A 144039-nucleotide genomic window follows, 5' to 3' on the forward strand; every position below is an offset into this window, starting at 1 on the left:
TAGGTAACCAGGTTGCAAGTAACAAGGCTGCGTGACAACCTGGTTGCTAGGTAACCAGGTTGGTTGCTAGGTAACCAGGTTGGTTGCTAGGTAACCAGGTTGGTTGCTAGGTAACCAAGTTGGTTGCTAGGATACCAGGTTGCTAGGTTACAAGGTTGCTAGGTTACCGGGTTGCTAGGTAACCAGGTTGGTTGCTAGGTAACCAGGTTGGTTGCTAGGTAACCAGGTTCGTTGCTAGGCAACCAGGTTGGTTGCTAGGTAACCAGGTTGGTTGCTAGGTAACAAGGTTGGTTGCTAGGTAACCAAGTTGGTTGCTAGGTAACAAGGTTGGTTGCTAGGTTACCGGGTTGCTAGGTAACAAGGTTGCTAGGATACCGGGTTGCTAGGATACCAGGTTGCTATGTAACCAGGTTGGTTGCTGTGTAACAAGGTTGGTTGCTAGGTTACCAGGTTGCTAGGCAACCAGGTCGGTTGCTAGGTAACCAAGTTGGTTGCTAGGTAACCAAGTTGGTTGCTAGGATACCTGGTTGCTAGGTTACAAGGTTGCTAGGTTACCGGGTTGCTAGGTTAGCAGATCGGTTGCTAGGTAACCAGGTTGGTTGCTAGGTAACAAAGTTGGTTGCTAGGTAACAAGGTTGGTTGCTAGGTTACCGGGTTGCTTGGCAACCTAGTTGCTAGGTAACCAGTTCGGTTTCTAGGTAACCAAGTTGGTTGCTAGGATACCAGGTTGCTAGGTTACAAGGTTGCTAGGTTACCGGGTTGCTAGGTAACCAGGTTGGTTGCTAGGTAACCAGGTTGGTTGCTAGGTAACCAGGTTTGTTGCTAGGTAACCAAGTTGGTTGCTAGGTAACAAGGTTGGTTGCTCGGTTACCGGGTTGCTAGGCAACCAAGTCGGTTGCTAGGTAACCAAGTTGGTTGCTAGGTAACCAAGTTGGTTGCTAGGTTACAAGGTTGCTAGGTTACCGGGTTGCTAGGTAACCAGGTTGGTTGCTAGGAAACCAGGTTCGTTGCTAGGTAACCAAGTCAGTTGCTTGGATACCAGGTTGCTAGGTTACAAGGTTGCTAGGTTACCGGGTTGCTAGGTAACCAGGTTGGTTGCTAGGTAACAAGGTTGGTTGCTAGGTTACCAGGTTGCTAGGCAACCAGGTCGGTTGCTAGTTAACCAAGTTGGTTGCTAGGTAACCAAGTTGGTTGCTAGGATACCTGGTTGCTAGGTTACAAGGTTGCTAGGCTACCGGGTTGCTAGGTAACCAGGTTGGTTGCTAGGTAACCAGGTGCGTTGCTAGGTAATCAAGTTGGTTGCTAGGATACCAGGTTGCTAGGTTACAAGGTTGCTAGGTTACCGGGTTGCTAGGTAACCAGGTTGGTTGCTAGGTAACCAGGTTGGTTGCTAGGCAACCAGGTTGGTTGCTAGGTAACCAGGTTGGTTGCTAGGTAACCAGGTTGGTTGTTAGGTAACCAAGTTGGTTGCTAGGTAACAAGGTTGGTTGCTAGGTTACCAGGTTGCTAGGCAACCTGGTTGCTAGGTAACCAGGTTGCTAGGTAACAAGGTTGCTAGGTAACCAGGTTGCTAGGTAACAAGGTTGCTAGGATACCGGGTTGCTAGGATACCAGGTTGCTAGGTAACCAGGTTGGTTGCTAGGTAACAAGGTTGGTTGCTAGGTTACCAGGTTGCTAGGCAACCAGGTCAGTTGCTAGGTAACCAAGTTGGTTGCTAGGTAACCAAGTTGGTTGCTAGGATACCTGGTTGCTAGGTTAAAAGGTTGCTAGGTTACCGGGTTGCTAGGTAACCAAGTTGGTTGCTAGGTAACCAGGTTCGTTGCTAGGTAACCAAGTTGGTTGCTAGGATACCAGGTTGCTAGGTTTCAAGGTTGCTAGGTTACCGGGTTGCTAGGTACCCAGGTTGGTTGCTAGGTAACCAGGTTCGTTGCTAGGCAACCAGGTTGGTTGCTAGGCAACCAGGTTGGTTGCTAGGTAACCAGGTTGGTTGCTAGGTAACCAAGTTGGTTGCTAGGTAACAAGGTTGGTTGCTAGGTTACCAGGTTGCTAGGCAACCTGGTTGCTAGGTAACCAGGTTGCTAGGTAACAAGGTTGCTAGGTAACAAGGTTGCTAGGTACCCAGGTTGCTAGGTAACAAGGTTGCTAGGATACCGGGTTGCTAGGATACCAGGTTGCTAGGTAACCAGGTTGGTTGCTAGGTAACCAGGTTGGTTGCTAGGTAACCAGGTTGCTAGGTTACCAGGTTGCTAGGCAACCAGGTCGGTTGCTAGGTAACCAAGTTGGTTGCTAGGTAACCAAGTTGGTTGCTAGGTTACCGGGTTGCTAGGTAACCAAGTTGGTTGCTAGGTAACCAGGTTCGTTGCTAGGTAACGAAGTTGGTTGCTAGGATACCAGGTTGCTAGGTTACAAGGTTGCAAGGTTACCGGGTTGCTAGGTAACCAGGTTGGTTGCTAGGTAACCAGGTTGGTTGAGAGGTAACCAGGTTCGTTGCTAGGCAACCAGGTTGGTTGATAGGTAACAAGGTTGGTTGCTAGGTGACAGTCGGTTGCTAGGTAACCAGGTTAGTTGCTAGGTAACAAGGTTGCTAGGTAACCAGGTTGCTAGGTAACAAGGTTGCTAGGATACCGGGTTGCTAGGATACCAGGTTGCTAGGTAACCAGGTTGGTTGCTAGGTAACAAGGTTGGTTGCTAGGTTACCAGGTTGCTAGGCAACCCGGTCGGTTTCTAGGTAACCAAGTTGGTTGCTAGGATACCTGGTTGCTCGGTTACAAGGTTGCTAGGTTACCAGGTTTGCTAGGTTAGCAGTTCGGTTGCTAGGTAACCAGGTTGGTTGCTAGGTAACCAAGTTGGTTGCTAGGTAACAAGGTTGGTTGCTAGGTTACCGGGTTGCTAGGCAACCTGGTTGCTAGGTAACCAGTTCAGTTTCTAGGTAACCAAGTTGGTTGCTAGGTAACCAATTTGGTTGCTAGGATACCAGGTTGCTAGGTTACAAGGTTGCTAGGTTACCGGGTTGCTAGGTAACCAGGTTGGTTGCTAGGTAACCAGGTTCGTTGCTAGGCAACCAGGTTGGTTGCTAGGTAACCAGGTTGGTTGCTAGGTAACCAGGTTGGTTGCTAGGTAACAAGGTTGGTTGCTAGGTTACCAGGTTGCTAGGCAACCTGGTTGCTAGGTAACCAGGTTGCTAGGTAACAAGGTTGCTAGGTACCCAGGTTGCTAGGTAACAAGGTTGCTAGGATACCGGGTTGCTAGGATACCAGGTTGCTAGGTAACCAGGTTGGTTGCTAGGTAACAAGGTTGGTTGCTAGGTTACCAGGTTGCTAGGCAACCAGGTCGGTTGCTAGGTAACCAAGTTGGTTGCTAGGTAACCAAGTTGGTTGCTAGGATACCTGGTTGCTAGGTTACAAGGTTGCTAGTTTACCGGGTTGCTAGGTAACCAAGTTGGTTGCTAGGTAACCAGGTTCGTTGCTAGGTAACGAAGTTGGTTGCTAGGATACCAGGTTGCTAGGTTACAAGGTTGCAAGGTTACCGGGTTGCTAGGTAACCAGGTTGGTTGCTAGGTAACCAGGTTGGTTGCTAGGTAACCAGGTTCGTTGCTAGGCAACCAGGTTGGTTGCTAGGTAACAAGGTTGGTTGCTAGGTAACAGTCGGTTGCTAGGTAACCAGGTTAGTTGCTAGGTAACAAGGTTGCTAGGTAACCAGGTTGCTAGGTAACAAGGTTGCTAGAATACCGGGTTGCTAGGATACCAGGTTGCTAGGTAACCAGGTTGGTTGCTAGGTAACAGGGTTGGTTGCTAGGTTACCAGGTTGCTAGGCAACCCGGTCGGTTTCTAGGTAACCAAGTTGGTTGCTAGGTAACCAAGTTGGTTGCTAGGATACCTGGTTGCTAGGTTACAAGGTTGCTAGGTTACCAGGTTGCTAGGTTAGCAGTTCGGTTGCTAGGTAACCAGGTTGGTTGCTAGGTAACCAAGTTGGTTGCTAGGTAACAAGGTTGGTTGCTAGGTTACCGGGTTGCTAGGCAACCTGGTTGCTAGGTAACCAGTTCAGTTTCTAGGTAACCAAGTTGGTTGCTAGGTAACCAATTTGGTTGCTAGGACACCAGGTTGCTAGGTTACAAGGTTGCTAGGTTACCGGGTTGCTAGGTAACCAGGTTGGTTGCTAGGTAACCAGGTTCGTTGCTAGGCAACCAGGTTGGTTGCTAGGTAACCAGGTTGGTTGCTAGGTAACAAGGTTGGTTGCTAGGTTACCAGGTTGCTAGGCAACCTGGTTGCTAGGTAACCAGGTTGCTAGGTAACAAGGTTGCTAGGTACCCAGGTTGCTAGGTAACAAGGTTGCTAGGATACCGGGTTGCTAGGATACCAGGTTGCTAGGTAACCAGGTTGGTTGCTAGGTAACAAGGTTGGTTGCTAGGTTACCAGGTTGCTAGGCAACCAGGTCGGTTGCTAGGTAACCAAGTTGGTTGCTAGGTAACCAAGTTGGTTGCTAGGATACCTGGTTGCTAGGTTACAAGGTTGCTAGTTTACCGGGTTGCTAGGTAACCAAGTTGGTTGCTAGGTAACCAGGTTCGTTGCTAGGTAACGAAGTTGGTTGCTAGGATACCAGGTTGCTAGGTTACAAGGTTGCAAGGTTACCGGGTTGCTAGGTAACCAGGTTGGTTGCTAGGTAACCCGGTTCGTTGCTAGGCAACCAGGTTGGTTGCTAGGTAACAAGGTTGGTTGCTAGGTAACAGTCGGTTGCTAGGTAACCAGGTTAGTTGCTAGGTAACAAGGTTGCTAGGTAACCAGGTTGCTAGGTAACAAGGTTGCTAGAATACCGGGTTGCTAGGATACCAGGTTGCTAGGTAACCAGGTTGGTTGCTAGGTAACAAGGTTGGTTGCTAGGTTACCAGGTTGCTAGGCAACCCGGTCGGTTTCTAGGTAACCAAGTTGGTTGCTAGGTAACCAAGTTGGTTGCTAGGATACCTGGTTGCTAGGTTACAAGGTTGCTAGGTTACCAGGTTGCTAGGTTAGCAGTTCGGTTGCTAGGTAACCAGGTTGGTTGCTAGGTAACCAAGTTGGTTGCTAGGTAACAAGGTTGGTTGCTAGGTTACCGGGTTGCTAGGCAACCTGGTTGCTAGGTAACCAGTTCAGTTTCTAGGTAACCAAGTTGGTTGCTAGGTAACCAATTTGGTTGCTAGGATACCAGGTTGCTAGGTTACAAGGTTGCTAGGTTACCGGGTTGCTAGGTAACCAGGTTGGTTGCTAGGTAACCAGGTTCGTTGCTAGGTAACCAAGTTGGTTGCTAGGAAACCAGGTTGCTAGGTAACAAGGTTGCTAGGTTACCGGGTTGCTAGGTAACCAGGTTGGTTGCTAGGTAACCAGTTTGGTTGCTAGGTAACCAGGTTTGTTGCTAGGCAACCAGGTTGGTTGCTAGGTAACCAGGTTGGTTGCTAGGTAACAAGGTTGGTTGCTAGGCAACCAAGTTGGTTGCTAGGTAACCAGGTTGGTTGCTAGGTTACCGGGTTGCTAGGCAACCTGGTTGCTAGGTAACAAGGTTGCTAGGTAACCAGGTTGCTAGGTAACATGGTTGCTAGGATACCGGGTTGCTAGGTAACCAGGTTGCTAGGTAACCAGGTTGGTTGCTAGGTAACAAGGTTGGTTGCTAGGTTACCAGGTTGCTAGGCAACCAAGTTGGTTGCTAGGTAACCAGGTTCGTTGCTAGGTAACCAAGTTGGTTGCTAGGATACCAGGTTGCTAGGTTACAAGGTTGCTAGGTTACAGGGTTGCTAGGTAAACAGGTTGGTTGCTAGGTAACAAGGTTGGTTGCTAGGTTACAAGGTTGCTAGGTTACCGGGTTGCTAGGTAACCAGGTTGGTTGCTAGGTAACCAGGTTCGTTGCTAGGTAACCAAGTTGGTTGCTAGGATACCAGGTTGCTAGGTTACAAGGTTGCTAGGTTACAGGGTTGCTAGGTAAACAGGTTGGTTGCTAGGTAACAAGGTTGGTTGCTAGGTTACCAGGTTGCTAGGCAACCAGGTCGGTTGCTAGGTAACCAAGTTGGTTGCTAGGTAACCAAGTTGGTTGCTAGGATACCTGGTTGCTAGGTTACAAGGTTGCTAGGTTACCGGGTTGCTAGGTAACCAGGTTGGTTGCTAGGTAACCAGGTTCGTTGCTAGGTAACCAAGTTGGTTGCTAGGATACCAGGTTGCTAGGTTACAAGGTTGCTAGGTTACCGGGTTGCTAGGTAACCAGGTTGGTTGCTAGGTAACCAGGTTGGTTGCTAGGTAACCAGGTTCGTTGCTAGGCAAACAGGTTGGTTGCTAGGTAACCAGGTTGGTTGCTAGGTAGCCAAGTTGGTTGCTAGGTAACAAGGTTGGTTGCTAGGTTACCAGGTTGCTAGGCAATCTGGTTGCTAGGTAACCAGGTTGCTAGGTAACAAGGTTGCTAGGTAACCAGGTTGCTAGGTAACAAGGTTGCTAGGATACCGGGTTGCTAGGATACCAGGTTGCTAGGTTACAAGGTTGCTAGGTTACCGGGTTGCTAGGTAACCAGGTTGGTTGCTAGGTAACCAGGTTCGTTGCTAGGCAACCAGGTTGGTTGCTAGGTAACCAGGTTGGTTGCTAGGTAACAAGGTTAGTTGCTAGGTTACCGGGTTGCTAGGCAACCTGGTTGCTAGGTAACCAGGTTGCTAGGTAACAAGGTTGCTAGGTAACCAGGTTGCTAGGTAACAAGCTTGCTTGCTAGGTAACCAGGTTGGTTGCTAGGTAACCAAGTTGGTTGCTAGGATACCAGGTTGCTAGGTTACAAGGTTGTTAGGTTACCGGGTTGCTAGGTAACCAGGTTGGTTGCTAGGATATGGGTTGCTGGGGTACCGCGTTGCTAGGATACCGGGTTGCTAGGATATCGGGTTACTAGTATACCAGGTTGCTAGAATACCAGGTTGCTAGTTTACCAGGTTGGTTGCTAGGATACCAAGTTGCTGGGGTTCCACATTGCTAGAATACCAGGTTGCAAAGCAACCAACCTGGTTACCTAGCAACCGTCCTGGTTACTTAGCAACCTGGTATCCTAGCAACCTGGTATCCTAGCAACCCGGTTACCTAGCAACCCAGTTACCTAAGAAACACAGTGTTACCACCACCACGCTTTAGGACTGTGGAGTTTATGAAGAAATGGGATGAGATTGCCATTGAATCATCTCTAAAAATGATACATCTGCTTTTGGAAGAGGGAAAAATAACTTTGGAGAAAAATCAGAAGTCATTAGAAGAACAAATTACCCTCACTAAGAAATTAATTTCATATCCAGAATTCAATGCTAAAGAAAAAACACTGCAAGATCAAATCGAGAAATACACCCTCTATATCAAAGAACGGAAACATAACTCTTTTACACGCGACCAACAGGAAATTCGCGAACATAAAACATATTTAAGTATGAGACCCTCTACGGACACTGAGTTAAGCGCCTCTGACTTAGATCCTTCAGACAACGAAGGTATTAGAGGCTACAAATCCTATCCCCCCCCCCCCCCCACTCGTTACAACAGGGGACGTCATCCATACAGAGGAAGGGGTAGATCAAGACAAACCCAAGAGGGTTTTTTGGATCAGCCAATTTCTCGATATTTCCTAAGAAGAAATCGAGACCCTTACAATCCGCATTAAACACATTAAGCCCTCCGATAAGATGCAAATTATCGGCCTGTCTGACCATATACTGTCCACGGTAGAGAGGGTTGTTCTGGAGAGGGGGATGTCCTTTGTCCCGACGAGCCGCTACAACCCGTTCGTCTGGACGAATGACATCTCTCTCTTTATACGGAAATTAAGGTGGAAAACATTTTTTTTTCTCAAAAAGACAAAGCCCAAGGTTATAAATTAGGACTCACTATTGACGATTTGGAAGGGCTACATGTACTCGAGTCACTCGAGAACGAAGTCCCGGGTTTGGGTCCTTTTACAAATTTGAAACTGTCTAATAAATCATCGCCACCGAACATCAACTCTCCCGAACTGGATTTGTTCGAAAAACTAGTCCTATGAGACCTTAAACAGTTACAAATAAAATCTAAACCACCTTCTAACATGACTAAAGAGGAATTTTTGGCCCTGAACACTCTAAAAAATAACGATAATCTTATCATAAAATCCTCTGATAAAGGAGGCAATGTGGTACTAATGAATACGGACCAATACACGCGTATGTGTACTGATATTTTGAACGATGTAGAAACTTATGTGATTCTACATAAGGATCCCACTAGAAACTTCCTGGTTGAACTTAAAAGTCTCTTATCTCAAGCAAGAGATAGGCAACTTATCAGTGATTCTGAATATCATTTAAGTTGACCAAAGCACCGAGGACCTGTACGTTCTACGCGCTCCCCAAAGTCCATAAAGGTCTAAACCCCTTAAAGGGTAGACCAATTATTTCTGGAGTGGGAAACCTCACCCAGAATGCTAGCATTTATATGGACAAAATTCTAAGATAATTTGTGACCTCATTGCCATCTTACGCGAGGGACACTATGGACCTGCTACGTCAGATCCAACATATTTGTGTTGAGTCAGGTACCCTCATCGCCACCCTGGATGTAGAAGCTCTCTATAGCTCCATACCACACCTGGGTGGCCTTGAAGCAATTCAATACTTCCTTTCGCAGAGGGGCTCTCAGTTCTCAGGTCATAACACATTTGCCTTATCTCTCATGGACTTTATCCTTAAACACAATTTTTTCATCTTCGATCGCAAGTACTTCCACCAGCTCAGGGGGACTGCGATGGGGACGCCATGTGCCCCATCGTACGCCAATCTATACCTGGGCTGGTGGGAGGAACGGATCGTGTTCTCGGATGACTGTTTACCTTGGTCTCAATATATCTTGCATTGGACAAGATATATTGATGACATTCTGATTTTATGGACCGGTGATGAGGTCCAATTTAATCAGTTTGTCCAACATCTGAACGTCAATAACTTAAATTTGAGGTTTACATCTTCAATAAGTACTTCCTCAATAGAGTTTCTAGATGTAACAATTCGGCTGGAACAGGATGGCTCTGTGTCAACAAATTTATAGCGCAAACCAACAGCCACGAATACGTTGTTACGCTGGGACAGTTTTCATCCGTACAATTTAAAAAAGGGGATCCCGAAAGGCCAATATCTTAGGTTAAGAAGAAACTGCTCTGATTTGGCCGCATACGATGATGAAAGTCATAAACTCCATTTAAGATTCAAACAACGCAAGTACCCCACAGAAATACTAGATCAGTCTTTTCGGCTGGGTAGAGAAGAGAACAGAGAATCATTATTGATACCTCGAAATAGACAGGACCAGACCTGTACTAGGGTGATTGGTACATATGACACTGCCAACAAAGAGGTCCGCAACATACTGGCTAGATACTGGGACATATTAATCAATGACCAAGACCTTAAAAAATGGATCCCAGAAAGACCTGCCATCACCTATAGACGGGGTAAGAACTTACGTGATCATTTGGTCAAAAGTCATTTTACCAATAAGCATCATGACAACTGGCTGACCAGAAGCATCCCAAACGGGACTTTCCCTTGCGCAAGATGTATGACCTGTCCTTTCGTGACTAAGAATAACAAATTCTCATCCAGCGTTACAGGGAAAAAATATCAGACCAAAAGTTTCATTAACTGTACCACAAAGAATGTTATATACTTGATCACATGTTCCTGTGGTAAGCAATATGCGGGTAAGACGATTAGAGAGTTCAGGAGACGGATCCTTGAACATATCGGGGATATTAGAAGAAAAGACAGTACCCCGATTGCTAATCATATCTGGGAACAACACAATGGAGACGCGACCTGTCTACAATTCCAAGGTATGGAAGTGGTAAGAGGTGATATGCGAGGAGGTGATATCGACCCGCTAGTATTACAAAAAGAAGCGGGTTGGATATTCCGCATGGACACTATCAAACCTAAAGGATTGAATGAGCAACTCGTGTTTAATTGCTTCCTTTAACTTATAGCCACCAAAGGGATTATACATTAGTACTTCAGTTTACTAATTTTCCGTGTAACATTCTCTATCATGAGAAAAATTCATTTGGTATCTCCATTTTTTTATTAGCACACAAAATATTCTTTTCCATAAGTCTATCTTTTCAATTTAAATTTCATCAATATGACATTATACATTTCTGTCTCTTATGATTGATGACTTCTTTAATGACCCCCTTTTACTTTACCCCTCCTCCCTCCTTGTCATATATACTGGAGGATCAGGACCAATAATCAATCGCTTGTTCAATTTACTGGGCAAGTCAAGGCTGCACAACTATGTACTGTGTAACAACTGCTCTGTTACTCATTTGCCAGCACTTATCAGTGTTGTTGCCCCATTCCAAAATGGCCGCCTTCGACTCTGGTCATATGACCGGACTAGATATCGGATCACATGACTTGTTCATTCATGTTATGGTATCATCCCATGCCTTATTCATTATGTGGAGCGATGACATGGTTATTACTGGTATGTTATTTATATGTGCCAGTACTTGTCAGTATTGTTGCCCCACTCCAAAATGGCCGCGTTTGACTCTGGTCACATGACCGGACTGCATTTGGATCACATGACCCACTACTTCAGTGCTGTCATCATTCCATGCCCTATCCATGACGCGGAGCGAGGACATGGGAACGGCCTCCATCAGGCTACCATGGCAACACAGACGAGCGTGCCTACGCTCATAGCGCTCATGTTGGACCCACCTCCTTAACCAAAGGTAGTGGTGGTTATGACTCCAACATGCCGATTCATCAGTCCGCGGGTGTAGTCCGCTTTGCACTGGCAGCGATTGTGCCACAGTAAGCTCTATATTATGTTCTAAGGGGAAATCTGAATTATTGGGGATCACTAAACCTGTGAATTAGTGGACACACTATGCAGTGTCTCATTACTATGGCACTCCCCCAAAGGGGAGGGGCTTAAGGCTTAAGTGTCTCATTACTATGGCACTCCCCCAAAGGGGAGGGGCTTAAGGCTATATAATCTGGGCTCACCAGCTTTGGTCATTCAGCCCCGTCCTACCATCCAGGCCGGAGGCTATGCTTCTCTGACTGTATCTTAGTTTAGCTACTTGATCCATCGGGATATTTCTATCAGATAGTAATACACTAGTGAATCCATCTGTACTAGAGAGTAGTGCTCGGCAGGTTAGAATAGTGCTATTTCATTTAGGCATGTACTGTAGTTCAGAGGGTTCGCTTTAAAAGTGCTAAGTAATGCATTCTCACCTATGCATTTTCTGCTCCTGATAAGAGCTCACAGCCTGTTGCACTATCTGCAGGTAATCAGGGCTATAGAATTCTTGCACTGTTTTACTGTTACAAAATATATCTCAACAGTCATCCAGTAAAGAATATTCTCTTCTACTCTGAACTAACTGCTAAGGCACCCAAGTGCCAACAAAGGTCTACCTAACTGCTCTATTATAGTATCAGAATGTAATGAGCAATAAAGTACATGTACCTTGACAAGTGGAGCTTTATATAAGCCCTATACTGTCTGTTAATCTATACTATGACTGTTGCCTCATTACGGCAATTATGTCATTGACAATAGCTCAGCACATTTGCTCCCATCTATTACAGAGCATCTATTCAGTGCACTAATGCCGCAGCTATATGAACGTTCAGGTTACAATGGCGACCATTATCGCTGTTATAACACAATAGAGCGGTCACCATCAGCTCTTTGCTTATTTCTTCTTACCATTGACCTGTAAAGTTCATCAGTTTGTCTACCATTAATAGCTAAACATTTCCGTCTGGCCTGGACATACACATAATGTTCACTACATCTGGCCTAACCTTATGAATTATGATCATATCTATTGTTTAACAAATCCGTTGCAGACCCTATATACTCCCGATGAACCGCTACGCTTTAGCGGAGAAACGTGCCGAGTAACAAACAAATGATTAGTGGAGTATGAATATCTCAGAAATAACAAACAAATGAAGTGTGCAGTATGAATAGAAATATCCTATACAACTAAGTATATAAGATCTTCCAGGCCATCGTCTCAATCTACTGACGTACAATTTGATTAGAACTTCGGAGAAAAACTCTATTACTGTGCATTTGTTATATTAAGATCTGTGAAGTAATCACGTTGCTTGGACACTATTGACAGCAAATACTGATACTTCCTGGGTTTTCATAACCAATACGAGCACGTCATTTCCTCACTGCCCAGAAAAAGTATAGTAGTTACATCCATGGATTAAATTCTGGTAACCAGGTTGGTTACTAGGTAACCAGGTTGGTTGCTAGGTAACCAGGTTGGTTGCTAGGTTACCAGGTTGCTAGGCAACCAGGTTGTTAGGTAACCAGGTGGTTGCTAGGTAACCAAGTTGGTTGCTAGGATACCAGGTTGCTAGGTTACAAGGTTACTAGGTTACCGGGCTGCTAGGTTAGCAGGTTGGTTGCTAGGTAACCAGGTGGGTTGCTAGGTAACCAGGTTGGTTGCTAGGTAACCAAGTTGGTTGCTAGGTTACCGGGTTGCTAGGCAACTTGGTTGCTAGGTAACCCGGTTGGTTGCTAGGTAACTAGGTTGGTTTCTAGGTAACCAGGTTGCAAGTAACAAGGCTGCGTGACAACCTGGTTGCTAGGTAACCAGGTTGGTTGCTAGGTAACCAGGTTGGTTGCTAGGTAACCAAGTTGGTTGCTAGGATACCAGGTTGCTAGGTTACAAGGTTGCTAGGTTACCGGGTTGCTAGGTAACCAGGTTGGTTGCTAGGTAACCAGGTTGGTTGCTAGGTAACCAGGTTCGTTGCTAGGCAACCAGGTTGGTTGCTAGGTAACCAGGTTGGTTGCTAGGTAACAAGGTTGGTTGCTAGGTAACAAGGTTGGTTGCTAGGTTACCGGGTTGCTAGGTAACAAGGTTGCTAGGATACCGGGTTGCTAGGATACCAGGTTGCTATGTAACCAGGTTGGTTGCTGGGTAACAAGGTTGGTTGCTACGTTACCAGGTTGCTAGGCAACCAGGTCGGTTGCTAGGTAACCAAGTTGGTTGCTAGGTAACCAAGTTGGTTGCTAGGATACCTGGTTGCTAGGTTACAATGTTGCTAGGTTACCGGGTTGCTAGGTTAGCAGATCGGTTGCTAGGTAACCAGGTTGGTTGCTAGGTAACAAAGTTGGTTGCTAGGTAACAAGGTTGGTTGCTAGGTTACCGGGTTGCTTGGCAACCTGGTTGCTAGGTAACCAGTTCGGTTTCTAGGTAACCAAGTTGGTTGCTAGGTAACCAATTTGGTTGCTAGGATACCAGGTTGCTAGGTTACAAGGTTGCTAGGTTACTGGGTTGCTAGGTAACCAGGTTGGTTGCTAGGTAACCAGGTTGGTTGCTAGGTAACCAGGTTTGTTGCTAGGCAACCAGGTTGGTTGCTAGGTAACAAGGTTGGTTGCTAGGTAACCAAGTTGGTTGCTAGGTAACAAGGTTGGTTGCTCGGTTACCGGGTTGCTAGGCAACCAAGTGGTTGCTAGGTAACCAAGTTGGTTGCTAGGTAACCAAGTTGGTTGCTAGGTTACAAGGTTGCTAGGTTACCGGGTTGCTAGGTAACCAGGTTGGTTGCTAGGTAACCAGGTTGGTTGCTAGGTAACCAAGTTGGTTGCTTGGATACCAGGTTGCTAGGTTACAAGGTTGCTAGGTTACCGGGTTGCTAGGTAACCAGGTTGGTTGCTAGGTAACAAGGTTGGTTGCTAGGTTACCAGGTTGCTAGGCAACCAGGTCGGTTGCTAGTTAACCAAGTTGGTTGCTAGGTAACCAAGTTGGTTGCTAGGATACCTGGTTGCTAGGTTACAAGGTTGCTAGGCTACCGGGTTGCTAGGTAACCAGGTTGGTTGCTAGGTAACCAGGTTGGTTGCTAGGTAACCAAGTTGGTTGCTAGGTAACAAGGTTGGTTGCTAGGTTACCAGGTTGCCAGGCAACCTGGTTGCTAGGTAACCAGGTTGCTAGGTAACAAGGTTGCTAGGTAACCAGGTTGCTAGGTAACAAGGTTGCTAGGATACCGGGTTGCTAGGATACCGGGTTGCTAGGTAACCAGGTTGGTTGCTAGGTAACAAGGTTGGTTGCTAGGTTACCAGGTTGCTAGGCAACCAGGTCGGTTGCTAGGTAACCAAGTTGGTTGCTAGGTAACCAGGTTGGTTGCTAGGATACCTGGTTGCTAGGTTACAAGGTTGCTAGGTTACCAGGTTGCTAGGTAACCAGTTTGGTTGCTAGGTAACCGGGTTCGTTGCTAGGTAACCAGGTTCGTTGCTAGGCAACCAGGTTGGTTGCAAGGTAACCAGGTTGGTTGCTAGGTAACAAGGTTGGTTGCTAGGTAACCAAGTTGGTTGCTAGGTAACAAGGTTGGTTGCTAGGTTACCGGGTTGCTAGGCAACCTGGTTGCTAGGTAACCAGGTTGCTAGGTAACAAGGTTGCTAGGTAACAAGGTTGCTAGGTAACAAGGTTGCTAGGTAACCAGGTTGCTAGGATACCGGGTTGCTAGGTAACCAGGTTGGTTGCTAGGTAACAAGGTTGGTTGCTAGGTTACCAGGTTGCTAGGCAACCAGGTCGGTTGCTAGGTAACCAAGTTGGTTGCTAGGTAACCAAGTTGGTTGCTAGGATACCTGGTTGCTAGGTTACAAGGTTGCTAGGTTACCGGGTTGCTAGGTAACCAGGTTGGTTGCTAGGTAACCAGGTTCGTTGCTAGGTAACCAAGTTGGTTGCTAGATACCAGGTTGCTAGGTTACAAAGTTGCTAGGTTACCGGGTTGCTAGGTAACCAGGTTGGTTGCTAGGTAACAAGGTTGGTTGCTAGGTTACCAGGTTGCTAGGCAACCAGGTCGGTTGCTAGGTAACCAAGTTGGTTGCTAGGTAACCAAGTTGGTTGCTAGGATACCTGGTTGCTAGGTTACAAGGTTGCTAGGTTGCCGGGTTGCTAGGTAACCAGGTTGGTTGCTAGGTAAGCAGGTTCGTTGCTAGGTAACCAAGTTGGTTGCTAGGATACCAGGTTGCTAGGTTACAAGGTTGCTAGGTTACCGGGTTGCTAGGTAACCAGGTTGGTTGCTAGGTAACCAGGTTTGTTGCTAGGTAACCAGGTTCGTTGCTAGGCAACCAGGTTGGTTGCTAGGTAACAAGGTTGGTTGCTAGGTTACCAGGTTGCTAGGCAACCTGGTTGCTAGGTAACCAGGTTGCTAGGAAACAAGGTTGCTAGGTAACCAGGTTGCTAGGTAACAAGGTTGCTAGGATACCGGGTTGCTAGGTAACCAGGTTGCTAGGTAACCAGGTTGGTTGCTAGGTAACAAGGTTGGTTGCTAGGTTACCAGGTTGCTAGGCAACCAGGTCGGTTGCTAGGTAACCAAGTTGGTTGCTAGGTAACCAAGTTGGTTGCTAGGATACCTGGTTGCTAGGTTACAAGGTTGCTAGGTTACCGGGTTGCTAGGTAACCAGGTTGGTTGCTAGGTAACCAGGTTTGTTGCTAGGTAACCAAGTTGGTTGGTAGGATACCAGGTTGCTAGGTTACAAGGTTGCTAGGTTACTGGGTTGCTAGGTAACCAAGTTGGTTGCTAGGTAACAAGGTTGGTTGCTAGGTTACCAGGTTGCTAGGCAACCAGGTCGGTTGCTAGGTAACCAAGTTGGTTGCTAGGTAACCAAGTTGGTTGCTAGGATACCTGGTTTCTAGGTTACAAGGTTGCTAGGTTACCGGGTTGCTAGGTAACCAGGTTGGTTGCTAGGTAACCAGGTTCGTTGCTAGGTAATCAGGTTCGTTACTAGGCAACCAGGTTGGTTGTTAGGTAACCAGGTTGGTTGATAGGTAACCAGGTTGGTTGCTAGGTAACCAAGTTGGTTGCTAGGTAACAAGGTTGGTTGCTAGGTTACCAGGTTGCTAGACAACCTGGTTGCTAGGTAACCAGGTTGCTAGGTAACAAGGTTGCTAGGTAACCAGGTTGCTAGGTAACAAGGTTGCTAGGATACCGGGTTGCTAGGATACCAGGTTGCTAGGTAACCAGGTTGGTTGCTAGGTTACCAGGTTGCTAGGCAACCAGGTTGGTTGCTAGGTAACCAAGTTGGTTGCTAGGTAACCAAGTTGGTTGCTAGGATACCTGGTTGCTAGGTTACAAAGTTGCTAGGTTACCGGGTTGCTAGGTAACCAGGTTGGTTGCTAGGTAACCAGGTTCGTTGCTAGGTAACCTGGTTCGCTGCTAGGCAACCAGGTTGGTTGCTAGGTAACCAGGTTGGTTGCTAGGTAACAAGGTTGGCTGCAAGGTAACCAAGTTGGTTGCTAGGTAACAAGGTTGGTTGCTAGGTTACCGGGTTGCTAGGCAACCTGGTTGCTATGTAACCAGGTTGCTAGGTAACAAGGTTGCTAGGTAACAAGGTTGCCAGGTAACCAGGTTGCTAGGTAACAAGGTTGCTAGGATACCGGGTTGCTAGGATACCAGGTTGCTAGGTAACCAGGTTGGTTGCTAGGTTACCAGGTTGCTAGGCAACCAGGTTGGTTGCTAGGTAACCAAGTTGGTTGCTAGGTAACCAAGTTGGTTGCTAGGATACCTGGTTGCTAGGTTACAAAGTTGCTAGGTTACCGGGTTGCTAGGTAACCAGGTTGGTTGCTAGGTAACCAGGTTCGTTGCTAGGTAACCAAGTTGGTTGCTAGGATACCAGGTTGCTAGGTTACAAGGTTGCTAGGTTACCGGGTTGCTAGGTAACCAGGTTGGTTGCTAGGTAACCAAGTTTGTTGCTAGGCAACCAGGTTCGTTGCTAGGCAACCAGGTTGGTTGCTAGGTAACCAGGTTGGTTGCTAGGTAACCAGGTTGGTTGCTAGGTAACCAAGATGGTTGCTAGGTAACAAGGTTGGTTGCTAGGTTACCAGGTTGCTAGGCAACCTGGTTGCTAGGTAACCAGGTTGCTAGGTAACAAGGTTGCTAGGTAACCAGGTTGCTAGGTAACAAGGTTGCTAGGATACCGGGTTGCTAGGTAACCAGGTTGCTAGGTAACCAGGTTGGTTGCTAGGTAACAAGGTTGGTTGCTAGGTTACCAGGTTGCTAGGCAACCAGGTCGGTTGCTAGGTAACCAAGTTGGTTGCTAGGTAACCAAGTTGGTTGCTAGGATACCTGGTTGCTAGGTTACAAGGTTGCTAGGTTACCGGGTTGCTAGGTAACCAGGTTGGTTGCTAGGTAACCAGGTTTGTTGCTAGGTAACCAAGTTGGTTGCTAGGATACCAGGTAGCTAGGTTACAAGGTTGCTAGGTTACTGGGTTGCTAGGTAACCAAGTTGGTTGCTTGGTATCAAGGTTGGTTGCTAGGTTACCAGGTTGCTAGGCAACCAGGTCGGTTGCTAGGTAACCAAGTTGGTTGCTAGGTTACCAAGTTGGTTGCTAGGATAACTGGTTGCTAGGTTACAAGGTTGCTAGGTTACCGGGTTGCTAGGTAACCAGGTTGGTTGCTAGGTAACCAGGTTCGTTGCTAGGTAACCAAGTTGGTTGCTAGGATACCAGGTTGCTAGGTTACAAGGTTGCTAGGTTACCGGGTTGCTAGGTAACCAGGCTGGTTGCTAGGTAACCAGGTTGGTTGCTAGGTAACCAGGTTCGTTACTAGGCAACCAGGTTGGTTGTTAGGTAACCAGGTTGGTTGATAGGTAACCAGGTTGGTTGATAGGTAACCAAGTTGGTTGCTAGGTAACAAGGTTGGTTGCTAGGTTACCAGGTTGCTAGACAACCTGGTTGCTAGGTAACCAGGTTGCTAGGTAACAAGGTTGCTAGGTAACCAGGTTGCTAGGTAACAAGGTTGCTAGGATACCGGGTTGCTAGGATACCAGGTTGCTAGGTAACCAGGTTGGTTGCTAGGTTACTAGGTTGCTAGGCAACCAGGTTGGTTGCTAGGTAACCAAGTTGGTTGCTAGGTAACCAAGTTGGTTGCTAGGATACCTGGTTGCTAGGTTACAAAGTTGCTAGGTTACCGGGTTGCTAGGTAACCAGGTTGGTTGCTAGGTAACCAGGTTCGTTGCTAGGTAACCAAGTTGGTTGCTAGGATACCAGGTTGCTAGGTTACAAGGTTGCTAGGTTACCGGGTTGCTAGGTAACCAGGTTGGTTGCTAGGTAACCAGGTTGGTTGCTAGGTAACCTGGTTCGCTGCTAGGCAACCAGGTTGGTTGCTAGGTAACCAGGTTGGTTGCTAGGTAACAAGGTTGGCTGCAAGGTAACCAAGTTGGTTGCTAGGTAACAAGGTTGGTTGCTAGGTTACCGGGTTGCTAGGCAACCTGGTTGCTACGTAACCAGGTTGCTAGGTAACAAGGTTGCTAGGTAACCAGGTTGCTAGGAAACAAGGTTGCTAGGATACCGGGTTGCTAGGATACCAGGTTGCTAGGTAACCAGGTTGGTTGCTAGGATACCAGGTTGCTAGGTAACCAGGTTGGTTGCTAGGTAACAAGGTTGGTTGCTAGGTTACCAGCTTGCTAGGCAACCAGGTCGGTTGCAAGGTAACCAAGTTGGTTGCTAGGTAACCAAGTTGGTTGCTGGGATACCTGGTTGCTAGGTTACCAGGTTGCTTGGTTACCGGGTTGCTAGGTTAGCAGTTCGGTTGCTAGGTAACCAGGTTGGTTGCTAGGTAACCAAGTTGGTTGCTAGGTAACAAGGTTGGTTGCTAGGTTACCGGGTTGCTAGGCAACCTGGTCGCTAGGTAACCAGGTCGGTTTCTAGGTAACCAATTTGGTTGCTTGGATACCGGGTTGCTAGGTTACAAGGTTGCTAGGTAACCAGGTTGGTTGCTAGGTAACCAGGTTGGTTGCTAGGTAACCAGGTTGGTTGCTAGGCAACCATGTTGGTTGCTAGGTAACTAGGTTGCTTGCTAGGTAACCAGGTTGGTTGCTAGGTAACCAAGTTGATTGCTAGGATACCAGGTTGCTAGGTTACAAGGTTGTTAGGTTACTGGGTTTCTAGGTAACCAGGTTGGTTGCTAGGATATGGGTTGCTGGGGTACCACGTTGCTAGGATACTGGGTTGCTAGGATACCGGGTTACTAGTATACCAGGTTGCTAGAATACCAGGTTGCTAGTTTACCAGGTTGGTTGCTAGGATACCAAGTTGCTGGGGTTCCACATTGCTAGAATACCAGGTTGCAAAGCAACCAACCTGGTTACCTAGCAACCGTCCTGGGTACTTAGCAACCTGGTATCCTAGCAACCCGGTTACCTAGCAACCCAGTTACCTAAGAAACACAGTGTTACCACCACCACGCTTTAGGACTGTGGAGTTTATGAAGAAATGGGATGAGATTGCCATTGAATCATCTCTAAAAATGATACATCTGCTTTTGGAAGAGGGAAAAATAACTTTGGAGAAAAATCAAAAGTCATTAGAAGAACAAATTACCCTCACTAAGAAATTCATTTCAGATCCAGAATTCAATGCTAAAGAAAAAAACACTGCAAGATCAAATCGAGAAATACACCCTCTATATCAAAGAACGGAAACATAACTCTTTTACACGCGACCAACAGGAAATTCGCGAACATAAAACATATTTAAGTATGAGACCCTCTACGGACACTGAGTTAAGCGCCTCTGACTTAGATCCTTCAGACAACGAAGGTATTAGAGGCTACAAATCCTATCCCCCCCCCCCCACACTCGTTACAACAGGGGACGTCATCCATACAGAGGAAGGGGTAGATCAAGACAAACCCAAGAGGGTTTTTTGGATCAGCCAATTTCTCGATATTTCCTAAGAAGAAATCGAGACCCTTACAATCCGCATTAAACACATTAAGCCCTCCGATAAGATGCAAATTATCGACCTGTCTGACCATATACTGTCCACGGTAGAGAGGGTTGTTCTGGAGAGGGGGATGTCCTTTGTCCCGACGAGCCGCTACAACCCGTTCGTCTGGACGAAGGACATCTCCCTCTTTATACGGAAATTAAGGTGGAAAACATATTTTTTCTCAAAAAGACAAAGCCCAAGGTTATAAATTAGGACTCACTATTGACGATTTGGAAGGGCTACATGTACTCGAGTCACTCGAGAACGAAGTCCCGGGTTTGGGTCCTTTTACAAATTTGAAACTGTCTAATAAATCATCGCCACCGAACATCAACTCTCCCGAACTGGATTTGTTCGAAAAACTAGTCCTATGAGACCTTAAACAGTTACAAATAAAATCTAAACCACCTTCTAACATGACTAAAGAGGAATTTTTGGCCCTGAACACTCTAAAAAATAACGATAATCTTATCATAAAATCCTCTGATAAAGGAGGCAATGTGGTACTAATGAATACGGACCAATACACGCGTATGTGTACTGATATTTTGAACGATGTAGAAACTTATGTGATTCTACATAAGGATCCCACTAGAAACTTCCTGGTTGAACTTAAAAGTCTCTTATCTCAAGCAAGAGATAGGCAACTTATCAGTGATTCTGAATATCATTTAAGTTGACCAAAGTACCGAGGACCTGTACGTTCTACGCGCTCCCCAAAGTCCATAAAGGTCTAAACCCCTTAAAGGGTAGACCAATTATTTCTGGAGTGGGAAACCTCACCCAGAATGCTAGCATTTATATGGACAAAATTCTAAGATCGTTTGTGACCTCATTGCCATCTTACGCGAGGGACACTATGGACCTGCTACGTCAGATCCAACATATTCATGTTGAGTCAGGTACCCTCATCGCCACCCTGGATGTAGAAGCTCTCTATAGCTCCATACCACACCTGGGTGGCCTTGAAGCAATTCAATACTTCCTTTCGCAGAGGGGCTCTCAGTTCTCAGGTCATAACACATTTGCCTTATCTCTCATGGACTTTATCCTTAAACACAATTTTTTCATCTTCGATCGCAAGTACTTCCACCAGCTCAGGGGGACTGCGATGGGGACGCCATGTGCCCCATCGTACGCCAATCTATACCTGGGCTGGTGGGAGGAACGGATCGTATTCTCGGATGACTGTTTACCTTGGTCTCAATATATCTTGCATTGGACAAGATATATTGATGACATTCTGATTTTATGGACCGGTGATGAGGTCCAATTTAATCAGTTTGTCCAACATCTGAACGTCAATAACTTAAATTTGAGGTTTACATCTTCAATAAGTACTTCCTCAATAGAGTTTCTAGATGTAACAATTCGGCTGGAACGTTGTTACGCTGGGACAGTTTTCATCCGTACAATTTAAAAAAGGGGATCCCGAAAGGCCAATATCTTAGGTTAAGAAGAAACTGCTCTGATTTGGCCGCATACGATGATGAAAGTCATAAACTCCATGTAAGATTCAAACAACGCAAGTACCCCACAGAAATACTAGATCAGTCTTTTCGGCTGGGTAGAGAAGAGAACAGAGAATCATTATTGATACCTCGAAATAGACAGGAACAGACCTGTACTAGGGTGATTGGTACATATGACACTGCCAACAAAGAGGTCCGCAACATACTGGCTAGATACTGGGACATATTAATCAATGACCAAGACCTTAAAAAATGGATCCCAGAAAGACCTGCCATCACCTATAGACGGGGTAAGAACTTACGTGATCATTTGGTCAAAAGTCATTTTACCAATAAGCATCATGCCAAGTGGCTGACCAGAAGCATCCCAAACAGGACTTTCCCTTGCGCAAGATGTATGGCCTGTCCTTTCGTGACTAAGAATAACGAATTCTCATCCAGCGTTACAGGGAAAAAATATCAGACCAAAAGTTTCATTAACTGTACCACAAAGAATGTCATATACTTGATCACATGTTCCTGTGGTAAGCAATATGTGGGTAAGACGATTAGAGAGTTCAGGAGACGGATCCTTGAACATATCGGGGATATTAGAAGAAAAAACAGTACCCCGATTGCTAATCATATCTGGGAACAACACAATGGAGACGCGACCTGCCTACAATTCCAGGGTATGGAAGTGGTAAGAGGTGATATGCGAGGAGGTGATATCGACCCGCTAGTATTACAAAAAGAAGCGGGTTGGATATTCCGCATGGACACTATCAAACCTAAAGGATTGAATGAGCAACTCGTGTTTAATTGCTTCCTTTAACTTATAGCCACCAAAGGGATTATACATTAGTACTTCAGTTTACTAATTTTCTGTGTAACGTTCTCTATCATGAGAAAAATTCATTTGGTATCTCCATTTTTTATTAGTACACAAAATATTCTTTTCCATAAGTCTATCTTTTCAATTTAAATTTCATCTGTTACCATACAGTGCGGCATGGGGTCCCGCGGTCGGCGCGCGTCGCTCCGGCGTTGGCTCCAGCAGCCTGGAGCCCTGTGTCGAGGTCATCCCAGCAGCTTGGGTTGGCCAGTGGGCGGCGGCGTGGGCGTGCCCGCCCGTAGGGTGCCGCCCGCACTCCTCTGTGCTTCTTATACAGCAGTGGGTGGAGTTGCCTCCTCCCACTCTCCACCCCTGGGCGGAACCTTGTGGTTAAAAGACTGGCAGTGAACTGAGCTCATTGCCAGTTATTGGTTCTGCATGCACCTGTCTGCAGTTCTCCTCAGTCAGTCCCTAGTTGTCGGTCAGCTCCCTCTGGTCCCCTGTTACTCAGTCTGTTTTGGTTGGTTCTGTTTGCCTCTAATCTAGTCTGGCCCAGTCAGCACTAGTTGCTATCCAGCACCCTGCCAGTTTGCCTGTGAGTTCCATCTCCAGCCTTGTCAGTTTAGTTGGTCTGATTCATCTGCCTCCTCTGTCGGCACTCTGTTCCCCCCATTAGGTAGGTTCCTGCTTGTCAGTCGCCAGGTCCCTAGCCAGGGCAGGGACCGCCGTCCAGTTGTCCGCCTGGGGTTAGCCAGGGCCGTGGCAAGTAGGCAGGGACAGTGGGGGTGCGGGAGATCAGGGCACCCCAACTGGCGCTCGGGGGGCAGAGTGCCGTAACATAATAACTGGCCCTTAAAATACTGTTTTTCTTTCATGGCGGCGATCAGCGTCCTCGCAAACCAGCTGCAAGACCTGGTGCCGGTGATCCGGGATTTGTCAGCTCGCATGGTGGCCCAGGAGCAGTGGGCATTGTCGCAGGAGCAGAATGCCGTTACCAGTCCCGAACCCAAGTGCCCTCTTCCCGAGGTGTTCTCTGGGGAGAGGAACAAGTTTTTTGTTTTTCAACAGGCGTGTCGCCTGTTTTTTCGGATGCGTCCCCGCTCTTCCGGCTCGGAGATCCAGAGGGTCGGGCTCATAATGTCCCTGCTGTGGGGCTCTGCCCAGACTTGGGCCTTTTCCATTCCCGAGGGTTCCCCCTCCCTGCATTCGGTGGACTCCTTTTTTCAGGAATTTGGGGGCATCTTCGATGAACCGGACAGAGTGGGGTTGGCGGTTTCTCGGTTGCTGGCGCTGCATCAGGGGTCGCTTTGTGTGGAGGATTATTGCTCCAATTTCAGACGCTATGCGGGTGATACTGCATGGAACGATAGTGCCCTGAAAGACGTTTTTATGCAAGGTCTCTCAGACGCGGTCAAAGAACTGTTGATCTCCCATCCCGTTCCCGGGTCCTTAAAGGAGGCTATGGAGTTAGCAGTGAAGGCAGATAGGAGGCTCAGGGCTGGGAAGCAAGATAGACTGACCCATAGAGTCAGGGAGGTCATTTGTCCTGTTCCCTCCCCGTCCGTACCAGTCTCTGTTCCCGAACCTATGGAACTGGACCCGCTGGACCCCAAGGAGCGACGCCGGATTCGGTTATTACATAATCTCTGTCTCTACTGCGGGAAAGCTGGACATCGGGTGATAACTTGCCCCTGGAGGCCTCAGCGTCCACAGTCTGAATCGGCAGAAAGACTTCCAGTCCTAGGTGACTGCAGGGAGGGTCGCCTAGGACCTCAGGTACGTCCTAGACTTCTGATACCCTGCCAGGTTAGATTCCGGAACTTCTCCCGCCTAGGGCAGGCGTTTATTGATTCCGGAGCAGCTGCTAACCTGATAAGCATGCGTCTCGTTGAGCCCCTGAGGGCTGAATTTGTGGCGCTGAAGACGCCAATTCGTTTTGCTAGCATTGATGCTACTCCTCTTGCTTCGGGCTTGGTTCGATGGAGGACCCCAGTGTTACAACTCATGGTGGGGGGTCGCCATTCGGAAGGTCTATCATTCCTGGTGATGGAGAAAATGTCGGTAGACATGGTACTAGGGATGCCGTGGCTGGCGTTGCACAACCCCCAATTCGATTGGGCCACTGGGGAGCTAACCCAGTGGGGGCCGTCCTGCCATAGCCATCGCGCTCCCCCTCCCCCCTGCTCAGTTGAACAGAAGGGGTACCGGTCCTCTGGAAATCGCAAAAGGAGGGGTCGCACGGGGTGCCATAAGTCTTTGTCGAAACCTGTTGTCTCTTCGGTGATGCCCACCTCCGGTCCCCCGCCGCCCACCCTGGTCTGTGATGAAGTTGAACACAAGGCCCAGGAGGTCCTGGATTCTTGCCGGGGTCCAGGAACCGTACAATATTTGGGGGCCCGGAAGAGTTTTTTGGAGTATGATAGCTCAGATGACAGTGATTTTAAAGTTAGAGATGCCTCAGATTTTGAAGGCAGCGTCATTGGTAGCGAGGATGGGTCAAAAGACAGTGGCGAATGGTTGGACATTGACTCGGAAGACGACCTGAAACATGACGATATGTCAACGGTTGGCCCTGAAGGAAATGGGGCAGCCACAGACTACCGAAGTCATGGACCTGAGGATCAGTCCATGGTGTCCGCTCAGGAGGGTCACATTCTCGGGTTGGTACAGCGTTTTCACAGCCTTTGCCTGGATAAGCCTGGTCGAGTTTCCGGGGGCCCGGAGGTCCCCCGTCAGAGGGGGGGTAATGTTACCATACAGTGCGGCATGGGGTCCCGCGGTCGGCGCGCGTCGCTCCGGCGTTGGCTCCAGCAGCCTGGAGCCCTGTGTCGAGGTAATCCCAGCAGCTTGGGTTGGCCAGTGGGCGGCGGTGTGGGCGTGCCCGCCCGTAGGGTGCCGCCCGCACTCCTCTGTGCTTCTTATACAGCAGTGGGTGGAGTTGCCTCCTCCCACTCTCCGCCCCTGGGCGGAACCTTGTGGTTAAAAGACTGGCAGTGAACTGAGCTCATTGCCAGTTATTGGTTCTGCATGCACCTAGCCAGTCTGTCTGCAGTTCTCCTCAGTCAGTCCCTAGTTGTCGGTCAGCTCCCTCTGGTCCCCTGTTATTCAGTCTGTTTTAGTTGGTTCTGTTTGCCTCTAGTCTAGTCTGGCCCAGTCAGCACTAGTTGCTATCCAGCACCCTGCCAGTTTGCCTGTGAGTTCCATCTCCAGCCTTGTCAGTTTAGTTGGTCTGATTCATCTGCCTCCTCTGTCGGCACTCTGTTCCCCCCATTAGGTAGGTTCCTGCTTGTCAGTCGCCAGGTCCCTAGCCAGGGCAGGGACCGCCGTCCAGTTGTCCGCCTGGGGTTAGCCAGGGCCGTGGCAAGTAGGCAGGGACAGTGGGGGTGCGGGAGATCAGGGCACCCCAACTGGCGCTCGGGGGGCAGAGTGCCGTAACATCATCAATATGACATTATACATTTCTGTCTCTTATGATTGATGACTTCTTTAATGACCCCCTTTTACTTTTCCCCTCCTCCCTCCTTGTCATATATACTGGAGGATCAGGACCAATAATCAATCGCTTGTTCAATTTACTGGGCAAGTCAAGGCTGCACAACTATGTACTGTGTAACAACTGCTCTGTTACTCATTTGCCAGCACTTATCAGTGTTGTTGCCCCATTCTAAAATGGCCGCGTTCGACTCTGGTCATATGACTGGACTAGATATCGGATCACATGACTTGTTCATTCATGTTATGGTATCATCCCATGCCTTATTCATTATGTGGAGCGATGACATGGTTATTACTGGTATGTTATTTATATGTGCCAGTACTTGTCAGTATTGTTGCCCCACTCCAAAAGTGGCCGCGTTTGACTCTGGTCACATGACCGGATTACATTTGGATCACATGACCCGCTACTTCAGTGCTGTCATCATTCCACGCCCTATCCATGACGCGGAGCGAGGACATGGCAACGGCTTCCATCAGGCTACCATGGCAACACAGACGAGCGTGCCTACGCTCATAGCGCTCATGTTGGACCCACCTCCTTAACCAAAGGTAGTGGCGGTTATGACTCCAACATGCCGATTCATCAGTCCGCGGGTGTAGTCCGCTTTGCACTGGCAGCGATTGTGCCACAGTAAGCTCTATATCATGTTCTAAGGGGAAATCTGAATTATTAGGGATCACTAAATCTGTGAATTAGTGGACACACTATGCAGTGTCTCATTACTATGGCACTCCCCCAAAGGGGAGGGGGCTTAAGGCTTAAGTGTCTCATTACTATGGCACTCCCCCAAAGGGGAGGGGCTTAAGGCTATAAAATCTGGGCTCAGCCAGCTTTGGTCATTCAGCCCCGTCCTACCATCCAGGCCGGAGGCTATGCTTTTCTGACTGTATCTTAGGTTAGCTACTTGATCCATCGGGATATTTCTATCAGATAGTAATACACTAGTGAATTCATCTATACTAGAGAGTAGTGCTCGGCAGTTTAGAATAGTGCTATTTCATTTAGGCATGTACTGTAGTTCAGAGGGTTCGCTTTAAAAGTACTAAGTAATGCATTCTCACTAGAGATGAGCGAACGTACTCGTCCGAGCTTGATACTCGTTCGAGTATTAGGGTGTCCGAGATGCTCGTTACTCGAGACGAGTACCACGCGATGTTCGAGTTACTTTCATTTTCTTCCCTGAGAAATTTGCGCGCTTTTCTGGCCAATAGAAAGACAGGGAAGGCATTACAACTTCCCCCTGCAACGTTCAAGCCCTATACCACCCCCCTGCAGTGAGTGGCTGGCGAGATTAGGTTTCAGCCGAGTATTAAAATCTGCCCGCCCGCGGCTCGCCACAGATGCCTTCTGACATAAATCAGGGAAAGTGCTGCTGCTGGTGCTGCTGCTATAGGGAGAGCGTTAGGAGTTATTTTAGGCTTCAAGAACCCCAACGGTCCTTTTTAGGCCATAGAAATCGCAGATCGCACCTATGTGCGATCTGCGATTCCTGTTCTCTTCTCTATATGCGCTCAATGGGGCCGGCGGCAGCAGCGCCGACCCCATTGAGAACATATAGAAGACAAATCATTCTTCTCTGCCACAGCTGTAACAGCTGTGGCAGAGAAGAACGATGTTTGCCCATTGAATTCAATGGAGCCGGCAATACAGCAGGTTCCACTGAAAGCAATGGGCTGCCGGCGATCGCGGGATGAATTGTCGGGAAGGGCTTAAATATATAAGCCCTTCCCTGTAATTCATCCTGAAATGTGTTACAATTAGAGATGAGCGAACGTACTCGTCCGAGCTTGATATTCGTGCGAATATTAGGGTGTTCGGGACGCTCGTTACTCGTAACGAGCACCACGCGCTGTTCTGGTTACTTTCAGTTTCCTCTCTGAGACGTTAGCGCGCTTTTCTGGCCAATTGAAAGACAGGGAAGGCATTACAACTTCCCCCTGTGACGTTCAAGCCCTATACCACCCCCCTGCAGTGAGTGGCTGGGAAGATCAGATGTCACCCGAGTATAAAAGTCGGCCCCTCCCGCGGCTCGCCACACATGCCTTGTGACTTAGCTGAGGGAAAGTACTATCGTGCTGGTGCTGCTGTAGGGAGAGCGTTAGGAGTCAGTGTAGGCTTCAAGAACCCCAAAGGTACTTCTTAGGGCCACATCTACCTGTGTGCAGGCTGCTGCTAGCAGTGTTTTTTTTTTTTTTCTCAAAATCGGCAGTGCAGAGCATTGCACCCGGCATTAGGGACAGAAGTGGTGCATAGGCAGGGAGAGTGTTAGGAGTGAATGTAGCCTTCAAGAACCTCAACGGTCCTTTCTAGGGCCAAATTTAAGCGTGTGCAGTACTGTGCTGGCTGCTGTTAGCAGTGTTGCATTTTTTTTTTCCCTAAAAGTCTGTGCAGAGCATTGCACCCTCCATTGATACTACAGGGACAGAATTGTGTAGGCAGGGCCACAACACAGTTATTGTTCATTGAATATACGCAGTGGGTCCTTCCCTTTGCAAAAAAGGAAAAGAAATTATATTTGGCCTGCCTGTGTCAGTCCTAAGGTCTCCGTGTACGTGTGTGCTGCGTGGAGAACGTACAAAAATCAGACGCAACCAGCTACGGTTTACTGCAGGCTTGCGCCATTGTCTTTCCTGACTGGCAAATACCTGCTCTGCTAGAGTTAATAAATCTGCTACACTAAAGTTGTGTGTCACTTTTTCAGGGCCACACTACAGTTCTAAAAGTTATTGTTCATTGAATATACGCAGTGGGTCCTTCCCTTTGCAAAAAAGAAAAAGAAATTATATTTGGCCTGCCTGTGTCAGTCCTAAGGTCTCCGTGTACGTGTGTGCTGCGTAGACAACGTACAAAAATCAGACGCAACCAGCTACGGTTTACTGCAGGCTTGCGCCATTGTCTTTCCTGACTGGCAAATACCTGCTCTGCCAGAGTTAATAACTCTGCTACACTAAAGTTGTGTGACACTTTTTCAGGGCCACACCACAGTTATTAAACGTATTGTTCATTGAATATACGCAGTGGGGCCTTCCCTTTGCAAAAAAGCGAAAAAATTATATTTGACCTGCAGGCTTGCGCCAATTTATTTCCTGCCTGGGAAATCAAATCACTGGTAATACAGCATGCTGAGGGGTAGGGGTAGGCCTAGAGGACTTGGACGCGGCCGAGGACGCGGAGGGCCAAGTGAGGGTGTGGGCACAGGCCGAGCCAGTGCGGTGGCCAGGGGTAGAGGCAGGGCCAGACCGAATAATCCACCAACTGTTTCCCAAAGCGCACCCTCACCTCCGCTGTCCTTGGCCCCATCCAGCAATGTCTCTCAGCGCAGCGTCCAGACGTCGCTAGTGCCACAGTTTGAGCGCAAGCGCAAGTACGACGCCACGCTCACGCACGCTCAAGCGTTAAACGTGCACATTGCAAAATTGATCAGCCTAGAGATGCTGCCGTATAGGCTTGTGGAAACGGAGGCTTTCAAAAGCATGATGGCGGCGGCTGCCCCGCGCTACTCGGTTCCCAGTCGCCACTACTTTTCCCGATGTGCCGTCCCAGCCCTGCATGACCACGTCTGCCGCAACATTGTACGCGCCCTCACCAACGCGGTTACTGCCAAGGTCCACTTAACAACGGACACGTGGACAAGCACAGGCGGGCAGGGCCACTATATCTCCCTGACGGCACGTTGCGTGAATTTAGTGGAGGCTGGGACAGAGTCAGAGCCTGGGACCGCTCACGTCCTACCCACCCCCAGAATTGCGGGCCACAGCTCGGTGGTGGTATCTGCGGCGGTGTATGCTTCCTCCACTAAAGCACCTTCCTCCTCCTCCTCCAACGCAACCTCTGTCTCGCAATCAAGATGTGTCAGCAGCACGTCGCCAGCAGTCGGTGTCACGCGCGTGGCAGCACAGCGGTGGGCAAGCGTCAGCAGGCCGTGCTGAAACTACTCAGCTTAGGAGAGAAGAGGCACACGGCCCACGAACTGCTGCAGGGTCTGACAGAGCAGACCGACCACTGGCTTGCGCCGCTGAGAGTCCAACCGGGCATGGTCGTGTGTGACAACGGCCGTAAGCTGGTGGCGGCTCTGCAGCTCGGCAGCCTCACGCACGTGCCATGCCTGGCCCATGTCTTTAATTTGGTGGTTCAGCGCTTTCTGAAAAGCTACCCCCACTTGTCATACCTGCTCGGAAAGGTGCGCCAGCTCTGCGCACATTTCCGCAAATCCCACACGCACGCTGCCACCCTGTGGGCACTGCAACATAGGTTTAATCTGCCAGTGCACCGACTGCTGTGCGACGTGCCCACACAGTGGAACTCTACGCTCCACATGTTGGCCAGACTCTATGAGCAGCGTAGAGCTATAGTGGAATACCAACTCCAACTTGCGCGGCGCAGTGGGAGTCAGCCTCCTCAATTATTTACAGAAGAGTGGCCCTGGTTGGCAGCCATCTGCCAGGTCCTTGGAAAATTTGAGGAGTCTACCCAGGTGGTGAGCGGCGATGCTGCAATCATTAGCGTCACCATTCCTCTGCTATGCATCTTGAGAAGTTCCCTGCAAAGCATAAAGGCAGACGCTTTGCGCTCGGAAACAGAGCCGGGGGAAGACAGTATGTTGCTGGATAGTCAGAGCACCCGCCTGTCTATATCTCAGCGCGTTGAGGAGGAGGAGGAGGAGCATGAGGAGGATGAGGAGGAGGGGGAAGAGACAGCTTGGCCCACTGGTGAGGGTACACATGCTGCTGGGCTGTCATCCTTTCAGCGTGTATGGCCTGAGGAGGAGGAAGAGGAGGAGGAGGAGGATCCTGAAAGTGATCTTCCTAGTGAGGACAGCCATGTGTTGTGTACAGGTACCCTGGCACACATGGCTGACTTCATGTTAGGATGCCTTTCTCGTGACCCTCGCGTTACACGCATTCTGGCCACTACGGATTACTGGGTGTACACACTGCTCGATCCACGGTATAAGGAGAGCCTTTGCACTCTCATTCCCGAAGAGGAAAGGGGTTCGAGAATTATGCTATATCACAGGGCGCTGGTGGACAAACTGATGGTAAACTTCCCATCCGACAGCGCTAGTGGCAGAAGGCGCAGTTCCGAGGGCCAGGTAGCAGGGGAGGCGCAGAGATCAGGCAGCATGTACAGCGCAGGCAGGGGAACATTCTCCAAGGCCTTTGCCAGCTTTATGGCTCCCCAGCAAGACTGTGTCACCGCTCCCCAGTCAAGGCTGAGTCGGCGGGAGCACTGTAAAAGGATGGTGAGGGAGTACGTAGCCGATCGCACGACCGTCCTCCGTGACGCCTCTGCCCCCTACAACTACTGGGTGTCGAAGCTGGACACGTGGCCTGAACTAGCGTTGTATGCCCTGGAGGTGCTTGCTTGTCCTGCGGCTAGCGTCTTGTCAGAGAGTGTGTTTAGTGTGGCTGGGGGAATCATCACGGATAAGCGTACCCACCTGTCAACCGACAGTGCCGACAGGCTTACACTCATCAAGATGAACAAAGCCTGGATTTCCCCAGACTTCTCTTCTCCACCAGCGGACAGCAGCGATACGTAAGCAATACGTAGGCTGCACCCGCGGATGGAAGCTACGTTCTCTCTCACCATCCAAAACGGGGACATTTCTGCTTCATCAATCTGTGTATAATATTCCTCCTCCTCCTCCTGAAACCTCACGTAAACACGCTGAACGGGCAATTTTTCTTAGGGCCACAAGGCCACTCATATAATTTTTGTAAACAATTTTTATATTTTTCAATGCTCTTAAAAGCGTTGAAACTTTAACTTGAACCAATTTTTCGTTAAACTGGGCTGCCTCCAGGCCTAGTTACCACTTAAGCCACATTAACCAAAGCGATTAATGGGTTTCACCTGCCCTCTTGGTTGGCCATGGCCAATTTTTTGGATGTACATTAGTACTGTTGATTAAAGATGAGCGAACACCAAATGCTCTCCTGCCCCTGAGCCAATCAGAGGCAGCCCTCACTCACCCATTCATGAATTCATGAATGGGTGTGAGTGAGGGCTGGCCTCTGATTGGTCAGGCTGTGACCATTCAGAGGCATCTTATTCAGCAGGCGGGGATTTTAAATCCCCGGCTGCTGAATACTACTCACAGCTGTTCAGCGCAGTTCAGGAGAACTGCAGCCTGTCGCGCTGAACTCCGTCTGCCGGCACCAGGTGAGTATATATATATTTTTTATTTTTACACATTTCTGGATGAATTGCAGGGAAGGGCTTATATATTTAACCCCTTTCCGACAATTCATCCCGCGATCGCCGGCAGCCCATTGCATTTAGTGGAGTCGGCTGTATTGCCGGTTCCATTGAATTCAATGGGCAAACATCGGTCTTCTCTGTCACAGCTGTGATGTCACATGATGTCATTGAATGGCTGTGATTGGCTGAAGGCTCGTGTGCTTTCTGGAGGCGGGGATTTCAAGCCCTGTGTCCAGAAAGCAATGCTCTGCCGGGGACCAGGAGGGAGCGACAGCCTGCAGCAGCGCCGCAGAACGCCAGGAGAAGTGAGTAATGATTTTTATTCTTTGCTCCGCTGTATTCCTGGCGTATAAGGTGACAGTTGGGGGATCGTCTTATACGCCGGTATATACGGTATATATTTTTATTTTAACACATTTCTGGATGAATTGCAGCGAAGGGCTTATATATTTAAGCCCTTCCCGACAATTCATCCCGCGCACGCCGGCAGCCCATTGCTTTCAGTGGAACCTGCTGTATTGCCGGCTCCATTGAATTCAATGGGCAAACATCGTTCTCTGCCACAGCTGTTACAGCTGTGGCAGAGAAGAATGATTTGTCTTCTATATGTTCTCAATGGGGCCGGCGCTGCTGCCGCCGGCCCCGTTGAGCGCATATAGAGAAGGGAACAGGAATCGCAGATTGCAGATAGGTGCGATCTGCGATTTCTATGGCCTAAGAAGGACCGTTGGGGTTCTTGATGCCTAAAATAACTCCTAACACTCTCCCTATAGCAGCTCCGGCATCAACAGCACTTTCCCTGAACTATGTCAGAAAGCATCTGTGGCGAGCCGCGGGCGGGCAGATTTTAATACTCGGGTGACACCTCATCTCGCCAGCCACTCACTGCAGGGGGGTGGTATAGGGCTTGAACGTCGCAGGGGGAAGTTGTAATGCCTTCCCTGTCTTTCTATTGGCCAGAAAAGCGCGCTAACGTCTCAGAGATGAAAGTAAAAGTAACTCGAACATCGCGTGGTACTCGTCTCGAGTAACGAGCATCTCGAACACGCTAATACTCGAACGAGTATCAAGTTCGGACGAGTACGCTCGCTCATCTCTAGTAGTCGCCCTTTGATTTACCCTCCAAATTTTCTAACACTCCATTTTTCTCCTTGTCAGCTGAAGACCCTCCTGCAAGTGCAAACACATCTGCAGAGAGGTCCCCATGGAGCCTGCCTCCCCTGATGTCACCACAGCCTCTGGTGGAGGTGGATAGACCCAGCCTGGACCCTGGCCGCCCTGTGACAGGTAAGGACGACACACTTGGGCCTCTACAAAGTACCATCCTGATAACATTTTTGGGAGTACACACATTCACCAGAGTAGGCTACATAAGTTTAAACACACAGCAGGAGAGCAAGGCACACATTTACACATGCCTGATCACCTGTCTTTCTCTTTTGTCACAGTGTGGGGGGATGTCCCCCCTGATGAGAGGGTGGCCTGGTACTTTCATGAGATCCGTCTATGCCACCTGCAGATTGATTTTCTACAGCGGGGGCTAGACGGACTTCGTGAACGGCTAGTCAACCTCCATCAGTGGGGAGTGCATCACTTCCCGACGATGGAAACGAGGTGGCTTCACCCTACTGCCAGCTCCCCACAGTCCCTGTCCACACCATTGCCCTTGGATCTTCCCAGACAAAGCTGAAGATCTTTGTGCGGGTGCAGAAGGGTCCCTGTTTGTCCAGTGTTCCAGCTGGCCCATCATCTGGATCACCCAGGAGAGCCATGTTCCGCGATGTCCCTTAAAAGACTGTTTTGAGCCATGTTGGCTCACTGCCCTCTGTTGCAAAAAACCTTTGAGCCATGTTGGCTCCCTGCCAGAATAAAAGTAAAAATCTATTTTCTAACCAAAAACAACCAAACGTGTTTTTATTTCTTTATTAATAAATCTTTGTACACTATACAGATTTGGGGGTAAAACAACGATAAACCATGATTGCACATGATTAAGGGTTCAAACATGTTTTCACAACTACAGCCCAGTTTTTAAACTATATGGCCTATGTCATGCACATACAAGGTAATAAAGACTTAACACTAGTAACACACACAGTTTGCTCCTAGGCAACTCATGGATCTAACTTGGAACTCTTGCGTGAGCTTTTATCACTTCTCTTGGAAGGTACAAAGGCTCCAGCAGAGATCCATGGTTAGAGGCTGCATTGAGGGGTTTTTATTGAGTGTCACAGACAGCATTTAAACCCTCAATACTCATTTCTACCACATTACACAGTGGGACAGGCGACAATAGTTAGAGAAATCCCACAGTTAGGTGTTTGTAGTCTCTAATCTTCACCTTGGGAAATGAGCAGTGTCCAACACAGGCTGCATACATGTTTCCAACATAGTGCTCCTGCTGTTGGACTTGCCTTAGCATCTGAAAAGCTAGCTAAGGGGCCACAAACATTTGGGCTACTAGGAACACATTTGCAGCCTCACAGCCCCACCCCCGTCACAAAGAAAAAAAAAAAGGTTAAGGGGTTCCCTTGGCTAAGGGCCCCAAACGAGGTATTGGTTTACTACATTGCCAAACTTGAGCTAACTGTTTTATTAAAGAGTGCTTCAATTTGAAAGGGCATTTCCTATATGGAGCTGAAGGTGGGCAAATTAGTACAAGCTCGCAATCCACGTCAAGGATCTTCGTTACTTGCGAGTCCCTAACTACGACAATGTGCCAATAATAATCTAACTACAAAAAAGGGGGCATGGCCAGCTTAAAAAAAAAATGTATACAATCTTGAGAAACCAGCTCATCGGCCTCCTCGAGCATGTTCCAACTGCCACGGAAGTGCTCCCTGTGGAGATAGGAAATACTCTGTGAAGAGGTCCCTGATGAGGACAGCAGATTGTGCTGGCCTACCTTGCTGCACAGCCTCCTCCAAAACTTCACCCCCAGAAGCAGTGGGTAAAGGATGTGCAACATTCAAAACTGTATCATGTTGCCAGCAGAAATTATGTAGAACCACAGAGGCCCTAATTACCGCAGCCATGTTCTCAGGAGCCAGCTGAATGGTACTTAGTAAGACTCTCCAACGATTAGCGAGAATACCAAATGCACACTCCACATAATGCCGGGCACGTGTGAGGCGGTAATTAAAGACCTGCCTCCTAGTGTCAATGTTCCTGCGAGCAAAGGGCTGCATGACATTATTAGACAGGCCAAATGCCTCAACCGCCACAAAGACAAATGGGGCTGCTGTATCTGACGAGCCAGGAAGGGCCTGGGGTGCAGGAATAGAAAGCTGCTGTTCCCTTAGCCGCCTACCCATTCTGGACGTGCTGAAAATGCGAGCATCAGCAGCACTTCCAAAGGCCCCAATATCAACCAGCAGGAATCGGTATTTACTGTCAGCAACAGCAAGGAGGACCACCAAAAAGAACTGCCGATAGTTGAAATATTGAGACCCCGAGTTAGGTGGCTTCTGGACACGAATATGCTTCCCGTCCAACGCCCCAATGCAGTTTGGGAACTGCGCAGCGCTCATAAATCCCTTGGCGACGTCAAGCCAATCTTGACGAGAGGGAGGAACCATCACCAAAGGTACAAGACACTGCCAAAGGATGTCACAGGTCTCCCTGACGATTCCCCCAATAGTAGAGCGGCCAATCAAGAAATGCACATGCTGCAAAGCATAGGAATTCCCAGTAGCCAGAAATCTGTGGGAGAAGCAGAAAAAATTAAAAAAAAGGTCAGAATTTTGCAACTTGACATGAACTTTCTATTTATAGAAATGCATCATTAACAAACATACTACAAACATATACTCAGACCAATGACAAACATGGTACGTTGGCCCGCTGGCTTTTCGTCTACCTCTTCGCTTGTTCGAAAAAGATGTTCGCAATATTAACCGTCTGGCAAAGGTAAGCTCATGCTCTGACCAAACAACGTAGGCGCTACATAAAGTATTTACCCAACACAAGGAGGCTTGCCCCCCCCCCCCAAACCCCTACACACCCCCACACCCACACCAAAAAAGGCGACAGAACAATGGTTGCACAGGAATGGCCCAAAGAAAAAGGAAACAATACACGCCTGTATTACTGCTGTAAGATTGTGCAATTATTTCGAAGCCGTCAAAGCACTATTAATATTTGAAGAATGGTGATAGATCCACCATCACTTTATGAGGAGCTCACCGGGGAACACAGGTGAGACTAATTATTCTGCTGCATCAACGCTCCCCTGATACAAACTACTCAAGTGCTGTCAAACACACTGCAGCAAGATGTGGCAAACAAAAGACACCAATAATAAAAAAAGGGATGAGGAAGGGGTGGGGCCGCTGCAATGACCCTCGCTAATAAAGGTGGCTTATAATTGGAATTTCAGGGCATTTCAAACAAAGATGAAAGCAGGTAGACATTGTGCGTTGGTAATAAAGGAAAGGCCAAACCAGGAGCTTGTAATGGTGTCTCAGCTGTAGGTACTAAGGTTTGCTAATTTGCAGGGAAATCAAAGACTAAGGGCTTATTCAAACAACCGTAAATTGGCTCGTGTTTTCACGGTGAGCTGATATACGGTGTTCTTGTCTGCAGGGGGAGAAGTATGAAAGAGCCAGGAGCAGGAACTGAGCTCCCACCCCTTCCCCGCCCCTCACCACTATTTGCAATAGAAGGGGGCGAGACAGGGGTGGAGCTAAGTACCGCCGCTTAGCTCCACCCCGTCCCACCCTTCCCATTGCAAATAGTGGTGAGGGGCGGGGAAAGGGCAGGAGCTCAGTTCCTGCTCCTGGCTCTTCCATCCTCCTCCCCCTGCAGACAAGGACACCGTATATCGGCTTGCCGTGAAAACTCGAGCCGATATACAGAAAAAGTTCTGGTCGATCCAAGATTCATGCGCATTTTGATGTGCACGGCGATTTTACTCAGGTCAGACGGCCGTTTTGCTGCGGCGATAAATGCGGCTAGGTGCAGATTTTTCGGCGAATCGTCGGCCTTGGTCACGCAATTTTTGTGGCGCGCATCCGTTATGCAGTCCGCAAATCGCGCGAAAAAACGCCAGTGTGAATGAGCCCTCGGGGTGCAGATGTAAAGAAGGTTCACGGTTCAACATGGCTGCATTTTTGTTGTGGTAGTTAACCTTTCGTACATTATTTGTGGGATCTACTCAAAGGCAACACAGCAAAAATTGAGAGCCCCAAACAATGCAAACTGTTTGGAACTGTAAAATCATCAGTGAATCTAGTCCACTCACCCAGCTTAACTGTCTTACCTTTACTAGTGTTGTAGTGCAAACGTACATTGCTCTCGGATAAAGAATTGGGAATTATTTTTGGGTGGATGGGGGGGAGGGGGGGTTTAAAATTTACAAATAGGCAATAAGCCAACAATAAACTTTAAAATCTGGAATGGCAGAAAATCTGAGGGAAAAGTCCAGCTAATGGGCCAGCCTGAAACAATGGGAGAGATGGACCCCATCTGCACCAGAATTCCCAGACGCCAAGGATCCTGAGTAAACTTCACAGGCGATGGAGAGTCACTTGAGGGACCATCCAAGAAGTGGAGCGACCTCAATCTTGAGTGGGGAAGTTATGCGCTTCCCACTGATGGAGGGCAGCAAACTCGGAGACCTCCGAGGACACTCAGCAGAGCTATGACCTGCAGAATACAAGCTCGAATCTCCTGGAAGTACAAATCCGCACTTTTTACTCGGGGAAATGTCTTGCCATGCTGTTGAGAAAAGAGAAATTGTATTGTCACACTGATATTTAAACAATCATCATAGAAACCCACCCTCCCAAAAAAGTAAAATAAAATTACTAGGCAGGGTGTCTGCCTGAAAGGGGGCATCTTTAAACCCTGCCTTCGCCTCCCCTGCCCCCCCAAGCTCCCTTCACTGGACCAGTAAGGACATGTCAGCTATCTTTCAGTTTCCACACGCCCGAAAGGTGGTGTCCTGCGAGCGATTTGTTGTCCCCTTTGTGTACAAAGAGGCTGGTATAAAACGACTATGTGAATGATCGAGTGGTCTTTTTTTGGGGTCTTTACAAACTGTTTAATCCTTTTAAAAGCTCACCTCCTGAAAGATGACTGTGCACGGCTAATTGGGCAGCAGTTTGTGAAAAGAATGTTGTCTCAACCACTATCTGCAAACTTTTCAAGCTGCACACTCATTGCTGAACACCTGAAAGTATTAACCACTTAAGGAACAAGCCTGTCCGTGCCCTAATGTTGAGGCCAAATTTTGGAAATCTCCGAAAAAACTTTTGCATATCCAAGTAATTCTGACATTTTTCTGCCACTTATATTTGTATATTTATGAAAAGCGCCAAAATTGGGAAAATTTTGCAAAAAGTGTAAATTTTTTACATTTTCAACTGCAACATGCCAAATGTGTGCAAACATACTGTACACATTTTTGATGAGGTATATAATTCCATCTGTTTACTTTATTCTAAAAGCACATTGGAAAAACGTTGATTTTGCACCATTTAGGAGACGTACAAATTTAACATTAATTATTAACATTTTGAGGAACATTTTGTTTTCCTACACCAAGCCAAGATTGCAAAGACTCATAGGTGTCAGAATGATAGATACCCCCACAAATGACCACATTTAAAAAAATACACTCATGAGTATTTTGACCCTACAGTTTCTTTTCAGAAGTTAAAGGGGTTGTCCTGCGCCGAAACAGGTTTTTTTTTTTTCAATAGCCCCCCCGTTCGGCGCGAGACAAACCTGATGCAGGGGTTTAAAAAAAACAAACGGATAGTACTTACCCGAATCCCCGCGCTCCGGTGACTTCTTACTTACCTTGTGAAGATGGCCGCCGGGATCTTCACCCTCGGTGGACCGCAGGTCTTCTGTGCGGTCCATTGCCGATTCCAGCCTCCTGATTGGCTGGAATCGGCACACGTGACGGGGCGGAGCTACGAGGAGCCGCTCTCTGGCACGAGCGGCCCCATTCAGAAGGGAGAAGACCGGACTGCGCAAGCGCGTCTAATCGGGCGATTAGATGCTGAAGATTAGACAGCACCATGGAGACGGGGACGCTAGCAACGGAACAGGTAAGTGAATAACTTCTGTATGGCTCATATTTAATGCACAATGTACATTACAAAGTGCATTAATATGGCCATACAGAAGTGTATACCCCCACTTTGTTTCGCGGGACAACCCCTTTAATGCAATTTAAAGAAGAAAAAATAAAAAATTCACATTTTGGCAAATATGTCATTTTAAAGACCTTTTTTTTCTATAGTCCTCACGAAAATGAGGATTTGCACCCCAAAATGGATGCCACAGCTTGTCCTGTGTACAGAAACACTCACTGTGACCCCAGTAGCAGCCAGTGGCTTTCAGAAGAGACATTTTGCTTTAGGGTGATTTAGGCCCCATTGCCCACTTGTAGAGCCCTTGAGCTTCCAAAACAATAGAGAACCCCCACAAATGACCCCATTTTGAAAACTAGACCCCTTAATAAATTTATCCAGGGGTGTTTACTGCGTATTTTTACCCCACAGTTTTTGGATGAATCTAAGCAAAGTGGAAGGATAAAAATTATGATTTTCATTTTTTGGCAATTGTATCATTGTAAAAATATTTTTTTTTGTACAGCACACATTTAAATAAAGGCTCACACCCCAAAATAGATACCCCTGCTTTTACTGTGTTCAGAAACCTACTCATTGTAGCCCAGTCTGCTTACAGGACACATGACTAGACCTATTATATACAAAACATCCATTATCCATTGGTTTCAGGACACAACTGAATAAATTCCAGGACCCAACTGCTCACTTTTGCAGAGAAATGACTAACTAAAAGTAATCCCCCCCCCCCCCCCCCCTCTGTGCCCTTTTTGGTATTTTCTAAATCTTAGATAAAAGTAATAATGTAAACTGTGCGGTATGTCTGAAAACAGGGGTAATTATAGATGCCTGGTTGGGATCGGCACATAAAAACCGGGTATCCCTCCTCCCATGCTTGCTGCAAACCTGACTTTTTTGGGAGGTATTATTTGACCTCAGTGGCAGGGATGGGGTGTATAAGCTTGCTGAGGTGCGGCGGTCTCACACAGAAGGCTCTCAACAAGCTTCTCCTGAAATTACAGGAAGGTGAACATTCCCAGGGACGTCTTTTAAATTACATATTACAGGTAGTGATCTGAATAATGCCGGACTCACGTGGTTGTATGTGGAATTCGCTTGTGGAGGTCTGCAGTGGATCGCAGATGTGAGGCCGGCCATGGCTCTGCGTACAGCCATGTAATGTACTGCACATAACTGCATACTCACACAGACAGTCATGCGCAGTACACCTTTTTTTATTCATACTTCCCACGCCGTCGCTTAGCGATGACCTGGGTACCCGCAGCCTTTACACAAAGTAGTTGCATATGGGCTTCAGGTATATCCACGACCATAGAGCACAATGGGTAGTAAAATAGTACATGCTGCGTTCTGTTTTCTGTGAGTGCATTACATAATTCCGACCCATTAGTAAAATCCATCCTGAATGCGGCAGCCAGGCTCATCTTCCTGTCCAGCCGCTACTCGGACGCCTCTGCCCTGTGCCGGTCACTGCACTGGCTGCCCGTTAAATACAAAATTCAATTTAAACTCGCCACCTTCATCCACAAAGCCCTCCACAGTGCAGCGCCCCCCTACATCGCCTCCCTCATCTCAATCCATCACCCAGCCCGGGCTCTCCGCTCTGCTAACGAAACCAGATTGAGCGCCCCTTTAATTCGAACTTCTCATTCCCGCCTCCAAGACTTCTCCAGAGCAGCACCGGTCCTCTGGAACGCACTACCAAAGGCTACCCGAGCAATCCAGGACTCGCAGAACTTCAGGCGTGCGATAAAAACGCACCTCTTCAGGGAGGCATACCGAATTCCCTAAACAAACCCCTCTGTACTCCGCCTGATAACATGCTCCCTGACCTACTGACTGCAATCCCTGCTAGCCATCATAAACCGCTCCTGCAGTCATACTGTTTCTGCCGTCACACGGCTAAATGTCTGACCATTGTCTATGTGTATATCACCCCTCACTCTCCACCTCGCCATACAGTGCACATCTCCAGCCCCTTTACCTTCTGTATCACCCCATTACTTGTAGTATGTAAGCTTGTTGGAGCAGGACCCGCACCCCTATTGTTTCCATCAATTGATTACTATGTAACTGTGGTTCTGTAATGTTTGTACTTTTGTCTTTCTGTATCCCCCGTCTATGTAAGCGCTGCGGAATATGTTGGCGCTATACAAATAAAGTTTATTATTATTATTATAAAAGCGGAATTGTGTAATCCAATACACTTGATTAATCCACAGATTACCACGGAACAAACGCATGTGGAATCCACAATTTCTATCTGGTTGCGTGAGATCGGCCTAAGGTAGATCGCTACCTTATCACATGACCGAGGATCACTGAACGAGGCCTCCGGTCACTGCTCTGGGCTATTGGCTAGAGCAAGGAGATTTTAAGTTTTCCGGGCCCTCCCCAGCTTCTGTGCATATCTGTCATTTTGCCGGCGGGTGCATGAACAGAATACGGGGAAAGTCTGTGGCGGATGATCGGGGTTCCAATGCAGAGGCCTCCGGTAAGAATTTCATTTTTTTCATTGTTTTACACTTTTTTTAATTTGACATAAACGCTGTTATTCATTAGATAACAGTGATCATGTGACCAGAAACCACATATAGCCACGAGCGGAGAGATTTTAGGTCTCCTGGGCTCCCAGGCCTTCTGCACATACGCCCAACATTTTACGTCTGGAACGCATAGTTAGAAGATGTTTTCAGGTCCTGGAAGCACCAGAATGCTGTGGTACATCACAAAGGAAAGTACATTTAACTCCCTCATGGATCTGATCAGTAAGGGGAGTTGAAACTAATTTTTTTAAAACTTAAAAAAAAAACTTTTATGTGTTTGTCATTATCCGGTGGATAATGTCAATAGCATAACCAGTGGTCAGATACTGCTGCCCCTCATGACAGCTCCAGGCTGTCAGCTATCTCCGGGAGCAAATAGCAGGGAACTGTCAGCCATGCTGACCCCCAGGGCTTAACTCCACAGTTAAGCCGCATGGAATAAGGCCCAGCTGATGAGGCCGTCAAAAGACATGTCGGCGGTTACTAAGCGGTTAAAAGACTGTCTACGACACTCTTGCAATCATAATGCGCTCCCCAACTGAGATTGAGCTGGTGAATATTTCACCGGTTCTATTGCAGTTGATCAGATAACACTACTGATACAATCTTCTCAGTCTGCCTACACGGCGGGCCAACTTGATGGGCACAGTGACAAGCATGAGCTTGGGACTTACCAGACACAAGGTGCGACACAAGGATCTGGATCACAGACTCCTCCACCTGAGGGGAGTAAAGAAGAGCCACCAACGTAGGGGAAGCCTCCAACTCATGCGAAAACTGAGCTGGTGGCTTTTCTCCTGCAAGGAGATAAGCAGCATCTTAAAAAGGGGTTTACAAACAAGACAGCCATAATACACAACATTTTTTTGAAGTGTGCATACCTACCAGAGTGATGCTTCCCAGATTATTGTGGTGGAAGGGTCAGTGGGTGGGGTTCCCTCTCCACACATGAGCCTAACTGCCCACATCCCATCCAATGCCTGCATTGCTCTACTGTTGGGATATAAATAAAGTAAAGACAACATTTGTAGAGATAAGCGAGCACACTCGTCCGAGCTTGATACTCGTTCGAGCATAAGGGTACTCGAGATGCTCGTTACTCGAGATGAACACCACGCAGTACTCGAGTCAATTGCATTTCCTTCCCCGCATGTTTAGCGCTATTTTCTAGCCAATAAACATGTGGGAAAGGCATTACCACTTCCTGCTGTGACGTGCCAGCCCTATTCCACCCCACAGTAGTGAGTGGCTGGCTATATCAGGTGACCGCCAAGTACTTAAACTGGTCCCGCCTGCCGCTCCCCTCAGACGACTGCTGACAGAGGTTAGGGAAAGTGCTGCTGATATAGGGAAAGTGTTAGAGTAGGATCCTGTCTTCAAGAACCCCAACGGTCCTCCTTAGGGCTACTCTTCATAGTGTGCATTATAGTTGTGGCTGGCTGGGAGCAGTAGTGCACCGTTTTGTTTTTTTTAAGCATCTCGGGCTGTGCAGGCCATTTCAGCTATAGCGTTCTCAGTCTGCAGTGTATTATGCAGAGTTTAGGGACAGAGCTGCTTATATAGGGATAGTGTTAGAGTTAGATCCTGTCTTCAAGAACCCCAACGGTCCTTCTTAGGCCTCATGTCCACGGGGAAAACGGGCCCGCTACGGATTCTACATGTAGAATCCGTAGCGGGTCCCTCCTGCCCCGCGGACATGAGTGCCGGATCTTCTTTCTTCGGCCGGCGGATGAATTCGTCACGCCGGCGGCACGTCGCCGGCACGTTGTCGACGTGCCGCGCGCATGCGCCGGGCACATCCGCCGAGCCGAAGCAAGGGAGATGCGGCCATAAGGAAGAGAAGACCTTCCCGGCCCGCTGCGGGTGAGTAAATGCTTTTAAATTCCTATTTTAGGTCTCCCGCGGATCCGGACGGCTTCCATAGGCTTCAATAGAAGCCCGCGGGAGCCGTCCCCGCGGGAGACCCGCATGAAAATGGAGCATGGTCCAGATTTTTTCATGCTCCATTTTTTTTAAAATCACTTTTATTGACGATCCGCGGGTATTTATCTACCCGCGGGTGGTCAATGCATCCCTATGGGGTGCGGATCCGCGCGCGGGAGAAGAGTTAAAATCCGCTGCGGATTTTAATTCTTATTTTCCCCGTGGACATGAGGCCTTAGGGCTACATCTGACCGTGTGTATTATAGTTGTGGCTGGCTGGGAGTAGTAGTGCATTAATTTTTGTATTACGCATCTGGGCCTGTTCCCAGCCTTTCAGTAATTGCGTTCTCAGCCTGCAGTGCTGTACAACCAGCTCTCACCGTGAAACTGCTCTCTAATATTTCCTAGCCTACTGCAAATGACTTTAGTTATACCGTTCTGTGTCTGCAGTTCATTAGATAGAGTGTTGGGGCACAGCCAGTTCTATGGGGAAAGTTATATACACTATACATTCCTCCTGATCCTCCGTGCAAGAACCCCAACGGTCCTTCTTAGGGCTACATCTGACCGTGTGTATTATAGTTGTGGCTGGCTGGGAGTAGTAGTGTATTAATTTTTGCATTACGCATCTAGGCCTGGGGCACAGTCAGTTCTAAAGGGAAAGTTTTATACACTGGCTGGTAGGAAACGTTGAGGATTCTACCCAGATGGGTAGCGGTGATGTAGCAATCATTAGCGTTACCATCCCGCTACTAAGCATAAAGGTAGACGTGTTGCGGTTGGAACAGGAGATGGGGGATGAGAGTATGTCGCTTGATAGCCAGACCACCCTCATGTCTATATCTCAGTGCGTTTTGGAAGAGGAGGAGGGGGAGGGGAGAGAAGGAGGAGGGGGAAGAGACAGCTGACCACACTGCAGAGGGTATCCATGCTGCTTGCCTCTCATCTGTTCAGCATGTATGGGCTGTAGAGGAGGAGGATGATCCTGAAAGTCATCTTCCTAGTGAGGACAGCGATGTGTTGCGCACTGGGACCTTGGCACACATGGCTGACTTCCTGTTAGGCTGCCTTTCCCATGACCCTCACCTTTCCACTCTCATTCCCAAAGAGGAAAGGGGTACGAGAGTGATGCAATACCACAGGGTACTGGTGGAAAAAGTGATGCTCAAGTTCCCATCTGACAGCGCTAGTGGCAGAAGACGCAGTTCCGAGGGCCAAGTAGCAGGGGAGGCGCAGGGATCAGGCAGCATGTTCAGCGCAGGCAGGAGAACACTCTCCAAGGCCTTTGCCACCACTCCCCAGTCAAGGCTGAGTCGGAGGGAGCACTGTAAAAAGATGGGGAGGGAGTACGTAGCCGATCGTACCACTGTCCTCTGTGATGCCTCTGCTCCATACAACTATTGGGTGTCAAAGCTGGACATGTGACACGAACTTGCGCTGTACGCCCTGGAGGTGCTGGCCTGCCCTGCCACTAGCGTCTTGTCAGAGAGGGTGTTTAGTGCAGCTGGGGGTATCATCATGGATACGTGTACCCATCTGTCAACCGCCAGTGCCGACATGCTTACACTCATAAAGACCAACAAAGGCTGGATTTCCCCAGACTTCTCTTCTCCACCGGCAGAAAGCAGCGGAACCTAATGATTCTTTCCGCTGCAACATGAGAAAAATGCATCCTCTATCACCACAAAAAAAGAGGGAATTAGCGTTGTAAATTACTCTCGGATATTATTTCTCCTCCTCTTCCTACTCCTAAAGTAGCATGTCATCACTCTGAACTGCCAATTTTTCTGCGGCCCAAAAGGCTCTGTTTAAACGGTTTTTACAATTTTTCAAAGTTTCAAAAGTATTGATACTTTAACAGAAAACCAATTTTTTTCACAGGGCTGCCTGCAGGCTCTGTTACAAATTAAGCAACAGCGAGCTGTATCTTTAAAAAATGTTTATGGGTTTCACCTACCCTCGCGGTTGAGCAATTTTTCAGGGGTGCACTTGTACTCTTGGTACACCAATTTTTCTGGCCCTCGCCTATACTGTTATCTAACTAATTTTTCTGGCCTTCGCCTACACTCTTGGTACACCAATGTTTCAGGGGCTTGTCTACACTGTTGCTACAGAAATGTTACAGGGGTCTGCCTATACCTTTTCTACTGGATGGTTTGAGGGGTTTGCCTATACTCTTGCTAGAGAAATGTTACTGGGGTCTGCCTATACTTTTGCTACAGAAATGTTACTGGGGTCCGCCTATGCAGTTTCTAATGAATGGTTTGAGGGGTTCAACTATACTTTTGCTACAGAAATAATACTGGGGTCTGCCTATACTTTTGCTACAGAAATGTTTCAGAGGTCGCCTATACTTTTACTACAGAAATGTTACTGGGGTCCACCTATACTTTTACTACAGAAATGTTACTAGGGTCCACCTATACTTCTGCTACAGAAATGTTACTGGGGTCCGCCGATACTTTTACTACAGAAATGTTAATGGGGTCTGCCTATACTTTTGCTACAGAAATTTTACTGGGATCCGCCTATACTTCTGCTACAGAAGTGTTACTGGGATCCGCCTATACTTTTACTACAGAAATGTTACTGGGGTCTGCCTATACTTCTGCTACAGACATGTTACCTGAGTCCGCCTATACTTTTGCTACAGAAATGTTACTGGGGTTCGCCTATACTCTTGCTACAGAAATGTAACTGGGGTCCACCCATACTTCTGCTACAGAAATATTACTGGGGTCCGCCTATACTTTTGCTACAGAAATGTTACTGGGGTCCGTCTATACTTTTACTACAGAAATGTTACTGGGGTCTGCCTATACTTTTACTACAGAAATGTTTCAGGGGTTCGCCTACACTCTTGCTACAGAAATGTTACTGGGCTCTGCCTACACCTTTTCTACTGAATGGTTTGAGGGGTCCACCTATACTTCTGCTACAGAAATGTTACTGGAGTCTGCCTATACTTTTGCTACAGTAATGTTACTGGGGTCCGCTCATACTCTTGGCAAGGGCAGAAATGTGGGCCGAGGCTGAGGTCCTTTGGGGGCAGAAACTCTGCCTTGTTTTGACACTCTGATTTCTTCCTGTGTAATACCATCCTTGTGCACTGACAGCATAGGTGAGCCCAAGGAACTCAAAGACTTTTCCCTTGCGGGAGGAGGTGTAGAGCTGGGTGTCGTTAGTATAAAGGTTATGTTGGAGGATGAATCTGCGGATGGTTTGTCTGATTGGAGTTGTGCAGATAGAGAAGAGGAGGGGACCAAGGGCTGAGCCCTAGAAGACCCCCAACAGCAAAAGAAAGTGGAAAGGAGACAGAGCCAGCGAAGGAGACACTGAAAGAGCAGTCAGGGAGGTAGGAGGAGAACCAAGAGAGAGCAGAATCTTTTAGGCCGATGGAGCGAAGCATAGCAAGGAGGAGTTTGTGGTCCATAGTGTCAAATGCAGTGGAGAGGTCAAGGAGGATTAGTAGGGTGTAGTTACTCCTCAACTTGGCCATGATGAGACTGTTAGATACTTTAGTGAAGACAGTTCTGTTCGAGTTTGAGGAGCAAAAACCGGATTGAAGGGGGTGGAGGAGAGAGCTATCAGAGAGAAATCGTGTGATGCGGGAATAGATCGGGCGTTCAAGAAGTTTAGAAATTAAGGGGAAGGCTGGAGATCAGTCTGTAGTTTGCAGCATCATTGGGGAACAAGGATTAGTTTTTTAGTAGAGGGGATATGATGGAGTGTTTAAACGAGTAGGGGAAAATGCCAAAGGTCAAGGAGAGGTTAAAGATAGTGGTGAGGTGAGTAATAACAGCCGAGGAGAGGGACTAGAAGAGGTGTGAGTGGAGACGCAGGTGGTGGTGCGAACAGCGGAAAGCAGTCTGGAACCTTTTTTTCTCTGTTGACGGTTCTAATGTAGATAGTGAGTGAGTGATGGATGCAGTACTGAAGAGACTGGGATTGGAGCTAGCCGTGTGATGTTTGGAGATTTCTTTATGGATGTTCTTGATTTATTTATTTTTTTAAATGTGCGGCTAGCTCTATATCACTGAGATCCATCACTGGGGCCTGTTTTTTGGGGCTGAGGAGGGAGTGGAAGGTATAAAATAGTCTTTTGTGGTTGCGGGATAGTGAGGAGACGAGGGAGGTGAAATAAAGTTATTGGACATGGTGAAGGGCAAGATTGTAGGTTTTAACCATAAATTTACAGTGGATGAAATCTGCTGGCTGTTTGGATTTGTGTCACAGCCATTCAATAAACCTAGAGAACAGCTGGATGAAAGGCAATTGAGGCATGAGCCAAGCTTGTTGTGGTCTGCGGTAGATAGCTTAGGTCACAAGGGGGTGCCGCTTCATCCAGGGCACGTCTGATGATGGTGTAGTAGTGTTCAATAGCTAGGTTAAGGCATGAAAGGAGAAGTATGGGGGACAGGGAAGACTGTAAGGCCTCTTCAAACTGCTCGTTGTGGACAGTCTGGAGGTTTCTAGAGGTGCAATAGGTGGGAGGGTCTGGAGAAATGCTAGGGTGCCTGATGGAGAAGGATATACACACATTAGGACAGTTCTCCACTAGCCCTTAGGAATGATAATGCAGAGATAATAAATGAGGACTCACCCGGTGTCTATTGGGGCTCCTGTACGAAGCTCTACTAGCACCTCCACGTCCTAGTTCGCTTGTAGTAATCAGTATAGAGGTACTTCAGTCGTTCCTTAATCCTGAGAAAATCTCAGGAGAGCTGCTGGGCTGTTGTGTCCGACTGCTAGGAAGGACCCACGCTGCAGAATTATCCAAGAAGAGAAAAAGAGAAAAAATGCCCCGCGCTTGCAAGGACAGACTCCAGCAGAATCCTCTGTAGTGAATAAATGTCTTTTTAACCCTTTCCAATCCACCGTCTGAAGACATTCTGATTGAAGGCTGTACAGCTCTGATGTCGGAAGATGTCCATCAGGGTACTCTTACTGTATATTACTGGCTGCTCTGTTGTCGGGGGCCTCTCCGGCATGTCCCATACTGCAGTACTCGCTCTAGCCAGCAGATGGCACCATTGTGAAATGGAATAAAGAGAGAGCCTCCTAGGAAACCCTGAATACAAAATTGGATTGCAAAGGGTTAATCTAGTGCAACACGTTTCGTCGCAATATCACGACTTTACCAAGCACAACTTTACACCCTTCCTATTGTGGCCACTTTTCCTTTTGCCATGGTCCACAATATTAGGGGTTTTCAGGACATATTTTTTTGCATACAATAAGAACATTCTGACAACCACTGCTCATGGTTTGGGAACACTTTCTTTGTTCCTATCATCCAGCACTGTACATGTCCGAGCTTATATGTACCACAAGCCTCGAGAAGGAGGAGATTGTGAGATTCTTACGCAAAATTAGTATTGTTATGTATCTAAGCAATATGTGTACATAAATAAAAAATTGTAAGCATTTTTGGTATATTTTTTAAACTCAAGGGGGTTTCAAATGTGCATACAGTGCTCTGTTCTATGTGTGATCATAAGATACAGTATTTAGTCTTTTGCATATGTGAGGTTATATTTTATTATTTCCATTTTACTGATCAAAATTTTATATATGTATTAATGATCTTAGGATAATCACTGACTAGATGCCTAAAATAATGAATTTTATTAAATACAGACTAAAAAGATGGGAATAGTGGACAAATCATCCATTCATGGACGAACAAACATAAAAAGCAACCAGAAAAAAGACCGATCTTATGAACACCTAAACCAACTAGTGCAGGAACCAACAAGAGGGAGGGCCATTCTGGACCTAGTACTAACAAACCGGAACGTATAAAGGGGGTGCAGGTTGAGGGGCACTTGGGGAACAGTGACCACAATATAATCAACTTCCAGCTGTCATTCAATAACAAGCCTTATCAGGGAGTGGCAAAGAAACTAAACTTTAGTAAAGCAAAATTTGATCAGCTTAGAACTACTATTGGTAACATTAAATGGGACAACATCCTCAAAAATAACAGTACAGAGGACAAATGGGAAAAGTTTAAAAGGATCCTAATCGCCTCATGTGAGCAGTTCATTGCCTTTAAAAATAAAAGAATCTCAACTAAAAGGAAACCAATGTGGCTCGACAAGATAGTAAGAGCGGCAATAAACGAAAAAAAGAAAGCGTTCAAACTACTAAAGCAAGAAGGCAGCGAAGAAGCACTAAAATCGTACAGGGAAAAAAACAAAATATGCAAAGATAGGATCAAAATTGCCAAGGAGGAGGCAGAAAGACTGATCGCCAAAGAGAGCAAAACAACCTGAAACTATTTTTCAACTATATTAACAGCAAAAGGATTTGCAGGGAGAGCACTGGCCCTTTAACAAATAATGCAAGAGAAATCATTGAAGATGATGGAGGGAAGGCAAATCTATTAAACAGTTTCTTTTCAAGTGTATTCACAAACGAAAAGGAAATGCCACACGAGATGCAGGGGAATAATATGAACCCCTCACAAAATATGTCATACCTAACACAAGAGGAAGTGCAGAAGCGATTAAAGAAGACTAAAATCGATAAATCGCCAGGCCCAGATGGAATACACCCAAGGATACTAAGGGAACTAAGTGACGAGATAGCTAGGCCGCTATATCTAATATTTCTAGACACTATCAAGACCGGTGTTGTACCATTGGATTGGCGCATTGCCAACGTGGTTCCAATTTACAAAAAGGGGAGGAAAAGTGAGCAAAAGTTGAATATCAAGTATTCCCATAGCAACTACTGGTGTCAGTAGTCCCTCTCCGCAGGCAGCTATATCATGGCGCCTGCGTGATCCTGCAGCGTGCGATGCTGTAGATGTACACTGCGCATGCATTTGCATGTCACTTTAGGGCGCAGCAACGGGCTCTATGTACCCAATTGGTGTAGTATCCAACTGCACATTAGGGGATAGAGTGCTCTCAGTAATTGATTTCAAGGCTATAAACAGCTACAGAGGTTTGGATTGTATGATAAATTATTAGAGATGAGCGAGCACCAAAATGCTCGAGTGCTCGTTACTCGAGTCGAACTTTCAGTGATGCTCGAGAGTTCGTTTCGAGTAACGAACCCCATTGAAGTCAATGGGCGACTCGAGCATTTTTGTATATGACCCATGCTCTGCTAAGGTTTTCATTTGTGAAAATCTTAGCAAATTACCAAAATCATGTAAAAAACACAGAAATGGATAGGGCAGGCGAGGAGCAACACGCAGGGCTGCATTTCGGGCTCCGAGGTCTCACTATTAAGCCACAATAGTGGCAAGAGTGAGACACCCCCCCCCTCTCCTCTGCCACAGCTGTAACAGCTGTGGCAGAGCAGAACGATGTTAGCCCATTGAATTGCCTGCTCCATTGAAAGCAAGGGTGCTCGAGATGCTCGTTACTCGAGACGAGCACCACGCGGTGCTCGTCTCGATTAAACGAGCACTGACCATTGAATTCAATAGAGCCGGCAATACAGCCGGCTCCATTGAAAACAATGGGCTGCCGGCTAGCGCGGGATGAATTTTCGGGAAGGGCTTAAAAATATAAGCCCTTACCTGAAATTCATCCAGAAATGTGTAAAAAGTAAAAAAAAATATATACTCTCCTTGTCCCGGCAGAACGATGTTAGCCCATTGAATTCAATGGAGTCAGCAATACAGCCAGCACGAAAATGGAGCATGGTCCAGATTTTTTCATGCTCCATTTTTTTTAAAATCACTTTTATTGACCATCCACGGGTATTTATCTACCCGCGGGTGGTCAATGCATCCCTATGGGGTGCGGATCCGCGTGCGGGAGAAGAGTTAAAATCCGCTGCGGATTTTAATTCTTCTTTTGCCCGTGGCCATGAGGCCTTAGGAGATCTGTTCTTCATTGAGCTGCGGAAAACTCATAGCCTTGTTGGATTATTTCTCTTGGATATTCCCTCTCCATAAACCTATTAGATAATTTCACACTTTCACTTTGGAAGTCCTTCATAGACGAGCTGTTCCTGCGGACCCCCAGGAACTGCCCTTTGGGGATATCTATGCGCAATAGATAGGGATGGTGGCTATCCCAAGCCAAAAGTGAATTTGTAGCTATACTTTTCCTAAAAAGTGTTGAGGACAGTGTGCCATTATGTTCCTTCCTCATTTGTATATCCAAGAACAAAATATTAGTCATGTTGCACTCAGGGGTAAATCTAAGGTTTAGATCATTCATATTAAGTCTATTGATGAAAGTCTGGAATGATACTTCGTCTCCAGACGACAACAGCCGGATATCATTGATATACCTTATGCAAAGTGTGATATTGCCAACCCACTCCGAATTTTCCTCAGTGAACACATGTTGCTCCGCCCACCAGCCCAGGAGGAGGTTGGTGTATGACGGGGCACAGGGGCTCCCCATCGCCATCCCCTGAGCTGGTGGAAGAACTGACCTCTGAACATGAAATAGTTGTGGGTGAGAATGAGCTGAAGTAACTCGCCCACAAAATGATTATGACAACTGTAGTGATTGCCCCTCTGTTGCAGTAAATGATTCACAGCACCAACTCCATGATGGTGTGGAATGGAGCTGTAGAGGGCCTCCACATTAATAGTAGCCAGCAGCATAGTTGATTCAACACTGATACCCTCTATTTGCCTGAGGGCATCTATTGTATCCTGAACATGAGACGGAAGAGCCATAATAATAATAATCTTTATTTGTATAGCACCAACATATTACGCAGCTCTTACAAAGACAGGGGGATTACAGAAAGACAAAAGTACAAAATTACAGAACCACGGTTACATAGTAATCAGTTGATGGAAACAATAGGGGTGAGGGTCCTGCTCCAATAAGCTTACATACTACAAGTAATGGGGTGATACAGGAGGTAAAGGGGCTGGAGATGTGCACATTATGGCGAGGTGGAGAGTGAGGGATGCTATACACATAGACAATGGTCAGACATTTAGCCGTGTGACGGCAGAATCGTTATGACTGCAGGGGCAGTTGATAGTGGTTGGCAAGGATTGCAATCAGTAGGTCAGGGAGCATGTTATCAGGCGGCATACAGAGGGGTTTGTTTAGGAAATGCGGTATGCCTCCCTGAAGAGGTGTGTTTTTGGAGCACGCCTGAAGTTTTGTGAGTCCTGGATTGCCCGGGTAGCCTTTGGTGGTGCATTCCAGAGGACTGGTGCTGCTCTAGAGAAGTATTGGAGGTGGGAATGAGAAGTTCAAATTAGAGGGGCGCTCAGTCTAGTTTCATTAGCAGAGCGGAGAGCCGGGGCTGGGCGATGGATTGAGATGAGGAAGGCAATATAGGGTGGCCCTGCGCTTTGCAGGGCTTTGTGGATGAAGGTAGTGAGTTTGAATTGAATTCTGTGTTTAACGGGCAGCCAGTGCAGTGACCGACACAGGGAAGAGGCGTCCGAGTAGCGGCTGGACAGGAAGATGAGCCTGGCTGCCGCATTCAGGATGGATTGGAGAGGGTAGAGTCTGGTGCACGGGAGGCCGATCAGCAATGAGTTGCAATAATCGAGTCTAGAGTGGATGAGGGCAACAATAAGCGTTTTACTGTGTTTATGCTGAGAAAAGAGCGAATTCTTGCGATGTTCTTGAGGTGCAGCTGACATGTTCGGGTCAGAAATTGGATTTAGGGGGTAAAGGAGAGATTGGCATTGAATATGGCCCCAAGGCAGTGGGCATGCTGTCTGGGAGTTATGGTGGCGCCACACACTGAGATGGAGATGTCAGGATGAGGTCGGTTAGTGGAGGGTGGAAATACCAGCAGGTCAGTTTTAGAGAGGTTTAGTTTTAGGTAGAGAGAGGACATAGTGTTAGAGACAGCGGACAGACAGTCTGTGATGTTTTGGAAGAAAGGTGCAGAGATGTCACAGGAAGAGGTGTATAGCTGGGTGTCGTCAGGGTAGAGGTGGTATTGGAGGCCCAAACTCCTGATGGTCTGTCCAATAGGGGCTGTGTAGAAGGAGAAAAGGAGGGGGCCAAGGAACAAGCCCTGGGGGACCCCAACAGAAAGAGGAAGAATAGGGAAGGTAGAGCCAGCAAAGGAGACGCTAAATGAGTGGTCAGATAGGTAGGAGGAAAACCAGGAGAGAGCAGTGTCCTTTGGGCCGATGGAGCAATGCATGCTGAGGAGGAGTTTGTGATCAACAGTGTTGAATGCTACAGAGGGTCGAGGAGGATCAGTAGTGAGAAATCACCCCTCGATTTGGCTGTTAGGAGGTCGTTTGATACCTTTGTAAGGGCAGTTTCTTTCAAGTGTTGGGGTCGGAAGCGATCGGAAAAGGTATGAGGGGAGGGGGTCGCTAGTGCAGGTGGCAGGGCGAGCAGGGGAAATCAATTTGGAGACTTCTTCCTCTGTCGTTGGTCTGAGTACAGACAGTGAGCAGGAGCTAGATGCAGTGCTGACGAGACTAGGGTCACGGCTAGTCTGGGATTGGGAAGTTATTTCCTGATGGATGTCACCAATTTTCCTTTTGAAATAGGCAGTCAACTCTACAGCACTGAGATCCATCACAGGTGGGCTGCAGTTCAGGGCTGAGAAGGGAGTGAAAAGTATCAAAGAGCCGTTTAGGGTTGTGCGATGGTGAGGAAATGAGAGAGGTGAAGTAGACTTGTTTGGCATGGTGGGGGGCGAGGTTGTAGGTTCTGAGCATGAATTTGTAGTGGAGAAAGTCCGTGGACCTTTGCGACTTCCTCCACAGCCGTTCAGCACTTCTAGAGCACCGCTAAATGAAACGTGTTTGAGGCGTGAGCCAGGGTTGCCGCATTCTACATCGGGTGGCTTGAGTCATAGGGGGCACCGCTTCATCCAGAGCATTTTTGAGAGCGGTATTGTAGTGAGCGTCAGCCAGGTTGGGGCAGGAGATGAGAGAGATAGGGGACAGAGAGGACTGTAGGGCGTCAGCAAAGTCCTGGATGTTAATGCTCTTAAGGTTTCTGTAGGTACGGTAGGTAGGTGGGTCTGGAGAGATGTTAGGGAGCGTGACAGAGAAAGAGAGGAGGTTATGGTCTGGGAGAGGAAAAGGGGAGTTAGTGAAGTTGGAAGCCGAGCAGAGACGGAGGAAAACCAGATCAAGAGTGTTTCCATCCCTGTGAGTGGGAGAGGCTGTGAGTTGAGATAGACCAAGGGAGAATGTGAGCGATAGAAGCTGGGAGACTGATGAGGAGATAGGGGCATTTATGGGGATGCTAAAATCACCTAAGATGAGGGTTGGAATTTCGCAAGATAGGAAGTGGGGGAACTAGGCAGCAAAGATGTCCAAAAACAGGCGAGGAGCATGGTAGAAAACTCCTACTCGCATGGACAGTGGGCAGAAAAGCTGTAGCGTATGTACTACAAATGATGGAAAAGTGAGTGTACAGGGGGAATGACCTGGTAAGTACATTTCGGAGAGAGAAGAGGACCTACTCCTCCACCACGCCTGTCATCCGGTCTTGGGGTATGGGAGAACTGCAGGCTATTGTAAGACAATGCAGCGGGGGAGGCAATGTCAGACTGCTGTATCTACGTTTCTGTGAGAACTAGCAGATTTAGAGATTTAGCAGTAAAAAAGTCATGGATGGTGGGGAGTTTATTACATGCTGAGTGGCAGTACCAGAGAGCACATTTAAATAAGTCAGGCGGGGGGGGGGGGGGGGGGGGTATGCATGGGCTAGCAGTTGGGCTTGAGGGTTTTCTTAGTGAGTCAGATAAGGGGTAATAGCCATAACATAGGGCCTCAAAATCTGATCCAGATAAAGACTGACATTTTGCGTCAAATCGTCGATAGTGGATACGATTGGTCTCCCCCTTACAGGCTTGGTCCCTTTGTGCACCTTAGAATGTCACAACCTTTGGACATTTAGGGAGCATGAACTCATAATCATCTTTACTGATAAGGCCAGTTCCCAATGCTCTCGATAAAATTCCTGAGAGGTTGTTCAAAAATGACACTTTCGGATCAGTTTTAAGAACATAGTATGTCTCCCTGTTGTTTAATAGACCCATACATGTAGTGATGTAGTTGTCCCTATCTATCAGGATAATATTTTCTCCCTTATCCGATGGTTTAATAATCACATTCAGATCACTTTCTAATTTTTAAGGTATATTAGCTTATCACCCGACAGATTAAAAGATATCTTGTGGTTTGTCATTTCTAACTTCCTGATCTCCTTCTGGACCATTTCCTCAAAAGAGTTCAGGAGAGGGCAGTCTACAGGAGGAGGGTTAGTGGTGCTCTTGGGTCGTAGTTTGGTAAAGGGGCCTAACCCTAGTGGCCCAAGTGTTTCATCTTCCAAATCCTGAAGATCTCGCACACTCGCCATATCCTCAAGCTCAATACTCAACTCCATGGCTTGGATTCTCTTTTGGGTAGCAAAATACTTCTTCCACCACAGTCTTCTCATGAAGAAGGAGATGTCCTTCGCCCAGACAAAACCATCAAATCGTGTTGCCGGGATGAAAGCCAGCCGCCTCTCCAATACTCCAATTTCATGTTTAGACAAAATTCTTCTCGACAAATTAATAATGCCCATAGAGTCATTCTTATCCTGAATGGTGGTGGTGTAAAGTACTCGGGTGCGCTGTGGGGCGGGGGGTTGCAGAGGGGAGTGGGGGGTAGCAGCAGGGAACAGGGGGGAGCCCTCTCTCTCTCCCTCTTCCCCCCACTCCCCGCTGCAACCCCCCACTCACCCACAGCGCACCCGAGTACTTTTCACCCGAGTAGTGAAGTACTCGAAAATCGCGGTGCTCGATTGCGAAATCGCCCTTACCGAGTACGTTCGCTCATCTCTAATAGGGACCAGTGTTCATAACATCACTCTTTTTTTTCTGGTTGCTTTTTTATGCTTGTTCATCCATGAATGGGTGATTTTTCCACTATCCCCATCTTTTTAGTCAGTATCTAATAAAATTCATTATTTTAGGCGTCTAGTCAGTGTAATTGCTTTTCAATAAATAGGTCGCTTCTGCCTCAGTAACAATGAGAATAAAATGCAATTTATTTCTATGTTAACTTTATTTTTTTAATTCACAATTCCATTTTTAAAAACATTTTTTTACTAACTTGTATAGTAGAGAAGTATAAGATTCTCTTGTATAGTCTGGTAGTATAAGTTTATTGCATCATTCATTGCATTATATCCTGTATAGCCCAGACACATGGTTTATTGTGTTATAACCTGTATAGTGTAGTTCCATGTATTTACTGTATTACACATTGCATTGAGTATAATGTATTACTCATTGTATTAGATTTTACTCTGAGTCCCCCTGTATATGATGGGTCCGAGCCGCAGTCACCACTGCCACGCTCCGCTCCCCCTCTCTCACTACACAGAGAAATCTGTCCTACATCCAGGAGTCAGTTACCTGGATACTGAATTACACAGGATGAACAATGACTAAAAGTAAATATGGGCGAAAGGAGCCTAGCGGCCCCCTCCTCACATTTCACGATGCTGCACGCCCAGTGTAGAATTCCCCCGCCATATGCCACAATTTACCATCATAATTACAGGGCAGGAACCGTATTGTCACTGCCATCATCACTCTAGGGAACAAGGACTAAACTTTTAGTTATTTACAACTAAGGAACTTTCTGTTCTTTCTAGTGGGAATTGGATGCAGAATTTTCTCTATCTGTAGCAAGAAAGAACTGGATGAGTAAAGGCTTTTTATTAACTAAGTATTGCACAATGGTTGGAATCAATATGAAGGCTATGAAAACAATAAACTAAAGAAAAAACTCAATATAATAAGTGACATGTATTGAAAATGTATAAGAATGCAATTTAGTTGTCTCACTTTTTGTAGTTTCTTACAATTTTTTAATTATTTAAAATCTTTTTATGTATTACAGTGTATTAAATGCCTCGTTCTCACAGATCAGATTTGGTCAGATTGCGTTTCTAAGCCAAAAACAAGCAGTGATAGAAGTCTTCCCATTATATCGCAGTGTGAGGAAGTGGCCCAATTATTATTACCGTGTTTCCCCGAAAGTAAGACAGTGTCTTACTTTCTTTTTATCCCCAAAAGCCCCACTATGTCTTACTTTCGGGGTATGTCTTATATTGGAAAAAATACACTTCTGTATGGCCATATTAATGCCCTTTGTAATGTACATTGTGCATTAATTATGAGCCATACAGAAGTTATAAGAAGTTTTTCACTTACCTGCTCCGTTGCTAGCGTCCTCGTTTCCATGGAGCCGACTAGCAGCGCTTGCGCAGTCCGGGTCTTCTTCTTTTATGAATGGGATCGCTCGTGCAGGATGCCGGCTCCGTGTAGCTCCGCCCCGTCACGTGCCGATTCCAGCCAATCAGGAGGCTGGAATCAGCAATGGACCGCACAGAAGCCCTGCGGTCCACCGAGGGTGAAGATCCCGGCGGCCATCTTCAGCAGGTAAGTAAGAAGTCACTGGAGCGCGGGGATTCAGGTAAGCACTCTCCGGTGTTCTTTTTTAACCCCTGCATCGGGGTTGTCTCGCGCCGAACGGGGGGGGGGGGGGGGGTTGAAAAAAAAAAAAAAACGTTTCGGCGCGGGACAACCCCTTTAAGATCAGAGGGAGGTGGCAGACGCGGCGACGTATGGAGAGGGGGACGGTGCGGACGTGGGCAGGAGGCGGCGCGCAGCTAGATGAGAGGGAGGCGGCAATACCCCCGTGTTTCCCCGAAAGTAAGACATATGTCTTACTTTCGGGGTACGGCTTACATTGGCCGACCCCCCTGAAACCCCCGATACGTCTTACAATCGGGGGTGTCTTACTATCGGGGAAACACGGTAGTACAGCATATTTTTTACCCATCATTTAGCTTGTTTCCTCTGGAGGGTCTTTAGGAATCGCATTCCATAATTTATAGAATAAGGGGAAATATCGTCCCCTATAACATCATCATCATTATTATTATTACTTTATATAGCGCCAACATGTCACACAGATCTTTACATTACACAGTAGTGGATGGTGCAAATACAAACTTAGTACAATACAATATAGGATTCCATACTTACAAATTTGTACACCCGCACAGGGCCAGACTTGATCTGAAATTTAGGTCTGGCTTTTGAAAACACACTGGCCCATTAGCGCCCGTATTACATTAAAGTAGGGCGACCAGACATCCCAATTTAGGCAGGACAGTCCTGCTTTGAGACCCTCTGTTCTGCCTTCTGCCAAGACCCCACTAGAACAGGCCTTTGTCCTGCTTTCGGGACATTCGTCCCGTTTTTGTCCCCCTTTCTGGCCGCAGCTCCCTGCCCAGTAATCACTGTGAAGCGTAGCAGACTGAATGCATACACTGATGGCAGTGTGTGCATCTGGAATCCTCCTCCCCTCAGCTCTCCTCTTTGGTTTCACTAAAGAGTAGACGAGAGCAGAGGGGAGGAGGCGCTGCTGCAGGTGCACACATGCTTCCGCCCAATGGCAGCAGTGCTGAGAGGATCGTCGGCGCTGTAAAAACCAGTAGGAGGGTAAATATATGGGTCACTGTAAGGGTCACTAGGCTTGTACAGGGGAGCACTAATACTATGGGTCACTTTGGGGGTCACTATTATTGCTGGGGTGAGTATAGGGGAACACTAATGCTATGGGTCTTCTGTGGGAGTCACTACTATTGCCGGGGCTTCTGTGGGGGTCACTACTATTGCTGGGGATACTGTAGAGGTTACTATTATTGCTGGGGATACTGTGGGGGTCACTATTATTGCTTGTGCTTCTGTGGGGATCACTGCTATTGTTGGGGCTTCTGTGGGGGTCACTATTATTGCTGGGGTGAGTATAGGGGAACACTAATGCTATGGGTCTTCTGTGGGAGTCACTACTATTGCCGGGGCTTCTGTGGGGGTCACTACTATTGCTGGGGATACTGTAGAGCTTACTATTATTGCTGGGGATACTGTGGGAATCACTACTATTGCTGGGGCTTCTGTGGGGGTCACTACTATGGTTTTTGTGGGGATTACAATTATTGCTGGGGATACTTTGGGGTCACTATTATTACTGGAGCTTCTGTGGGAGTCACTACTATTGCTGGGGCTTCTGTGGGGGTCACTACTATTGCTGGGGCTTCTGTGGGCATCACTACTATTGCTGCAGTTTCTTTGGGGGTTACAATGATTGCTGAGAACACTGTGGGGGTTACTATTATTGCTGGGGATACTGTGGGGGTCACTATTATTGCTGGGGCTTCTGTGAGGGTAACTATTATTGCTGGGGCTTCTGTGGAGGTCACTACTATTGCTGTGGTTTTTGTGGGGGTTAAAGTGGCTAGATTGCGGCAAGTGGTGGAGACGGTTGGCGGTTCGTGTAAAGCTACACTGCATCAGTTTCAGGTTTTGACGGGTTTGCTGAATTTTGCTTGTAGGGTCATTCCTATGGGCCGCCCGTTTGCCAGGCGCCTATCGCTGGCAACGACAGGGGTTAAAGAAAAGCATAATTTCATAAGAGTGACGAAAGGTATTCGGGCGGACCTTCACGTGTGGCGGATTTTTCTCCAGACTTTCAATGGTCAGGTGATCTGCCAATCGGCGGAACTGGCGAACGAGAGGTTGTCCCTTTTCTCAGACGCGTCGGGCGCGTGTGGTTTCGGAATCATACTGGAGAACAGTTGGTGTAACGCTCCTTGGCCGGTGGAGTGGGTGTCCAGACGATGGGTGAAGAACATTGCGTTACTGGAAATTTTCCCTCTGATGGTGGCCATGGAAATTTGGGGAGCGAGATTGAAGGATAAAAGCATATGTTTTTGGTCGGATAATCAGACGGTGGTCAGAGCTGTGAACAAGCAGTCTTCTTCGTCTGTATTGGTTTTGGCGGTCCTTCGTCAATTGGTGTTGAGATGTTTGCTGTTTAACGTGAAGTTAAAGGTAAGACACGTGCTAGGTACATTTAATAGAACTGCTGACGCTCTTTCTCGTTTCCAGATGGAGAGCTTCAGGGAGCTGCACCCGACGGCGGACGTCGAGGGGGTACGTTGCCCGGCTTTCTTGTGGGGGATAGTAGAAGAGAGCTCCTAATGCTGATTCGCAGCTCAGTTGTGGAATCAACATGGAAGCGGTATAGCAATATTTGGAGAGCATGAATAGCGGCAGCAGGGGGTCTATTTCCCGACGAAGAGCAGGCGAGATCGGTGACGCTAGATACTTTAACGGGCCTGCGAAAACGGGGCACGTCGGCGGACGCGGCACGGAAGCATCTGACGGCAATCGCATTTTTGCTTAAACTTCATGGCGCTCGCGATGTGACAAAAGATTTCGTTTTTGGACAGATAGTCAAGGGTTGGAAGAAGGAGAAGTTGGCTAGAGACGGCAGACGACCTATAACCTTTGAATTATTGGGAGTGATGTTGGAAGGGTTGGGTTTGGTCTGTAGCAGCGAGCAGGAGGTGAAGTTGTTCCGGGCAGCTTTTTCGTTGGCCTTTTTTGCGGCGCTGCGGCTGGGGGAGCTAGTATCCCCTAGCAGGACGAGACAGGGCGGCCTGCTTTTTGCGGACGCCCTCGTCGGCGAACAGGATGTGAAGCTATGTATCAGGAAGTCCAAGATGGACGTCTATGGCGCAGGCGAATGGCTGCGTATAGCAGCTATAGGGTCAGCATGGTGCCCGGTTGCTCTGCTGAGAGACTTCATGAAAACGCATAGAGGATCGGGTCCTCTGTTAGCGCACGCGTCAGGTTCCCCGCTGACGAAGTTTCAGTTCAGGGCAGTCATGCGCGCATGCCTGTCTAAGCTAGGTTTCGAGCCAAGCGAGTTTGGAACGCACTAGTTTCGGATTGGCGCAGCGACGTCAACTTTTGCTTGCGGACTAAAGGGAGAAGAGGTGAAGAGGGTGGGTCGGTGGAGGTCGGAGGCCTACAGGTCTTATGTCCGACCGGATCTGAGAGTATTGTAAGAACTTAGGAGTAAATAAGTTAGTTTGGTGTTGGTGCTTTCTTTTGTTTTTCCTTTACAGTAGCAGGCTGGACGGTTTGGTTGGTCGGCCATTCATATATATATTGGGCCGAGAGAAGAGCGAGGGCACGGCCCATGGGTGCGAACCTTGGACTACAAGAAACGTAAGTGCGATGGCATGGGATTAGGGGTTTGCACTGGGCCAGGCTGCTCCGTGAAGTCCTGTATATCAGCAGATGGTCCCCGGAAAGGGTGATTCTGGTTATTCATGCCGGAGGCAATGATTTAGGAAGGATGAAGGTAGCGGAGCTAACGGCACTAATAAAAGAGGATATGGTTCGTTTTAAAGAGTTTTTTAAGGATGTTATACTGGTGTGGTCAGACATCGTTGCGAGGAGATTTTGGAGGGAAGCGAGAGACACTGAGGCCATCGAGAAGGTGAGGAGAAGTATTAATTTCAAGATGTCGAAATTCGTTAGATCATTAGGCGGAGTGGCAGTAATACATTGGGAGCTGGAGAGGAGGGAGCCGGGGATGTTGAGGTGCGACGGAGTGCACCTCAGCGACATCGGTATGGACACTTTCCTGTCAGGATTGCAGGACGGGGTGGAGGCGGCTTTGTCGCTGGCATGTGGGGGGCGGAGTGCAGCGTAAAAGTCACGCTGCATCCTTCGTGGCGTTAGTTGGACTTTCCATGCCAGCTGAAAAGGAAGGCGTTTACAGGCCGTTCAGGGGCCTTCTCACGCCTGGTGCTGTTCTTGGACTTTGACTTGTTTACGAGACGTTTTAGGCATGGGAAGATATAGGAGAAAAAGTTAATAACGTTCGGTTGATAAAATTTAATAAAGCTGTGGCCTTCCCACAAAAATTTATGCCAGCAAGGTATATTGTGTCTTTATTATTATGTTGCGTCGTTATTATTATTAGTATGGTTAGTATTATGGTTGGAGCAAGTTATAAGGTAAGGGGTAGTCCCCCCAGTCTAGGAAGCAACAGACCGCATAGGGAAGGGGCTAGGGACTGGGGGGGCGAGAGGGTTTAGCAAGGGTTAATAGAAGAAGCGATAAGGGGAGGGGTTGGGAGGAGAGGAAGTGAAGAGAGGAAGGGGAGGAGTCGGCAGTCCACGAGGAGAAGAGAAGAGATAGAGAGAAGACGCCCGCCCGCCCTCTGGTCAGAGGGGGGAGGATGTGTCGCAAACTTGCGCTGAAGGACTTTTCACTGCGTTTTAAGTCGTCACAGCTGTTGGCGTTAGTTGGACTTTCCATGCCAGCTGAAAAGGAAGGCGTTTACAGGCCGTTCAGGGACCTTCTCACGCCTGGTGCTGTTCTTGGACTTTGACTTGTTTACGAGACGTTTTAGGCATGGGAAGATATAGGAGGAAAAGTTAATAACGTTCGGTTGATAAAATTTAATAAAGCTGTGGCCTTCCCACAAAAATTTATGCCAGCAAGGTATATTGTGTCTTTATTATTATGTTGCGTCGTTATTATTATTAGTATGGTTAGTATTATGGTTGGAGCAAGTTATAAGGTAAGGGGTAGTCCCCCCAGTCACTATTACTAGGGATGTCACTCTGCACGTGGCAGTGTACTTCAAGTTGACTGAGGGTATGTTTACACATAGCAGAAATACTGCAGAATGGTTGCAGCATAAATTTCTGCATCAAATTGCGCATCTAAAAGAACAGTCAAAATTTGATTTTGACCAGAAATCAGCTGAAGATATGCAGCGGTGCTCCCCCCCCCCCCCCCCCCACCTCCTCCGAGGGCTTCCCACTGTCACCACTGACCAGCTTCCGGTTCCCAGTGGCCTGGTTAGGTGCTGCACTCCTGGTCAGGTGAGGCCACCACAGGCCGCTGGGAACTGGAAGCGGGGGGTGCTAACAGCAGGAAGCCTTCGGAGGTCGTGAGGGGAGCGCCGCATAGTATGCAATTGGTAAATGTATACATTGCTGTGAATAGTTGAAGGATGGGGAATGGCAGCTGAGAAAACGTCCTCTTGGAGCATTGAGCAGCAAGAAGCTGCAGCATGATAGAAAGGGGTGTTAAGCATTTGAGACCAAGACTGCTAACTGCTACAACTCCAATCCAACCTGATAGGTGTCGGCACACAGAGAACTGCACAAGAACATGCCAGCATATTACACTGTACCTATCTGCACTCATCATTATCATCTCTGTGGCTGCAGGGCTGACATGACAGGTGCAGCAGGAAGTCACTAACAGATTAATGATAATAATTAGTGATATTAATGCCCCCGTTGTCAAGCTTTTTTTTGAATGGAGGAACTCTGTATCACAATTAAGATTTTGTGTTGTTAATGGAGTCTCTAAGTCACCACGAGGAGGACATAGAGAGAAACAACTCAAATTATTAGAACTAAAATGGATTTTCACTCTTGACTCTTTACAGCCTTCTGGATTGAACATTGACTATAACCCTAGTCCGTATTTTTAGTTTATGATTATTTAGTTTTTCTGTGTCTTGTTTTATTGATGTTTTGTGGAGATGAGCGAGCACACTCGTCCGAGCTTGATGCTCGTTCGAGTATTAGGGTACTCGAGATGCTCATTACTCGAGACAAACACCACGCGGTAGTCGAGTCAATTGCATTTCCTTCCCCGCATGTTTAGCACCATTTTCTAGCCAATAAACATGCGGGGAAGACATTACAACTTCCTGCTATGATGTGCCAGTAGTGAGGGGCTGGGCCGATCAGGTGACCGCCGAGTACATGAAGTGGTCCCACCCGCAGTGCCGTACAACCAGCTCTCACCGTGAAACTGCACGCTAACATTTCCTAGCCTACTGCAAACTACTTCAGTTTTACCGTTCTGTGCCTGCAGTGCATAACACAGAGTGTAGGGACACAGCCACTTCTATAGGGAAAGTTATACAGTCCTGATCCTCTGTGCAAGAACACCAACAGTCCTTCTTAGGGCTACATCTAACAGTATGCTTTACAGTCGTGGCTGGCTGGGAGCAGTAGTGCATCAACTTTTGTATTACGCATCTAGGCCTGATCCCAGCCTTTCAGTAATAGCGTTCTCAGCCTGCAGTGCCGTACAACCATCTCTCACTGTGAAACTGCACTCTAAAATTTCCTAGCCTACTACAAATGACTTCAGTTATACCGTTCTGTGTCTGCAGTGCATTAGACAGAGGTCTCACCGCTAAACAGTACTGTAATATTTCCTGGGCCACTGCAAAGTATTTCAGCTCTGCCGCTGTGCAGAGCGTCTCACAATACCCTTTCCTTGGTGGGGCTGAGATAGCTGCAGTTACCAGCACTATCCACTGGCTTTAGAGTCTTCTCCCACTCCACACAGCCTCTATTATCTACAAGTCTCTGCGAGCAGTAAATTACCCCTAGGTATCAGCGCGAGACAGGGGGTTACTTAGAGCATAGAGCCTCCGCTATCTACAAGTCTCTGTGTCCAGTGAATTAAGCCACAGTTGTCAGTGCTGTATAGTGGGGTAATTTATTTGGGCCCTGCTCTATTCTTAATCCGCCATGATGAGGAGTAGGGGTAAGGGTCGAGGACGCGGGCGTCCAAGTGAGGGTGTGGGCACAGGCCGAGTTCCTGGGCATGGTGAATCACAGTCAGCTGCTGCGGGATTAGGAGAGAGGCAAGTTTCTGGGCTCACCAGCTTCATATCACAATTTACAGGTCCGTGTGGTAGACCATTATTACAAACAGAGCAGTGCAAGCAGGTCCTGTCGTGGATGGCAGAAAATGCGTCCAGCAATGTATTGACCACCCAGTCTTCTATGCAGTCCACTACCCCCAGCCTAGGGACTGCAACTCTGAATCCTCTGGCTGCTGCTCCTCCTTCCTCCCAGCCTCCTCACTCCAATGAAAATGACTTTCTGAGCAGGCAGACTCCTAGGAACTGTTCTCAGGCCCTGCCATGAGTAGAAATGTGGGCCGAGGTCATTGGTGGGGTGAAACTCTGCCATGTTTGGGCACTCTGATTTCCTCATGTGTAATACCATGTTTGAGTTCCTTGGGCTCGCTTATGCTGTGGGTGCACAAAGACTTACTATTGAGGTGTTTTATCTGTCTGGCACAAATACACTGACTGACTAGGGTAGAAATGTGGGCCAAGGTCCTTGGGGGGTGAAACTCTGCCATGTTGCGGCACTCTAATTTCTTCTTGTGTAATACCATCTTTGTGCACCGACAGAATAGGCGAGCCCAAGGAACTCAAAGACTTCCCATTGCGGTGTTGAGCTATCTGATACCTACACAGAATGATTTGGGTGGGGACACATGGATTTCCCATTGCTATGTAACTCGCGGCACCTTGGGTCACACAAGGTGGAGGCTGGGACCGAGCCTGACCCTGGGCCTGCTCACGTGCTTCCCACACAGAGTATTGCTGCATTGTGGAGATGTGTAGAAGTGCTGGCACCTGAGTTCCCTTTATGCCCATGTTTGCAGTTCCTGACAATTTTGTGACGGAGGTGGCACGGGATTGGAATGATGATCGTACGCCAATTTATCGTCAATTCTCAACAGCATTGTGGGCTATCGCCCAGACTTTCAAAGAGGGTCGCTGCCTGGCTCTGCCAACCCTCTGCAGTGTGTGCCTCTGGTTCCTCCTCATCCATTATGCACTTATAAATAGACATGAGGGTGGTGTAGGTATGAAGCGAGCGTGTGGCATGAGGGCAGCTGAACGCTGCGCAGGGAAACTTTTGTGTGTGCTGTGGACGCAGGGTCGTGCGGGCGGGTTGTACTGCAATGCCAGCATGTATCCCAGGAGAAGAGGCAGCGATGTCACCCACAGGCACTGATTGTCCTTGGTTGCAGGTAGTGTGGTGCTTAGCTAAGATGTGCCAGCGTGTGTGCCTTGCTAATGAGGGTTTGTTCCAAGTAAATTCTTAGGGGGGGTGACCACCAGACTCTTGCCCCCATTTTGGCTTAATAGTGGGACCTGGGAGCCTCAGATGCAGCTATACATGCTGCCCCTGCCCTTCCCTATCCGTTTCTGTGGTGTTTCCATGACTTTCTGATGTTTTCTGTTGTTTCACAAGACGTCACCTATGCGGAGTATCGGTCCCATAAAAAAATGCTTGAGTCCCCCATTGACTTCAATGGGGTTCGTTACTCGAAACGAGCTCTCGAGCATTACGAAAAGCTAGAATCGAGCAACGAGCACGCGAGCATATTGGTGCTCGCTCATCTCTAATGTTTTGTTCTCATGTTTTTGTAATATGGGGAATTTGGAGACATCTGGTTGCAAACATGCTATATACCAGGTGCACACTAGCAAAATATTTTAATAGTTATCTATTGAGTTTTTTTTGATGATGTGCCTCATTTATGCACTGCAATGTCATGTGATGTGTCCTGATTAATAAAAATTATGATTGTCAGCAAATTAACTAAAGGTGTTCATTTGTCTATTGTGCTACTAGGTTCATCCATCTTTGGTATATCATTTCCATGTATTGCCGAAGTTGTGACTGTTAGTGTCTATGCATGTGTATGCACCTAAATGGTGTGTTGGGTGCACTCTATGTGCATATCTATATAGTTCTAGTTTGTACCACTAGATGGTGATTTTTTTGCTCCAACATTTGATATATTTCAGTGTCCGACTGATTATTATTATAACTATATGATACGGGATGTGACCTTCCTACTGAAAGGTCGGCACATTTTTAACAAAACTTTTCATACTAATTGAGTGTGTACTCTGCGATCGATAGAGTGCCTTGTGGAAGAGACAAATTCGGGTTGGTATATGGACTTATAAGCGATAATGCTCCGAGGTCAGCATGGTTACATATATACTGACACTTTGCAATGCCGCATCACATGACTTTTTCTTTGTGGGTGACTAAGAAGCAGGTGACCAGGGATCATGTGACTACTGACGTGTACAGCGTGTATATCGCGAGACTTCGGGTCTGCGCATACTCAGTTGTTCCTGGGTCCCGCGGGATGTGACACAGGCCGCTGACACTCTTACCAGGCTGGTGAGTGGCCCCTTTTGATGATACTTCTATACGTAATCACTCCCTGTTATACTCAGGTGATGCAGACACACATCTTCACTCATGCCGGCTCCTGAAGCTTTTGCCAATATATGGTGCTATGCACAGTGCGTTCACATGTCTCAAATCCCCCTTGATTGTCAGGTAAAAGGGTGTGTTTTGTACTGGTGATTGTGATTGGTGGGGGGTAATACATATATTGCACCTCTGCTCATTGTGATTTTATGCTTGGCAAAGGCCCACACTGGGCCGAAACGTTGTTTTTTATGGAGATTTGAATAAAGAAGGCACCGTATGGTGCTATATGCGTTTTAAAGAATCCCTGGTGTGCTGCTTTATTGATACTTTTCGAGTCCAGCAACAAAATCGGAGCAGGTCAGGCGGTCAAAGTTTTTGTCAAAAATTGGGGGAAAATCTATTTTTCTATAGTGCATGCTAAAGCACGTCAGCATGTAGCCAATAACAGGCCAGAGCATCTTGATGATGTCACCAAATGTGTCCTCCGTGTTGCATATGGGAAACCTTATTATTGAATTCCTACATCACATGACCAGCCATATATAACATAATGTTATGTGCTGCTCTTAGGACATGTAGTTCTATGGGTTATCAGTAGCACACTTCCACAGTTGTGGGATGATTAAAGGGGTTGTCCCGCGCCGAAACGGGTTTTTTTTTTTTTCAATAGCCCCCCCATTCGGCGCGAGACAAACCCGATGCAGGGGTTTAAAAAAAAAAAAAACGGATAGTACTTACCCGAATCCCCGCGCTCCGGTGACTTCTTACTTACCTTGCGAAGATGGCCGCCGGGATCTTCACCCACGGTGGACCGCAGGTCTTCTCCCATGGTGCACCGTGGGCTCTGTGCGTTCCATTGCCGATTCCAGCCTCCTGATTGGCTGGAATCGGCACACGTGACGGGGCGGAGCTACGAGGAGCAGCTCTCCGGCACGAGCGGCCCCATTCAGAAGGGAGAGGACCGGACTGCGCAAGCGCGTCTAATCGGGCTATTAGACGCTGAAATTAGACGGCTCCATGGAGACGAGGACGCCAGCAACGGAGCAGGTAAGTGAATAACTTCTGTATGGCTCATAATTAATGCACGATGTACATTACAAAGTGCATTAATATGGCCATACAGAAGTGCTGAACCCCACTTGCTTTCGCGGGACAACCCCTTTAAGCTTGCTGGGTGTGTGGATTGCTCCAGCCAGCCAATCACAACCGGTCTGTGCAGATAATTTCCAGACCCTTTTTTCTAGAGTGTGCTGGATATTTATCACCTTCTTTCTCCGTAATTGGTGCCTTGCATGCTGCTTGTTTGAGTTGTTCCCCCATCGTCCCTTAATATGGTCTGGACACTTGATTTCATTGTCATGTTCTGTGGGTTCATTCTCCCTTCCCTTTTATCAGGTGCGGCCTCCAGACATCGGATGTCCTTTGTCCTGTCAGATGGGTGATGTCTGACACCATGCACCCTGCTGCCATCAGATGGGTGATGTCTGACACCATGTTCCCTGCTGCTGTCAGATGGGTGATGTCTGACACCATGCTCATTGCTGATGTCAGATGAGTGATGTCTGACACCATGTTCCCTGCTGCCGTAAGATGGGTGATAACTCGATAGACTGCCTGCCCACCCAATTGCTATGGAATTACATCATACTGCTTGAGCGCTTAAAGCATTGCTAGTTGTTGTCCCCTATGGGGACTAAAAAAAAAGTAAAAATGAGAACAATACATTTTTAATAATTGTTGAAAAAAAGTAAAAAAAAGTGTGAAAAAAAAAACAACACTTTTGCCATATTTGCAAAAAAGAATCTAAATTATAAAACAAAAATACATATTGGGTATAGCTGCATCCATAAAAGTCTGAATGATTAAAATAACACATTATTTACCCAGCACGAAAAACGTCAGCCGGAAAAAAAAGAACGCCAGATATGCGTTTCCAAGAATAAATGCAATAAACAGCGATCAAAAAGTTGTATATATTCCAACATGGTACCAACGCAACTACAGGACGTCCCACAAAAAATGAGCCCTTGCAAAAGTATGTCAACTGAAAATTAAGAAACTTATTGCACACAGAAGATGGCGGCAGAAAATAATTAAAAAAAATGTCATTAAAAATTTTTTAAAGAACTACAGCAAAAAAAAAAAATCTCTAAGTTTGGTATCGTAGTTATCGTACTGACCCATAGAAAAAAGTTATCATGTCATTTTTGTTGCATTTTGTGTGCCGTAGAAACAAGATGCACTGAAAGATGGTGGAAGTTCGTTTTTTCTTTCATTTTCCATCACCTAGAATTTTTTTAAACGTTTTTAGTAGATTATATGGTACATTAAATAGACCATTGAAAAATACAACTCATTCCACAAAAAAACAAGCCCTCATACAGCTACATCGATGGATAAATAAAGGAGTTATGATTTTTTTTAAAGGGGGGGGGGGGGAACTAAAGTGAAAGAAAGCTCAGTGACTAAGGGTTTAAAGAAAGGCAGCTAGTGTTACGTTTGTGCTCCTGTGGTTCTGTGGATTTCCAGGAGCACACTGCTGCAGGTATGGTTGATTTGGCTGGCTAATGGTGTGAAGTACTTCAGCCAGCCAATCACCATTAGTCTGTATAATTAAATACCAACCCCTCTTGCTAGAGGGTTTTGGTTATTTACACCTTTAACATCTCCTTATTTACCTTGGTGTTAGGATGCATGCTGTACAGATCTTTGTTCTGTGTGTCTTGTCGAGCTTTGTTGCATGCTGTGTATTGGCTTGAAAAAGACTGAAGGTTGCAGTCGAAACGTTGCAGGCGTTTTTTTAGCAAAGGAATGGAATAAAAGAAATGGTTTTTACTTTGGAAATTGGTGTGAAGACGTCTCCTTGAAAACGCCCTATATGCTGCTTACATTATACATTTATCAAGATTCACATTGTTTGGGTCGTTTGGTCCGGATCCGGGTAAGCTGGCAACTTGATGCATAATTTCCCACCTCACGCTTGAGGTTGAATGTGTGCGGCACCCATACCACTGGATACCTCCAGGGCATACAGCGCGAGTCCGTGCCACGTGTTCAGCTTTGACACCCAGTTGTTGTACGGAGCAGAGGCGTCACGGAGGACGGTGGTACGATCGGCTACGTACTCCCTCACCATCTTCTTACAGTGCTCCCTCCGACTCAGCCTTGACTGGCGAGTGGTGACACAGTCTTGCTGGGGAGCCATAAAGCTGGCAAAGGCCTTGGAGAGTGTTCCCCTGCCTGCGCTGAACATGCTGCCTGATCTCCGCGCCTCCCCTGCTACTTGGCCCTCGGAACTGCGCCTTCTGCCGCTAGCGCTGTCAGATGGGAAGTTCACCATCAGTTTGTCCACCAGGGCCCTGTCGTATAGCATCACTCTCGAACGCCTTTCCTCTTCGGGAATGAGAGTGGAAATGTTCTCCTTATACCGTGGGTCGAGCAGTGTGTACACCCAGTAATCCGTAGTGGCCAGAATGCATCTAATGCGAGGGTCACGAGAAAGGCATCCTAACATGAAGTCAGCCATGTGTGCCAGGGTACCTGTATGCAACACATCGCTGTCCTCACTAGGAAGATCACTTTCTGGATCCTCCTCCTCCACAGGCCATACACGCTGAACAGATGAGAGGCAAGCAGGATGGGTACCCTCTGCAGTGGGCCCAGCTGTCTCTTCCCCCTCCTCCTCCTGAGGCTCCTCCTCCTCCAAAACGCGCTGAGATATAGACATGAGGGTGCTCTGACTATCCAGCGACATACTGTCTTCCCCGATCTCCCGTTCCGACCGCAAAGCGTCAGCCTTTATGTTTTGCAGGGCACTTCTCAGCAGGCACAGCAGAGGAATGGTGGCGCTAATGATTGCAGCATCGCCGCTCACCATCAGGGTAGACTCCTCAAAGTTTCCAAGCACCTGGCAGATATCTGCCATCCAGGCCCACTCCTCTGTAAAGAATTGAGGAGGCTGACTCCCACTATGCCGCCCATGTTGGAGTTGGTATTCCACTATAGCTCTACGCTGCTCATACAGCCTGGCCAACATGTGCAGCATAGAGTTCCACCGTGTGGGCATGTCGCAAAGCAGTCGGTGCACTGGCAGGTTAAAGCGATGTTGCAGGGTCCCAGGGTGGCAGCGTCCATGTTGGACTTGCGGAAATGTGCGCTGACCGGCGCACCTTGCCAAGGAGGTCTGACAAGTGTGGGTAGCTTTTCAGAAACCGCTGAACCACCAAATTAAAGACGTGGGCCAGGCATGGCACGTGCGTGAGGCTGCCGAGCTGCAGAGCTGCCACCAGGTTATGACTGTTGTCACACACGACCATGCCCGGTTGTAGTCTCAGTGGCGAAAGCCAGTGGTCGGTCTGCTCTGTCAGACCATGCAACAGTTCGTGGGCCGTGTGCCTCTTCTCTCCTAAGCTGATTAATTTCAGCACAGCCTGCTGACGCTTGCCCACCGCTGTGCTGCCACGCCGCGCGACACCGACTGCTGGCGACGTGCTGCTGCTGACACATCTTGATTGCGAGGTAGAGGTTACGTAGTAGGAGGAGGATGAGGAAGGTTTGGTGGAGGTGGCATACACCGCCGCAGATACCCGCACCGAGCTGGGGCCCGCAATTCTGGGGGTGGGTAGGACGTGAGCGGTCCCAGGCTCTGACTCGGTCCCAGCCTCTACTAAATTCACCCAATGTGCCGTCAGGGAGATATAGTGGCCCTGCCCGCCTGTGCTTGTCCACGTGTCTGTTGTTAAGTGGACCTTGCCAGTAACCGCGTTGGTGAGGGCGTGTACAATGTTGCGGGACATGTGGTCGTGCAGGGCTGGGACGGCACATCGGGAAAAGTAGTGGCGACTGGGAACTGAGCAGCGCGGGGCCGCCGCCGCCATCATGTTTTTGAAAGCCTCCATTTCCACAAGCCTGTACGGGAGCATCTCCAGGCTGATCAGTTTGGCAATGGGGACATTTAAAGCTTGAGCTTGCGGGTGCGTGGCGGCGTATTTGCGCTTTTGCTCCAACGCTTGTGCTAGCGACAGCTGGACGTAGAGCTGAGAGACATTGCTGGATGAGGCCGAGGACAGTGGAGGTGAGGGTGTGGGTGCAGGCCGGGAGACGCTTGAGTCTGTGTCCTGAAGAGGTGGGAGGTTGGGGCACAGGGGGAGAGGCAGTGGTGCATCCCGGAGGCGGTGAACGGCCTTCGTCCCACCTTGTGGGGTGCTTGGCCATCATATGCCTGCGCATGCTGGTGATGGTGAGGCTGGTAGTGGTGGCTCCCCGGCTGATCTTGGCGCGACAAAGGTTGCACACCACTGTTCGTTGGTCGTCCGCACTCTCAGTGAAAAACTGCCACACCTTAGAGCACCTTGGCCTCTGCACGGTGGCTTGGTGCTGGGGGGTGCTTTGGGAATCTGTTGGTGGATTATTCGCTCTGGCCCTGCCTCTACCCCTGGGCACCCCACTGCCTCTTCCAACCTGTCCTGCGGCTGCAATTGCCTCCCCCTTTGAAGACCTGTCCTCAGTTGACTTAGCAAATCAGGTGGGGTCAGTCACCTCATCGTCCAGCGGCTCTTCCTCCGAATCCTCTGTGCGCTCCTCCCTCGGACTTACTGCCCTTACTACTGCCTCACTGATAGACAACTGTGTCTCATCATAATCATCGCCCTCCTCACCCACCGAAAGCTCTTGAGACAGTTGCTGGAAGTCCCCAGCCTCATCACTTGGACACCGGGAACTTTCCAAAGGTTGGGCATCGGTCACGACAAACTCCTCAGGTGGGAGGGGAACCAATTTTTCCCAATCAGCGCTGGGGCCCATAAACAGTTCCTGGGAGTCTGCCTGCTCATCTGAAAGTGTCATTTTCATGGAGTGAGGAGGCTGGGAGGAAGGAGGAGCAGCAGCGAGAGGATTCAGAGTTGCAGCAGTGGACAGCGTAGAAGACAGGTTGCTGGAGACATTGCTGGATGCACTTTCTGCCATCCACGACAGGACCTGCTCACACTGCTCATTGTGTAATAATGGTCTACGACGTGGACCCAAAAATTGTGATATGAAGCTGGGGACCCCAGAAACTTTCCTCTCTCCTAATCCCGCAGCAGCCGGCTGCGATTCACCTGGACCAGGAACTCGGCCTATGCCCACACCCTCACTTGGAAATCCGCGTCCTCGCCCGCGTCCACATCCTCTAGCCCTACCCCTACCCCTCAGCATGGTGGATTACGAATAGAGCAGACATAGAGCGGTGTAAAAAATTGTTGAATTATTGGTGTGCAGTTGGAGGGAGACAGCGCTTATGTAACGCAAACTGCAGCTAGGAAAAAAATAATTCAGAAGCCTGCAAGCACGCCTAGCTGTGCAATATGCAATACTGATACACCTGACCTCACACCAGCCACGCAGTGAAATGCAGAGAGTCACAGCTAGCCGTAAGAAGTATTTTTTTTGTTTTGGCAATGCAATGCAGGCTATATTGCGTCTATCTGAGTTTCCCTCTGTCGTGGTCTGTCGCCATGCGTGCTGTTGACGCCAGACACACAGCGGTGTAAAAAATTTTTTAATTCTTATTGGCGTGCAGTGGAAGTGATACAGCGCTTATGTAATGCAAACTGCAGCCAGGAAAAAAATTATTCGGAAGCCTGCAATCACGCCTAGCTGTGCAATATGCAATGCTGATACACCTGACCTCACAGCAGCCACGCAGTGAAATGCAGAGAGTCACAGCTAGCCGTAAGAAGTATTTTTTTTGTGTTTTACATTTTTGGGCTTTGTAATGCAGGCTATGTTGCGTCTATCTGAGTTTCCCTCTGTCGTGGTCTGTCGCCATGCGTGCTGTTGACGCCAGACACACAGAGGTGTAAAAAATTTTTGAATTATTATTGGCGTGCAGTTGGAGTCATACAGCGCTTATGTAATGCAAACTGCAGCCAGGAAAAAAATAATTCGAAAGCCTGCAAGCACGCCTAGCTGTGCAATATGCAATGGTGATACACCTGACCTCACAGCAGCCACGCAGTGCCCAAGTCTGCAGAGCCCAAGATAAAAATTGTTGCAAAACTGCTCCTAGCAGCCACAACAGTAATTCACACGGTAGGATGTGGCCCTAAGAAGGACCGTTGAGGTTCTTGTACACTACCCACTGTCCCTGCCTGACCAATACTGCCCCTATACTACGTAGTACAGACTGCAGCCTGAGAACGCTATAGCCTGCACATCCGATATTAAAAAAAAATGTGCAAAACTGCTCCCAGCAGCCACAACACTAATGCACACGGTCAGATGTGGACCTAAGAAGGACCGTTGGGGCTCTTGAAGATGCCAACACTCTAACTATAGCAGCAGCACCCTCCCTAATCTATGCCAGTGTGTGTCTGAGGCGAGCAGCGGGCGGGAAAGATTTAAATACTCGGCGGTCACCTGATCTCGCCAGCCACTCACTGCAGGGGGGTGGGATAGGGCTGGAACCTTACTGGAGGAAGTTGTAATGCCTTCCCTGCATGTCTATTGGCCAGAAAATGGCGCTAACATTCCAGGAAAGTATATGTAATTGACTCGAGTAACGTGTGGTGCTCGTCTCGAATAACGAGTATCTCGAACACCCCAATCCTCGAACGAGCATCAAGCTCGGACGAGTATGCTCGCTCATCTCTAGTGCTCACTCATCTCTATATTTAGCATAACAGAGGAAGAAGTCTCCAAACTGCTCTTCTCTGCTCGCCCCACCACCTGCGCTAGCGACCCCCTCCCCTCACACCTCCTCCGTTCCTTCTCCCCAGTGGTCATCTCCCATCTCACCACTATATTCAACCTCTCTCTGACCTCTGGCATCTTTCCCTCTTCTTTCAAACACGCCATCATATCCCCACTGCTAAAGAAGCTGACTCTGGACGCGACTGATGCTGCCAACTACCGACCCATCTCAAACCTCCCCTTCATCTCCAAACTACTAGAACGCCTGGTTTACTCCTGCCTTGTAAGCTACCTATCAGAGCACTCTCTCCTAGACACCCTACAGTCTGGCTTTCGACCTCAACACTCGACAGAAACTGCCCTTACAAGGGTATCCAATGACCTACTGACAGCCAAATCGAGGGGCGATTACTCCCTACTGATCCTCCTCGACCTCTCCGCAGCATTTGACACTGTTGACCACAAACTCCTCCTCAGTTTGCTACGCTCCATTGGCCTAAAGGACACTGCCCTCTCCTGGTTCTCTTCCTACCTATCTGACCGCTCTTTCAGTGTCTCCTTTGCTGGCTCTACATCCCCTGCTCTTCCCCTTGCTATTGGCGTCCCCCAGGGCTCGGTCCTCGGCCCCCTTCTCTTCTCTATCTACACAGCCCCTATTGGACAAACCATCAGGAGATTTGGCCTCCAATACCACCTGTATGCTGATGACACCCAGCTATACACCTCTGCCCGTGACATCTCTGCACCTTTACTCCAAAATATCACTAACTGTCTGTCCGCTGTCTCTAACACCATGTCCTCTCTCTACCTAAAACTAAACCTCTCTAAAACTGACCTGCTGGTATTTCCACCCTCCACTAACCGACCTCCTCCTGACATCTCCATCTCAGTGTGTGGCGCCACCATAACTCCTAGACAACATGCCCGCTGCCTTGGGGTCATATTTGACTCTGATCTCTCTTTTACCCCCTACATCCAATCTCTGGCCCGAACATGTCAGCTGCACCTCAAGAACATCGCAAGAATCTGCTCTTTTCTCACTGTGGACACGCTAAAAACGCTTACTGTTGCCCTCATCCACTCCCGACTCGATTATTGCAACTCGTTGCTGATCGGCCTCCCCTGCACCAGACTCTACCCTCTCCAATCCATCCTGAATGCGGCAGCCAGGCTCATCTTCCTGTCCAGCCGCTACTCGGATGCCTCTGCCCTGTGCCAGTCACTGCACTGGCTGCCCGTTAAATACAGAATTCAATTTAAACTTGCCACCTTCATCCACAAAGCCCTCCACAGTGCAGCGCCCCCCCTATATCGCCTCCCTCATCTCAATCCATCAACCAGCCCGGGCTCTCCGCTCTGCTAACGAAACCAGGCTGAGCGCCCCTTTAATTCGAACTTCTCATTCCCGCCTCCAAGACTTCTCCAGAGCAGCACCGTTCCTCTGGAATGCACTACCAAAGGCTTCCCGAGCAATCCAGGATTCGCAGAACTTCAGGCGTGCTCTAAAAACGCACCTCTTCAGGGAGGCATACCGAATTCCCTAAACAAACCCCTCTGTACTCCGCCTGATAACATGCTCCCTGACCTACTGACTGCAATCCCTGCTAGCCATCATAAACCGCTCCTGCAGTCATACTGTTTCTGCCATCACACGGCTAAATGTCTGACCATTGTCTGTGTATAACATCGCTCACTCTCCACCTCGCCATACCGTGCACATCTCCAGCCCCTTTACCTTCTGTATCACCCCATTCCTTGTAGTATGTAAGCTCGTTGGAGCAGGACGCTCACCCCTATTGTTTCCATCAATTGATTACTATGTAACCGTGGTTCTGTAATGTTTGTACTTTTGTCTTTCTGTATCCCCCGTCTATGTAAGCGCTGCGGAATATGATGGCGCTATACAAATAAAGATTATTATTATTATTCCCCACTTATGATTTACCCTCCCTATGACTATTTTTTATGCTATTATGTTTATTACTTTATACATTCTTATTTTTGCCCCTTTTGAAAAGAACCTTAACCATTTATTCACTGTGAATATGTTATTCTAATGTGATTTTCTTGGTATCTTACATACCTTCTCCATAACACTGCAACCAGTTTATTATATTTTTTTACTCCTTTTTTAAACTTTATTGACAAATTTCTCCCAATAAACTTTATTGATGAATTATGGTCTTCCGGTCATGTGGCTAATTACCAATCCCATAACCGTGACCTCAGCGGTGTCAGCAATGACATGTGCATCATGTGACCATTGTTTCACTTCCGGTTCATGAGCGTCATCTTTAAACTTTTATATATAAAAGTATCCCAAACAAGCACCCCACCTGCTTGATAAAGAAGGTTTTTAAGCCTCCAAAATGTGATGCATAGGTATTTTGATGGATTTCTCCCTGACTTACTATCTTTTGGAATTTGGAGTCTCTAAGGCTGGGTTCCCACAGGGCGGAATCTCACCAGAAATCTCGCTGTTTGGCCGCAGCAAAAAAACGTGAGACTACCGCCCGAAAAGCGCTGCTTTAAAACCCGTGGCACTTAGCCGCGGGTTTTGGAGCGGCTTGGCCGTATGCTTTACCGTTGCGACCGGTGCTCCCATAGAGGAGACCGCGGCCACAATGGAAAAAAAAAATTGACATGCTGCTGCGGCCGGGAAATCCAAGCCCCAGCGCTGGCTTCTGCCAGCTTTGCCGCGATGGAGTGGACATCCCGTGTGGAAAAAAATTTTGACAAATCTTGTCCACATGGCTGGCTAACCCCGGGATTAGCGGCCACAGGTGGATTTGCCGCAGTGAAATTCCGGACGGAATTTTCGCGGCAAATCCGCCCTGTGTAATCCCAGCCTAAACCAACTACCTGAGTCATGTGCACCTAATTAAGGTTTATCATGAGGAAACTTAGACATAGAGGAGTTCTGCCTTATACAAGTTGTCTCCTCACAGAAGTATTCCAGTTTTCTTCCTTTACTACTACATTAATATCTTCACATGTACTTAGAAGCACAGCTTTTATTTAAACCTTGTTATATTTAAGACTTTATATACAACATGACAGATTCCCTTCCATGTTATCAGGCAAATATAGAGTCTTCATCTGTTTTTTTTTTATTTTTAATATTACATAATTATACAAGGTTCTACTAATTGTACAATTTACTGCAGATAATGGAATGATAATCCTACATTTAGATCCCCCTCATTCATGCACAATCTGATAGAGAAGCTTTGAGTTAATCACTATTATCAGGGGGTAATATTTTGCCCTCATGCCTTCCTTTTCCCTAAGAGATCATTTTTTCTATTCATTTCAGATTTAAATAAAATAATAAAACATTTTGGGAAAAACACACAGCCTAAAAGTCCAGCACTGGACGCCATTATTGCAAATATCTCCACCGCCACCATGTATTTCCCTTTGGTACTCAGATAAGCTGGGATCATGGAGATCCAGACACTGCAGAACAGCAGCATGCTGAAGGTGATGTACTTGGCTTCATTAAAACTGTCTGGTAATGTTCTTACCATGAAAGCCAGAACAAAGCTCACCACTGCCAGGAGCCCCATATAACCAAACATGGAGTAGAAGCAGATATCTGAGCCTTCATTACACTGAATGATGATCTTCTCGGGATAAGACTGTTTATCCAGGTCCTGGAATGGGGGAGAAAAAGACAACCACATAACACAGATGACAACTTGTATAGATGAACACAACAGCACTATGGTATAGGGCAGCTTCATGCTCAGCCATTTTCTCCAGGGGCTCCCAGGCTTGTTGGAATTAAAAGCAACACAAACCATAACAGTCTTGGCGAGAAGTGAGGAGATGGCTACTGAGAAGAAAACTCCGAAACTGGTTTCACGAAAACTACAAGTTACATCACTGGGTTGACCAAGAAACAAGAAGATGGAGAGGAAGCTGAGAATGATGGAGACCAGGAGAAGATAACTCAGGTTCCGATTATTAGCTTTAACAATAGGAGTGTCTTGGTAATAAATAAATATTCCAAATATGAAGATGGTCACAAGACATCCAAAGACCGAGACACCGGAAAATATAGAAGCCATGGTGTCATTCTGGTGAGAGATGAATTCTATGACTTTGGGCAAGCATTGGTCTCTCTTCTCATTTGGCCATTCATCACTTTGGCATTTAATACAGTTAGCTGCATCTGTAGGGATAATTTATAAATTAATACACGTTGAAAACATATATCTACATATTGCATATCTACCCATTTATCGGGACCTTTGCTACCAATGGGAGGTGGAGGCAAACACCTAGGTTGATGGCTCCTCTGGTAAGGGTGGGAAATTATATAATAGCCTGTTTAGCTAGCCACTAGGGATGAGCGGGCACACTTGTCCGAAATTGATACTTGTTCAACTATTAGGCTACTCGAGATGCTCGGTACTTGAGTCGAGCAACACGCGGTACTCAAAAAAATTCCATTTCCCTTCCCCGCATGCTTAGCGCCATTGTTTTAGCCAATAAACATGCGGGGAAGGCATTACCACTTCCTGCTGTGAAGTGCCAGCCCTCTGCCCGCCAACAGCAGTGAGTGGCTGGCACTTCACACATAGAACCACTGAGTACGTAAACTGGGGCTGCCCGCGGCTCGCCTCAGACACATGCTGGCAGAGGTTATGGAAAGTGCTACTGCTGATATAGGGAAAGTGTTAGAGTAGGATCCCCTCTTAAAGAACCCCAACGGTCCATCTTAGGGCTACTCCTCATTGTGTGCATTACTGTTGTGGCTGGCTTGGAGCAGCAGTGCACCAATTTTTTTTTAAGCATCTAGGCCTGTGCAGAGCATTTCAGCTATAATGTTCTGTGTGTGCAGTGCATTAGGCAGAGCTATCATCGCTTAACAGTACTCTAATATTTCCTTGCACATGCAAACCATTTCAGCTATACCGTGCTATGTGTGCATTGCATTAGGCAGAGGTATCATCGCTTAACAGTACTCTAATATTTCCTGGGCCATTGCAAACCATTTAACAGATACCATTCTCTGTGTTGGGTGAAGTAGCCGCAGTTATCAGCACTATCCACTGGCTTTAGAGTTTTCTGCCCCTGTGCAGAGTGTCTCACAATACTCTTTTCTTGGGTACGGTGAAGTAGCCACAGTTATTAGCACTATCCACTGGCTTTAGAGTTTTCTGCCCCTGTGCAGAGCGTCTCACAATAACCTTTCCTTGGGTGGGGTGAAGTAGCTGCAGTTATTAGCACTATCCACCGGTTTAGAGTTTTCTGCCCCTGTGCAGAGCGTCTCAAAATACTCTTTTCTTGGTTGCGGTGAAGTAGCCACAGTTATCAGCACTGTCCACTGGCTTATAGCTTTTTGCCCCTGTGCAGAGTATCTCACAATACGCTTTCCTTGGGTGCGGTGAAGTAGCCGCAGTTATTAGCACTGTCCACTGGCTGTATAGGTTTCTGCCCCTCTGCAGAGTGTCTGACAATACCCTTTCCTTGGGTGTGGTGAAGTAGATGCAGTTATTAGCACTGTCCACTGGCTGTATAGCTTTCTGCCCTTGTGCAGAGCGTCTCACAATCCCCCTTCCTTGGGTGCAGTGAAGTAGCTGCAGTTATTAGCACTATCCACTGGCTTTAGAGTTTTCTGCCCCTGTGCAGAGCGTCTCACAATACTCTTTTCTAGGGTACAGTGAAGTAGCCACAGTTATTAGCACTATCCACTGGCTTTAGAGTTTTCTGCCCCTGTGCAGAGCGTCTCACAATAACCTTTCCTTGGGTGGGGGGAAGTAGCTGCAGTTATTAGCACTATCCACTGGTTTAGAGTTTTCTGCCCCTGTGCAGAGCATCTCACAATACTCTTTTCTTGGGTACAGTGAAGTAGCCACAGTTATTAGCACTATCCACTGGCTTTAGAGTTTTCTGACCCTGTGCAGAGTGTCTCACAATACGCTTCCCTTGGGTGCGGTGAAGTAGCCGCAGTTATTAGCACTGTCCACTGGCTGTATAGGTTTCTGCCCCTCTGCAGAGCGTCTCACAATCCCCCTTCCTTGGGTGCAGTGAAGTAGCCGCAGTTGTTAGCACTATCCACTGGCTTTAGAGTTTTCTGCCCCTGTGCAGAGCATCAAACGATAATCTTTCCTTGGGGAGGTTGAGGTAGCCGCAGTTACCAGCACTTTCCACTGGCTTTCTAGTTTTCTCCCACTCCATACAGCCTCTCTATTGTATGCAAGTCTCTGTGAGTGGTAAATTACCACTCTGCATCAGCGCAAGAGAGCGGTTTAATTGAGTGGTGAGGGAGTACATAGCCGACCGTACCACCGTCCTTTGTTATGCCTCTGCTCCATACAACAATTCGGTGTCAAAGCTGGACATGTGGCACGAACTTGCGCTGTACGTCCTGGAGGTGATGGCCTACCATGCCGCTAACATCTTGTCAGAGAGGGTGTTTAGTGTTGCTGGTGGGATCATCACGGATAAGCGTACCCACCTGTCAACTGACAGCGCCGACATGCTTACCCTCATAAAGGTGAATAAAGGCTGGATTTCCCCAGACTTCTCTTCTCCACCGGTGGAAAGCAGCAGATCCTAAAGATTCTTTTAGCTGCAACAGGAGAGAAATTGGGTTCACCTATACATTTGCTACAGAAATGTTACAGGGGTCCGCCTATACACTTGTTACGGAAATCTTAAAGGGGTCCGCCTTTACACTTGCTACTGAAAGGTTTGAATGGTTCGCCTATACTCTTGTTACAGAAATGTTACAGGGGCGGCCTATACACTTGTTACTGAAATGTTACAGGGGTCCGCCTATACACTTGCTACTGAAAGCTTTGAGGGGTTCGCCTATACTCTTGCTACAGAAATGTTACAGGGGTCGGCCTATACACATGCTACTAAAATGTTAAAGGGGTCCGCCTATACACTTGCTACTGAAAGGTTTGACGGGTTTGCCTATGTTCTTGCTACAGAAATGTTAAAGTGATCCTCCTATACACTTGATACTGAAAGGTTTGACTGGTTCACCTATACTCTTCCTACAGAAATGTTCCAGGGGGCCGCCTATACACTTGATACTTAAAAGGTTTGAGAGGTTCGCCTATAGTCTTGCTACTGAAATTGTTACAGGGGTCCGCCTACATACTTGCTACTGAAATGTTACAGGCGTCCGCCTATACTCTTACTACTAAAAAGGTTTGAGGGGTTCGTCTATACTATTGCTACAGAAATGTTACAGGGGTCCGCCTATACACTTGCTACTGAAAGGTTAAAGGGGTCCGCCTATACACTTGCTACTGAAAGGTTTGAGGGGTTCGCCTATGTTCTTGCTACAGAAATGTTGCAGGGGTCCGCTATACATTTGCTACAAAATGTTACAGGGGTCCGCCTGTACACAAGCTACTGAAACATTTGAGGGGTTCACCTATACTCTTGCTACAGAAATGTTAAAGTGGTCCTCCTATACACTTGATACTGAAAGGTTTGACTGGTTCACCTATACTCTTCCTACAGAAATGTTCCAGGGGTCCACCTATACACTTGCTACTGAAAGGTTTGAGGGGTTCTCCTATACTCTTGCTACAGAAATGTTACAGGGGTCCATCTATACACTTGCTACTGAAATGTTAAAGGGGTCCGCCTATACACTTGCTACTGAAAGGTTTAAGGGGTTCGCCTATAATCTTGCTACAGAAATGTTACAGGGGTCCGCCTATACACTTGGTACTGAAAGGTTTAAGGGGTTCGCCTATAATCTTGCTACAGCAATGTTACAGGGGTCCACCTATGCACTTGCTACTGAAAGGTTTGAGGGGTTCACCTATACCTTTGCTACAGAAATGTTCCAGGGGTTAGCCTTTACTCTTGCTACTGAAATGTTTCAGGGGTCCGCCTATATATTTGCTACTGACAGGTTTGAGGGGTTCACCTATACTCTTGTTACAGAAATGTTACATGGGTCTGCCTATACACTTGCTACTGAAAGCTTTAAAGGGTTTGCCTATACTCTTGTTACAGAAATGTTGCAGGGGTCCGCCTATACACTTGCTATTGAAATGTTACAGAGGTCCCCCTATACTCTTGCTACAGAAATGTTACAGGGGTCCTCTTATACACTAGCTACTGAAAGGTTTGAGGGGTTCGCCTATACTCTTGCTGCAGAAATGGTACAGAAGTCCGCATATACACTTGTGGCTGAAATATTACAGTGGTCCGCCTATACACTTGCTACTGAAAGGCTTAAAGGGTTTGCCTATACTCTTTTTACAGAAATTTTACAGGGGCGGCCTATACACTTGCTACTGAAATGTAACGGAGTTCTGACTATACACTTGCACTGAAAGGTTTGAGTGGTTCACCTATATTATTGCTACAGAAACGTTACACGGGTCCGCCTATACACGTGCTACTGAAAGGTTTGAGGGGTTCGCCTATACTCTTGCTACAGAAATGTTCTAGAGGGCGGCCTATACATTTGCTACTGAAATGTTTTAGGGGTCCGCCTATACACTTGCTACTGAAAGGTTTGAGGGGTTCGCCTATAGTCTTGCTACTGAAATGTTTCAGGGGTCCGCCTACATACTTGCTACTAAAAAGTTTGAGGGGTTCGCCTATACTCTAACTACAGAAATGTTCTAGAGGGCAACCTATACACTTGCTACTGAAAGGTTTGAGTGGTTCACCTATATTCTTGCTACACAAATGTTAAAGTGGTCCGCCTATACACTTGCTACTGAAAGGTTCGAGGGGTTCGCCTATACTCTTGCTACAGAAATGTTCTAGAGGGCCGCCTATACACTTACTACTGAAAGGTTTGAGGGGTTCGCCTATAGTCTTGCTACTGAAATGTTTCAGGGGTCCGCCTATAGACTTGCTACTGAAAGGTTCGGGGGTTTGCCTATACTCTTGCTACAGAAATGTTCTAGAGGACCGCCTATACACTTGTACTGAAAGGTTTGAGGGGTTCGCCTATACGCTTGCTACAGAAATGTTGCAGGGGTCTGCCTATACACGTGCTACTGAAATGTTAAAGTGGTCCCACTTTACACTTGCTACTGAAGGGTTTGAGGGGTTCACCTATACACTTGCTACAGAAATGTTACAGGGGTCCGCCTATACACTTGCTACTAAAAGGTTTGAAGGGTTTGCCTATACTATTGTTGCAGAAATTTTACATGGGTCCGCCTATATATTTGCTACTGAAATGTTCCAGGGGTCCGCTTATACACTTGCTAATCAAAGGTTTGAGGGGTTCGCCTATACACTTGCTACAGAAATGTTACAGGGGTTCGCCTATACACTTGCTACAGAAATGTTACTGGGGTCCACCTATACACTTGCCACTGAAAGGTTTGAGAGGTTCACCTATACACTTGCTAGAGAAATGTTACAGTTGTCCACCTATACACTTGCTACTGAAAGGTTTGACGGGTTTGCCTTTGTTCTTGTACAGAAATGTTACAAGGGTCCGCCTATACATTTGCTACTGAAATGTTACAGGGGTCCACCTATACACTTGCTACTGAAAGGTTTGAGTGGTTCACCTATACTCTTGCTACAGAAATGTCACAGGAGTCCGCCTAAACACTTGCTACTAAAATTTTAAAGGGGGTCCGCCTATACACTTGCTACTGAAAGGTTTGAGGGGTTTGCCTATGTTCTTGTACAGAAATGTTACAAGGGTCCGCCTACACATTTGCTACTGAAATGTTACAGGGGTCCGCCTATACACTTGCTACTGGAAGGTTTGAGGTGTTCGCCTATAGTCTCGCTACTGAAATGTTACAGGGGTCCGTCTATACACTTGCTGCTGAAATGTCACAGGGGTCCACCTATACACTTGCTACTGAAAGGTTTGAGGGGTATACCTATACTTTTGCTACAGAAATGTTTCAGGGGTCCGTCTATACACTTGCTACTGAAATGTTAAAAGGGCCCGCCTATACACTTGCTACTGAAATGTGACAGGGGTCCGCCCATACACTTGCTACTGAAAGGTTTGAGGGGTTCGCCTATACACTTGCTACAGAAATGTTACAGGGGTCCGCCTACACACTTGCCACTGAAAGGTTTGAGGGGTTCACCTATACACTTGCTACAGAAATGTTACAGGGGGGGCGCCTATACACTTGCTACTGAAAGGTTTGAAGGGTTCGCCTATACTCTTGTTACAGAAATGTTACATGGGTCCGCCTATACACTTGCTACAGAAATGTTACAGGGGTCCGCCTATAGTCTTGCAACTGAAAGCTTTAAAGGGTTTGCCTATACTCTTGTTACAGAAATGCTGCAGGGGTCCGCCTATACACTTGCTACTGAAAGGTTACAGGGGTTCGCCTATACACTTGCTACAGAAATGTTACAGGGGTCCTCTAATACACTAGCTACTGAAAGGTTTGAGGGGTTCGCCTATACTCTTGGCACAGAAATGTTACAGGCATCTGCCTGTACTCTTGCTACTAAAAGGTTTGAAGTTTTCGCCTATACTTTTGCTACAAAAATGTTACAGGGTCTGCCTATACACTTGCTGCTGAAAGGTTTGAGGGGTTTGCCCATACTCTTGCTACAGAAATGTTACAGGGGTCCGCCTATACACTTGCTACTGAAATGTTTCAGGGGTCCAGTGCATTGTCATCTGTTAGCATATTTCCATTTTGAAAACAATTATAGCTCCTCCCCCTAAGCTATAGAGGTGTTTTGTTTGGTAATTGTTTATATATATTTGTGGAGAGCAAGATTCCTAAACATGAACTTTATCTCCAGTCCAATAACTCTCCAATTACACTGTGGAACAAATTAAAGAAAGTAATTGATATGTTTCTTTAAAATTAAAACATGCTGATTACACATTGGTAAAGCTGAATAATAGCAGCACGCCTCATTTTCAAGTTGTTTAACCCCTTAGTGACCGAGCAAGTAGCTGTATGAGGGTGTGTTTTTTGTTGGACGAGTTATATTTTTTAATGGTACTATTTAATTTACCATATAATGTACTAAAAAAAACTTTCAAAAACTTCTAAATGGAGTAAAATGAAAAAAAAAAATGAAATTCTGCCATCTTGATTAGAGATGAGCGAACTTACTCGGTTCGGGTGTTTTTGGACCCGAGCACCACTTTTTCCGAGTAACTGACTACTCGGACGAAAAGATTCGGGGGGCGCCGGGGGTGCGCGGGGGGTTGCAGAGGGGAGTGGGGGGGGGGGGGGAGAGAGTTCTCTACTGCTACCCACGGCTCCACCACGCCGTCACCGCCCCCTGGCGCCCCCTGAGTAAGTTCGCTCATCTCTAGTCTTGATTCTACAGCCACCAAACAACAGCCAACAAACAGCAACAAAAATGACATGATGACTTTATTCTTGTTCAATATGATTACTATGATACCAAACTTATGTTGTTTTTTTTTGTTGTACTACTTTTTTCTTTTTCAAAGACATTAATTTTTTTTTAATTATTTTCCGCCGCCATCTTCTGCATGTAATAGCTTTTTTATTTTTCTGTCCACATAGTTGTGAAAGGGCTCATTCCTTGTGGCACATCCTGTAGTTTGCATTATTACCAGTTTGGAATACATATGACTTTTTGATCGCTTTTTATTGCATTTTTCCTTGGAGCCAGAATGAAAAAAAAAACATTTCTAGCGTTATGAATTTTTTTTTCGGACAACGTTCACCGTGCAGGGTAAATAATGCATTACTTTGATAAACTGGACTTTTATAGATGCAGCTATACTAAACATGTATTTTTGTTTTATTATTTTGATTGTTTTATTTAGTCTAACCAATAACCTGTAAAAACACAGTTCATTAATTACAACTTACTGGTGGATGATCCACAGTGTTTATGCCTTGTGGAAACATACCCTATATGTTACATAAACCTACCCTTATAGTGTTCAGTCAGCACGCGGTGTGTAACAGTGATTGCAAAATAGTTGAGCAATCACTTTTGCTATGTTTTTTATTAAGCACAGTTAATGGCAAGCCTACTGGTTTAAATGTATAGGCATATTTCCTAAAAACACATTACAATGGCAATTGTATTGCATTATTCCCCATAATTGGAAAACCTTATGCGGTAGAAAAAAAACCGAATATCATATTTGAATTCAGCGCACTAAAGTTACTGTAAGCCACCTATCTGCTTATCTGTTACAAAAATTGTGTTGCACGGTGTTATCAAACAATATATAAAGAGTTTGTATAATGTATCTGATTTTTACTTTCTATTATCTTTTACAAGCAGAAACCTGTTTTGTAATAGGAAGTTGATGGATAGAAATATTATTGGCTAGGTAAAGGTTTCGTTTTTTTCACCTTGAGCTCCATAAATACTTGTCATGAATTTTGCAGCAGTGTAGTGTGTTGTAACTATGATATTATTCAAGAAAAACTAAGTGAAACCTTTGTATTTATCTGGATTCCTGCATTGATTACTAATAAAATGTGATTTAATTGTAATCTAAGTCACAATTCTAGATAAAAACAATCTAAGGTAAATAGTAGCATAAAGAGTTATAATTTTAATTTATTTTATTGAGCACACTAAGTAGAAGTTCAAGGTATACAAACAAAAAGTAAGTGAAACTTGGTGTAAATTAATTTTCCATAAACTGATTTGAAATATGTGTTTTAATGAAGGGGATCACATTGGAAGTATAGGCTTCACAGGTGATTTACTCAATAAATAAAGGTACATAAGGCCTGGTTAATGAAAAATCTGTTCTCAAGAAAAATTGGTTAATGTAAAACAGCTTCAATGCAAACAATCTTCATAGGACCTAACAAGATGTATTATACAGCTAAAATGGGCTACAAACGCCCAGCTAAAAACCTTGGTGTACATCAAAGCTAAAATTTTTGCAAATGTAGAACAGTCAGAACTGTTGCTACTATGCCTAGAAGTGGATATTCTGTCAAGATCACAACAGTTAATCCTGAAAGTATTATAGAATCATATAGTTAGAAGAGAACTCCAAGGTCATCTGGTCGAATCCCCTGCTCAATGCAGGATACACTAAATCATTCCAGAAAGATGTGTGTCCAGTCTGTTTGAAGATTTCCATTGAATGAGAACTCACCAACTCCCATGGCAACCTATACCACTCATTGATCACCCTCACTGTCAGAATGTTTTTTGAAGTCAGCTGGTCTCCTCTCAGCCTTCTTTTTTTTTGCAAGCTAACACTCCCAGATCCTAAAACACTTCCTCACAGCAGATGGTTTGCAGACTACTCACCACCTTAGTAACTCTTTTCTAAACTTGCTCCAGTTTGTCGATGTCTTTTTTTTAACTTGGGATGCCCAGAACTGGACACAGTATTCCAATAAGGTTTGAGGAAGAGTAGAAAAAGATAATTATCTCATGTGATCTAGACTCTATGCTTCGTTCAATACATCCCAGAATTGTGTACCTTTTTTGCTATTGTATCACACTGTTGACTCATGTTCACTCTGTGATCTAGTAGTATACCCAAGTCTGTACTGCTCCTTAGCTCAATTCATCCCATTCTGTATGTGCTTTAATCACTTTTTTTTTGCCCAGATGTAGTACTTTGCATTTCTCTTTGTTAAATACCATTCTGTTAGTTGACGTCTACTTCTCAAGCTTGTCTGGATCTTTTTTCAATCCGCTCTCTGTCTTCTCTAGTGTTAGCCATCCTCCCTAGCTTTGTTTCATTGGCAAACTCGATTAGTTTCCTCTCAATTCCCTCTTCTAGATCATCTATAAAAATGTTGAACAACTTTGGGCCCAGGACAGAGCCTTGTGGTAGCCCACTTGAGACATTCTTCCACTTTGATATGTAGACATTTATGATCACTCTTTGAGTATGATCACTCAGCCAGTTGTTAATCCATCCAATAGCTGCCTTGTCAATCCCTTATGTAGTCATTATTTCAATAAGGATGGTATGAGATACTTTGTTAAATTTTTTACTAACACTATTTCTACTGCATTTCCCTCATCTACCCAGTCAGATATTCTGTCATAAAAGGAAATTAGATAAGTCTGGCATGACTTGTTTGTTACAAAACTATGCTGGCTCTGGTTAATTACTCAATTCTCATCCAAGAACTTGCATATGTACTGTTTAATAATTTGTTCAAAGATCCATTTTGGTATGGAAGTTAGGCTCACAGGCCTGTAGTTTCCTATATACACCTTCTTCCCTTTTCTGAAGATAGGGACAATATTTGTCTTTTTCCAATCTTCTGGGACTTTTCCTGTTCTTTAGGAATTTTTAAAGATTACGGCGAGTGGTTCAGCAATTACAACTGCTGCTTTCTTTAGTATCCAAGGAAGTAATTTATCTGTACCTGGAGATTTTAAAAAATTACAGAAAGTGTCCATGTGCCTACTGATATACTGATACAAGAGGTCAGGTAAAAACACCACATATCCATCTACATACAGACAGCAAAACTGCTAAATGGAGGAGCAAAGCACATGTTCAAGGCACTGGTGAACAACCTCTCACACACCTTCACAAGGCACTGATAAACAACCGCTCACACACCTTTCTTATATTGAGTACTTATTCCTGCACAAAAAAGGCAATTATAGGGTGCTAGGCCATATGGTACATGTAGTGCAGCATGCATTCTTACAACCTATTAATGATGCCATATTTCAATCCAGCGGCCTGCCCTGGACCTGGAGACTTAAATTCATTTTTGTTGTTTTTATTTCACTGTTCCCTCACCATCTCTCTGTTTATAGTGTTAGGGATATTCTAGGGAACCCTATAATATGTTGCTAGGGCTCCGAATTAGTAGTGAAGTGTAGCAGGCCTGCAGAATCAGTGACACACAGACAGCTTGCTGTATTCCAAAGAATTCTAAAATTTATTCTTCAAACATAGACCTTTATGGAGAAACTTTCTACTCCTTCCACCTTGTCCTGTACTATATTAGACAAGGACAGAGATGATTCTTGCAGTTTCTCCTTTGCCCGACGTAACAGTCCAATATTATAATATGGTCGGGATGCAGCCTGTTTTCTATCTACATGGTCATTTCCACAATTGTCCTCGACATGCTGATTTATAAGTCCACCCAATGCTTCCCCAGGGACTAATGGGTGACTAACGGGGCCAGATCTGCCCAGGTGGCATTTTATGTACTTTGTATCTGAACCATCTGCCTATAGAAAGGCATACATCTAGACATTGGATCCGGGAGTTGTTATAGTAGGGACATATGTTCTTGCAGGGTCCAAGGTCTATACTCAGGCAGCATCAAAGTCTGTGGTATCTGTTTGGTAACCTTGGAGGAACTAGCCCCTGTGGTGGTTTCCTTAGTGTCATCGTTACTGCTTTCTCCACCCCCTTCCACCTCCACCTGCACTGTGCCTACCACTGCCTGACTTCTGCTCACCATGGAGAGACTTCCTACTGTCCTGTTCGGGCATGCAGCCCCGCAGGCAAAGCAGGAATTTTTGTGATCAGAATTTTGTTGTCCACACACCGTACAGGTCCAACCAGTTGGACCTTTTAGAGCTGTGGGTTGTGCATATGGTGGCAGGTAGCACATTGGAGTATCAGGGGGTGCATAATACATATGTCCTTTATATTCCTTTTTCTGATAACCCATCCCATCTATTGCTTAACCCGCCTTGATCCAACTTCCCAACATTCCTTCTAATCCATTTTCTTTTACCCAGCCCCTATGGCTGTCCCTGAATCTCTCCCAGACGTGCTGATCTAAGATTCCATTCTCCTAGCATCCCGCCTGTCGTAATAACTTACTGCATCCCTTCCCCACAACTTGTTTACTTTCTCTTTCCTCAACTATTTCCCTAGCTGTCTTCCTTCGATGTGCATTTTTCCCATTTGAATTTCCCATTTTCTTACTTGTTGTACTGTCCCTCCCTTTCTTCCCTTCTGTCTCTACTTCTGCCCTCTGCCTAATAGGGGCTCCCAATCAAGCTGTCCATAAGAAAGAGCTTGATATATATATCTTTGTGTTGTGGGTACTGTATAAGATTATGCAGAAAGCGTGGAAGGGCAGTAGTGAGCCCTGGAGCCCTCTTAGTACATATATATTGTAAGGTACGGTTCTTGGAACTGCGAGAAGTCTGTTTGATATGTACTAAGAGGGCTCCAGGGCTCACTACTGCCCTTCCACGCTTTCTGCATACTCTTATACAGTACCCACAACACAAAGAGAAAATATATACAGATTCCAGCAATCATGCAAATGTCCACCTTAGCAACAGATCTATGTCAAGTTATTAAAGACTCGAGGATTTATAAAGAGACATGCACACCTACCCTCAGATGAGAGAAAGATCAGCCAAGAAGCACAGATCAAAGTGGCAAGATAATATCTTACCTTAGAGTGCTGTTTTTCAGTCTGTGCTTCTGGGCTGCTCCTTCCCACTCAGAGACCGAGAATCGGGGTACGATAGTCTTTTTTTGCCTGCCTTAAGTCCCAGTTGGGTGTCAGTTTGTTAGGCATGTTCCAGGGACCCCTATAATATATTGCTAGAGCTCCAAATTAGTAGTGAAGTGTAGCAGGCCTGCAGAATCATTGACACACAGACAGCTTACTGTATTCCAAAGAATTCTAACATTTATTCTACAAACATAGACCGTTATGGAGAGAAAAAGGGAATGGCTTTAAGCCAAAGCTTAGAAAAGGTTATTTCTCACAGATAGCAAGTGTAGTTATGAGAAACAGACATTTGATTGAAAAACAGACAAACAATACATTTTCTCATTAAACTTAAGACATAACAATTACATATCTTTCATGAGAATCGCTGCACTTCGTGATGCTGGATGACAGGAAACAAGTTTTCAGTTTGCAAAGAGAATTAAGCTGAAGCTTATAAGATGGCTGACTGGAGACAAAATGGACAGATAAAACCGGGATCTTAACAATAGATAGTCTGCATTCTTTTATTTCCCCAATAGCTCAGTGAAGACTAGCTGATGTTACATTTACTTTCTGAAAAAAACATACCAAATAGGAATTTAAAAGTTTGGCCATCTCAACATTATTTTTAAGCTATTCCTCATTTTCATTATGTAAACATCCTATAGCCTCTTTGACTTTTCCTTTGCTTTTAATATATCCCCAAAATCTTTTTTTTATTGCTTTTGGCCTCTTTTGCAAGTCTCAATTCATTATTAGCTTTAGCCCAGATCCCCTTGTTTTCTCTTTTATCTTTTGGAAGATAAAGTTGTCATCAAGAGCGGAAAGGAATTTGTTGGATGTATTATTTTTGTCTGATTCCCAACAAATGCCTGGTCAAACAGTTAGCAAGAATAACAGCAAATGACCTTCAGCAGACTCTACGAACTGTAAAAACTACTGTTCATTTGTGGACTAATAGAAACACTCTGAAAAAGAACGGTGTTTATGGAAGAATAACAAGAAGGAATCCACTGCTATTTAAAAGAATATTGCTGCATGTCTAAAACTTGCCCCAAACCACTTGCTTTGGGAAAAATGTCTTGGCACAGTTGATATAAAAATTGGACTTTTTAGCACAAATAATAATGCTAATAAATTGTACCAGATGAACAGAACAGCCAAGTACAGGCCTTATGCTGAGTGACAGCTGTTTCTTGCGCTTTAGAAAATTTTCATTTCGGGATAAGGAGGAAGAGGCACAACTGTGGTGTAAGCAGGAGAAGGAAAGCAGCAGTTTTATCACCACCAGCAGCAACACTGCCTTGAGGACAGAGTGTGATCCTTGTGGAAACATGAAAGCTGTAGCTCCATATTTATATTTTTGTATTGATATATCTTTTATTTGGAGGAGAGAAGGAGGAAGAAACATGATAGAAGCAGGAGAAGGAGAGCAGCAGCATCACAACCATCACCAGTAACAGCACCTTGAGGGCAGTGTGATCTATGATATAAATCTATGCTCAGTCATATATGACTAATAATTGGCAGCATGCTAGCTAATCACTGGAATCTGCCTTGGAGATACAGAAGTCCAGTGAAATAAATACCTTGTTCATTTTTATAACCGCCAGGCGATAAACATAGACTATGGACAGGCAGATGCATCTGTCAGTTATCACACCCCTAACTGTGCTGAACACCCTTCTGATAGCACACTGGCTTTGGGGCAGGAGAGCACCTGTAAATCATGTTGTGAAAGCTCTGGCATTAAACACCCAGAAGTCAGTGGAGCCAACTCTATGTCTGAGTACATCCATATGGAAGCTGACATACTCCTGGCCCATCATGGATAAGTGCTGCCTGTGACTCTAAGTCCTACACTGTGTTGTTGTTTCAAGCTGCAAGAGCCTGAAATAAACCCTGTCTCACCTGTGTTAGGGCTCCTGCACACTTGCGTTTTTGTTGCACGTTTTTTTTCACACGATTGTCAATGGGATTTTCTAATGTTAAAAACTCATCGCACAAAAAATTGCAAAGCACCACCCTGCGATGCATTTTTAACATTAGAAAGTCCCATTGACAATTGTGTTAAGAAATGCAACGATATCGCAGCGTTGTTTTGATGTGTGCTTCTGTAAGCACTGCAGCATTAAAGCACTCATATGCCTCAATGTGCCTGAGGGTCATAGCTCCTATTCCTATGGCTGGTCCCACTATTCACAAAGAATAGCTGAGGTAAGTGATGGATGGCTAGTCCTATATTACCCCCTTCCTCCTCATCTATACTTTTTCCTCTGACTTTGAGTAATAGTGGATGGGACAGACAGTTGGGAGGTTGTTAACCCATCCTCCTCTTCTTTCTGTGACAATAACATGTAATTGTCTATGAGGCCTCTGTAGCCTCTGTTCCAGCAGGCAGAAGGCCGGGATGGTCATGCTGATCAGTGCGTCATCATGACTGACCATTTTGGTTGCTTGCTTAAGGCAGGCTAAAAGGGCTAAAACATCTCTGATCTGCAACCACTCTACATGCATCAAGTGACTGACCTCCATGTAGCCTCTGCTAATGGCATACACCATCAGGTACTCCATGATCACTCTCTGCTGCTGGTTTAGCCTCTGAGACATATGCACTGTGGAATTCCACCGTATAGGCATGTCAAAGATGAAGCGGTTGGGTGGTAGTCTGAACTGTTGCTGTACCTCTGCCAGATAAGAGGTGGCTGGGTGTGAACACTGAAAGTGTAATCATAGTTTTCTGGCCTTTTCCGGCTCTGGATGTAAGCATGGGTGATTGTTTAGGAAGCTCTGCGCTGCCAGGTTGATCACATGGGGCAGGAAATTGCTGTCTATATGCAAGATGGAGGACACATTTGGTGACATCAGCAGGGCGTCCTGGCTGCTTATTAGCTGCACACTGGTCTCTGCAGCAGGCATTATGGGAAATTTGATTTTCCTGCGATTTTTGCCTAAAATCGTTTTGGTGTAACCTGATTAAATTTTGCAAAAATATAGCTCATTTTATTTTCTGACTGATGAAGATAAGCATTGCTAGTAATAAATCCATGTAGCTGCAAATGATTCACTTATTTTTTCTTGCAATTGTATGTACACCCTTTAGGAAGCTATTCTTGTCTTCTCCACATGTAACGTTCACGACTACTCATAGTAACATGGTATATTAGGCTGAATGAAGACAATGTCCATCTAGTTCAGCCTGTTTCAACCCTGCCTTGTTGATCCAGAGGAAGGCAAAAAAAAACAATGAGGCAGAAGCGAATTAGCCCATTCTGGGAAAAAATTCCTTCCCAACTCCATAATGGTAGTCAGAATAATCCCTGGATCAACGTTTGATAGTTTCTACCTAACTCGAATACCCGGATCAACAACCCAATGGTCATCTAATGTCTACATTCTGTAATATCATAGCACTCTAGAAAGACATCTAGTCCCTCTTAAACTCCTCTATGGATTTTGCTATCACCACATCCTCAGGCAGAGAGTTCCACAGTCTCACTTCTCTTACAGTGAAGAGCCCCCTTCTGTGTTGGCGATAAAACTTGCTTTCTTCTAGACAGAGGATGCCGTTTTGTTACCGTTGCAGTCCTCGGTATAAACAGATCATGGGAGAGATTGTATTGCCCCCTAATATATTTATACATAGTTATTCATCGCCCCTTAGTCGGCTTTTTTTGCAGGGTAAATTATCCAAAATTTGTTGGCCTCTCTGGGTATTCTAGTCCTCTCGTTCCGTTTACTAATTTAGTTGCCCTTCTTTGAAACTCCTCAAGCACTGCAACATCTATCCTGAGCACCGGTGTCCAGAACTGCACACAGTATTCCATTTGGGGCTTGATAAGTGCCTTATACAGTGGAAGAATAATGTTCTCATCACTCGCACCTATGCCTGTTTTAAAGCCCCCCAATGCACTGGTTTTGCAGCAGCTGACTGACATTTATTGCTCCAGTTAAATCTACAGTCCACTAGTACCCCCAGGTCTTTTTCCATATCACTTTTCCCTAGCAGTACCCTATTTAGTGTGTATTGTTGACATCAGCATCTCCTGCCCATGTGCATAACCTTACATTTATTAACATTGAACTTCATTTGCCATTTTTCTACCCAAGCCCCCAGTTTGTCTAGGCCTTTTGTAGCCGCACATTGTCCTCTTTTGTATTAATTATCTTGTATAATTTTGTATCATCTGCAAATATTGATTTTTTACTGTGCAGCCCCTCTATCAGGTCATTGATAAATATATTGAACAGAATGGGGCCTAATACAACTGTGACACCCCACTAGCGACGGTGGCCCAATTAGAGTACGATCTATTTATTACCACCCTCTGTTTTCTATCTCTCAGCCAGTTCTTTACCCAGATACACACGTTTTCGCCTAGACCGAGCTGTCTCATTTTATATATCAGCCTATTATGTGGCACGGTGTTAAATGCTTTAGAGAAATCCAGATATACAAGATCAATAGACTCTCCGAGGTCCAGTCTAGAACTTACTTTATTGTAGAAGCTAATCAAATTGGTCTGACATGATGGACCCCTCATGAACTCATACTGATGAGGGGTTATACCTCTGTTTTCCTTGAGGTATTCTAGGATGGCGTCTCTCAGAAACACCTTGAATATTTATCCAATTATTGAAGTGAGATTTACAGGCCTGTAGTTACCAGACTCTCTTCCAGCAACCCTTTTTCTATATTGGAACCACATTGGCAATGCGCCAATCCGATGGTTCAACCCCAGTCTCAATAGTGTCCATAAATATAAGCAATAGGGGTTTAGCTGTCACGTCACTTAGTTCCCTCAGAACCCTTGGGTGTATTCCATCTGAGCCCCGCGATTTATCGATTTTAATCCTCTTTAACCGGCTCTGCACTTCCTCCTGTGTTGGTATGCAATATTTTTAGCGGGGTTTCATTTTATTCCCCTGCATCTCGTGTGACTTTTCTTTTTCATTCGTGAATACGCTTGAAAAGGAAATAATAGATTTGCCTTCCTCCAATCATTTTTTTATGATTTCTCCTGCTTTATTTGTTAGAGGGCCAGTGCTATCAGTGCAAATACTTTTACTGTTTATATAATTGGGGAATAGTTTGGGGTTATTTCTGTCTGTTTGTCGATCAGTCTTTCTGCCTCCTTCTTAGCAATTTTGATCTTTTCTTTGCATATTTTGTTTTTTTCCCTGTATGATTTTAGCACTTCTTTGCTGCCTTCTTGTTTAAGTAGTTTAAATGCTTTTTTTTTCATTTATTACCCCTTTATAGTTTTGTCGAGCCACATTGGTTTCCTTCTACTGGTAGTTCTTTTGTTTTTAAAGGGCATGAACCGCTCACATGAGGTAATTAGGTTGTTTTTAAACCTCTCCCATTTGTCCTCTGTACTGTTATTTTTGAGGATGCTGTCCCATTTAATGTTACCAATAGCAGTTCTGAGCTGATCAAATTTTTCTTTACTAAAGTTTAGTTTTTTTACTACTCATACTACCATATACCAGTAACATTGGATATCTCTCCTTCTGAACATGGCACACAGTTGTAGCAGCAGGTATGGATTGTTTCTCCTGTCTTTTTCCTGCTTCCAGGTGAACATTGGTCCGAGCAGCGGGATACTGGAATCTGAAGGAAAAGACAAGAACCTTTACTACAATGAAAAGGACAAAATGCCCATGTATGAGTCCATTCATGTGAAGAATATCATCCTGACATTATAATAAGTAGCTGAATGGGCAAAACATACAGCCTGATGGGTGGACAGATAACACTGCCCAACAATGATTTTGTTTCGGGCTCAAAATTAGCATATTCTTATGTATTTCCATCTGCAGAATTCAAAAATCACCATAAAAATGACCGATTAGCTCTTGCTTTGGAGATAAAGTGATGTATCATTTTTTAGAGTTTACATTTTTATTTTGTGGGAATTTTTTGGGAGGGAGTTGTCACACCTCTCAACTGACATAACACAACATTCCCCATCTATTTGTAGGTTGTACACATAATAAATGTTGCTATGACTGAGTTTCATATTGTTTCTGTTCTTTTTTTCAGAATTTCTGGTTTTGGAGTGCTTTTGAAGTGTAAAATTTGCTATATCAAAATGCCACGAAAATGTGTAAATTTAGTGAATAATGTTTGTAACATTTGTGATGAAATAACATTTTCGTCACAGAAACGCAATCTGACACCTTTTGTGAAGACTGCCTATTATCATTATTTTGGTATGAAGGTAGGGGACCAGGAAAAGTCATGGACTGCACATATATATTGCAACTCTTGTTTAGTTAAACTACAAGAATGGCTGAAAAATAAAAAAACAATCTATGGCTTTTGTTGTGCCAATGGTTTGGTGGGAGCCTTCAAACCATACAGATGACGGCTATTCCTGCTTGACTCTGCTTATAAAGGCAGGATTATCAATGAAGAAAACAGAAACAGTTCAATACCTGAATCTTCCTTCTGTTATTCGACCTATTCCACATTCAGATAGTTTACCAGTTCCTACTCCACCCCAACATTATAAGCTTGAAGTAGAAAATGAAGAAAGTGTGGAAAAAGAAGAACGCAACAAGCCTTCCACATCCCATGACTCTGACTTTGAGATAAAAGATGATACATTACACAAACTGAAACAAGTGAAATCAAGTGATCCCCTTTGAGACCTTTACTTGTCAAAGGAGATGGCGGAACTACTAGGGTCAAGACTACAGCAATGAAATATTCTCCAACGTGGTGTCAGGGTCTCACAGTACAGAGAACGTCAGAGGGATCTGCTTCCTTTTTTTGAGAAGAAAAACAATCTGGTTGCTTGCTGCAACGTTAAAGGCCTAATGAAATGTTTGAATTTGAACCATGATCCAACTGAATGGAGACTATTCATAGACTCCTCCAATCTTAATTTGAAAGCTGTGTTACTTCACAACGGCAACCGTCTTCCTTTTATTCCTGTTGGTCATGCAGTTCACATGAAGGAGACTAATGCAAATATGACAGCCCTCCTTGACTCAATGAAATATGCTGAACACAAGTGGAAAATCTGTGGTAATTAGAGATGAGCGAGCCTGCTCAAATAAGGCAGTTACTCAAGCGAGCCTCACTCTTCTCGAGTAACTGCATTCTTGTCCAAGCAGGCTCAGGTGGTGGCGGGGGTGAGCGGGGGGTGGCTGGGGGTAGCGGGGGGGGGGGGATCTCTCTCACTCACCCACCTGCGCCCCCCCGCCACCACCCGAGCCTGCTCGGACAAGAATGCAGTTACTTGAGAAGAGCGAGGCTTGCTCAAGTAACTGCCTTATCCGAGCAGGCTCGATCATCTCTAGTGATAATCTAAAAGTCATCGCTATACTCTTAGGAATGCAACTGGGGTATACTAAATACTGTTGCTTTTTATGTATGTGGCACAGTTGGGATAGGAAATCACCTTACATTCAAGCGGACTGGCCTGCAAGAAATCTTTACTCTACTGAGAAAAATTTCATTGCCGAGTCTCTTGTGGACCCAAAAGATGTTGTTCTTCCACCCCTTCATGTAAAGCTGGGTTTAATGAAAAAATTTGTCAAAGGTATGAACCAGGAAGGACAAACAAGTTTCCTAGATTGAGTGATGCAAAGGTTAAGGAAGGTATTTTTATCGGGCTACAAATTCTACAGTTTGTAAAGGATCCTGCATTTGATCAAGTTTTGGAGGGAAAAGAAAAGGAAGCTTGGCAAGCCTTAAAGGGAGTTATTCATAAATTCCTAGGCAACAAAAGAGATGATAACTAAACAGTTGGTGACAGTACTTCTGAAAAAATACCATCAACTCAGAAACATGTCCCTTAAAATCCCTTTTTTTCACTCCCATCTAGACTTTTTCCCTCCTAATTGTAGAGCTGTCAGTGATGAACACAGAGAAAAATTCCACCAGGATATTTCTGTAATGGAACAAAGATATCAGGGCCGTTGGAATGAAGCAATGCTTGCGGATTACTGTTGGTCTGTGTGTAGGGATGCTCCGGAGACCACTTACAAATGAAATGATCTCATGAAGTCACCACATGATTCTCTTCACAATGAACCACCTGCCAGGAATTGTTACATTAATTTAGAACTCTTAGAATGTCATTAAAAAAATTCAAATGCACTTTCAATGTAGTTAGCATATATAATTAAAATGTATCATTTTCTCTTAATCTATTAAAATAACATACTTCCACTTATTGTATATCACAGAAACTAGAACTAATAAAATATTTTCTTTGTCATATTCGTTTTTCTCACCACAAAATTAGTAAGATTTGACTCATGAATAGAGATGAGCGAGCACCAAAATGCTCAGGTGCTCGTTGCTCGAGTCGAACTTTCCGTAATACTCGAGAAATCGTTTCGAGTAACAAACCACATTGAAGTGTAGAAAACCTCAGAAAGTCATGGAAACACCACAGAACCAGATAGGGAAGGGCAGGGGCAGCATACATGGCTGCATCTCAGGCTCCCAGGTCCCACTATTAAGCCAAAATGGGGACAAGAGTCTGGTGTCACCCCCCCTAACAATTTTTACTTCGGACAAACGCTCATTAGCAAGGCACACCTTAGCTAAGCACCACACAACCTGCAACCAAGGACAATCACTGCCTGCAGGTGACACCGCTGCCTCTTCTCCTGGGTTACATGCTGGCATTGCTGTCCAACCCCCCCCCCCTCCCGCACGATCCTGCGTCCACATGGCACACAAAAGTGTCCCTTCGCAGCGTTCAGCTGCCCTCATGCCACATGCTCGCTTCATAGCCACACCACCCTCATGTCTATTTATAAGCGCGTACTGGATGAGGAGGAACCGGAGGCACACACTGCAGAGGGTTGGCAGAGACAGGCAGTGACTCTCTTCCAAAGTGTGGGCGATAGCCCTCAATGCTGTTGAGAATTGATGATAAATTGACGTACGATCATCATTCCAATCCTGTGACACCTCCGTCGCAAAATTGACAGGAGCCGCAAACGTGGGCATAAAGGGGACTCAGGTGCCAGCACTTCTACACATCTCCACAATGCAGCAATACTCTGTGTGGGAAGCACGTGAGCGGGCCCATGGTCAGGCTCGGTCCCAGCCTCCATCTTGTGTGACCCAAGGTGCCGTGAGTTGCATAGCAATGGGAAATCCATGTGTCCCCACACAATTCATTCTGTGTAAGTGTCAGATAGCTCAACACCGCTATGGGAAGTCTTTGAGTTCCTTGGCCTTGCCTATGCTGTCAGTGCACAAAGATGGTATTACACAAGAAGAAATCGGAGCGCCCAAACACGGCAGAGTTTTACCCCGCCAAGGACCTCGGCCCACATTTCTACCCTAGTCAGTCAGTGTATTTGTGCCAAAAAGGTAAAACAACACAATGGGAAGTCTTTGTGCACTCATAACATAGGTGAGCCAAAGGAACCCAAGGAAAGTATTAAACATGAAGCAATTACAGTGCCCAAACATGGCAGACTTTCACCCTGCTAAGGGCCTCGGCCTACATTTCTGCCATAGTCAGTCAGTGTGTATGTGCCAGACAGGTAAAACACCGCAATGGGAAGTCTTTGTGCACCCACAACATCTCAAGAATCCGCTCCTTTCTCACCATAGACACGCTGAAAACGCTTATTGTTGCCCTCATCCACTCACGGCTCAACTATTGCAACTCATTGCTGATTGGCCTCCCCTGCACCAGACTCTACCCTCTCCAATCCATCCTGAATGCGGCAGCCAGGCTCATATTCCTGTCCAGCCGCTACTCAGATGCCTCTGCCCTGTGCCAGTCACTGCACTGGCTGCCCGTTAAATACAGAATTCAATTTAAACTTATTACCTTAATCCACAAAGCCCTCCACAGCGCAGCGCCCCCCTATATTGCCTCCCTCATCTCAATCCATCACCCAGCCCGGGCTCTCCGCTTGGCAAATGAAACTAGACTGCACACCCCTCTAATTCGAACTTCTCACTCCCGCCTACAAGACTTCTCCAGAGCAGCACCGGTCCTCTGGTACGCACTACCAAAGAACATCCGGGCAATCCAGGACTCGAACAACTTCAGGCGTGCTCTAAAAACGCTCCTCTTCATGGAGGCATACCGCATTCTCTAAACAAACTCCTCTATACACTGCCTGATAACATGCTCCCTGACCTACTGACCACAATCCCTGCTAGCCATCATAAACCGCTCCTGTAGTCATATTAATCCTGCCGTCGCATAGCTAAAAGTCTGACTGTTGTCTGTATATAGCATCCCTCACTCTCCAGCACGCGATACTGTGCACACCTCCAGCCATTTTACCTTCTGTATCACCCCATTACTTGTAGTATGTAAGCTCGTTCGAGCAGGACCCTCACCCCTATTGTTTCCACCAACTGATTACGATTGTAACCGTGGTTCTGTAATTTTTTGTACTTTTGTCTTTCTGTATTCCCCCTGTCTATGTAAGCGCTGCGGAATATGTTGGCGCTATACAAATAAAGATTATTATTATTATTATTATAGGCGAGCCCAAGGAACTTAAAGATGGTATTACACATAAAGAAATCAGAACGCCCAAACATGGCAAAGTTTCACCCCGTCAAGGACCTCGGTCCACATTTCTACCCTAGTCAGTCAGTGTATTTGTGTCAGACAGGTAAAACACTGCTATGGGAAGTCTTTGTGTACTCACAGCATAGGCGAGCCAAAGGAAACCAAGGAAAGTATTAAACATGAAGCAATTACAGTGCCCAAACATGGCAGACTTTCACCCTACTAAGGGCCTCGGCCTACTTTTCTGCCCTAGTCAGTCAGTGTATTTGTGTCAGACAGATAAAACACCGTTATGGGAAGTCTTTGTGCACTCACAGCATAGGCGAGCCAAAGGAACCCAAAGGCAGTAATAAACCCAAAGAAATGACAGTGCCCAAACATGGCAGACTTTCACTCCGCCGAGGACATAGGCCTCTGCACACACCCTCAGCAATCGCAGTCATAGAGCGGACTCTGATGCTAGTACAGCAGTGAACGTCTCATTAATGCAGTAACGCTCCTATTGTTTAGCCCAAACCAGTGCCTCAGATAACTGTGGTAACATGACAGAAAATACATGTTGCCCAGTGCTGATCCCCTGACCCCAAGCAGGAGGAAGAGGTGGCATTACAAGGCCAAGAAACCATGACCAGGACCTGCTATAGTCTGTGTGGGAAGTATGTGAGCGGGCCCTGGGTCAGGCTCGGTCCCAGCAAACAGCTTGTGTGACCCAAGGTGCCGTGAGTTACATAGCAATGGGAAATCCATGTGTCCACACACTATTCATTCTGTGTAGGTGTCGGATACCTCAATCGACACTGCAAGGGAAAATCCATCTGCACTCTGCACCCTATCCAAGTCAGTCAGTGTATTTGTGCCAGACAGGTAAAACACTGCTATGGGAAGTCTTTGTGCACTCACAGCACAGGTGAGCCAAAGGAACCCAAAGACAGTAATAAACCTGAAGAATTGACAGTGCCAAAACATGGCAGATTTTCACTCCGCCGAGGACATGGGCCTCTGCGTACACCCTCAGCAATCGCGGGCATAGAGCGGAGTCCGATGCTAGCACAGCAGTGAATGTCTCATTAATGCAGTAACGCTCCTTTTGTTTGGCCCAAACCAGTGTTTCAGATAACTGTGGTAACACAGGAGAAAATACATGTTGCCCAGTGCTGATCCCATGACCCCAAGCAGGAGGAGAAGGTGGCATTACAAGGCCAAGAAACCATGACCAAGACCCGCTATAGTCTGTGTGGGAAGCGTTTGAGCGAGCCCAGGGTCAGGCTTGGTCCCGGCCTCAACCTTGTGTATCCCAAGGTGCATTGAGTTAGATAGCAATGGGAAATCCATGTGTCCCCACACAGATAGCTCAACTCTGCAAGGGGAAGTCTTTGAGTTCCTTGGGCTCGTCTATGCTGTCAGTGCACAAAGATGGTATTACACATGAAGAAATCAGGGTGCCCAACCGGAGTTTCACCCCGCCAAGGTCTTTGGCCTCGGCCCATATTTCTGCCCTAGTCAGTCAGTGTATTTGTGCCAGATAGGTAAAACACCGCGATGGGAAGACAGTGCACCCATAGTATAGACAGACCCCTATAACATTTCTGTAGCAAAGGTATAAACAGACCCAAGTAACTTTCTGTAGCAGAAGTATAGACAGACCCCAGTAACATTTCTGTAGTAAAAGTATACATCGACCCCTGTAATATTTCTGTAGAAGAAGTATAGGCAGACCCCAGTAACATTTGTGTAGCAAAGGTATAGGCGGACCCTAGTAACATTTTTGTAGCAGAAGTATAGGCAGACCCCAGTAACATTTCTGTAGCAGAAGTATAGGCAAACCCCTGTAACATTTCTGTAGCAGAAGTATAGGCAGACCCCAGTAATATTTCTGTAGCAGAAGTATAGGCAGACCCCTGAAACATTTCTGTAGTAAAAGTTTAGACGGACCCCAGTAACATTTCTGTAACAAAAATATAGGCAGACCCCAGTAACATTTCTGTAGTAAAATTATAGGCAGACCCCTGTAACATTTCTGTAGCAGAAGTACAGGCAGACCCCAGAAACATTTCTGTAGCAAAGGTATAAACAGACCCAAGTAACTTTCTGTAGCAGAAGTATAGGCAGACTCCAGTAACATTTCTGTAGTAAAAGTATAGATCGACCCCTGTAACATTTCTGTAGAAGAAGTATAGGCAGACCCCAGTAACATTTGTGTAGCAAAGGTATAGGCGGACCCCAGTAACATTTTTGTAGCAGAAGTATAGGCAGACCCCAGTAACATTTCTGTAGCAGAAGTATAGGCAGACCCAAGTAACATTTCTGTAGTAAAAGTATAGGCAAACCCCTGTAACATTTCTGTAGCAAAAGCATAGGCAGACCCCAGTAATATTTCTGTAGCAGAAGTATAGGCAGACCTCTGTAACATTTCTGTAGCAGAAGTATAGGCAGACCCCTGAAACATTTCTGTAGTAAAAGTTTAGACGGACCCCAGTAACATTTCTGTAACAAAAATATAGGCAGACCCCAGAAACATTTCTGTAGTAAAATTATAGGCAGACCCCTGTAACATTTCTGTAGCAGAAGTACAGGCAGACCCCAGTAACATTTCTGTAGCAAAGGTATAGACAGACCCCAGTAACATTTCTGTAGCAGAAGTATAGGCAGACCCCAGTAACATTTCTGTAGCTAAGGTATAGGCTGACCCCAGTAACATTTCTGTAGCAAAGGCATAGACAGACCGCATTAACATTTCTGTAGTAAAAGTATAGGCAGACCCCAGTAACATTTCTGTAGCAGAAGTATAGGCAAATCCCAGAAGCATTTAAGTAGTAAAAGTATAGATGGACCCCAGTAACATTTCTGTAGCAGAGGTATAAGCAGACCCCTGTAACATTTCTGTAGCAAAGGTAAAGGCAGACCCCAGTAACATTTCTGTAGCAGAAGTATAGGCAGACCCCAGTAAGATTTCCGTAGTAAAGGTATAGACGGACCCCAGAAACATTTCTGTAGCAAAAGTGTATGCAGACCCCAGTAAAATTTCTGTAGTAAAAGTATAGGCAAACCCCTGTAACATTTCTGTAGCAGAAGTATAGGCAGACCCCAGTAATATTTCTGTAGCAGAAGTATAGGCAGACCTCTGTAACATTTCTGTAGCAGAAGTATAGGCAGACCCCTGAAACATTTCTGTAGTAAAAGTTTAGACGGACCCCAGTAACATTTCTGTAGTAAAATTATAGGCAGACCCCAGTAACATTTCTGTAGCAGAAGTATAGGCAAATCCCAGAAGCATTTAAGTAGTAAAAGTATAGATGGATCCCAGTAACATTTCTGTAGCAGAGGTATAAGCAGACCCCTGTAACATTTCTGTAGCAGAAGTATAGGCAGACCCCAGTAAGATTTCCGTAGTAAAGGTATAGATGGACCCCAGTAAAATTTCTGTAGTAAAAGTATAGGCAGACCCCTGTAACATTTCTGTAGCAGAACTACAGGCAGACCCCAATAACATTTCTGTAGTAAAAGTAGACGGACCCCTGTAACATTTCTGTAGAAGAAGTATAGGCAGACCCCTGTAACATTTGTGTAGCAAAGGTGTGGGCGGACCACAGTACCATTTCTGTAGCAGAAGTATAGGCAGACCCCAGTAACATTTCTGTAGTAACAGTATAGGCAGACCCCTATAACATTTCTGTAGCAGAAGTAAAGGCAGACCCCAGTAACATTTTGTGTAGCAAAGGTATGGGCGGACCACAGTACCATTTCTGTAGCAGAAGTATAGGCAGACCCCAGTAACATTTCTGTAGTAACAGTATAGGCAGACCCCAGTAACATTTCTGTAGTAAAAGTATAGACAGACCCCTGTAACATTACTGTAGCAGAAGTATAAGCAGACCCTGTAACCTTTCTGTAGTAAAAGTATAGACAGACCCCAGTAACATTTCTGTAGCAGAGGTATAGGCAGACCCCTGTAACATTTCTGTAGCAAAGGTATAGGCGGACCCCGGTAACCTTTCTGTAGCAGAAGTATAGGCGGACTCCTGTAACATTTCTGTAGCAAGAATATAGGTGAACCCCTGAAACATTGGTGTACCATGAGTGTAGGCGAAGGCCAGAAAAATTAGTTAGATAACAGTATAGGCGAGGGCCAGAAAAATTGGTATACCAAGAGTAGAAGTGTATCCCTGAAAAATTGCTCATCCGTGAGGGCAGGTGAAACCCAGAAACATTTTTTAAATATACAGCTCGCTGTTACTTAATCTGTAACAGAACCTGGAGGCAGCCCTGTGAAAAAAAATTGGTTTCTGTTAAAGTATCAATAGTATTGAAACTTTGAAAAATTCGTAAAAAAAAATTATAAGCAGAGCCTTTTGGGCCGCAGAAAAATTGGCAGTTCAGCGTGATGACATGCTGTTTTAAGAGGAGGAGGAGGAGGAGGAGGAGGAGTAATAATATCCGAGAGTGATTGACAAAGCTAATTCCCCCTTTTTTTCCGGTGATAGAGAATGCTTATTTATCCGGTTGCAGCGAAAAGAATCTTTAGGTTCTGCTACTCTCCGCCAGTGGAGAAGAGAAGTCTGTGGAAATCCAGCCTTTGTTCATCTTTATGAGTGTAAGCATGTCGGCACTGGCAGTTGACAGGCGGGTACGCTTATCTGTGATGATTCCACCAGTTACACTAAGCACCTTCTCTGAGAAGACGCTAGTGGCAGGGCAGCACCTCCAGGGTGTCCAGCACAAGTTCGTGCCACGTGTCCAGCTTTGAAACACAATAGTTGTATGGAGCAAAGGCATCACGAAGGATGGTGGTAAGATCGGCTACGTATTCCCTCACCATCTTTTTACAGTGCTCCCTCCGACTCAGCCTTGACTGGGAAGTGGTGACATATAGAGATGAGCGAGCAACAAAATGCTCGGGTGCTCGTTACTCGAGTCGAACTTCCCGCGATGCTTGAGGGTTCGTTTCGAGTAACCAACCCCATTGAACTCAATGGGCGACCCGAGCATTTTTGTATGGGACCTATGCTCCGCTAAGGTTTTCATTTGTGAAAATCTGGGAAATTCAAGAAAGTGATGGGAACGACACAGAAACGGATAGGGCAGGCGAGGGCTACATCTCAAGTTCCCAGGTCCCACTATTAAGCCACAATAGCGGCAAGAGTGCCCCCCCACTCCCAACAATTTTTACTTCTGAAAAACCCTCATTAGCAAGGCATACCTTAGCTAAGCACCACACTAACTCCAACAAAGCACAATCACTGCCTGCATGACACTCCGCTGCCGCTTCTCCTGGGTAACATGCTGCCCAACCGCCCATTTCAGTAATAGTAGCAGTCAAGACAGTCCGCAGTAACAATTCCAAAGCAGCAGTATAGGGGGAGCACGGTATTAGTTCCATTTCAGTAGTAGTAGCAGTCAAGACAGGCCACAGTAACATTCCCGTTGCAGCAGTTTAGGGAGATAACAGTCTCTTTCACATTTCAGTAGTTGCAGTATAGACAAGGCCCCAGTTACATTTATGTAGCAAAAGTGTAGGCCTTAAGTATTTTGCTTCAATTTTTTAAAATGGTGAGGTGAAAACCAGACAGACACCGTATGCAGCGTATATATGTATAGTCTTTCCCTCTGGCGGGATGACGGCGATCATGTAACGGACACAGCAGAGCGAGGAAACAATTATGCGCAAGCCTGTAGTCAGACCTAGGTGCGTATGACTGAGCTACTGGAATTCACAGGGCAGAACCAGTCAAGTGGCCAAAGGCCAGTGGTAGGCCTTAAGTATTTTGCTTCAATTTTTAAAAATGGTGAGGTGAAAAACCAGACAGACACCGTATGCAGCGTATATATGTATACTTTTTCCCTCTGGCGGGATGACGGCGATCATGTAACGGACACAGCAGAGCTAGAAAACAATTATGCGCAAGCCTGCTGTAACGCTTAGCTGGGTAATAATGAGCGACTACTGCCCCCAGCACACACGCAGTAAACTGAAGACGGTCACAGGCAGCCCAAATATAGTATTTTTTTCCAATTTTTGGGAAAAAGCCCACTGCCTATATAGCCTGTATATGGATTTCCCTGTTGGAGGATGACTGTGGTTATTGAAAGCACAGTGCAGCCAGAAAAAATTATGCGCAGGGCTGCAGTAACACCTAGCTGGGTAATAGTGAGCGACTACTACCCCCAGCAGACCCGCAGTAAACTGAACACGGTCACAGGCAGCCCAAAGATTTTTTTTTTCCAATTTTTTTGAAAAAGCCCACTGCCTATATAGCCAGTATATCTCTTTCCCTGTACCACTGTCCCTGCCTCAGCAGTACTGCCCCTATACTCAGTAAAATGACTGCAGACTGAGGACGCTATGGTCTGCACGCCCGATATAAAAAGAGAAAAAATTGTGCAAAACTGCTAAAAGCAGCCTCAACAGTACTGCACACGGTCAGATGTGGCCCTAAGAAGGACCGTTGGGGTTCTTGAAGACGAAGATAACAGCCTAACACTTTCGCTATAGTAGCTACAGCAGGACGGCACTTTCTCTAATGTCTCTCAGCGTGCATCTGTGGCGAGCCGTGGCCGGCCCTAGTTTACATACTCGGGTGTCACCTGATCTCCCCAGCCACTCTCTGCAGGGGGGTGGGATAGGGCTGGAACTTCACAGTTATAATGCCTTCCCTGTGTTTCTATTGGCCAGAAAACGGCGCAAACTTTTCTGTGAAGAAAATGGAAGTGACTCGAACACCGCGTGGTGCTCGTCTCGAGTAACGAGCATCTCGAGTACCCTAATACTCGAACGAGCATCAAGCTCGGACGAGTACGCTCGCTCATCTCTAGTGACATAATCTTGCTGGGGAGCCATAAAGCTGGCAAAGGTGTTTCCCTGCTTGCGTAGGACATGCCGCCTTATCCCCGCACCTTCCTCTGCTAGTTGGCCCTCGGAACTGCGTCTTCTGCCACTAGCGCTGTCAGATGGGAAGTTTAGCATCACTTTTTCCACCAGGGCCCTGTGGTATTGCATCACTCTTGTACCCCTTTTCTCTTCGGAAATGAGAGTGGAAAGGTTCTCCCTATACCTTGGGGCGAGAAGGGTGTACAGCCAGTAATCAGTGTTGGTCAGAATGCGTCTAACACGAGGGTCACGAGAAAGGCAGCGTAACATGAAGTCAGCCATGTGTGCCAGGGTACCAGTACGCAACACATCGCCGTCCTCACTAGGAAGATGACTTTCAGGATCCTCTTCCACCTCCTCCTCCTCTTTAGCCCATACACGCTGAACAGATAAGAGGCAAGCAGCATGGGTACGCTCTGCAGTGTTCCAACTGTCTCTTCCCCCTCCTCCTGCTCCTCCCCCTCCTCCTCCTCCTCCTCCAAAACGCGCTGAGATATAGACATGAGGGTGTTCTGGCTATCAAGCAGCATACTGTCATTCCCTGCCTCCTGTTCCAACCGCAAAGCGTCGGCCTTTATGCTTTGCAGCGAACTTCTCAGCAGGCAAAGCAGTGGGATAGTAACGCTAATGATTGCCGCATCGCCGATGACCATCTGGGTTGACTCCTCGAAGTTTTCGAGGACCTGGCAGATATCTGCCATCCAGGCCCACTTCTCAGTAAATAATTGAGGAGGCTGACTACCACTACGCCGCCCATGTTGCAGCTGGTATTCCACTATTGCTCTACACTGCTCGTACAGCCTGGCCAACATGTGCAGCGTAGAATTACAGCGTGTGGGCACGTCGCACAGCAGTTGGTGCTCTGGCAGCTGAAACCGATGTTGCAGGGTCTTTAAGGTGGCAGTGTCCGTGGTGGACTTGCGGAAATGTGCGCAGACACGGCGCATCTTGCCGAGCAGGTCAGACAAGTAGTTTTTAAGAAACCGCTGAACCAGCAGATTGAAGACGTGGGCCAGGCATGGCACATGTGTGAGGCTGCCGAGCTGCAGAGCCGCCACCAGGTTACGGCTGTTGTCACACACGACCATTCCCGGTTGGAGGCTCAGCGGTGAAAGCCAGAGGTCTGTCTGCTCTGGCAGACCCTGCAACAGTTCGGGGGCCATGTGCCTCTTGTCACCTAAGCTGAGTAGTTTCAGCACGGCCTGCTGATGCTTGCACACTGCTGTGCTGCCACGCCGCGCGATACCGACTGCTGGCGACGTGCTCACACTTTTTAATTGAGAGGTAGAGGAGGAGGGGGGGGGAGAGTTTGGAGGAGGTTGCATAAAACGCGGCAGATACCAGCACCAAGGTAGGACCCGCTATTCTGGGTGTGGGTAGGACGTGAGCAGTCCCAGGCTCTGACTCGGTCCCAGCCTCCACCAAATTCACCCAATGTGCCGTCAGGGAGATATAGTGGCCCTGCCCACCAGTACTTGTCCACGTGTCCGTGGTTAAGGGGACCTTCCTAGTAACCGTGTTGGTGAGGGCACTATTTATGTTGCGGGAGACGTGCTGGTGTAGGGCTGGGACTGCACACCGGGAAAAATAGTGGCAACTGCGGACCGAGTAGCGTGGGACCGCCGCAGCCATCATGTTTTTGAAAGCCTCCGTTTCCACAAGCCTGTACGGCAGCATCTCCAGGCTGATTAATTTGGCAATGTGCACGTTTAAAGCTTGTGCGTGCGAGTGCGTGGCAGCATATTTGCTCTTTCGTTCCAACGCTTGTGCTAGCGACAGCTGAACGCTGCGCTGAGAGATATTGCTGGATGGGGTCGAGTACAGTGAAGGTGAGGGTCTGGGTGCAGGCCCGGAGGCGCTTGTGCCTGTGTCCTGGGAAGGGGATTGGATCTGAGTGGCAGGTTGGAGCACAGGGGAAGAGGCAGTGGTGTGACCCGGAGGCGGTGAACGGCCTTTGTCCCACCTTGTGGGGTGCTTGGCCATCATATACCTGCGCATGCTGGTGGTGGTGAGGCTGGTATTGGTGGCTCCCCGGCTGATCTTGGTGCGACACAGGTTGCACACCACTGTTCGTTGATCATCCGCGCTCTCACTGAAAAACATCCACACCTTTGAACACCTAGCCCTCTTCACGGAGGCTTGGCGCGAGGGTGTGCTTTGGGAAACAGTTGGGGGACTCTTCGCTCTGGCCCTGCCTCTACCCCTGGCCACCCCACTGCCTCTTCCAACCTATCCTGCTGCTGCACTTGCCTTCCCCTCTGAAGCCCTGTCCTCAGTAGGCTTAGCAAACCAGGTGGGGTCAGTCACCTCATCGTCCAGCTGCTCTTCCTCCGAATTCTCTGTCTGCTCCTTCCTCGGACTTACTGCCCTTACTACTCCCTCACTGATAGACAACTGTGTCTCATCATCATCATCATCCTCCTCACCCACAAAAAGTTCTTGAGACAGTTGCCGGAAGTCCCCAGCCTCATCACCTGGACCCCGGCAACTTTCCAAAGGTTGGGCATCGGTCACGACAAACTCCTCAGGTGAGAGAGGAACCAGTTTTTCCCACTCATGGCAGGGACCCGAGAACAGTTCCTGGGAGTCTGCCTGCTCATCAGAATATGTCATTTTCATGGAGTGAGGAGGCTGGGAGGAAGGAGGAGCAGCAGCCAGAGGATTTGGAGTTGCAGTCCCTAAGCCGGGAGTAGTGGACTGCGTAGAAGACTGGGTGGCCGATACATTGCTGGATGCATTTTCTGCCATCCACGACAGGACCTGCTCACACTGCTCTGAATGTAATAAAGGTCTACCACGTGGACCCATAAATTGTGATGTGAAGCTGGGGACCCCAGAAAGTTGCCTCTCTCCTAATCCCACAGCAGCCGGTTGTGATTCACCTGGACCAGGAACTCGGCCTGTGCCCACACCCTCACTTGGATGTCCGCGTCCACGTCCTCGACCCTTACCCCTACTCCTTATCATTGCGGATTACGAATAGAGCAGGGGTCAAATAAATTACCCCACGGTATAGCACTGACATCTGGGGCTTAATTCACCGCACACAGAGACTTGTAGATAGCGGAGGCTCTATGCTGTGACTAGGAAAAAAGTAACCCGCTATCTTGCGCTGATACCTAGGGGTAATTTACTGCTCGCAGAGACTTGTAGATTATAGAGGCTGTGTGGAGTGGGAGAAGACTGTAAAGCCAGTGGATAGTGCTGGTAACTGCGGCGATCTCAACCCCACCAAAGGAAATGGTATTGTGAGACGCTCTGCACAGCGGCTGAGCTGAAATTTTTAGCAGTGGCCCCAGTAATATTACAGTACTATTTAGCGGTGAGACCGCTGTCTAATTCACTGCAGGCAGAGAACGGTATAAATGAGTATGAAATTATTTGTGTCCACTTTCACGCTGAGAGCGGTATTTTCACGTGCACTCCAGCCAGAAAGAATTATTACGGAAGGCTGCAAACAGGCCTAGCTGCGTACAACTAAAATGCAAGCACTACAACTCCCAGCAGCCACCCAGTAAAATGCACACGATCAGATGCAGCCCAACAAAGGAGCTTTTGTTATTTTTGGACAGAGGATAGAGGCTGTATAGTATATATTACTTTCTTTGTGGAATTGGCCGCGGCACTACGCTGTTGGTCTAATTCACTGCAGACAGAGAACGGTATAAATAAGTATGGAATTATTTGCGTACACTTTCACGCTGAGAGCGGAATTTTCACGCGCACTTCAGCCAAAAAAAATGTGTCGGAGGGCTGCAAACAGGCCTAGATGCGTACAACTAAAATGCAAGCACTACAACTCCCAGCAGCCACCCAGTAAAATGCACACGGTCAGATGTAGCCCTAAGAAGGATTGTTGGGGTTATTGTAGACAGGATCCTACACTACCACTGTCCCTATCTCAGCAGCACTTTCCCTATACTCTGTATTATAGAGTGCAGACTGAGAACGCTATAGCTGTAATGGCCTGCACAATCCGAGATGAAAAAAAAAAATTGTGCAAAACTGCTCTCAGCCAGCCACAACAGTAATGCACACGGTCAGATGTGGCCCTAAGAAGGTCCGTTGGGATTCTTGAGGACAGGATTCTACAATAATACTTTCCCTATAGCAGCAGCAGCATTTTCCCTAATCTCTCCCAGTGTGTGGGGAGCCACTCTTCACTCTCCACTGTGTCAATACTCCATCGCCTCTACCAGCACTATCGCTCCAACACTTTGAAAAACATGACAAACTTTTTACATCCATTATGCCAACCTGACATACATCATCATAATCACTAAAGGGACATTCAGCACCACCTCATGAACTACCAGGTTCAATTGCACCTAGACTGTGCTTTTTTTCAAGTAGATAACCTGAGCCCAGACCCCATGAACTTCTGGGTCATTAGACTGGAACATTGACAAGAACTAGACCAGTTTGTCATAAGTATACTATCTTGTCCATTCTTCAGTGTAGCATCAGAGAGGATATTCAGCATGGCAGGCGCTGTAATTCCTAAGCAAACAAGATTGTCTGCCAAAAGATTGGAAAAAGATTGATGCGGATTTTAAAAACTGTGTGCCTGATGCCACTGATTATATCTACCATTGTTGCTGTCCACTTGCTGGTACTACTAATAAAACCACCCCCGCTGTCACCTCACTCCTTCCATTGGTCCACCACACTTCCAGCACCCCACTACTACCAGGCCTACCCAACCACACATTTCCCCTTCTCATTGTTAAATTTGAGTATCTCCCTGCTCGTCCTTAAAGATTCGGGGGCCGCCGCGGGGCGGGGAGCTGCGGGGGAGAGTGGGGAGGAACGGAGGGGAGATCTCTCTCTCCCGCCCGCTCTCCCCTACTCCGCACCGTGACTCACCTGTCAGCCGCGGCGGTCACCGAATCTTTATGGACGAGCAGGGAGATACTCGTCTAAGGCACATTACTCGAACGAGTAGTGCCTTAGCGAGTATACTCGTTCATCCTTATTTATAACCTATTTTATAAAGCACAACAAACCGAAAACAAATTACATCACACACCTCATGCTTGCAGAAGGGAAACCAGAGCTAGATTAAATTAATGTGTGCTACATTTATGTGACTCAACTTTGTGCTGCGATTGCATCAGCCAGTAAAGTCAATGCAAGGTCAATCAGTATCTAAAGCATGCTTTGTTTAATGCTCTATTGAATGCAATATTCTTCAGGCATTTATCATTAGCAATTTTCATGTTATTACATTTTTCGTGATCAACGTTTTATGTGACACTTACAAAATAAGGGCAAGATTATGTCAGCAGCAGCACTATAGGGTCATCTCAAGCTTCCCTGGTATCTTTTCAGAGCCGTATTAATCAGCGAGGAGGGAAAGCAATGCAAAGCCCAGCAGGGTCCGGATCATGACCCACAGCGGAAATCCAAGAACAAGTGTAGACTAGGCAGCATCAGATGTGTGAAAAATATTCTCTTTATTCCTCCATAAAAAAATGGCGACGTTTCGACCCCAGGTGAACAAATGATTTTTGTTCATAGTTGGCCCATGAATACACAGTCACTAACAGGGCACTGAGTGAGAAATTGCTCAGTAGTCGCTAGTTGCTTCATTTCAACTCACTGAAGCCAAGACTAGCGAGCAGCTTCTCACTCCGTGTAAAACGGCAGCCTCTTTGCAGTGAATGGAGGCCGGCGTCTGGAAGAGATCTCCATAGTACTCTGCCTCCATTTACTGAATGATTATCGCTCGTGTGTGAAAGCACAGGAACAATAGTCCTTGGGACAACTGCCAGGTACTTATCCCGCAGTTATCCCGTGTAAAGGTACCTGCAATTGCATGTACAATGTGAGGCTTCTTACCTCCATTGTGTGCTTCCATCTTATAGACTGAGTATTTATATAAAGCTTTTCACCACTGATGGCCCATGGAGTAAAATTACCCACTTCAACCTCATGTACATCCTTATCTATATATAAATTATTTATCTTATATGGATGTCCAGCTTCCCCCTGGTCATTAAAGTAATATGAGGGTCTCATTGGATCTGGTGAGGACTTCATCATTTGTATGTAGCGATGTAACTTCCATCTGTAGTGTAAAAATCCAGTTACTGAGTTTTCTTCATATTTGTCTTTTATGAATAAGAACATTTCATGCAAAGCTTTTGCCAAAACCTCTACTGCAGTATACAGTCTTGGAGAGACTCCTGATAAGAGGAAATATCTTAAACTTGGTACAGAATATGATGTGATTTGCTTCTCTTCATCAGTGTAATTGAATGAAAGGAATACATTTGTATCCTTCTTTCTTAGTAGATTATTTAAGTATCCCCACATTTTAATATAGTTGGATGAATGAAGGTGCTTTTTGCAGTTTTTAACAAAATATTCCAAACCTGGAATAGGTTGTGATGAGAAGTCCACTGCTAGACTTCCATTAAACACTGAGTGAACTAGAATGACAGAACCAGAGACCCAGGATGGTGGAAGGATGAGAGTTTTGTGCATTAAAACGGAATGAAGATTTTTTGTTAAATGGGCTAAAAAAGAGTCAAAGACCCCACACATTACAATAATAGTGATTTGTGAATTGCTTAAAATATGCAAAATCCATTCATTAGAATGCTTTTTGTAATTTTCCCCTGTAAGTTTTATGGTGAAGGCGGCACAGATCCCGCGCTCTCTCATGTACTTGGTTAGTATTCGCAGCTCATTCTCTCCAGTTTCATCACCCGATACTATAATCCCAACCCAGGTCCAGCCGAAGTGCTCCAACAGTTCGGTGATCGCCATATTGTGGATGTGGTTATTCTGGACTATTTGGAAAACATGTGGATAGAGGAGTCTATCAGATAAGAAGGGATCGGAGGCTCCATAGCTGATCTGTAAAACACAGACAAAAAGTAAACATTTTGTATAGATTGCTTTCAGTCGTTGATAATCCAAAACTCCATATAGAAACCCCTTCTTTATCACAAAGGAGACCACAGAAAAGATAAAGAGAATCTATAGGCAGAAAGAAAAATGGATTTTAGTTTTGTTATTTAGAGCCTTCATTGACATCTTCCCTAAACAAGTAGATCATTGTGAGCTACAGCGGATGATCCACCTTATTGTTTGTTCGGGCTGTTACCCTGTGAGTTATGTTCACATGCCAAAGATTGGTTGTAGAGTACTTATACAAACTGTTCCCTCCAGCTGAATGGGGCTGCTTCTTCAGAATGTACATAGATTTCTACAAGCCCATTTAGATGAGTGGGACATCTGCAGGAATGTCTACGACACATCTGCTGCATCTGAATATAGCTCTAGCACTCTTGTACAAGGCACAGTTGTGTACATAGGTGACGCAGGAGGCAGAGGGCTGTAGGTCACTATATGGTATCTCTTTTAATCGCTGTAGAATTAAGAAAGTAATACAAACAAATATGTACAGCAAAGTTAGCCTTGCAAAATCACAGCTAAGTATGGCCTAATTCACTTACCATATAGTAGTAGGATAGAGATAGGGAGGCAGAAACATAACCTCACCCTAGATGCAGGAGGACCAAATGCTAAATGGAGGAGCGTAAAAAGGTGCAAAATACTAATGAACAACCGGTCACATGACATACAGAGAGGGGAGTGGCCACCCAGTGCTACACCTGCATATAGATACAGGATACAAAGAGTGCCAGGTCAAACATGTACCCCTCAATGCAGATCCAGAACCCACCAATGGGGATAAAGCAGGCTAAAACATAATAAAGAGCAATCCACATTGGCACTGACACCCTGGGCTCCCTCAGTAAATATAGTCATACTGGTCTGTGATTTTGTAAATTTTTTCCTTTCCTGTGAGTTTTTTCTAGGGAATTTGAACTTGTAATCACTTGATCGCTTCTACGATATACTGCAATAGTTCTGTATTGCAGTATATTGTACATTTCAGTGTTAGGACTTCTTTACACTGGCAACCTCGATTTTGCAACGATTTTTGAGCATCCTGAAAATAATAACGTATCACATCGCTGCCACCTGCAATTTTCTCTTGCAAAAGTCAATAGGAGATTTTCATGTTAAAAAACCTATTGCAACAAACAAAAATTGCAAGTTTGTGCATTGTGATGCGATAAAAAGGAGGCTCCATAGGGAAACATGGGAGATGGAAAAAATCTGAAAAACGCAGAAAGATAGGACATGCTGCAATTTTTTTTTCTTTCACTCCACATCGCATGAGTGAAAACATTTCAAATGGGAATGAAACCATTGAAAATCATTGGTTTCAAAATTCTACATTTTTACTAACTCTTGCAAAAATGCGAGATTTTCTCTCAAGTGTGAAGGCTCCATTAGTGTACTAGTCCTGCCTGTGGCACAGCCTAATACACTACCTCTGATTGTGACCATTGTGGGTGGTTGTCAGCTGTTTTATATAGCCAGCACCTGCTAGATATTACATAGAGTCAGCTCCTGCGGCCACTATATACCCTATTTGCTAATGTTATCTCATACGTTTACAGCAAGTGGCCACTAACAGGTTAAACACAAAGATTGTCTATAATGCATAATACATCAAGAACAGGACCATATGTTTTTTTGAGCTGGGTTTATGGATGTTCTCCCAGACTACACATATTTGGTCTGATGTATAGGAGGGGTATTCACTGACAAAGGCCTTACACTAAAATATAACTTTTATTAAGTCAAATTAAAAACGTACTAGTATAAAATAATTTATACGTAGTATAAAGTGGACAAAACAAACAAAGAAATAGGGATATTTCTCAAAACTATCCCAAGATAAAATCCAGTTACTTAGGGAGAGATATGGCTAGTGGTGCCCAGATGGGCAGAGATGTTTTTATCCACTGTATTTTTTTCAAAAGAGTTACCCCAATTGTCTACTGTCGTTCCAATGGTGTAATGGAGACCACTATTAGGTGATAAATACTGTAAATATTAATGGTCTGCCTGAATGGTTTGCACACCTGCATATGGGTTATTGATTATGCCGTATGCTATTTAGCGTTTCCTCTGTTGGACTAGGACTCCACAGCTTGAAACCTGTATTTTGTCTCAGATAGCTGTCGGTCCACTAAAATAGTGAAAGTTTCTATCTCTTTTCACCAATAAATAAATAAGACCCACAAATATAACAGAAACAGTTAGGAGAGTTGACACATCTTCTAGTAGCCATTTCTTCTAAATACTGTATCACACAACTGTTTGATGCGTCCACCACAGTGGCTGGCTCCACACTGAGTCACTGACTGCAGTCAAGGTCACGCCTAGCAGACAGTTTAGATTCGTTGTCGTACGCGTACCGAACCTGAAAAACCCTGAAAATAAGAAAATTTCAGGTGAAATTTGTGACTTATCTAGGGGTGATGGAATTTTTTCACAATTTTTACCGTAATCAGCACAAAAAAATACTGTTAAACCCACTAATTAAATATGTGAGAGGAGGATGCATCTATATGCACTCCTCAGTCAGTAAGTAACGGCCATTTTTCTGTGATTGTCACTAATTAAATATGCTACAATTTTTTCATCGCAGACCTGTGTAATTGTCGCTTTCTGCCAACGCATTTCAACAGTGTGCTTAAAGGGGTTGTCCCGCGGCAGCAAGTGGGTCTATACACTTCTGTATGACCATATTAATGCACTTTGTAATGTACATTGTGCATTAATTATGAGCCATACAGAAGTTATAAAAAGTTTTTTACTTACCTGCTCCGTTGCTAGCGTCCTCGTTCCCATAGAGCCGACTAATTTTCGCCCTCCGATGGCCAAATTAGCCGCGCTTGCGCAGTCCGGGTCTTCTCCTGTCTTCAATGGGGCCGCTCGTGCAGAATGCCGGCTCCGTGTAGCTCCGCCCCGTCACGTGCCGATTCCAGCCAATCAGGAGGCTGGAATCGGCAATGGACCGCACAGAAGAGCTGCGGTCCACGGAGGAAGAGGATCCCGGCGGCCATCTTCAGCCGGTAAGTATAGAAGTCACCGGAGCGCGGGGATTAAGGTAAGCGCTGAGCGTTTTTTTTTTTACGTCCCTGCATCGGGATTGTCTCGCGCCGAACGGGGGGGGGGGGGGGGTTGAAAAAAAAAAACCCGTTTCGGCGCGGGACAACCCCTTTAACTATGCACAGTGTTTCATCAAGACAGATTTTTAATTAATAAAGAGGTCAGTCTCTCAGTGGCAAAATAAAGATCTTGATAACATGTGATCTATATCGCCACATTGAGATGTCTCCAAACTAATGGAGATGTATGAGGCCTGAAGAGCTGTTACTGCCTAAAGAGCTAGTTCCAGATATGATATAAGTATCTAATATAATGCTGATAGCGCAGCCTCAAACAGACACATCTTAACACTGACAATGTGCACACTCCTGAAAGACATTTATTCTTAATACCAGTCAGTGAGAGAACAAGACACTGATAGCTGTCAAACATCATCGATTTAATCCTTGGTGTTTTTCCTATAAGACAGCGACAAATCAGTGGTCATGTAAGAGTTACCATTAATATTTATAGTATTTATCACCTAATAGTGGTCTCCATTACACCATTGGAACGACAGTAGACAATTGGGGTAACTCTTTTGAGAAAAATACAGTGGATAAAAATATCAATGCCCATCTGGGCACCACTAGCCATATCTCTCCCTAAGTAACTGGATTTTATCTTGGGATAGTTTTGAGAAATATCCCTATTAGAGATGAGCAAGCCTACTCGGCCACGCCCCTTTTTCGCCCAAGCACTGCGATTTTCGAGTACTTCCGTACTTGGGTGAAAAGATTCGGGGAGCGCCGTGGGTGAGTGGGGGGTTGCAGCGGGGAGTGGGGGGGGGGAGGGAGAGAGAGGGCTCCCCCCTGTTCCCCGCTGCTACCCCCCGCGCCGCCACGCCTCCCCCCGCCCTCCGGCGCCCCCCGAATCTTTTAACCCGAGTACTGAAGTACTCGAAAATCGCGGTGCTCGATTGAGTAATTACTCGAAACGAGTAGGTTCGCTCATCTCTAATCCCTATTTCTTTGTTTGTTTTGTCCACTTTATACTACGTGTAAATTATTTTATACTAGTACGTTTTTAATTTGACTTAATAAAAGTTATATTTTAGTGTAAGGCCTTTGTCAATGAATAGTCATACATTTTCAAGAGCCTCTTGTCACAGTGAATTGATGTATGGGAGGGGAATTCACTGATGTGTATACCGACTATTATTTACATTCATATCTTCCACAATGGTATCTACGTTTAATTATTTACACCAAACAGTGAGAGCGGGGGGGGGGGAATAAAAATAAAAAAAACTAGTGTTTTTCCCACCACTAGAAGCACATTCTATTTTAGGGTGACTACCCACTACAGAAACCAAGTAGTCTTGTAGATATACCTTTTATTGGCTAACAAAACTACATGATGTTAATGCGAGCGTCATGTATCATGTATTTTTGTTAGCCATTAAAAGGTATCATATCTACAAAATTACGTGGTTTCTCTTGCTGGGAACAATCACATTTTGCTCTACTGGCTAACATTGTACCAAACCTTTGTTTTCATAATGCGAGCTTGAAATGGATCTGAATATCGGATGCACATTTATACACCCATACTTATGACAGGGCACATACATGGATGTGAATAATTTGTACTAAAAAGAATAGTCACTGATAATGGAGTGAAGGTTTTATGGTCCCTGAAAAAGTGAATACTACCACAGTGGTAGCTATTTATTATATTTGACGCATCTTCCACTGTTTGTGAGGTAAAGGTAAGGTCCCCTGGTGAAAGCATCGAGTCATGATTGACTCCTAGGGTGATGTCACATCGCAACATTTGGCAGACTGTTTTTGCCATTGCCTTCCCCAGTCATGTTTTACCCCCCATTGAACCCGCAACCTTCAGGCCATGAGCGAGAGCTTAAGACTGTATATCTGCTGCCCTAACGCTCTACACTACATGAGACTCCTTCTTACACTGTTGACACTTATCTAAGATTGGCATGCCCCCTATGTTCTGTGCAAAGTCCATATGTTTTATATATTTGTCCCGTTCCATTACTTTTACCTTTCTACACTGTTTGGATGAAAGATTAATTACTGATATATGAAAAGCTTAAATGGTGTGTCCTTAGTTTTTGGCTACCCACATTGGACACATAGTATGCAGATGCCACTCAGACGTTGGCCACATGCCTCACATATATTATACCAAGTCCTAAGGACAGTGCCTAGAGTATATAATACCTGAGGATATCGGTATAGTCCAAAGATTTGTGCTGCGATAATAGTGGTAGATGAGTGGCGATCTCCGATGATACTGGCCAGCTGGCCATGGCTTGTACACGAGTAATTAGGTATCACCTTATCCTGGCCAGTCAGAAGACATAAAGTACTTCTTACCACCAATCGTCCATCTAAGCATGTGTCGTACAGATGGGATCCCAGTGTAATATTGGGTAAGATGTCAGGGTTCTGGTTAATGTTATCAATGGCGAAGAGAAAAATCAGAGAATGTACCAATCCCTGATGTTCACAACTAGATAAATAAATACAGATGAGTCACTGATTAGAGTTCTGGTCTTCATTTATTCACTACACATCAAAGTAAGAAGAGATATTTCTGCTGGTTTCTTATCAGCTTTACCTTGCAATGAAGAAGTATATGCCCTCCCGATTCTCTAATAGCATTAACTTACATTTACATTTACAAGCATCACATAATTCAGATCTAAAATTAGGTATATGCAAATAAACTAATGATAGAAGATGTGTTGGGGTAAATATGTGTCATTGGGTTAACAACAGGTACAGTGATGAGAAACAGGGGGCTTATTAACAGGATAGCCTCATATTAGATCACAGTTATTGAGAAAGTACAGGCTCATAAAATGGAAGAATCTGTCTCAAAATGGCCGCTAGATACAAAATGGAGCATTATAAGATGTAAATAAGCTTGTGTGTAGTGAAACAATAATTCAAGCAGAAATAGCTTTAGAGCATGAGATTCGGTGCAATGTCTAATGATGTGTCTCTGTTCTTTTTCATGAGAACCAAGTCTGGACACAGTTGTTATCAGAAGAAGCCCTCCCACACCTCCATTCGGAGACTTGGACAAAGGAACTGACTGTGCTACAGCCACCTGAATAACAAAGTGAATACAAGGGAGGACCAGGGAGGACCAAGATAACGCTGGGAGAAATAGACACTTGAGAACATAACAGATATATTCTCACTACACTGATTGCTGAACAATGCATGATTCTTAATGTTTTTTCTAACACAATGAGATTAACGCTGTGACTAATGACGTATTCCTTTCCTGTATTAGAACTATACCAAAGTGAATAAACTTTCAGTGTACGCGCGCCTTAAGCAGAGTGGGCTGTATACTTGCCGCGGCTCATCTCTACGTATCTGTGGGAACTGATAACTATAAATTATATAGTTTTTGGCCTCCTTGATGCATCCAGGTACGAACTAATTTGGAACCCAAGGCTTGAAAGGTTAATGTGACCGGTCATGTGTAGCGGTCCTTAACAACTGGCGTAGTCGGCAGGATTTATTGATTGACGCTGATGATAACCATTGGACTACGACACAGACCTGGACTGATGATATCAGCCGTGCCAAAGTCATAGGACTGATCACCCTTATATACAGCGCGGTAAGTCACATATATACATATATATGAAGTCTACCGGGGTCTGTTTTGGCACGTTTGATTGTAGTCTGTCCTGCGGGCAGTCGTTATTTCAATGTACAATTGTTAAGCTGTCATCAATAGATGTTGTTACCTCAGGTCTTGGGTACTCTTAAGTGACACCGAGGGACAGAATCTGTAATTTGACTATATACATATATATGTGTTTTCATTGTGGGTCCATTAGGACTGGCTGTTTAAATGTACAGGGCATTTTGGCTGTTTAACTGTACATGGCATTTTGTGGGTCCATTAGGACTGGCTGTTTAACGGTACAGGGCATTTTGGCTGTTTAACTGTATCGGGCATTTTGGCTGTTTAACTGTATCGAACGTAGAAGTCTGGGAACACTACGTCATCAAGGACAGGGCATTTAGACGTGGAAGTCTTTGAACACTACGTCTTGTTGTATCATACGTAATAACATGTTGAAGTTCTTTAAGAAGAAGACTACTGATCAGGGTCTCCTGGATCCTGTCCACTTGGTGTCATGTAGAGCAGGCAAAGAGTATGTTAAGAAAGTTAAGAAGTTATGTGAAAGGGCGTCAGACGTTAGAGTTCTTACATTACGTGATTGAGCATAAGGCTACAGACATACCAGGGTCTCAGGCAGTTATAGATACTCATAATTAGGCCGTCGTAATGTACGATGTTTAAATTGTTAAGAAAAAGACTGTAGATGATGGTCTTTTGGATCCTGTCCCATTGGTAGTATGTAGAGAGGAGTTGAAAATGCAGAACATGTGGCGTCATCAGAAGGTCCCAGCATATGTGTTATTCATGAGTCTAAATGCAGGGAATACTTCATATTCACAGAGAGCTGACAGTTGTTTTGCAAAGGTGGGGGCTGTCGGAGAAGGCTTGAAAAGTGTGTTATCTGATAATGAAGGAATTTTGGTTGATAGACGATTGCTCAAGTTTGCAGAGAAAAATGTTTCAATAAGTAATGTAAAGTTGAAGTAAGAAAGTTGCAGTTTAAAGATGGCGATTATTCATATGCTTTGAGTTGAAGACAAAGGAAGGCAGCCCTTCTTCACCATCTGAGGGCACCGCCCTGGCCGTGTCATGGATGATGTTTTTCTCCCTTTGCCCGGCCCCTAGATGGCCGTGTTGTTATTGGGGCCAATACCAGTCAGTAAATCTTGATACGTGTCTAGTATGTAGTATTCCTGGACCCTCCCGTTACCATCGCCCAGTCAGGCCACACCTTCAGTGGCCATTTCAGTGCCAGCCATGGCCCAGCGGCCATTTTAGCATCTGCTGTAACAATACCTTCAGCTGCCGCTCAGGTGTCATCTTAGCTTCGCAGCAGAAATGAGTTGACCTCTGACCTCCCATCTATATATGTTTTTACCTGGCATACCAATTCTGCGCACTGCAATGACGAGTGCCTTTTCTAAAGTCCCCTCATCGCGCCTGCAAATAGCCTCCTCCCGATTATCTGTTCTGCAGTCTGTGTTTAGCACCCCCATCCCAAGTAGGTTTGTGCTTAAAATTGCCCACAAATGTAGTTGTCGCGAGGAGGAACCTGGGGGTGAGTTCAGGCAGAATCTGTGAACTATGTGACAATTTGTATGTCTTAATGTCCTAACACTGTGTCATTGCTGTACGTGTTGTCCATATCTCATAAGTCAGATACTGCTGAGAAGAAAGGTCGCTAGGATCGCAAACGGCAGTAGAAAAGCTTACAGAAGGAAGGAGAGGGTCAATATGTGATTTTACATATATATATATATATATATATATATATATATATATATATATATATATATAGGAATAGATAGAGGGTTAATGCTTGATTTGTGAAAAGCCGCAGCTGCAAGTCGCCCCCCTTGTCTCCAAAAGGGGGGGGGGAATATAGTGAGGAGGAACAGAGTTTAGTGAGATTTGCAGAGAAGGAATGTGTGCTTCTCAAGGCCAAAGATTAGAGCGGAGAACCCTGGACAGTAGCCTTGTTTGCTTGAACAGAATAGAACCCGTAATGAATCTAGTGAATCATACTGTCTTAAAAATAGGAAAGGTAGGAATTCTAAGGTATATTTTTGCTGTTCTTTGTGTAAATGTCAGTTCTGTGATTGGTTGGACGTGTGCATAATTGCTAAATGTGTGTTCCTTTTATGGGAAATATTAGTGATGAAGTGGTTGTTGTGGAATCTGTTGTACATCTCTAGTATTACAGACAGTTAAAGTTTGACTGATTCCAGGGAGGGGTGGTAGTGATTGAATGCATTTATTTGCAAGATGAGGACAGTTGCATCATACGCGTTATCTCCTGGTGTGAACAGTGTGCATCCTAGTGCAATGTATCCACAATTTCCTGAACTCTGTAACAGCGCAAACATTGTGTGTGTGGTGAATCATAGGCATTTGACTGAGAGAGCCAGATTTGACCGCATGGATGGATGAGAGTTAATGACCCGTGTTCCGACTGTGATGAATGTAAGATGTGTGATGCAGATATTGACTGGGGATAGAAGTTAGAAGTGTTTTTTCCTCCCTCTGCATGGGACTTTACTTGTTTGTGATGTGGATGGGTAGACTGTGGAGTTTGAATGAAAGTGTGAAGAAAGACGCAATCGGCCAGTACCGAAGGGGTGGAGCTAGATGATGTAAAAGTACGTAATGGGAGGGGGTGAGAATCTTGAGCAGCTAGTAAAAGTTTTTTGTTTCCTCAAATTTTATGAGACATTGCAAGCAGGACCAGACTAATAATGAATTTGCTTGAAGAATATCACATTCCAAATATTAATAGGTGTTTGTAGATTATTCTGCCCTGTTGTAATTCATGTCTCTGTTATTGGCACTGATATCTTACAGGCCTTATCTGCATCCATCAAATTCTCACTGGATGGATCGGTACAGGTTAAGAAAGAGTCTTGTAAACTAACTGCTCCAACAAACACCCCGCTTTTTCCAGTCCAGAAAAGACTCTGAAGGGTCAGCCAGGCGCCTACCGCATGTAGGTGCTGTGTGCTGATAATTTGGAAGCCTGCCAACAAGTCACAATTACACTGTTAATTTTTCTGGCAGAAAATGTCTAAAGCCTCTAAAGACAAACTCCAGTTCTGCAAAACAAAGGTTGTTCTCCTGGGTCATTGTTTAGGACAAGAACTGGACATCTGACATAGGAACAAAAGGCTGCTGTCCAGGCCATACCTGTACCTACATCTGTTGCCAAACTCCACACCTTTCTGGGCCTTGTTTCATACTGCCGCCCATGGATCCACTCGGTTTCCTCTCTCATGCAACCACTCTATGACTGTCTTTCGATTATCCTTTTCTCTCTCACCTCTGAAGCAGCTCTCTAGTCTTGGGTATTCCCAACTACACTTTACCCTTTACTCTTTTCTGTACTGAACTTTCTAGCCTTTTCTGTAATGAACTTTGTAACCATGTAACGGCAGTGTTGACACAAAAGCACGGGGGACAACCACAGCAAGAGGCAAGAGGAAACGCTATCACAGACCACACAGCAAAGGCAGCGGCCCTGAAGCCGTGGAAGAAAAGAAGAAAAGAAGAATTTGACAAAAATCTTGGACATTGACTAAACTTTGGACTTTTGATAAAAACTTTGGACTTTGATAAGCTAAAGACTTTACAGTTACAAGCCAGCAAGGAAGAAAAAGACAAATGGACTAAATATGGGAGCAGCAGAAACAGGACGGTGTATGGCGAACAGTCAACAGAACTTGCCTACCACAGTCCCTGTGCCCCGTGATGGCCCAGCTGACGCACGGAAAGACGCACCTCTCAAAGCAGCAATGATTTTGGCGCTTGAACGAGGACGGGTGGCTCCTGGGTTTTCTGTAGCTGCTGCATCATTTGTCCAATTTTTCATGATCTTTGCCGTAAGCAGCAGGGCAGAAGTAAATTTGCCACATAACACTTGCCTAGACCACTCTACCCATTTCAGGGATTGCCAATTGGCTACACTCAGCTCCCACTTGTTGGGAAGTATGAATATGTGCTTGTTGTTGTTGATTTCTTTTCAGGTTGGAGACCTACCCTGTTACCAAAGTAAATAAACAGGTAACCGCACAGAAGCTCATGAATGAGGTCATCCGCAGATACGGGGTACCAGAAGTGATTGAGTCAAACAAAGGTACACACTTCACAGGTGAAATAATTAGAGATGAGCGAACACCAAAATGTTCGGGTGTTCGTTATTCGTAACGAACTTCCCGTGATGCTCGAGGGTTCGTTTCGAACAACGAACCCCATTGAAGTCAATGGGCGACCAGAACATTTTTGTATTTCGCCGATGCTCGCTAAGGTTTTCATGTGTGAAAATCTGGGCAATTCAGGAAAGTGATGGGAATGACACAGTGACGGATAGGGCAGGCGAGGGGCTACATGGTGGGCTGCATCTCAAGTTCACAGGTCCCACTATTAAGCCACAATAGCGGCAAGAGTGCCCCCCCCCCCACTGTCAGCATAAAGATCGTCCTCCTCTGGCACAGCTGTAACAGCTGTAGCAGAGAAGAACGATGTTTGCCCATTGAATTCAATGGAGCGGCAATACAGCATGTTCCACTGAATGCAATGGGCTGCCGGCGATCGCAGGATGAATGGTCGGAAAGGGGTTAAATATATAACCCCTTTCCTGCAATTCATCCAGAAATGTGTTACACTAAAAATATATACCGGCGTATAAGGCGACGGGGCGTATAAGACGACCCCCCAACTGTCACCTTATACGCCGGCAATACAGTGGAGCAAAGAATAAAAAGCATTACTTACGTTTTTAGATGATCTGCGGTGCTCCTGCAGGCTGTCACTCCCTCCTGGTCCACGGCAGACAAGCTTTCTCTATGAAAGGCTTTAAATCCCTGCCTCCAGGAAGACACGTGCCTTCAGCCAATCACAGCCAATGACAATGATGTCATTGAATGGCTGTGATAGGCTGTGTTTCTGGAGGCGGGGATTTCAAGCCTTGAAATCCCCGCCTCCAGAAACACAGCCAATCACAGCCATTCAATGACATCATTGTCATTGGCTGTGATTGGCTGAAGGCACATGTGCTTCTGGAGGCAGGGATTTAAAGTCTTTCGTGGAGAAAGCAATACTCTGCCGTGGACCAGGAGGGAGTGACAGCCTGCAGGAGCGCCGCAGATCATCTAAAAACGTAAGTAATGATTTTTATTCTTTGCTCCACTGTATTACCGGCGTATAAGGTGACAGTTGGGGGGTCGTCTTATACGCCCGGTCGCCTTATACGCCGGTATATATTTTTAGTGTAACACATTTCTGGATGAATTGCAGGAAAGGGGTTATATATTTAACCCCTTTCCGACCATTCATCCTGCGATCGCCGGCAGCCCATTGCATTCAGTGGAACATGCTGTATTGCCGCTCCATTGAATTCAATGGGCAAACATCGTTCTTCTCTGCTACAGCTGTTACAGCTGTGCCAGAGAAGAAGGATTTGTCTTCTATATGTTCTCAATGGGGTCAGCCCTGCTGCCGCTGGCCCCATTGAGCGCATATAGAATGCATCCATAGCGAGCAGCGGGAGGGGCAGATTTCAATACTCGGGTGACACCTTATCTCCCCAGCCACTCACAGCAGGGGGGTGGTATAGGGCTTAAACGTTGCAGGGGGAAGTTGTAATGCCTTCCCTGTCTTTATATTGGCCAAAAAAAAGCGCTAACGTCTCAGGGAAGAAAGTTTAATTTACCAGAACACCGCATGATGTTCGTTACGAATAACGAACATCCCGAACACCCTAATATTCGCACGAATATCAAGCTCGGACGAACGCGTTCGCTCATCTCTAGAAATAATGCAACACATCATGTCTGCTCTGGGTATATTCCAGGCTTTTCACACACTCTACCATCCACAGAGTAGTGGGAAAGTAGATACAAGAGGCAATAGAGGAAATGGGAAAATTTTGAATTGAGTGTCTTCCATTAGTTTTTCTTTTTCTCCGGAGGGTACATGCCACAGTAGCCAAGTTTGGGAAATGATTCTCTTGTTAATTTTGTCATAGGTCTCTCCAAGGAATTGTCAATAACGCATTCTTTAGTCTCTGCTTCTCTCTCAGGTCATACAGACGAGCGTCACAATCTAAAAACCAGGTGACAGGGTCTATGTGAAAAAGTTTGAGAGAAAAGCCTGGTTTGAAGGTCCTTACCAGATGTTGCTCACCACCCCAACTGCAGTCAAGCTCGAAAGAAAGCCCACTTGGATCCACACCTCGCACTGCAAAAAGGCCCTGGGTCCCGGAGCACAGAACTCATGATCCTGCATATCCTTTACATGCTATGGGCAGGGTTGGGGACCTGGGCGGAAGTGGATGTCACAGTGACATTGTGGTACAATTCCTCTAACACACACAAGTAGCCACATACACCTTTACCTACTGTACACTAGCCCCCTGTTTCAGGGACCAGAACAAATTAATACAATCAATAAGACTACACTGAGGGTGAGAATCCAACACTGCATTGTGCTAAGAGAGAAATTGACAATCCAGGTGGCAGGTTTGATCCACATGTGTATATATATATATAGATGCAATAGGAGTGCCAAGGGGGGTGCCAGATGAGTTTAAAGCCAGGGATCAAGTTAAGGCCGGATTTGAGTCCCTGTTTGGAATAGTAACCATCAATAAGAATGTTGATATATATTACAACCAACAAAGGTTTGTGAACTATACAAGAGATGCACTTCAAGGGCTTGCTGATCAATTAGGCCCCACAGCCACCATGACTTTCCAGAACAAAATGGCTCTGGATATGATACTAGCCGAGAAAGGTGGTGTTTGTAAAATTATTGGTGAAACTTGCTGTACGTATATTCCAGATAATACAGGCCCCACAGGTAAAGTGACTATCGCAATAAAGAAATTGGCCACATTGTCAGAAGAGCTGAAGCGTAATTCTGGGATAACTAACCCCTGGGATGAGTGGTTTGCATGGACCGGACAATGGAAACAATTCTTGATGCAGATAGGAATAGGGATTCTGGTTACTCTTATCATACTCCTGCTACTTTCTGTCTGTATTGTGCCCTGTATAAAACGCTCCTGTGCTAAGCTTACAGATCAAATGGTGCCTATTGTTCCCGTATACGTAGATGTAGAGACCCCAAGCAATGGCTATATGCCTATAATACAACAGAGCGATTTGTCCCCTTATGGATCTGTCTCAACAGAAACAGGGGTGACCACTCTAGTCTTCCAGCCATTAGAATAGAGTAGTATGTGTGTTGTAGATCCCTTCTGTGTCTATTAGGTCTTCGCGTTTAGTTAGTTAGGATTAGTTATCGGGGAAGGGATTAGCCCTTGGACAGCTGACCAACAATGATAGGTAGGGCATAGATCATAAGCTAGAAATAGGGAAAGCAAACCTTACCCCGCCCTGTAGAAGTTATAAAGTATTGTTTATTTTGAGACAGTTTCTAGGGGGGATTGAGAAAGTACAGGCTGTAAGAGGCTCATCTCTACGTATCTGTGGGAACTGATAACTATAAATTATATAGTTTTTGGCCTCCTTGATGCATCCAGGTACGAACTAATTTGGAACCCAAGGCTTGAAAGGTTAATGTGACCGGTCATGTGTAGCGGTCCTTAACATTAATAAAGGGGTACCAATGGGGTAATTGGGTTCCTTCCATTTAATGTACATTAAGGACCTTAAAGACGACCTTTGTAATAGAATTACAATATTTACAGATGATACTAAGTTCTGTAAGGTCATAAAAACAGGGGATGATTATAAAATATTACAAAAGGGATTGTGGGAAGCTGGAGGCTTGGGCAGAGAAATTGCAAATAAAGTTTAAAGGGATTGTACTACGGTTATAACATGATAATGGGTGACAGGCTGATTGGTGGGAGTCTGACAGCTGAGAACAGGGTCTTTGTGTCACATGTCCTCCTCACTGTGGGCTCACTGCACCCCCCACAGTGAGAAAGAGGCTGCTGCTCCATTTCCTTTCAGTGGGACTATAGAGATAGGAGAGCGACAAGCGCTAAGATATTTCCATCTGCCCTATTGAAATAAGTAGAATACGGACTGCGTATGCTCGGCCAGTGCTCCATCTATTGTAACATCACTGCGGAGGGAAAAGTGATTCCGCATTGACAAACAGAGGGGGACATGGGCCCCTACCCTGTGGATATAGAATAACTTGTAAGCTTGGAACAACCCCTTAATGTGGATAAATGTAAGGCTATGTACCTGGGATGAGGAAGCAAGTTCTACAATAATGTAGTAAACAGTAAAACTGACACTGAGGATAATAATAGACAAGCAACATAATGTTAGAAAACAAGGCCAGACAGCTGCCGTCGAGTCAAACAGAATCACGGGACGTATCAGAAGAGGTGTAGATGTTTATTTGTGTCCCCCTCTTCATGTTTTAAGCACACCATGTGCTGGGGACATTATGCTAAGCTGGCTTCGGAAATGCCGGGCTTAGTAAGTTTCCCCAATAGTTCTGCCTCCATGCAAGTCACTGCTCAGGCCAAACATGATACTTGTGTATAAAAAGGACATAGCTGAACTAGAGTTGATTCAGAGGAGGACGTGAAAGTTAATTAAGGGAATGGGTGTGCAGCATCCCATAGGGAGACCCTGAACACCTGACATGCTTGGGGAGCTGGGAGGCTAAAGTGCTGACTTGTCACAGTGGCACTTATGCTCCTTACCAGAGGGGCGCACACAGCCAAGGCCAGAGTAGCACTGCAGTCCACCTCGGACACCCCTAGGATAGGGAATGCCCACCAAACTGTATAACAGGGGTGGTAATTGTCACACGTTCCAACACTTGAGAAAGACCTATTTTACTGGTCGAAACGTCGCTGCTGCTTGTGATTTTTATGGAGGAATAAAGTTTTTTCTACTTCACTATTTTTGCTGTATGTGTCATACATGTAACAAAGCTGTGTGTGTGAGGTTCATGTAACAAAGCTGTGTGTGTGACATGCATGTAGCAACAATGTGTGTGACATGCATGTAGCAAAGCTGTGTGTGTGACATGCATGTTGCAGAGCTGCATGGGACGTACATATAACAAAGCTGTGTGTGTGACATGCTTATAGAAGAGCTGTATGTGACATACATGTAGTAAAGCTGTGTGTGTGACGTGTATGCAGCAGAGCTGTGTGTGTGACGTGTATGCAGCAGAGCTGTGTGTGTGATGTATATGTAGTAGAGCTGAGTGACGCATTGCGCCACCAGAAACGCTAGTATTATAATTTCCTAATAATTACTAGTAGTTACTAGATTTCTGTAGATGGGATATTGATCCAGGGATTATTCTCAATGCTGGATTTTAAGAAGGAAAGGGATTTTTTCCAAATATGGGGCAATAGACATCTGCCTTTTATTCCATCACTGTAGCTGCAGAATTGTTATTTCATGGAAAATAAAAGTATTCACTAAAGTAAACATGGCAGGAGAGTTTTTCTCAAGAAAAACCTGATATATTGTAGCAACATTTGCCTGGGAGAAGGATCATCGAGAACACAGTGGCTCACTCGGTCCATATAAAAGCCCAAATTACTTTTACTTTCTTCAATATTCACTTTCAAGGGAATCCAGTCCAAGCACATCAGTCACTGGCAGAACATGAGACTTTAGCTCCTCCACACACACCCACACAGCTGCCCCTGCTGATTAGCACCCCATTCAATACACAGAAGCCCTTGTTACAGCCATCTGCAGGCCATTTTCTGTACAGCCTTGCCACAATATGTAAAGTGAGATGAGTCTGTCAGGGTTCTGAATGCCAAAAAGAGTAAAAATAACTCTAAACTATTTTTCAATTATGTAGACGGTAAACGGATTTGCAGTGATAGCACTGTCCCTTTACCAAATAATGCAGGAGAAAACATACAAGATGATGGGGGAGGCAAATCTATTAAATAGTTTTTTCGCAAATATATTCACGAGAAAAAAAGAAATGTCACATGAGATGCAAGGGAATAACATGATCCCCTGACTAAATATCATCTGCCTAATGCAGGAGTAAGTGCAGAGCCAGCTAAAAAAGATTAATATCGACAAATCACTGGGGCCAGATGACATAAGCCCAAGGGCTCTAAGGGAGTTAAGTGACATGATAGACAAACCACTATTTCTAATATTTAGGGACTCTATTGAAACTGGGGTTGTACCACTGCCATTATGGTTAAAATATCCAAAAAGGGGTGGAGAAGAGAGTCTGGTAACTACAGGCTGGTAAGTCTCACCTCAAAAATTTGAGGGGTCTCTGAGAGATGTCATTCTGGAATAGCTATAGGAAAACAACGGTACAACTCCTCAACAGCAAGGGGTTCATCGGGGGTCGATCATGTCAAACCAACTTGATCAGCTTCTACAATGAAGTTCTGGACACCAGTACTCAGATAAGACATTGCAGTGCTTGAGGGGGTCCAAAGACGGGTAATTAAATTAATAAACAGAATAGGAGGCCTGGAATACGCAGATATGCGATCAAAATTGGGATTATTCACCCTAGAAAAAAGATGGTTAAGGGGCAACAAAATAACTATGTATAAAAACATTAGGGGGCAATACAAGTATTTCTACCATGATGTTTATACCCAGGATTGTGACAGTAACAATAGGGCTTCCTCTATGACAAGAGATAAGAAGATTTTATCACCAACACAGAAGGGGATTCTCTACTGTAGGAGCAATGAAACTGTGGAACTCTTTGCCTGAGGACGTGGTGATCTCAAAATTGATAAAAGAGTTCAAGAGAGGCCTGGATGTCTTTCTTGGGTGATACAATATTTTATGTTATAATCATTTATAACTTCAAAAAAATTGTTTATGCAGGGATTATTCTAATTGGCAAATTGGAGTCAGGAAGGAATTGTTTTCCCCTAAATGAGGAAAGTTGGCTTCAACCTCATTGGATTTTTTTGCCTTCCTTTGGATCAAGATTGGGGGTAATAGACTGAACTGGATGGACCTATTTCTTTTTCAACCTTACATTCTATATTACTTTGTTACTTAACTCCTCCCTAAATGGAGGTGTTTCAGAGGGGACTAGACATCTTTTCATAGCACTACGATATTACAGGATATGGACATTAAATAACCAGAAGGGTTGTTGATTCGGGTATTTTCCGACTGCTGTTCTTGGAGTCAGGTACTGTGCAAATGTTGATCCAGGGATTATTCTCACTGCCAATATGGAGTTGGGAAGGGGTAAATTAGCCTCTGTCTCATGTTTGTTTTTTTTACCTTTCTCTGGATCAACAAAAGGGGGTGGAAACAGGCTGAACTGTACGGACATTTGGTTTTTTTTTCTGCCTAGCATACTAGGTTACTATGTTAGAGTAGGATCCTATCTAAAAAAGTTGTCTTAACCCCTTAACGACCAGCCCATAGTGTTTTTACGTCCTGCTCAAGTGGGTTTTATGGACGTGACAGCTCCATGCTGTCGGTGCCCACAGGTAGCCGACTGCATGAAGCTGTCATCCCGGGCTGCGGGGACCCCCCCGGCATTGCGATCGGCGCTATCCAATGGATAGCGCCGATCGCATTAAAGTGTAAAAAAAAGTAAATAAAGTTAAATATTCAGCTGCCCTGATGGATCGGATCCATCAGGGCAGCTGAAAATACTCACCCAGGTTCCCCGATGTCTGCCGCGGAGAAAGGGTTCTCTGGGACCCGGCGCGGCTCTTCTGCGCATGCACGCCAGACGAATGACGTCACGCGCGTGCGCAGAAGAATGGGACCCCGGGGAGTTTAAAATCTCCTGGTTCCCAGCTCCTGAAGGTAGCTCGGGAACCAGCAGATGTCCCCCCGCGGCGAGCGGTTCCCGGACCCGCGATCGCCGCTATCCACTGGATAGCGGCGATCGCGAAAAAGTTTTTAAAAAAGTAAAAATCAGCTTAATTTCACCTCCCCTCATGGATCCGATCCATGAGGGGAGGTGAAAATATTCACCCCCGGTCCACAGCGGCGTCCCGGTCTTCCAGGACCTGAGTCCCCTTCTGCGCATGCGTGCCCGATGATTGACATCGGGCGCGTGCACAGAGAGGCTCAGGACCCATGAAATTTAAAATCTCTCTGCTCCTGGCTGCCATGTGTAGCCAGGAGCAAAGGGATGTCCCTGCAGAGATGATCACTGTTATCCAATGGATAGCAGTGATCATTTAAAGTTTAAAAAAAGTGTAAAAAAGTAATTTTAAAAAAGTGTAAAAAAGTTCTAAAAAAAGTTTAAAAAGTAAAAAGAAAAGTCTAAAACACTTACATTTTATCTCCCCTCACGGATCATATCCGTGAGGGAGGATTAAAATACGTACCTAAGGCCCCCGGATTTATCCGCGGACCTTACCACAGCTTCTGCGCACGCGGCCGTCGCCAAAGCGGCAGACGCATGCGCAAAAGCCGTGGATTGCCAGGATAACTTAAAATCTCCCTGCTCTTGGCTACAAAACGTAGGTCTCCGTATTTGCACCCCGGCGCGATCTTCCTCCATGAACTTTCCCGGATTCTGCACATGCGACCGCCAGCAAAACACCGGACACATGTGCAGGAGTCGGGGAGCCCAGGAAACTTAAAATCTCCTTGCTCTCGGTGACCAACGGTCGCCGAGAGCCTGGAGCAGTGACGGGTGGCCTCGTTGAGCAGTCCCCGGTCACGTGATAAAAAGGTAGCGATCTACCTTAGGTTGGTCTCACATGACCGGATACGAATTACGGATTCCGCATGCGTTTGATTAGCGGTAATACGCAGATCAATCACATTAGATTACACAATTCCGCTCACATTAGTGGGCTGGAATTTCGTAATCCACTCGCAGAAAAGAGAACGCAGCATGTTCTATTTTACTGCGGATATCCGCAACATAGAGCCCATTGTGCTCCATGGTCGTGGATATACCCGCAGCCCATACGCAACTACGTTGTATACGGGCTGCAGGGACCCGCGTCATCGCTAAGCGACGGTGCGGGAAATACAAACAAAAAAAAAGTACTGCGCATTACCGCCTGTGTGAGTAAGCAGTTATGCGCAGTACATTACGCGGCCGTACGCAGGGTCACAGCCGGGCTCACAGATGGGATCCACTGCGGGCCTCCGCAAGCGGATTCCGCCTACGGCTGTGTGAGCCCGGTGTTATTCAGACCGCTACCTGTAATCCGTAATTTACAAGAAGCCCCGGGAATGCTCGCCGTTCTGCAGTTCCAGAAGCAGCTTGTTGAGCGCCTTCTATATGAGACCGCCGCACCTCATCAAGCTTACGGAGACTCACAGAGCGCCACTTTTTACACCCCATCCCTGCCGCTGAGGTCACGAAATACCATCAAGCGAGAGAGGAGGGGGGATACAGTTTTCTTGCCCCATATACCCATCCCAACCAGCCTCCGTAATTACGCCTGTCTTCGGACATAAAATGCGGTTTATATTATTACTTTTATCTAATATTTAGGGAATGCCAAAAAATGGGGATGGCGGGGGGGGGGGGGGGGGGGCGTTATTTTTAGGAAGCCAATTTTTTTTCCGTATAAGTGGGCAATGGGGTCTTGAATTTATTCAGTTGTACCCTGAAATCCGGCGGGCATTCCCTCCATTATGGGCCTAGCCATGTGTCCTATAAGTAGTTTAGAGCCACAATGGGTATGTTTCTGAACACGGGACAAATGGGGGTATCCATTTTGGGATGAACGTCTTCATTCCTATGTGTGCTGTACAAAAAAAACCCAGTTTTTAAATTGACAAAATTGCCAAAAAAATTAAAATCGTAATTTTTTCCTACTGCTTTGCTTAGATTCAGTCAAATACTGTGGGGTCAAAATATGCAGTACACTCCTAGATGAATTTGTTAAGGGGTCTAGTTTTCAAAATGGGGTCATTTGTGGGGGTTCTTTTTCGTTTTGGCCGCTCAATGTCCCTACAAGTGGGCAAGGGGGCCGGGAATTTATTCAGTTGTACCCTGAAATCCAAAGGGTGCTCCTTCCATTATAGGCCTAGCCATGTTTCCTTTAAGTAGATTAGGGCCACAATGGGTATATTTCTGAACACGGGACAAACGGGGGTACTCATTTTGGGGTGAACATCTTCATTCCTATGTACACTGTACAAAAAAACTGTTTTTAAATTGACAAAATTGCAAAAAAAATGAAAATCGTACTTTTTTCCTTCTGCTTCGCTTACGTTCATTCAAAAACTGTGAAGTCAAAAAAGTCATCGTACCCCTAGATAAATTCGTTAAGGGGTCTACTTTTCAAAATGGGGTCACTTGTGGGGGTTCTAAATCGTTTTGGTCACTCAAGGGCTCTACAAGTGGGCAATGGGGACTAAATCTCCTTCAAGCAAAATTTCAGTTCCGAAAGCCACCGGTTGCTCCTTTCATTTTGGGCCCCATTGTGCATACAGACATAATACTAGGGCCACAATGGGTATATTTCTGAACACGGGACAAACGGGGGTACCCATTTTGGGGTTAACGTCTTCATTCCTATGTACACTGTACAAAAAAAACTGTTTTTAAATTGACAAAATTGCCAAAAAAATGAAAATCGTAATTTTTTCCTTCTGCTTGGCTTACATTCATTCAAAAACTGTGAAGTCAAAAAAGTCATCGTACCCCTAGATAAATTCGTTATGGGGTCTACTTTTCAAAATGGGGTCACTTGTGGGGGTTCTAAATCGTTTTGGTCACTCAAGGGCTCTACAAGTGGGCAATGGGGACTAAATCTCCTTCAAGCAAAATTTCTGTTCCGAAAGCCACCGGTTACTCCTTTCATTTTGGGCCCCATTGTGCATACAGACGTAATACTAGGGCCACAATGGGAATGTTTCTGAGCACGGGGCAAACAGGGGTATCCATTGTGGGGTGCAAGTCTTTATTCATATATGTGCTGTACAAAAAAAAACAGCTTTTAAAATGACAGAATTACCAAAAAAATGAAAATCGTTATTTTTTTTCTTCGACTTGGCATAGATTCATTCAAAAACTGTGAAGTCAAAAAAGTTATCATACCCCTAGATAAATTCGTTAAGGGGTCTACTTTTCAAAATGTGGTCACTTGTGGGGGTTCTCCATCGTTTTGGTCACTCAATGGCTCAACAAGTGTGCAATAGGGCCTAAATCTCCTTCAAGCAAAATTTCTGTTCCGAAAGCCACCGGTTGCTGCTTTCATTTTGGGCCCCATTGTGCATACAGACGTAATACTAGGGCCACAATGGGCATGTTTCTGAGCACGGGACAAACAGGGGTATCCATTCTGGAGTGCAAATCCTCATTTTCATGTGTACTATAGAAAAAAGTCCTGTCTTTAAAATGACATATTTGCAAAAATATGAAATTTTTGTTTTTCTCTTCTAAATTGCATTGACTCCTGAAAAAAAACTGTGGGGTTAAAATACTCATGACACCCCTCACTGAATACGTTAACGGGCGTAGTTTTTAAAATGGGGTCGCTTGTGGGGGTATCTATCATTTTGACTCCTATAAGCCTTTGGAATCTTGGCGTGATGTAGGACAACAAAGTGTTCCTCAAAATGCTGAAAAGAAATGTTAAATTTGTACGTCTCCTAAATGGTTAAAAAAAACGAAAGTTTTTCCAATGTACGCCCAAAATAAAGTAAACGGATGGAAATATTTATCTTAGCAAAAATTTCTATATTATATTTGCACATATTTGAGATATTGCAGTTGGAAATGTGAAAAAATGACGATTTTTTTCAAAATGTTCCAAATTTTGGCGCTTTTAATAAATAAACACAAATTCTATCTGTCTTTTTTTCCGCCTAAATGAAGTACAACATGTGGCGAAAAAACAATGTCAGAATCGCTTGGATATGCAAAACCTTTCTGGTGTTTTTCCATGTTAAAGTGACACATGTCAGATTTGCAAAATTTGGCCTGGTCATTAGGGCGCAAACAGACTTGGTCACTAAGGGGTTAAAAGACAGATGCCCTCCAATTTGATCAAAATTTGTTCTGAAAATCTTACATTTTTTATATATACTAAAAATATAGGAGGAATGTATATGCAAATTCAGATATTCTATATTGGAATATTTCTTGGTGCTCAAAGCTTGGTAAATTTCAAGGGGTTACCTGGCTTTAAAAACTGATGAGCTATCTACAGGATAGGCTATCAACAGCTGATGGGTAGGGATTCATTACTTAGACCCCCACCGATTAACCGTTTACCAGGCCTCGGCCACAATGTATGGACAGAAAGCAGATAGCTCTGTACATTATGCAAACATAAAAGCATAATCTCTATAGACATGACTGGATGAAAGCTTTACATTGGCTGGATGATGACAGCAAATATTATTTATCTTAAAGCGTAACTATTTCCAGGGCGCTGTACATAGGAGAACTGGATTATAAAATATTACATATGAAAAACAACAAAACCAATTAATATGGTCTAAATGAGTTCAAAATAGGTGAAGAAAGGTCCCTGCCCGCAAGGGATTACAATCTGCAAGGGAAGGGAAGGTGGCTAGATAAGGGCTGAAGCTGCTCTTACAGTGTTGGCAGCAGGGTCTACGAAGGCTAGAAACATTTCTCAAAAGGAAGGTTTCAGAAGTTTTTTTAAGCTTACTATAGTGATGGAGTCTGATATATTGGATTAGTGAGTTTCCGATTATGGGTGATGTACAGAGGAAATTTTGAAGATGATTGTGCAATCAAGGAACAGACTAGTGAAGAGCATAGAGGAAGGTCTTGTGAGGACTGGAGATTTTCTGTGAAGAAATATTGGGATATTAGAGCACGCATGTATGGAGGCAACAGGTTTGTATGTTATTAATAATAGTTTGAACTGGATTCTCTGGATAACGAGCAGTCAATGATAGAATTGGCAAAGGGGAGAGGCAGAGGAATAGCAGGGGAGAAATGTTTTAGTTCGCCAACAGAGTAATGGATGGATTGGAAGAGTGCAAGGGTGATGGAAGGACGTTACAGTAGTCTAGAGATGATAAGAGCATGTACTAGGATTTTTTTAAATTGGATTTGAGGAAAGAGCATATCCAACAGATGTTTTTGAGTTGTTGATGGTGAGAGTTTGTATGTTTGGTTTGAAGGGTAGGATAGTGTCAAATGTTACAGTTAGGCAGTGGACTTGTGGGACTGAGGAAAGTATGGAGTCATTGATAATGGCTATATATGACTGTTAAATCTCTAGACATAACCAGATGATGGCTATAGATATAGCTACATGATTGCTATAAACATGGCTGGATGATTACTCCAAATGGGATTAGACAATGGCTATAGATGTAGGCTGTTTGATCCTTATAGACATGGCTGCATGATGGCTTCAAACATGGCTAGATGATCAGTAGAAACATAGCTAGACTATGGCTATAGATGTGGCTTATTGATGATTGTAGACATCGGCAGGATGATGGCTATAGACACGGCTGATTGATGGTTACAGATATTGACTGGATGATGGCTATAGACATTATGAGAGATAAAGCGAGATATACATCTCATGGCTCATTTACATAAATATGCTACATATTATATGCAAATTTTCTATGTGCATAATACACAGTGCATAGAAACTATTGATTTCAATGGGTTCATTCATATCTGCGTATTCTTCACAAGTACTTTGGTTGCATGAAAAAAAAGCATCATGTCCTGTTTTGGTGTATTAAGCATCAAAATATCCCATATAAATCAATGGGGCATTCTGTTCCTTTTTTCATGTGTAAATTTGCATATTTAAATCACGTAAATATAGATTTTCACGGCTGAAATATGCATATGCCTGTTTGAATGAGCGCTTATAAACATTGTGAGAGAAACAGGGAGACTGCACCATTCTCTACCTTGGACTTCACTAACTACTCCCAAACAACAAAACACACTACTCCACTGATATGGTCAAAGGGGAGTGGCCACAGCTTTGTTTCAACTGCAGAATTGAACTCAATTTTCCGTAACATATACAATACCAGATGACATGCCAGTATACCATAAAGAGAGGATATAATGAGCAAACACCTGGGGGAGCAGGGCCTGACCACGGAAGATGGTAGACATGTGAGACTAGCTGTCCTGCAACAGAGTTCTCCAAGGCTGCTCCCTTCTCCCCTTCCCTGTTTATACTTACCCTAGAAATATTTATTCAATCTATCTGCCAACATCCTGATACAGAGGGACTCGATAGGGACCACTAAGTTGCAGCTTTCGTGGATGATTAAGTAAATGGCTTTAATTAAATGTCTTTCTGTCCATAAAATAAAAGTTGTACAGCACAGAAAAAACTGTAAGTTTGGTATCATAGCAATCATACTAACTCATAGAATAAAGTTATGTCATTTTTGTTGCAGTATCTGTGGTTTAGAAACAAGAAGCGCTGAAAAATGGCGGAATCTCTTTTCATTTAACTTTACTTAGAAGTTTTTCAGTGCATTAAATAGTACCATTGAAAATGACAACTTGTCCCACAAAAAACAGGCACTCATACAGCTATGTCAATGGATAAAAAAAGGAGTTACCATTTTTTAAAACGGGGAGAGGGAAAACGAAAATGGGGGAAAAAACAGTCTGCATCATTAACCCCTTCATGACATGGCCTATTTTGGGCTTAAGGACGCAACAATTTTTGGCGGAACTCTTCCCCTGTGAACTCTTCCCTTCTGTGAACTCTTTCCCTGCCGCGATCTAAGTTAGATCGCGGCAGGAAGGGGGTTAACAGTGGGGGGCGCATCTCCGATGCCCCCCCGCTGTTGCAGCGGGACGCCGGCTGAGACTGACAGCCGGCTCCCGCTGCGGGATAGCGCGGGATCTTATGTGATCCCACGCTATCTCCAGGACGTAAGTTTACGTCCTGTTGCAGGAAGTACCGTGCTGCCACAACGTAAACTTACGCCCTGCAGCGGGAAGGGGTTAAGGGGTTAATATCTTTTTTTTAACTTAATTTGTATTTTCTGCTAAACAATCTTGTTTAGATACCTTATTGTGCTCTCTTTTACCCTGCCCTCCCTTCCCCCTTCCTTTCATCACTTGCCTGTACTCTTTCTCTCTCCCTCCCCCCTCTCTCTTCTCCCCCTGTGGGGGATTCAGGGATTTTGAGGAAAACCTGATAATTTCATCTACGGTATTGTTCACATTTGGATTTTGCTGTTCTTTCTCTTTTAGCAATTCTATCTTGCCAGCGAAGTCCCATCCCACTTCTGAGTTTCACCCCACCAAGGACCTCGGCCCACATATCTACCCTAGTCAGTCAGTGTATTTGTGCCAGACCGGTAAAACATCGCTATGGGAAGTCTTTGTGCACTCACAGTATAGGCGAGCCCAAGGAACTTAAAGATGGTATTACACCTAAAGAAATCACAGCGCCCAAACATGGCAGAGTTTCACCCCACCAAGGACCTCGGCCCACATTTCTACACTAGTCAGTCAGTGTATTTGTGCCAGACAGGTAAAATACCGCTATGGGAAGTCTTTGTGCACCCACAGCATAGGCGAGCCAAAGGAACTTAAAGATGGTATTACACCTAAAGAAATCACAGCGCCCAAATATGGCAGAGTTTCACCCCACCAAGGACCTTGGCCAACATTTCTACCCTGGTCATTCCGTGTATTTGTGCCAGACCGGTAAAACACCACTATGGAAAGTCTTTGTGCACCCACAGCATAGGCGAACACAAGGAACTTAAAGATGGTATTACGCCTAAAGAAATCATAGCACCCAAACATGGCAGAGTTTCACCCCACCAAGGACCTCGGCCCACATTTCTACACTAGTCAGTCAGTGTATTTGTGCCAGACCGGTAAAACACCACTATGGGAAGTCTTTGTGCACCCACAGCATGGGCGAGCCAAAGGAACTTAAAGATGGTATTACACCTAAAGAAATCACAGTGCCCAAATATGGCAAAATTTCACCCCACCAAGGACCTCGGCCCACATTTCTACCCTAGTCAGTCAGTGTATTTGTGCCAGACCGGTAAAACATAGCTATGGGAAGTCTTTGTGCACCCACAGCATAGGCAAGCCCAAGGAACTTAAAGATGGTATTACGCCTAAAGAAATCACAGCGCCCAAACATGGCAGAGTTTCACCCAACCAAGGACCTCGGCCCACATTTCTACCCTAGTCAGTCGATGTATTTGAGCCAGACCGGTAAAACACTGCAATGGGAAATCTTTGTGCACCCACAGCATGGTAGACCCCAGTAAGATTTCTGTAGCAAAAGTATAGGTGGACCCCTCAAACCATTTAGTAGAAACTGCATAGGCGAACCCAGTAACAATTCTGTAGCAAAACTATAGGCAGACCCCTGTAACATTTTTTTAGCAAGAGTATAGGCGGACCCCAGTAACATTTCTGTAGCAAGAGTATAGGCAAACCCCAGTAACATTTTTGTAGCAAAGGTATAGGCAGACCCCTGTAACATTTCTTTAGCAAGAGTATAGGCAGACCCCAGTAACATTTATGTAGCATTAGTGTAGGCGAACCCCTCAAACCATTCAGTAGAAATTGCATAGGTGGACCCCAGTAATATTTCTGTAGCAAAGGTATAGGCGGACCCCTGAAACATTGGTGTATCAAGAGTATGGGCGGACCCAAGTAACATTTCTGTAGCAAAAGTATAGGCAGACACTACTAACATTTCTGTAGCAAAAGTATAGGCGGACCCCTGTAATATTTTTTTAGCAAGAGTATAGGCGGACCCCAGTAACATTTCTGTAGCAAAGGTATAGGCAGACCCCTGTAACATTTCTGTAGCAAAAGTATAGGCAGACCCCAGTAACATTTCTACAGCAAGAGTATAGGCGGACCCCAGTAACATTTATGTAGCAAACATACAGGCAGACCCCTGCAATATTTCTGTAGCAAAAGCATAGGCGGACCCCAGTAACATTTCTGTAGCAAGAGTATAGGCGAACCCCTGTAACATTTCTGTAGCAAGAGTATAGGCAGACCCTAGTAACATTGCTGTAGCAAAGGTAAACAAGTTGGACAAGGGTAATAGAACAAGACAGGGAACATTTCTTCCGACTAGGTCAGGTGACTATCGATGCTTGAATTGTTCAAGCTGTGCCAATATTGTGAAGGGTGATAAATTTTACCATACTCAAACGGGCACTTCCTATCGTATCAAGGGCCGTTATTCCTGTCTATCAACATATGTAGTGTATCTACTTACTTGCCCGTGTGGGCTCCAGTATGTTGGAGAGACTATACAAGAGGTGAGGCACAGAATCTCCAGCCATAAAAGCTCTATACGTACGAAAAAGCTTGATCTCCCTGTACCGCGCCATTTCCATTGATACTATTAGAGGGGGTGATAGAGTGAGAGCACTAATGAAGAAAGAGCTATGATGGATATTCACATTGAATACTATGATTCCGAAATGTCTAAATCATAACTATAACGTATCCTTGTTTCTGTGAATGACTCGTGTCTTTATCTAAACCCGATGTATCCTTGTTAATACTGTTTTTATTATAGTTTTATTGACACTTTGTCTTTTTCTCTCACAGCACATCAGGGGATTCATCGAAATTTGGATTCCATTATGGAGAGTATTCCATCTAACGTCTTCTACATATATGTCCTAATCAGTTAAGTAGTATGAGGCATGGAAGTGTACATGATTAAATGTTTTTGCACACGCTTAAGAATATCTGTGATGCTCTTTTGCCTCGCAGGTAGTATTATGTTTTTCTAGCTATGATGCGTTACAAGGAGCATAAGAATGTCACATATTTATATGTTGGGTTGAAGTTGGATCGCTACTCTCCTAGAATCCTGTATTAATAGATGGTGATATATACAGATAAGATGATATGGGCGAGATATCTGTTTTGAATTTAATTGAAGT

The 144039-nt window shown here is 45.8% G+C and overlaps 1 protein-coding gene across 1 annotated transcript; it reads right to left on the bottom strand.

The window, feature by feature from the left end:
• Window positions 1-78133: 78133 nt before the first annotated feature.
• On the bottom strand, window positions 78134-121248 carry LOC136571852 (vomeronasal type-2 receptor 26-like). The gene is made up of 5 exons (XM_066572473.1): window positions 121205-121248; window positions 120805-121096; window positions 114437-115459; window positions 96707-96830; window positions 78134-79041 (listed from the first exon to the last, which is right to left on the bottom strand). Exons 1-5 carry the CDS (start codon window positions 121246-121248, stop codon window positions 78134-78136), a joined length of 2391 nt encoding a protein of 796 aa, XP_066428570.1.
• Window positions 121249-144039: the final 22791 nt, after the last annotated feature.

Source organism: Eleutherodactylus coqui, chromosome 6 (assembly GCF_035609145.1).
Source record: "Eleutherodactylus coqui strain aEleCoq1 chromosome 6, aEleCoq1.hap1, whole genome shotgun sequence".
In the NCBI taxonomy this organism is placed as follows: Eukaryota; Metazoa; Chordata; class Amphibia; order Anura; family Eleutherodactylidae; genus Eleutherodactylus; species Eleutherodactylus coqui.

What these genes read in the sequence shown, in the direction of transcription:
- LOC136571852 (XM_066572473.1), bottom strand. Translation starts at nt 121,248, where the DNA reads ATGCTATTAGAGAATCGGGAGGGCATATACTTCTTCATTGCAAG. An exon ending in ATATACTTCTTCATTGCAAG is followed by an intron (nt 121,097 to 121,204) that starts GTAAAGCTGATA and finishes TTATTTATCTAG; the next exon opens with TTGTGAACATCAGGGATTGG. An exon ending in GACTATACCGATATCCTCAG is followed by an intron (nt 115,460 to 120,804) that starts GTATTATATACT and finishes TGTGTTTTACAG; the next exon opens with ATCAGCTATGGAGCCTCCGA.